Consider the following 144,179-nt stretch of genomic DNA (forward strand, 5'->3'; position numbering starts at 1 on the left):
AGCAAATTTATGAGGTTGCAGTGAAGACAAACAGGCTTTTCCCAAGCTTTGTTTAAAAAGCTATTTGATACATAAGTCTGTTGATATTTGAAAAAAAATCAGGAAATGTGTAATATGTAAATTATATGTAAAATGTAAATACATAATATTTATGCATAATAATAACATCTGCTATTTTTACTTTGGTCTTCAGCATATGAAGCGTATTTCAGTTTCACAGCTTTACAAATATTTCCATTTTGTACGCATCTTCCTAAGGACTGTAATGGTACTTGAAAAGTAGGAGGAAGATCTCCGGTGTCAATATGAGCCCGTTTGAGGGAGGCGTAATTCAAGAGAGACTGGGACTGTGGTGTTGGAGATGGCGAATTAAAGGAAGTCAGAAAGTTGTGAAAACACTGTGTGCTCTTCCATGTCCACTCTCCTGGCTGAAGATCATTACCAGCAGAACAGGCAGAGACTTGCAGGGAGTAAAAAATTTGGTTGAAATGTCTGGGAAAGGAACAAGGAATCCATTTTTATTTGTTTTCTGTGATAACATAAACCAGATTTTAGAGGGACAGAAAGTTTCTGGATTGAAGTAACTTTATCCTGACTTTGTATTGCTTAGTTAACTCTTCATTTTACACATGTGAAAATATTTCTGTTAAATTATGTATGCAGTCTGCATACATTTTTGAATGCCTCTTTCTTGTCTTTCCAAGACCACCATCATATATGTAGGAGGGAGACTGATTGATACAACTTTATTAAAAATGATCTACGTAAACACTGAGATAGTGTTACCATGCAAGGAGTGTAACCTCAAAGCATTTTCCCTGTAATAGGAAAAAATACGTATTTCTTTGAACATTGTGAACTGCCATATCCTTCTGCTGTGGGGGTAATAAATGCTTGCTAGATCTGGCAGATCCTTTGTTGCTGTAGTTAGCTGGCTTTGCAGCACTGTGACATACAAGACTTACTTATTAACTTTGGTTTAGGACACTGTTAGCCTTTCCAGTGACTTCCATTTGATCTAGCCGCCACTATCTTCATACCAATGTGATGGCCACAATGGTCGGTGGCTGCAATACCACTTAAATCTGTTCTTCGTGTCAAGTGAGGGAAGTTTGTATCCTGCAGACCAACACAGCCTGCAAATTCATTTCATGTGGCCCGTATCCGGGTGGATGGAGGCTTTATTTTTCCAGTGGGTGTTTCTGAAGTGCACTGCAGCATGTGGCCCGTGTATTTGGAAAGCCCTAGGAGCCCTCAGCAAAGCCAGGACTCCCATCCTTGTTTCAGCTTTGCATGGTGCAATCTTGAAGCTTGCTCCAGCACTTTGACAACAATGGAAATACAACAATGTCCTGGGGAGTTAACTGCTAGAAATGTCAAATCCATGTTTTCATTTATACTCAAATCACTTGTGGTTTGACTAATAAGTCTTTAGAACTAAACTACTAAACTCATTGTGAAAATGTTATTTTATCTAGAACTTTAGAAAGAATAGTAAGAGAAGAAGAAAGCAAAGTGTTGATGCCAATTTGTTGTGTCACTGAGAAAGAAGAGGTAAGATTTTGAGCTCAAGGGTTATTAGGGAGAAACCTAGAAGTTTTGTTTGATGACTTTCATTGCTGACAAAGAACTGAAAAATACTGGTGGTTTTTTTGATCCCAGTGTGCCTCTGGGTGGTTTTGTTCAGTCAGTCTTGCAGGGCAGGGGTGTTAAGTCCTGACGAGCTCCTAAACCATGCCAGCACCGAGGCCTTCATGTTGATGCGACCCTGCCAGTCCAGCAGTGCAAGAGGCAGCTTCACGTAGGTGGATATAGTGTAAGGGTGGATGGGATGGGGAACTAGTGCAGTTGTCCTTTGCTTTGGTGTTCTGGTCCTTGCCTGAAGCTGTGTTACAGCTTTAAGGCTGAAAAGTTTTTGGAGATTTCATCTGCTTTCACCAGCGAGCCAGCAGATGAGGAAGCCTGACTCATCTTGACAGCACTTCACAGAATCCGGCTGCTGTCGTAACTGCAAGCGGAACCTGACCCATGGCTATTTTTATGTTCCCTTATCTATTTAGAAAAGAGTCTTTTGTTCCTTGTCTGACAGGTCTGCAGATCTGCAAAGGTTGGAACCCGAGCAAGGGCAGCAATCAGACAAAAGGTGAACTACTGAACACTGAAGCAGAAGCCGAGAGATGTGACAAGATTAAAAGACAAACACAAAGGGCATTGTATCAGCTGTAGATGGCATCTGACAGGAAGGAGCCCAATAGCAAGGTTCAAGATTGGGTCAGAAGTTATAGTCTGAAGGAGATTGAGGGCTAAATAAGTGTTAAATAGACTTAATCCAGAGTTCGTTTCTTTAAACTGTCCATGTTTTCTGGAGAATAATCTTAATATTTATGGAACTCCTCATTCTTTCTCATTGTTTATATCATGTAAGTTCTGATGAACGTATATAACTTTTGTTACATATACATTTACACGTATTAGATTTTAGAAAGCTGTTTGCTTTATGTTTTCCTTCTTTCTTGCCTGATTTTGTAAAATGCTCAGGGTCTCGGAGGTCTGGGCCCTTCGTTGAACATTTCTGAAAGCTGACTTGTCTACCTTCACATCCGTATGTGTTGATGTCAGAGTCTGCACTTGCTTGACATAAGTTATTATTGAAAATTTTTTTCTGCCCTCTAACTTCCTTTTCTGAGTCATGCATTACTCTTGCTTTTATGCATTTTGCCATTAAATCTGCTTGACCTTTTTTGTATTATCAAGAACTAAAATCTTTAGTCTCTGGCAATTGCACTGATCTTCAGTCAGTTTTTCTTAAATAAATAAATAAAATCTGCCAGACACTTGAGATTGTACCATCATCTGCATGAGAAGTAGTTGAATAGTCTATTGTTGGCTTACTTGCTGACCCAGAATTGAACATTGCACCTTGTTTTCAGAATTCCTGGGAAAATTTAGCCCGTGAAAAAAGTGCTCCTAAGACAAAGTGTGGCAAGGGATTTTCTAAATCTGGAAAATTGTTGTTTCAGCCTTGTTATTTCAGTGTTCTTTTTGCTTCATATTCTTTATAATGAAAAGTGACAGTTGTTTTACATACTGGAAAATCTTGCATGATTGGTCTCAGCTCAATATCTGCAGGAGGAAATTAAGATTATACTACCCACACATTAATGATGAGGTTCCCATGGCTTTTTAATGACATTTTACTTTAAATACAAAGACACTGTGTTGGTGAACAAGATCACTACAGTAAATCCTAATGTTCATGATCAGATCATATTTGTATTAATGTGATCTGTAATTAAAAACTACTTCTTTGTAATAGCAATTAAAACATTCCGTGAGTAATTAAATGCTGCTTCTTAAAGACTTTTTTGCACTTAATGAATGTCAGACTGACAGTCAAGAGGACTGGTGTTAAACAATTTCCTGCAAATACTTGCCAGTTAATTTTTTCATGTCAGATAGTTTCCTCACAGTTCGCACGCTTGGCTCTGCCCTTTTCCTGCTTGTTGAGCTGTGTATCTGTGTTTTTACTCCTGTATGTGATGGGTATGCCATTTTCTTGCTCAGACTCAATTTTTATCATACTTCATGCATGGTTTTTGTCTGGTGTTGGTTATTCTTCATTTCACCATTCTCCCCTGCTCTGCCTCCCCAAGTGCCTAGAAGAGCAGTGGAAGTAAATATACTTCTCTGCTTTTGTTATGACTACTTCGTTTCAGCTACTGCCCCATGAATACAGCCTTGTTCCTGCGGTGACGGGCCCATGACATCTCTGCTCTTGTGGTGGATCCCATGTTCTTGGGAAGTGCTCCAGCTTAGGGGCCTCCTTCTTCAGTGAACTGAATCCTATAAAACTTCGTTGAAATACTAAATGGAGAGGTAGTGAGGAGATGAATCACAGCATGGATACATCTCCTACTGTTTTATTGATTTCTTTGAATTCCAGCATTTTGCCCAGTCCCCATTATGTGCACTGTTCTCCACATGGCTTGCACAAATGTAACTGTAGAGAAACTAGTGCACAGTTTGTGGTAAAAGTATTCTTGTGTAATAGAAGCAGTGGTGTAAGGAACAAGGGAAGGAGAAAGCTTGCTCTTTGGCAAGTTTCTCATGCAGTGTCATCCTGTTCTGTTAGTGGTTCCTTGCTAAGAAGTCTGTTATTTTGGACATGCTTGGAGGCAATTTCCATTTGGTAGATGAGTTTAGAGCTTCAGAAATTTCTGTGCCAGCCAGTTCACCAAACACTTTTAAAATATCTGGAAAAATGTTGTAAAAAAAAGTATTGGTTCTTATAGGAGATTGCATTAAAATATGGGCATTGCATAGAATAATTAGCATTGCAAGTAATCCAATTGCTCGGTACAGTTAAAAACATGTACTTAATTAACTTCTTTGCTTGCTGCCTGTGCATTTTTGTTGGTGATAAGGAATATTCTAGCTTTAAATTAAAAAAGAAAAAAACCCAAACTATTTTACCACAGCATTTGCTGTTTATGATTTAAAAAGCAGTCCATGGTTGGCATCTTTGAAGGGACCAAGGGCTGAATGATATTGCTGGATCACCTGTAGAAGTGTGGTTCATCCAGGTGAGAGACGGGCAGCCGACGTTGTGTATCGGGCTTGGACACTGTGCACATACAGCCAGTCTTGATGCTGGCCATTGGAGCTTTGATGGCTGTGGATTGTAGCTCATGATCTAGATTTGCTCTAAGTTCAGTCACTGACCCACCGATGAAGACTATAATGTATTTTCTGAGCAGGACCATGCTCTAACATGCTGGATCTGCATGGGGACGATGTGGCTTGCCAGCAGTGAAAGGCTGACTTTCTCCTTTCTATTGACTTCTGGGTGGGGACTGTCAGAATTTCACCTTGATCTGTAAAACCAGCACTGAAGTGATACACTTACACACGGGAACAGTCTTGCTGACTGTACAGACAGAGGAATTTGTATTTATAGCTGTTGTGTAACGTTGTAATTGTCGTTCCCTCTCTCCATGGACAGTTGATGGCAGATAAGATGAATGGGGGGGGTTTCAACAACTACTCCTGTCTTGCTGCAATATTCTGTGTCAACGGGGACTTTCAGCTAACTAGCACACATTTATTCACAAAAATAATTCAAGTGACTCTTTACTTATTTTAATCACTTCTATAAAATTGTCACAAATCACTTGTTTACTGGAAGCAGCCCAGCTCACACGTTGGGTCAAAGAGTTAAGGATGATAATAATCTTGTTGCTTTTCCAACACATTCATTATCTTAGAGATTTCAACACAAAGAGAAAATGTTGCCTAATAAATTCCTATGTCTGCTCTTTTTGAATTTCCTTGAGCAACTCTAGGAGCCAATAATAGCCCACGTACAATTTAACAGTCATTCAAAGTCTTTACTTTCAGAGGAATGTAAAATTTATTTGGGCATAAACTGAGAATCTGGGCCATAGGCAGAGCCTAACGTTGTTTCTTCTTGATAAAGGCTTTTGCTATTATAAAGGACAACACATGAATTAAACTAAGTAAAGATGACAGCTCATTCTCTGCTTTCATCATGTAAAATGCATCTTTTCACATCAGTATTTACAGCAGGCTTCTGCTTGCATCAGATTTCTTAAAATCTGCTTGGCTAACATAATTTAGTGCTAATAAAGAGTAATAAAGGGCAACAATTTCAGATCCGCTGACAATAATCAGTGGTCCTGCCTTTGTAAGTGGTAGGAACCTAGAGTTTGTTTTCCTGCAGGAGCCTCCTGTATCACAAGTGCTGATCTCTGATACTGCCGCGCTTTGAATTGCAATGTGGTACCTGCTGGGAAAGCTCATCTCCGGCTATTTGTTTCTTTCGTGGCAGAGGTTTTTTTTCTTCCTTCCTGTTTGTTGTTAAGCTCATTGTTGGGCTGCATTGGTATTCCAGCCAGCACAGTCTTGAGTAAACATTTCTGTGCCATCCTTCTTGTGCAGCGGGGCTTGCCTGGCATGGGGGCGGTGGGGAGGGAAGCGGGGGAAGCAATAGCAGGGGAGCTGGTAAAACCCTGTGTTTCGGCATCTTTCCCATGCTTTTTCTCCTTAAACTCCCTGAAGTTCAAAGAGGGAATTATGTGCAGTCTGTCACCACAAGGGGCTTTTCCTGGAAGTGTTGAGGCGTCTGTGGGTTTTACAGGCTGCTTCCATGGGAAGTGATCTGCTTCCTGGCAGATGTACACAAGGACCCGAAGTCTGGAAACTTGCTGAATTTGCTTCTTTCATAGCAGCATTATGAGGTTGCTCAGGTTTGTGCTGCTAAAGTTAATTGTGTGGTCTTTAACGTATTGCTCATGGATGAGGTCTGAGAGAACACATTGTGCGGAGCCGCTAACACACACACGTACTCCTCTGCTGATGAACGAGCAAGCAAATTATTTTGTAATACAGCCTAAAGCTGCTATTTTGATCAAATATTTTATTAGCACTTATTTATGGTTTCCTCAGTAGCAGCTAGACCAGGGGAGAGAATAAGAGGGGATATTCTGAGAAAAGTGCTGAGGGATGCAAGTTCACAGCCTGTATGGGGCAGGGTTTCATGGTAGACATCCAAACTATAACTACAGTTCATTGAATATTTAGGAATGCCAGAGATGGGGAATTAAAATGGCAGATATATGTAAGTACAGGTTAATACAACTGTGTGAGTGTTATAAAAAAAAAAAATTGTTTAACCCTCAGTCAAGAATACATCTTGACAGTAATGTCATGGACTCTGTTGGGCTTATGTGGAAGACCCTCTAAGACCAGGATCACAGGATGGAGGACTGAGTATAAACTCTAAAACTTGCCCAAGACTTAGGGAAGGATCCAAAAGAGGGACTGGAGAGCGTTCAGAGCCAGGGCCTGAAGGAGGGTATTACTTACGCTGGTATGTTCTGCCATCATACAGCATTGTATATCTGAGCCTGTCCCTGCAAAGACGTTGGGCTCACTGTCAGTAAAGCATGAATAGCCATGTTGCAAAGTAGGACATTGCAAATTTGTTGCATGCAAGAAGTTATTGAATTGTGTGTCCACTAAGAATACAAAAGCATAATAGGACTTGAATTTCCCCGTGCTTTCGGAAGAAGCTGGTATACTTCCTTAAGGTCCCTGCGGTAAAGTTTATTTTAGATCACATGAAAAATTGCTGATTGTAAGTAAACCTTTGGCATAGTTGCAAGGCCAGTGGTTGCCCTTAGAAAGAAGTATTTTTGTGATGTGCTAACATAATGATGTTAGTTAAAACAATGGAGTATATTGTGATTTGAGTTTTCTGCATGGCATAGTTTATGAATAGCGACTAGCTAAGTTAACATTATACTGTGCTATTGATCTAGTTCTGTCAGCTGAGGATGTGTATATGCTGGGATATGATAATTGTGTGTGGACTGATTCCTTGTTTCTGACATAATTGTAAGTGGGGAGTTAGGGAAAATGTAATTACAAATCACTGTTTTGACAGCACTGTGCTTACGGCATGAGTGAAAGGCTGTTATGTGGCTGAAGAAAGTAGGGCACTATACAATCTGATGTTTGGCTCAAATATATATTCAGCATGTTTAGTACGGTACAGAAAAAGGTTTTGGTCTGCAAAATGAATATCCATTCAAGTAAGGGTGCAGGGCAGTTTCCTGGAAAACTTTTTGATGGCTTCTACTAATGCATATATTCTTCACGACCTTTACTGGAGCCAATAAAATGACAAGTTTTTGAACTTAAGGTGCATCTTTTTTTGGTGTCAGAAATCTGTATTCCACTGCATCTTTTAACCCCAAATCTGTGTTATGTTTCATCATGCTGTTAAAACTGCTCATTTGCAAAGCTCTTAATGAACGTATTTGCAAGAACAGAGAATGCGGTACCACATAAGCAACCCTTGCTGAGGCCAGGACCTGGGCTGAGTTTTCAGGAAGGCTGACCTGCTGACAGGAGAGCTAAGGAGGCAGGTGGCAGAGACCATAATAATATCCTCTGGCGTTTTCAATTTTTATTTTATTAATGTAGCTTACTGATCTTGCAGAAGAACCTTTTGTGAAGATACAAACCAGTATCTAAAAACCTCTTTTCCCAAGTTGCTTTGTCATGGGTCTGGAAGTCTGCCCTGTGACCAAGACGACAGGACACCTTCCAGGATTAACATCCGCGCCTAAGCTTTCAATTTATAGAGAAAAGGTAATTTTTTAAATCATCTCCTAGCACTGGCTGGCATACATCCATGAACCTATAGGAATCATGCCAGTTTATATGGGCAGAAGATTTGGCTATTGAATGCAAACCATATGTGGGTTCGAGAGGAGAGAGAATTTCCCTGTTGCCCAGTGCAGGCTGCTGTGAGAAATGCACCTGCCTGCACCTGGTCACAGCACAGCAGGGACGGTCAAGACAGAGTTGCACAGAAAGCTGTGGAGCGGCTCTGGAACAACTCATGAGGACAGTGGCCTTGAGGCAGTCCTTGGAGAAAGAAGAGTAAAAGGGACAGTCTTTCCACCCTGCCATCTCTCTGTTCAGGGGAATGGGCAGGGGAGAGAAGAGTTGGTTAGAAGTAACCTGGTCTCTATGGGTAGAAATGAAATGGTAGAAGTAGAGTTTGCCTTTCATCAGCAAAAGTGGTGCCAGCTTCACTGGGCTGGCAAGTGTTGTACTACAAGCAAGCGTTGCAAATGTCCACCCATCCCTCCCAGCCCATAGGGTCCAGGAGCAGTGCTCTACACTTGCATGAAAGGGTCTGTTTGGCTTGTTTTGATTAGTAGGGACAGGGTAATATATTTGGGCCCCATGATACCAAACTTCGTGTTGTCTCGTATCCAGCACTGGATAACCGTTGCTCATCTGCAGTCACCCTGCAGTAAGCACGCATATGGAAGTGTTCATATTTCAGTCTCGCCCAAAATGAGAGGAAACATGGAGGCCTTTCATTTCTGCGTGCTTGGTTCAAAGACTTCTTGTGGTGCTGGGCAGGTGAAAAAGGATGTGAATGAATATTTCTTTTAGTGCTGCTCATATTAATAGGCTTTGCTCTTCATGCTTGTCGTATTGTAATTCTGATTTAACAACATTTATCAGAAGAAGATCACTGCAGGGTCTTTAATGATTATAGTTGTTCAAGCTGATAGTCTGCGACTATTAAATAAGCTCCAATTACTTCCCATTTATTTGTGTTGTTTTTTCCCTCCAAGTAACAAAATGTAATCCTGAAGTTCATTATTATTCTTTGCATTGTATTCATCTAAATAGATTTTCTACCTAATTAAGGCTGAATACATTTGTGCTAAACTGACTGTATTTTACAAGGATGTTTTCATTTGTATGTGAGGGCGTCTTTGGTTTCTACCATCCATATTTTAATTATGTTTAATTTCTGTAGCTGCCAGAGATCCTATTGTGTGTCTGAGCAATTCACCCTGGGCTGCTCGAGATTGTTTAGATTGGAGTTGGAATAGGTCTCCAGATGAATTTAGTTGGAATCTAGTTAATAGCAAGTCACCAGGAAGCAATTTCAAGTGTTTACTACTGCTTTGAAAGATATAAAGTGTATATTGGCTGAATTTTGGATGCAAGAAATAGAGATGAAAGCAGAGGAATTCGGTTCAGATTAGCCGTGTTATTTTTTATGGGGTGGGTCATTGAGAGGGTGAAGTAGGAAAAAAAATTGATGAACAGGTTGGCTCGTAATGGGTATTCAGTGTGGTTATGGTGTCCGTATTCTGAACATTCAAATGATTGAGATTTACTCCTATACTTATTTTGTGTTTTTTATTTATATACAATGTCTCTGGGGCACCTTTGTCAAATAATGAAGCAGTACAATTTGGTGACAATTAAAAACACAGAACATCACATTTTCATTTCAGTATTAGAATAACCATCAGGAAAAACAACTGTGTAGATACAGTACTCTTGACCTTACCTGCTGCCAGAAGATGTCGTTGTGCAAGCCCAAGGCCCAGCCCCGTGCAGACATGGGCGCTGTGCTGAGCCGTGCCATCCCCTGGGTGAAGCCTTCTCAGGAAGGAGTGAGAATAGCACAAGTAGCCCTACGCCTGTTTAAAAGTTGTGGGGCATTAGTATCTGCTGCTGCTGTACGAAACTGCATGTCTTTTCAAGTGCTGTTGAGGGTCCTGTTCAAGGACCACAAAGTAATAGACATTAATATAAAAAGTCACTTAAATTACCTTTCCCTTGAGAAAGTGCTGACTTCTTTGTAAGCTCCTTCATGTCTGAACTCTTCGTTGGAAGGATTATAAGATCCACCTTCTCTTGGGAAGAAGCTTTAGGAAAATAAACCTCCAGGGTTTTCCTGAGCTTCCTCAGAAGCCGCGTTTTGCACTGTCAGGCCAGTCCTCCTTCATCTCTTTCCTAGTTTTGTGGTGAATTCTGTTTAAAGATGTGGTTAAGCTGAAATGAATCCAGGAGGCTTAATAACGCTGGTAAATGTTCCAGGACAGTTGCTCAAAGTGAATGGTCTTTTGAGGGTTTGTTCACCTGGGAATGGAGCAATGTGTCATTGTTATGCAAGGGTGGGTTCCCTTGCCTGCACCAAGGCAGAGCTAACTGCACTGCAAAGCAGAGGCGGAAACCATTAAAATATGTGTGTGTGTGTCTGTGTATAAATATGTGTGTGTGCATATGTGTGTATATGCAGGCAAAAAAGCCTGCCCAAACTCAGTTACTGTTGATGTTACTGTTGGTGAATTTGACTGGGAGGGACCTTTGCCAAGAGAAGGGCTGTGTGCATTAGTCTGGAGTCTGTTAATGGGATCAAGCATCATCTGAAAGGGAACAATATGCGTCAAGTGGGGGCAGTTACTGGTTATAAATCAAGTTCTATTACAGATGGAATAAATTTGACTAGTCTGTGGTGTCTTCCAGTCCTCCTGTGTAAGTACAAATTTTCCCGAGAAGTTTTAATTAGCAGAAAACAAAGTTGTCAGTTTTGTTAATACTATGAATATGTGCTTTCACAGCTCCCTCTAGCAGTATTACGAACTTTTTACTAACCAGATGAACATTTGAAATCACTGTTAATACAATATGGCTGTTCATACAGTTACTGTGCTAAGTTGGAGCAAATGTGAAAATCCTTTTGGACTCTTGAGGGGTGCAATATTGGTTTACTCCTAATCTAAATCACTCTGAAAGTAAGTCACATGTTAGCAAGAAACAGAAAAACTGTTTTGAGGAAAACAGCCAAAGTTTTGAAGCTGTTTTCATTCTATTTCAAACCAGAACATCTTTCCTTAATGTACAAATGTTATGTATGCAAAAAGGAAAAAAAGCAACTTCTACTAATGACATTTTTACGATGTTGTTTCTAGTGTTTTGGAACACACAGCTGAAGTTGATGTTAAGGAAAAATAAAAATGAGTGGTAACATTTTTGGAAAGGAAGGGAAAAATAATCCTCCAAACAATCACTTACCAATGCAGATGTTCCAGGGCAGGGTCCCCTGTATCTGTGCACTTTGTGGTGGTCCATCTGTTACTCTGTAGCCTTGAAATGCATGTGTAACAATAGTTTTGGGCCAGCAGTGCCTGTAAGTACTTGTTAGCACTGAATCCTGAAGGAGTCATGCTTTTTCAAGTATCAGAATCTCCTTTTAACCCAAATGATCACTTTTTCTCATAATATTTTTACGTAACAGAAAGGACTGTATTACATCTTTCGTCTTTACCAGCTTGCAAGTTCAAAGTCAATAAATTTGTTTTCACCTTTTGTATCTCCCTCTTCAATGTCAGGCACAAAGTAACTTCATGTATTTCTCACAAAATGTTTCTCACAAGTCTTCAGCCACTGACAATTAAAGTACAATGTACTTATTACAGCGAAACGGAAAAACATATGGAAAAATCTAACTACATTAACATCTGCTGTCTTTTCTCCAGCTGCTCTCTTTGGCTGTGCTTTTGTCCAAACCTGCCAAAAGTACTAGTTTTCCAAGGGTCTCGTGGTACATCAACCATGTCTTTGATTAAAGTTCACAATTTCTTGTTCGTTTTGATGGCACGGCAGGATGTCTGCACCCCTGTGGCTTCACGATGACTTCAAGCAGAGCAGTGGTTGTTCTGTAGTTTGAAAGATGGGGATGTGGTAGGATAGGTGACAATGGGGAGTGCTGTATCCGGAGTTGATTTTGTATCCGCGGGGTCCTACCCTAACCGGGAAAACACCTTCCTTGACCCAGTGGCCTTCTGAGCCATTGAAATGAGTGTCTGAAGGATGTCGAAATCTGTGTCACTGGGCACAGGAGATGATACCTGCCATGAAGCTCAGCCTCTGGACCATGGTGGGCTGCAGCACACAGGTGAGGTGACCGAAGCTCCTGCAGAGCCAGCAATGTGTCAGCCCCACACGCTCGATCATCCTGGAGAATGGGCTTGCTTGGTCTGACAGTGGGAAGGGAGAGAGGATCTAACCCATCCTCCTGCCTGGCTCAGCAATTCTTTGCTGTGCCTTTTTTTTTTTTTAATTATTATTTATTATCATTCTGATGGTGACCATCCTTCTGTATGCATCTAGCAGAAGAGTGAGCATTTTGACAATTCCAGGCAAATAGCCTGTGGTTTTACTTTACAGTGATGGAGAAAGATGTTTTTTCTTGGACTCTTGCAGAAAAGGAGAATGGAGTTAAGCTGCTTCCCATGACGGCCTCGGTAATCAGCTGTGGGGCTGAAGTTGCTGTGCTCCTTAGTTTGGCAGCCTGCAGCTGCCCATGGAACGGTGGTCTGAAGAAGTTTCTTTGGCCATGTGCCAAGGGAGACGGGTGCCCAGCTGTTTCAAAAGAAGGGAATGAATCGGATTTTTGACCCCACTGGAGCATGAGGAGTATTTATAATTTCTGCTCTTGTTCTGAAGACTACAGTGTAATGTTTGTAGTTCTGCTGGGGGGAAAGGTTTTTATTTCAACTAGGGAATGGCCCTCAAATACACAAAGGTTAGAGCAGAAAACAAAAGATTTAATCCAGGAGCAGCCTTTGCTTGTAGAGATGCCATCCTCTGGCAATTGGAAGGTATCATTATTGAATAATTAACAAGCATTATGAAATAATATGTCACCGAGCTGTAATTAATATTGAACAGAAACTTGTTTTAATTATCTTCTCATAGTGCTGTTTAAATTCTTCTTGGTCACAGGGCACGTAAAATAGATGGTCCTGTAAAAACTGACCAGGTCTCTTCGAGACTTTGACATATGCAGATTTTGACACTGTTCACCACCTCCTCAAGCTGTGAGCTGGTTTGGAGCCTGCAGCGGCATAGCTCACCCTAGCAAAGTGTCAAGTGTCTGCACCGGCTCTGCACGCTCGTTTTGTCTCAGACATGTGTGATCCTGCATGACTGCCCAGTGGTTGCATATTTTCACATGTGATCAATGATTGTTATGTATTTTATCATGTGACAGGAGAAAAAAAAAGTCTAGTTTTTTATAGTACAGGGGTTTGATTTATACCTGTCTCTCAAGGCCAGCACGTCCAGTACTTTGTGTTTAGAGGAAGGTCTGCATGTTTTGTTGTTGCTCAGTGTGTGCATATGCATACTTCTGATTTGTTTTGCTGTGTCTTTATGATACCAAGCTTTTCCAGGGGAATAACCTGAGAATATGTTCTCAGTACAAAAAGACAGCAAATCCTTCCACGTTGGGGAGAAAATCAGTTGTGTCAGATAAACTGAAACTGTGAACATGTGCCGTTCAGGGCTTGACTGCACATGGTCCATCCGTGTAGTATTTATAGGATTTCCTTGATACAGAAATCATACAGTGAATAACTTTTCCTGAGAAGGGAGCATTTTCTTATTGTTTGGAGGAAACACCTTTCGCAGATAAATGCAAGCTCTTATTGTGTGCCTTTGTGAACTGATTAGAGTTTTCTTTAAACTTCCCTTAGAAAGCCCCTGCAAAAGGAGCCATCTAGCGGCACTCTATTTCCACAGGTGATGCTGGAGCAGCACCTACCTGCACGGTATGGGCTCTTCCCTTGGGTTTGGTGTCTTGAGTTGGATCCTTCAGCCACGCAAAGCCTGAGTGTCCTTGCTGTCTAAAGAGCTGGTGCGCATCAGGCCGCTGTTGTTTGTGTCTCTGCTGATTTATATGCACATTAGATTATCTCTCTGACAGCAGATTTGAAATTGGTCTGGTGTCGGCCTTTTGCTTATTGCAAAAATTAAGTCATACTGCCTAATCCTGGCTGTTGGCAGTGGTTCCAGGTTCGGTCTGAAACTACGCGAGTTGGTTCCTAATGGCTTTGTAGCATATTCTACTCTTATGATGGGATGCCCCACAGAGAACGTGCTGGTTTATGGGAATTTTCCCTCGGTCGATATTGCAGCCAGTCTTTCACTTCCTGCCTTTAGCACACAGGATACAGAACCGTACCTGAAGGATTATGTGAGAATTTGTGACCTAGATTTTCTAAATGGAGCAAACCCAAATGCACATTTATGCTTGAATGTACTTAACTTAGAGGCAAATATATATTGACATTCACAGATGCAAGTGAAAAATGTGTGGAGAGAGGCAGTCTGCAGGTATGTAAACTACCTGCGGTCTGGCTGAGCGGGTGTGTGTTGTACTTTGAAAAAAAAAAGCCTTTGAGAGCGTTAACAGGCTGTCATTAAAATCCATTCGTCATTACAGACGGCTGTAAAGTTCTTCCAAATTCTCTGTATTTGTGCTAGGTACAGTGAGTTGGGTCTGCAGTAGGTGACAGCATCAATTTATTCCGTGGTCTTCTCAGCAGATCGCAAAGGCCCTGCCTCTGTCTCCGCAGAAACATGGGCTTTCACTCCTGAGATAGATGGGACTTCAAATTCAATCAAGCTCACAGTACCTGAGCCCCCCAGACCCTCGATCACTGTAGATATAGTGGCTAGTATACCAAAGAGCATACATTTTGTGTGACAGGTTTTAATAAAACACACTAAAGGTGGAGTTTGGAGAATTAAAACTCGTGCGTTCAACAAGGAGCAATAGCTCTGAGCTTAAAATGTTATTTTTGCATTAATGTTATATTATTATTTTTAGCATCAATGGCAATCAGTATGTAATTGGCAATGATCTCATGCACACTTCTGGGTACAGACTGTTCTTTCCCAGTTTGGGAGTATTTGCTTGTTATTGCTGAATTGCAGCGTGCGCACACGCAGAAGAGGCCCCACAGTCATTAAAACTCTCCCTGCCAGGGCTCTTACCATTGAGTACTCAGCAGTTAACCTCCCATGTATCGTTTAAGAACCAGATAAAGTTAGGACAAAAGAATTCTGTTTGTGGAAATCCTTCTCTTAGGCCTGTGTTTTGTGATAGACATCCGCAGTGTCACACTTGATCTTTGAAATACGGTGCTACAAAGTGATGAAAACCCTCCAAAGGTTTCTTTATAAAGGCTGTAAACTGAGTTGGCTTTTAAAATGTGGGAAAAAATACTTTGACCTGATCCTGCGCTTCTCTGCGAGAGTGGAATGGCTTTCATTGGCGTCAGGAGCAGGAGTGGGTCATTACTGAGCTACAAACGCGACTTCCCGCGGGAAGGGTGCACAATTTTTGCTATTAGTCCCCAAAGGGAGGCTGTGTCGCTCCGGGGCTGCTGGAGGAGCATACGTAGAATCACACAGAAAGGGAGTGTTTTCCCAGGACTGTAGTGGAAACACAGTTGAAATACATGCTCTCGGGTGGCATGTGTTGTGTTTGACACCTGTAATACTGAGTAATTTTAATAGGGTATCTTCTCAAGTGAGTTAGCTTTGGATAGAGCCTATTCCGATCTATGTCTATTCTAGACAGGATTAGTCTTATTGCAAAGACCAAAATGGTGCTTTCCATAATAACTTTTTTGTGCGTTCTGTGGATGAGATTAAGTCTATACAACAACAAATAATACCAGTGTTAGGTGTTGGTTTGCAAATACTGCTTTCATTTTTGACTCTGGATACATACAGGTTGTCTTAATAGGCTCCCTGCTTCTAATTTGGTCCCGGTATAACCTTCCATTTTTTCAGTGTATTTAATGTGATTTGCAAGCACAAAAAGAGATAAGAATAGCTAGACAAAAGTTGGAAAAAGATGATGATTCAAACAGTGAACCTGCTGACGTACACCCCATGGTACTGTCAGAACCGGGAATGCCTGGTTTCAAGATCATCTTTCTGCGGGATGACTTTGTCCTGACTTGAATGTCTCAGGCATGTATGGCAAATAAGGTCTGCAATTAATACAGCACTGTAAAAATTAAATATTGCAGAGTAAGTAAAAAGCCATCCTCCTGTAGCCAGCTGAAAACCAGATGTGCTGCTTTTGTTTTGTACCCCTGAACTTCACAAATGAACACAATTTATTGTCAGCAGCTGCTCCTGTTTTAAGCTCAGAGTGCTGAACTTCCTTTCCTCTGCACTGCAATCGTCTACGTTCTGCTGTCACGTATGGGTCCTGTCTTGAAATCATTATGCTGTAAAAATCATGCTTGGCTTTGGTGAAAGTTACTGTGAAAGAGAAATGCAGATTAAAGGTGGATGGAGATTTCTGGTTTTGTGGCATTTAACACTTGCATCAACAGGTGTGGGATTGCGTAAGGCTGGATTTGACTGTCCAACTGTGGTATCTGTTACATGTCCTTATTTTTGAATGTATATCTATAGCTCTGTAGTTGTTCTACAGACTGTGCTTTATTTTTAGTCCTTGTTCCTCCCAAAAAGATGTCTCTGCAGACACTGGGTGTCCTCCATGGCAGGGAGGTTTTGTGGTGTTCACTGTCCCTGCGGGCAGGGAAGAGTTAAGCCAAGCTCAGTTTTGTGTCTGCCTTTGAAGCATTTAAAATTCATTTGTCTTTTCAAATTCCTGCATGTAGACTTGGAAAAGCATTTCCCAGAGGGGGGCAAAGCACTTGAAGGAGGCAAACAGTTTAAAGAGGTGAACTGTACACCAGTAAATCTGCTATTTACTTTGCTTTTTTCTCCTGAGGTTTCATCACATTCTTCTACCGCTCTGTTCCAGCGTAGTGCATCACCCGGGTGGGAACACTCTGCTTAGAGACCCGGAGCTGCAGCCTCCGCCCGTGCTGGGGGAGCTGCACAGCTTGACCGGCCACTCCTGGGCGCAGGGGTGGTAATATGGAGAGCAAAGATCCCAACTGAAACATCACATAAGTATCATGTCAGATGCCGTTTGAAACGGGAACGGGCCCGCACCTCGTACTTTGATGCTTTGTCAAGCTGCAGGAGGGCAGAGCATGGGGCAGGGCTGCGCACTCCTCGGGACATGGGTGGGTGTGTGCCTGTCGCTCTGGTTCAGACCAAGGTCTCATTTGTTGGGTAATAAGAATTACCACAAAAAACCAACAACAGTGAACATCTCCTCTCCCTTACTTTCCCCTTTATCAACACGCCATTTGCTGTACAGATTAGGATTTAATTTTCTTTTTTTCTAGCTTAAAAACAAAATTGTTGAGCAAGAGTCAGACTATGAGAGGGAATGTTGCCAAGATACACAGAAATATCCTATCACGGCATTGCCTTTAGACACTTTGGAAAGAATTTAGTGAAGAAGACAAATTATCCTCTCCCCCCCGCCATCATTGCAGCTAGGTATTTTGGTCCTAAGTTGCAGCATGGTGGAATGTTCAGTTACTGATAAAAAGTGCTTTAAACTGTATTAATGATGAAAACTAATGATAGGGATGCTTTGCATTACTGTGAAGTGGTGTCCCTGTAGCTCTCTGCACACTGCTGCTGTTGAAACCCAACAAATAAAGTTCGCATTTGCTCTTTAATAGTTTCCTTCATATTTCACATACTTAACCTGTTGAAGTTGACAGACTACTTATAAAGAATAGTTCAGGCTGTGTTTGGGATATAAAATTTATATTAATAGAATTAATAGCATCTTGGATGCCTCTTGTAATTAAGTTTTGTATAACTGGGGGCCAAAACAGTTGAAAGAGACAAGGGAAAGTGACCCGCTGTGGTCATGGATTGCACCATCCACACAGATTTACCGCAACTCTTTTGCATCTCATTTATTCTCATTTGTACATCCAGATATCTGCAACTCCAGATAGCTCTGTGTGTTCCTGCCTGCATTGGAGGCTGGTATGTTGTCCTGCTGTAAAAAAGGGAACAGTGTATGTGTTAAAGGGTAATTGCAGTGTGTTTGTTATGATTCTTTGTGGTCAGTGTAATTTAAATTAGGCATATAGCTGTGTGTATATATATACACAGCCATATATACATATATACACATGCATATATATATACATATATATATATGCACAAGAGTGCAGGGCATCTTGCATTTAATTATTTGATGAGGAAAAAAGTTGTTTCCGAGCTATTTCACATATACAAATCCAAGATCCAAAAATAAAGCCAGTCAGAATACACAAGTGGCATAACTAAGCTGAGGTTTTGGAGTTGGCTGAACAACAAAGGGAACAAAACAACTATCAAACATCTGAAGTCTCAGAGCAGTGGCACCTCAGTGGAGATGTTTTGGTATGATGTTAATAAGCTTTACATTTGTCTTGCTCTCTTTGCGGTTTGCTGCTGGGTTTGGAGCAGTCTTTTTCTTTGAAGATACATTGGAGATATAGGCTAAGTGAAGGGAGCTGGGCTCTGAAAGTAATTGGGGTTATTTTTTTTAGTTTGGTCATTCATGGGAATGAGGGCTCTCTTGAAACTATTTTGTGTTTGTTTTGTTTTCTCTTTGGTGTCCAAAGAAGAGCAACGAAGCTGGTGTAGGGTCTAGAGCACAAGTCTGATGAGGAGCGGCTGAGGGAACAGGGGTTGTTTAGTGTGGAGAAAAGAGGCTCAGGGGAGACCTCATCGCGCTCTACAACTACCTGAAAGGAGGTTGTAGCGAGGTGGGGGTTGGTCTCTTTTCCCAAGTAACAAGTGATAGGACGAGAGGAAATAGGAAAACTTTCTTCACGGAAAGGGTTGTCAAGCACAGGAACAGGCTGCCCAGGGAAGTGGTGGAGTCACCATCCCTGGAGGTATTTAAAAGACGTGTAGATGAGGCACTTAGGGACATGGTTTAGTGGTGGACTTCATAGTGTTAGGTTTACAGTTGGAGTCAATGATCTTAAGGGTCTTTTTCAACCTAAATGATTCTACAAAAAATCCTATTGTTTTTTCTCCTTAAAGAAGTAGACAGAAAAAATAATTTTATTTCATGTGTGCCCTTAAAATTAGAAAGATAATTTTTTTAAAAAGATCCATTCTCTCCAAATCAGAAATATTTTGTTTGAAAAATGTTTGGGGTTTGGTTTGTGTTTGGTTTTTTGTTTGTTGTGGTTTGTTTTTTTAAAAAAAAAACTTCTCTGCATTCCTCCATGTCTGATAGCTAAAGCTACTTGCGAGCTGGAGATGGAAAGAGAATCACTTCAGTCTCTCAGAGAACCACATCTTCTAATGAATAATATTCAAACATTTCTGACTGCTGAGCTGCAGAGGTCAAGGTGATGCTGACTCCCTGCATGGCCTTGGATAAGTCATTATCTCCCTCTCCTTCCTCTGCAAAACCTGACTTAAATAGTTCCTCACAGAAGAGGTGTGAGAAACAATTAGCTAAAGCTGGTAAAATGTTTTGAATGCAAAATGTGGTTCATGGGTGCTAAGAGTGGCTCCCCTCAATGATCATTAGCAGATGCTGTCATTTACCAGCCTCTGATTTTTGGTTAGGTCTTTCACGAGTGGAAAGAAAACAGGGCAGACTCAAAAAGTCTATCAATATTTATACTCCTGTCTTCAGATGTTTTGATAACAATTCCCCATTGATTTCATCTGCTACTGATCACTTTAATAAATGGAGATATTTCCTGTTCCACGGGTCTAAAAATTGTGTCCCCCACTAGCCTGAAACTAGTTTCTACGGTTGAAGCAAAGGTAGCTCAATCTCGCCCACCCCTGGCTATAAGACAGGTTCCCATTTGATAGTAACATACACATATAAGTGCCTCTCGGTTTTGTTCTAGTCTATCATATCTTTTCTAGAGCTGATTGCTGTGTTATCTGTTGTCTCTAGGATCCTTCCTTTTTCTTTGGTGTTGTAAACTTGCTCTGCTGTTGATGGGCTAGGATGAGTTCCTGTGGTAATAGGTGAAGGCGGGGGTGAAATCGTGAAGCAAAGCGTTATTCTGCATCAGACAAATATTTTACATGGTCTATTCCTTTTCCTTTATATGATACATTTTAAATGTTGCAACGTTATGGTCTCTGTATTTATCAAAGCAAGCCCAGCATGGGGAAGAGGAACATGGTGGTTAAGAGCTGACATCTGAGCCTGGCTCCGACCCTCCCGGGGAGCCTGAGGGCCTGCAGCTGCTCACCCTCTCGCACAGGGCTTGTTGCTGCCACAGCTTCCCACCTGCGGCAAGGCTGCAGTGCTCCCTGTGGGAAACACTCCTCCAAAGTTTTATTAGGTAGAAACTCAAAAAAACAAAATTAGGAAGGGTTTGGTATGTAGCAAAGGTACTTCACTGAAAGAAAGCTCAGGCTATAAAGTCACATGGTGCTTTCTGCAGAGGAATGGGGCAGTTCTGGGATACCAAACTGCGGTCATTAACACAAGGAGTGAAGGAAAGGACCTCCTCTCACTCCGTTGAAACCTGTGTCGGTTTTGCCATTGATTTTTGATGGTGTCAGGGTGAAGCCTCTGCTTAATAGTTGCTTGCAAACCTATGTAAAACCTCCTTGCTCCATCTGAGATGGGGGTTGGACTCTGGATCGGTGATGAAGGGGGTACAGGCGGTGGTTGTCTGCACTGACTTGGTCAGCTCAGAGGCCTCTCTCAGCTCCGTCTTTCTGTTATGAACCCTAACACGGGGATTTTTTGCAGTATGTTGACTTGTAATTGATTTATGTTTTCATGTAAGAAATACTTGTAATGCATGGGATGTGACTATTTTAGTAAGATGAGTATAATTTTTCTCCCCATTTATAGGATGGCTATTTTTCCCACCGACCGAAAGAGAAAATGCGAACAGACAGCAATAATGAAAATTCAGTCCCCAAGGACTTTGAAAATATTGATAACAGTAACTTTGCTCCCAGGACTCAGAGGCAAAAACACCAGTCTGAGCTGGTGAAAAAAACCCTTAGCAAGCAAAAGGAGCACTTGAGAAAGAAACTGGAAGAGGAGAAGATGAAGGAGAACTTGCTGCTGGGGAAGAACTCCAATGAGGTGGTGCAATTCAGTAATCACCCCGGAAAAAACAGCAGCAGCAGCAACAGCAACGATTTGAAGGAGATTCACAGATCTCCCAGACAGCATCATTTAAAAAAAAGTGGAAACAGCTCCCCTGAACTGAGATACGACCAACCACCAAAGTGTGAGGTAACAGGCAAAGAGGCAATCTCAGCCATGTCCCGGTCTAAATCTAAGCAGTGTCGGCAGGAGATCGCAGAGGTGTATTGTCAGCACAAGCAAGGAAAGCTGATGCCGGAGAAGGTGACGCGTTTCTGTATGCTGGAGGGTAAGTTGGTAGATGGTAAAGGAGAAATAATATGGTATCTCGGTGAAAGGATTCTATATAGTTGAAATGGCCTTCTGATGACAAAAAATGGCTTTCTTGCAGGAATGTACAATGTACTTAGTCTGTGAAAACGAGGGAGGGTTTGAGGATGTTTTAAACAGGGAGTTATGAATGTCACAAGATCCTTGGTAGTTTACCATAGAATTTCTTTTCACTTTACTTCCTCCAGATTTTTATTACACTATGTGATCTAGGTATTCAGCTGCTACTCCTTTTCTTTTACTTCTTAATCTACAGACACAGAGAAGCGTAGTGGAAGACTTGTTCTTCTGTACAGGAGTTGTGTCCTTTTTGCGTATCAGGGAACAGCAATGGTGAATTTTGGTGCCTTATGCTAACCAATAAATGAGTGGCATTGCTGTTATGGCCATATGGCCGTTTTTCTGGCACGGTGGAGTCCTAGCTAATAGCCTGGACTGCTAAGCATTTTGATAACCCAGATGATCATCAGAAGTATAATAAAAAAAAAAATCCAAAAGCATGGGAAAAAAAACCAATTTTGTGGCTCACTTCTATTTTTAATGTTCTTCAATCAGCAAAAGTAATTTTCAAAATCACTGTTGTAGAGAGTCAGTTACCTCTGCTAGCCTAAGCCAAGCTTTGATTTGTTGCTTTTGCTTTCTCTGTGCAGTCAGATACATGAGGTATCTCTCATCTTGCTGTTGGTTTGCATGTGTGAGCTGACCTTTTCCTACTTTTCAAGATGAGTGCTTCATATGCCACCATTCATTTAGCTGTAAGCTTCCCATACAGTAAAGTGCTTTTTTTTAAAAAAAAAAAAAAAAAAAAAAAAAAAAAAAGCATTGATCAGTTGATCAAAGTAGGTATTGATCAAGGAACAGCATTAGCTGCAGCAGCACTTGTTTATACAGCAATCCAAAATCCCCATACTGTAATTGGCACTTCAGCCCATGCATGTAAGGATATGACGATGTCTTTGTCTGAGCTGAAAGTGCAGAGGGACTTTTACAAACAAGAGAATAGGTCTTGCTTTGAGATGGTACAATAAACATGGTGAGCCATGGGGATTAGGGGATGTTTAGTTTCTTTCATTAGAAATACTTAGTTACATGCTCTAACCCCCACGGCTTACCTGTTTATTGTACCATCGCAAAGCAGTGGTTACTATTGGGTGGTTTCATTGTGGGAAGGAGGAGGATCCATGTTGCTATTGCCTAAATTAGGAGGCTAAATTCCCTGTACAGACAGTGGAAAAAAAGAGGTGTCTCAGAGGATGTTTCCAAACAAGAGCATCTCTCTGTAATAGGAAGCTTAGGCTTTTAATTTAGATGACGCATATTACTAGGATGAATGGTGTGAGCACCCCATTTCCCACCCCAATGCATCTGTGACTGTTTGTTTTGTTTTGTTTTGTTTTTTACCATGTCTCTCTTGGTGTTTTTTCTCCCTTTCTTATCATGGTAATACTCAAAATCATTAAGCTGGGTGGGCAAACATTGGAGATAAAGAATTAATGGAGCAGGCAGAAGACTTGGTGTTCAGTGGGAAGCAGGGAGAGGGACAGCAAAGGCAGCACAAGTTGAAGGGAAGATAAAAGAACAGTAGAGAGGTAAGAATTGAGCAAAACCAGACATCAGTAACAGGCTGAGCGTCAGTGAATACCCCCAGGTGCCCCTGAGGTTCTATTGGGGTGTCACTGGTGAAATCCAGTGTGATAAACATGTCCTTGGTATCCTTCCCTCTTCTTGTCTAATGACAGGAGAGTCAGCTCTGGTCTGTGAGAAAGCTGATGGAGGTCAGTGCCTTGCAGACACTGTCCTACACTTTTTGGGATCAAGGACGTATCTTAGTAATGTCATCAATGCTATATACCTTGTGTAGGGTAAATGCATCACATATACAAATACGCAAGTGATATCCTGGAGAGAGCTGGAAGATGTATTGTCATTAGTGTGGGCGCACACTGCAGCTGTATGCAATTTTGCACACACCTATGATTCCATCCCCTGCCTGGTAATCTGTCTCCCAGGATGCAGGGTGACTTTCCGGAAGTTTTAAACAACTGCCGTTCTTAAAAACAGGTTTCTCAAGAAATATTTATTGCTTGTTTTTTAAATACAGAATTTATCTCATATGCCCTGCAGTCAGGATAATAGCGTGGTCTTAGAACCCAGAACAGTGTCACCATTTACACTTGAAGCCTTTCAGCATGTATGTACATTGCACATTGGTATAAATGCTTCATTTGTAATAAGACATAGTAAAACGTCCAGGAAAACTGGGAGCTGCAAATGTGACTAGAGAAATGGAGAAGTTGTCCAAATACGGTTTATTGTAAAATACATGTGAATTTAGTAACAACTCCTGAGGTATGGATATATACCACATTAAAAAATTAAGTGTAAAAAGGCTGTGGCTACAATTTTTAGGTTTGCAATGCTAGAATTTAATTTAGATTTTTATTTTAGGCAGTGATGCTTGTTTAAAAAGAATAATTGAGGGATGTCTTAACTTAGCCAGATGGATCCTTGTGGAAAATGTTGACTTTTCTTTGCCTCAAGGTTATTTCCTCCTGCCCGTGCTGACAGCTGAAGTTAACCACTTCAACAGCCAAATTTCCTTGGCAGAAAATCTGGACATCCTGTGGTACATACAGGGTTGCTCTAGAGCAGATTTGGGAGCTTTGCCGTGGGGAAGTGATAAAGCAGCAGCATATTGAATGGGACACGCATTGCTTATGCAGGAGGCGCCAGTGCACAAGCAGATTGGGACATTAGACTTACAGAGAAGATCCAGACTTTGAAGTCACTTCTCAAATGTCTGAATACAGGACTATAAAGACAGACAGGTAGGAACCCCAAAACTGAAAGTGCCCAGTGCCTACTGGAAGGCCTTATATATATATATATATATATATAAAACTTCGTAGGTCCCTTAAATTTTACAGCCCTGTTAAAGGTACTTTGCCTGAGTTTGTGTGTTGTGTCTCAGATCTCTCCTCCCCACTGCAGAACATAAGTCCTGCTGTTGTTCACTCGTAGACTGGCTTCATCCCTCATCTAAGGTGTCTTCATCAACTCCAGAGGTCGTTTAAAGGAGTTGAACTTGGTTAGGAGATGTTTGTGAAGCACTGGCCATCAGCTTTTGGGGATATAAGAATCCCATTGTTAGGATCACTGGTAGGGGGAGGTCTGGGTAGAGGTCTTGCCACTTTATGCATCAAAAAAGCTATATACTGTTTGTCAGCAGAAGTCAGACATCCAGGGACTGAGTCCATATATTCAGCATGTGAGTGCTATTCCCTTCAGTTTGGTTTGAAATAAGGTTTCCTGTCTATTTTCAGCAGAGCTGTGAAGTATAAATATTTATGCATTGGAGCAGCACATTGATCCATTATCCCAACATATAAATGTGGTTCCCAGTGCTATGGTTTCCATTGAGATGTCATCCAGAATTTAATCCCCTTGGATCCTGTTTCAGCTGATCAAAACCACGACATTGCTAAGTGTAGCTATCAATCATGGACTTGACAGCTGGATTGTCATAAATGTTAAGTGATACTTTCACTTGAATGGTTATCAACGGGAACAGGATCGTACAAGCTGTTTCTTTTTTAAGTATTTTATTGTTTCCAAAGGCAACAGGCAAAGAAAGTTGAATATAACTATCTTCAGTGTATAAAAGAAAGGATTGTTAAAACCAAGAGCATCATGTTTACTACCCGTTTGATGTGCCGGCGTTATTTCCATGAGAACAAGAGGACACGGGCTGCAGTCCCTCTAAGGACATTGCAGAGAGACAACACTGCTGAAGCAGCAATATGGAACATGGCAACTTTACCAGTTACCTGACTTGCAGAGCACGTGAGCTGGCATTTCCCAACAAGCCAGTCCTGAAAACAGGGCACAAACACTACGGAACAGGGGATTGGTGTCAAAGGCTTTAGGTGCAGCCTTATCCAAAGTCATGGCTGAGATCAGGGTAATGGGCAGCTTGCAAGTCACCCTTCACTCAGAAGGGAATGTTTGGAGTTTGTAGAAGTGTGTTTTGAAGGGAAATGCAGTCAGTGAAGGTAAGAGGCGAAAAGTATGTTCAACACAAGGTTAGATGAGGAAAGGGCAAATCCAGTCCGGTGCAGGTTGGGGAGAGGGTACAGGGAGACATCCTTTTGGGGAGTTCATTTCTTCTCAGGAGACATGATATGGAGATCAGCAACCTGTGGACAACGTGGCAGACTGTTTCTTTGCTGGGGCCATCTCCAGCCTCGTCCTATACAGGCCAGACTAGAGACACTGATTCCCCTGGTGTGTCAGACTCACTTCTGCTCACCAAAGCTGTTGATGGACCTGGACCAGCTGCCTCCCTTCCTTGTCTGTCATCATACATGGCCCTCCTCTTGTGCAGAGGTACTGGGAAGAAGCAGAAGTTTCAGTGCGAATTCTTGGCTCTAAGATAAGTTTCACTCTGTACCTAGATAAACTCCTCTTTGCCAAAGCACAAGTGACCTAATCTGTGCCATATTTCCCCCAGCAGAATCCCTTATTACCGTGGGCAGGGGTATAGTTTAGAATGGCCACTGTGACCCTGACTGCTGAGATTGCTGCCCAGGTTATTGGGCAGCAATGCAATTACAGTAACACAACTCCACATTTCAACATGCATATTTAAAGTTGTGACTTCTACTTGCAGGTTTCCTTCTGCGATGAAAAAAGCACAGCTTCTGATCCACTGGCTGGATTCAGTCCCCGAATTCTGTTTTTCACTCCCGCGTCGACTGTGGTAGTTTGTAGCTCTGAATCCCTTGCCTTGCAAATTTGCTGGCTATGCAGCACGGTTCTTCCTTGGTCATTGGCACCAGGTCTGTGAGTCATTGCAGGCACGGTGCCAAGTGGTGTCTGCATCAGTCCTCCTCTGGGCCAGCTTCTCTAGGCTGCCATATCCCTAGGAGAGATCTGGCCTAATCCTTATCATTAATTACCTAACTGGGTTTATGCTTGGCCCAAATCTATGGTCCTAGATAGACCAAAAGTATGTAACAGGTTTTTTTGAGGGGTGTTTTCTAAGATGTAGTTCTGGCAAAAGAAAAGTCCCTAGGAAAGCAGAGAGCCTCAAGTGAACCTGATTTATTTCCCCTTGGCTCTTCTGTTGTCTTTTCTTAGTTTATAAATCAAACAGGTTTTCTGCCACCTTCATCCCTGTGGGGTAAACCCAACTCATAAATAAAGTAGAAAAATAATCAAGCTATCCTTATTCCATATCATTCATCAGCACTGAAAGAGTTCTTTGCAGATTAGACTGCTTTCTCCCTGTTTGCTTATTGATAATGCTGCTCTGGCACATTGAAGCAAGAGTTTTCAGTTTCTTACAGGCTGCTGAGAAGAAAATTTTCCACTTCATTTTAGAAGACACAGCCTTCTTTTGCTTTTCAAACTAAGAGAAAAGGGCTCAGGAGCTCTGTTTACTGAATAATATGCACAAGTAATAGCAATCTGCATGTCTCTAATGTTTTTATCTGACTACTTCAAAGCACTCAACAAAAAGAGGTATGATTTGCAGGAAGGGAGAGGAAAAGCCACTAAGATGCCAAATACTTACAGGGTGGAGCAGAGCAGTTCTTCAAGGCATGGAAATAAAAGCATCCTCTGTATAATTTTAAAAGAATTGGAGCTGTAACTAAGCAAATACAGAATTTCATACACTCAATATGCATGTGTATGCGTGCGGTGACATATAAACGTATGGCTTTGTTTAGCTTTCACATTTTTGGCAATGCATTTTTGGACTCACTGGGTTTGATCAAAAGATTATTGAACCCCAAATTTGTCTTTTTCTCCTGGTTTCAGGATTCCCAATGACATTGGCTACTGCTTTTCTGTACGTTTAATCTGTTAGTGTGACAAAATTACTGTGGTGAGCTATACACTGTTTAAGGAGCATGTAAGAGCCACTGCACGTGCAGGCCAGACAGCATTTTAATTTGCTGCACCACAGATGACTCTGGTTGCAATAAATTCACTGTGAGTAGACTAATTGCAAAATAACCCTAATTGAGTAGTTATCAGCGAACAACATCCTGTGGAACAAAACTGCTTACAATTAATAGCATTTAAGCTATACGCTGGTATTCTGCAGAACGCTAAGATGTAATTACACCGTGTACAGAGATTGTATTCTGTTCTGGAACCATGTTTCCAGCACTTCTTTCATTATAAGAGCTGTTTCAAGATTCAGTACTTGCATTTTAGGCGAAATGAGTTTATGAAATAAGTGGTGTGTCTCTCCTCTCCCCTTACCATGTGTAAAGCAGAACCAACTGTAATAAAATCAGTGAAGCTGTGGCACTGTAAGGAGAAAAGTGAGGTCTCAGGAAGAATGTATGTTGCCAGTGATTCTCAGATTAACTTTTATTATGGCCACATGTGGAAGTTTGGATAGTTAAAATTAGGATGTAAGTAATTAAAAGATACTTCATTGTTTTGGCTGAAGATGGACCCTACCTCACTGTATGGATGAGGACTGGAGTATATCATTTATGTGATGAAAATGCATGTAAATGCTAGGACCCAAAGTGCACATAAGCCTCTGTCACCAGACTGGATGTGCAGGCAGGTGTCCCGCCATAGGGCTGCCTGCGTTGCTGTTGGGTGACCAGTGCACTCTGGTCATTTGAAGGGAGTGATGAGGCAGCCTTGATGTAAGAGCTGCCAAAACGCTTCCCCCTGCTCACAGCCGAGTTGTTCCCTGGGCAGAGGGCCAAATGAATGAATTATCCTCAGAAACTGGATCTGGCCAGCGGGTCAGAAACTAGACAGGTTTATTTGCAGAAGGAAGATCTGCATACGCCTTGTGAGGGAGCTGGAATTGCTAGAAGTGTCCTTGTGGCATCCCAAAACAGGGTGAGATTGTTTTGCCACCTCCCTGCATCTCTGGGGACAGTTGCAGCGTAGAGGACAGGAGACTGGTGTTTCTCAGGGATGGGTGAGCTTGCGGCATTGCAGAGCTGAGGGATCCTTCTCCCAAAAATAAGGTCATTATAAGCACAGGCTGGTTCTGTCAGTGCTGTCTTGCGTAGTTTCAGCTTTGGTTTTAGAAGATATTCAGGGAGGGGAAAACTGTGTTGGGTGTCTGTGCCAATTAATCCTTTCATTTAAATACAGACAATTCCTGTCTAGATCATCTGCAAGTTTAGAAGCAGGAGAATGAAATCAGACTGATGTTCCTCTATTTTTTCCACGTGATGCTACCATCTGGTCACGTTTTTCCACGTTAGGCCTGTCTGGTCACCTGTGGATCTGGCGGCTGCAGAGTTGGTCCCTGACAGGCCAGGGCAGAAGACTTGCAGAAAAACATCTTGACAAATGGCATCTTAAGGAAATGCCGAGAGCAATGCATGACACAAGGAATGGAGGGCAGAAGGGCTGGAAAATTTATGGTCAGCAGCCCTAGTTCTCACCAAGCCTCTGTTTTGGAAAATTATATCGTTTTATGGAGCATTAAAGGGGGAGTGTGGGCAAGCGTGGGAGAGGATAATGGCTAAGTATGTCCTCGCTGCAAACCTCCTGGGAAGGGAGTATGAGGGTAGCAGAAGCTCAGTGAATATTTTGATAAAGATTACTGTGTATGTACAGAGATGAAAGAAAAGTACTTAAGTGATTGCTAATGCTTCCCAGTGTTCCTGAAACATGTGGACAGAGTGTTGGAGGGGAGAGTCAAATACAACTATGGCTAGAGAAAATGGTTGGTACAATGGTATGAGCTGGTAGGTTTGGAGGGGAAACAAGGGAAAAAAATCAAAACAAAACGAAAAACCCAAAACAAAACCACCAAACCCAGCCTCCCCCTGTGGTAGGAAAACTTGAGCCATACTGGCAGTCATGGTTTTTTTTCATACAGAATAGGTGTTGGACCTCTGGAGTGGACTCATTACGGTGATTTTAGTGGACAGACCTTTAAGAGGAAACATGGCATCTAATTCTCTTATTTTTATTCAATGCTAAGCAAGCAGCTGTGCAATGTAAATGTTCAGTAGTACTGAACTGAGCTTGAGTTAAGGTTGCACAAGCAGCCTCAATGTTACATTCTTTCCTAATTTGACTTTGCAACTGTAAGAAAACTGTGTTAGTGTCATTGTTATGTACTAATTGTAAGCAGGCAACAGCAACTTTCAGATTTGCTTTTTGGTTTAGGTCTAAAATGTCACCAAGGACACAAGGAGATTGCTGGGGCTGACTTGCTAGAAATTCAGCTCTGCCTTTCTAACCATTGCACTTCTCTAAGTACCATTACTTAGTGGAGTAATACTGTGTTTTCACAGGAATCCTGAGCTGATGAACTATTATTTTGAGAATGGGGAAGTGTCATGTCTCAGAAATCCCACACTAGCTGTGGCTTGAGGCTGTCACAGTTTGGTTTGAAGTCAGTGGCACTGACTGTACTGCTTTTAAAATAATTGGGGGGAAGAGTCTTGACATTTATTTTCCTCCTCCTGAGCTGGGGCAAAGACTTTTCCTCTTTTGTGGCTTCCTGAAACAGATGCCTTAACTATTTTCAGAGTTTGTTACAGGACTAAGTATATAGTTAAGGGGAATGCACCCTTTTTCAGGCAGGTTTTTGAAAGGGTACTTTTATTTGATCTACTTCAGGAGTCGCTGGGCTTTATGAGACCAGTGCCTGTTTTGTAATGTCTTTCCTTGGAAATGAGGAAGAGTTGTTTAAGGGATCTACTCTGAATTAAAATGCCAACAGTCTAGGCATGAAGCCAATCTTATAGGACATTAATGCCATTTTAAGACTCCAGACCGTGATTTAGTTGTTTCTGTTGCAAATATTTCTTATGCAGAAGGTAGTTTTAAAACATCAGTCTTTTTTCTCCCTGGGTAATCATGACTTCTATAGAAAAAGTGAATGACAAGAATCTGAGCAACCTTGGAAAAGATTTTGAAATTGCTCAATGTATATTTAGTCTTCCAAATAAATGCTTGTCTTTGATAGTTTGAGAGTGTGTTAGAAGTGAATAGCCCTGATTCCCCACTCTCACTATTTTAATATCCATGATATGTCACTGATTTATCATCTAGTTGTGTCAAAGAAGTTATTCCTGATTGGCACCTTTGTAAGGAAGAACAGAGTACTCCCAGCTCCCAGTATCTCCTGCTGTCACCATCGGGCTTAGTTTAATGCACAATAAACTCTGAAGTATTCTATTTACAGTTTTACTATAAAATAAGATATTGGGTTTAAAGTCCTGGCCCTACTGAAAGGTCCATGGCAAAAGTCCATCATTTTCCTTCTCTAGTTTTCTCATCAGCCTCCAGGGAGGCCAAAGAATTTTTCAGTCCTTTCTCCTAGAGCTTGCTGAAGCTGAATCATCACTACCATCTCTTATGTTCGGTGCTTACCCGTCTGTCTTCTTCCAGTGGATGTCACAGTAAGAATGGTGGGAAATTTAAGCAAAAAACCCAGAATTATACTGCAGGAAAATCATTATCTATTAACTCAAACTCTGTGGTTTATTGAAAATAATTTGAATAATGATTGTGTGTGCTTTCAAATTGTGAAATTCGTAGGATTTGTTCTGCAGGAGTGAATCGCTTGTTGCCTTTTGAAACAGACTTTCTCCATATTGCTGTTCTTGTGATAAAACAGAGTCTTCTACGGGCAGTGCTGCTAGGAGAGCATTGGCTGTACTCCAGTGGCTGCATTCCCCTGCCGCATCACCTTCTGTTATGCTGCTACAATTTTTCTGGGTGTAAAAAGTTTGGAAGAAAGGCCCTTCTACCTCCTAATGACGTGCTTTGTCTAGACTGAGGAAAGTGGGTGCATTTAGGTTGTCAGTGGGTGGTACATATTAAGTTTGTTGGTAGGCATATAAAGGCTTGGTTCAGACTTGGGTTCGAGTTTCTTATTCATCATTACTGCATATATACACTGGCTGTGTTTTGGAGGGACCATGTTGTTCTCCACAGGCAGTGAAATTCAGTGAAGACTTCAACTTCACACATTTTTATTGACAGCAGTATGGATGCTGCCTTTGAGTTATGCCAGGAGTCTAGGGAAAAAAAACCTGTGTCCTCATGAATCAAAAGCTTTTATATAGACACTGCTCTTCTTACCTTGCCTCAGGAATAATCCCTGAGGAATCACTATGTTGGCAAATAAAGATTCTTGTAGGAGGACACCCTTCTGACCTCTGTCATGCTGATGGTTTGGCAGCCAGCTTTTTGAGTTTGAACATGAAATCTTTATGATACCATAAAAATTATCACATCATCTTTGTGTGGATTAGCTTGATGAAGCTCATCTACAGAGCTCACCTCGCACTTTCTTGCTAATTCCTCCGGCTTGCATTTGCTTACTTTAATGACCAGTTGTCCTTGAGGCATGATAGTCTGCAAGAGTTGTAGGTCTTGCCAGGGAGCACCACCAAAAAAAGCTGTCTGTCGAAGGGATCCTTTTCTACAAATCTCATTGAAAACCTCACTACTCAACTGAAGTTCAAGGCAGCCCTCCATGTAACTAAAATATAATTGCTTGTATCATTCTCTTTGTTGCAAGGTGATTGCTTCTCTTTTGTGGAGACTTTCTTGCCCAAACTAATGGTGTTTTGTTGAAATCTTGATTCATTTGTATAACTCATTAAAAGTTGTAAGAGAAACACATCGCTGGAGAGAATGCACCTTTGTTTGTGACCAGCTGTAAATAGCAGCTTAAGCAGTCTTGCTGCTTACTCACCTGTGGTTTTAATTGGAAATGAAGTTTTCCATCCAGCCAATGAATATTACTGTGCAGTGGAGTACTTTAAACCGTGCCACTTTTATACTTGAAAGCTTCTGTGTATGCGGTGTGTTACTGTGCTGCATAATGTTGTTGAGCTTGACAGTAGCATGACTAAACAGAACCATACATTTTCATGTTCTCTCTCTATTTGTGGGCTGTGATTCACTCTGGGCAATTTACTGAATAGTAGGGAGGAAAAGGGAATTTTAAAAGAGGAATTTACTGCAGTATATGTTTTACCCATTTGTACTTTCTCTTTTGCATGGGACCTAGGTGTAGGTGTCTGAAAGAATTTCACTAATATATCTGTAAGTCTCTGAACAGGTTTGAGGATCTATCCCAAAGTCATTCGCTCTGAGATAGTCACGTTCTTTGGTTGCTTATTCAAAAGCATTGTAAGGAATATACTCCCTTACAGAAGGCAAAGCTGGACAGGAGAACCTAGCCTGGCTCCATTGCCCACCTTGCCAGAGTAAGCAAATGGCTAATGAGAGGTGTGGCTGAGATTAATTGTGAATAGAGCTACTGAGTGTAATTGTGAATAAGACTTCTACATAACACACACTGGCTTTGCCAAGCCACAGCAGAGGGAGGCTACGTGGACTTGATGTGTTTTTGTAAATAATTCTACCATTTTCTGCCAGGAGGTGAAGACAAACCCAAGCTTCCCATGAAGTATTAAAAACAAAGTGGGCTAGAGGTTTAACTGATATTATACTATCTTTGATGACCTCACTTAAATGATGTCTTATTTCAGTAACTTTATTTAGTAACCTTTATCAGTGCACGTTAAAATGTCTCTATGCACTTCTATCTTCATAATTTTAAGATCACCAAGGAAAAATAAGACTGTTTTGTTCCTACAGGAGCAAGCAAAGATCAAGAAGGGAAAAGAAGTATTCAGGGCTGGGGATTCTAGTCTTACCAGTCAATGGAATTGTATGGTCCAAAGCAAAGCATATCCATCCAGTATTTTGGGAGTAATAACAGTTTTATAGCAATTCTGATTATGAAAATGTTCTACCAGCAGATCCTTGAAAAGCAAATAGGAAAATTACTTCTGTCAGGCTCCCGAGGAATACTACGAGGAGGCTTCAGACATCTCTGGCGTTCCTCACCTAGTCAGCAAAAAGGAAATTATTCAAAATGGTCCACTTCTGGATCTTCTTAATGAGAAATCCCATTAGATTCAGCTCCATCGTTTACAATGAAAAGGCTGCAGTTAACACACAAATTCACACATTTTCATTTCTCTTGATCGTTTATGGCCATTTGTAGGCATAATTTGCCAAACATGCAGGCAGGATCAACTTTGTGTTTTTCATGATGTTTGCTTTCTATTGCTGCAGACTGCAAGAATTTAGGAAAGAAATAAGAGTGATATTAGAGACCCCCAGTGCAAGCTTGAAATGACTCAGAGAGTTATACTGGAATCCATCCAAGCAGAAGTCTCATTTAGAAGAAGGAGGGGAAAAAAAAGGGTTCGCTTGTTTTCCCTATGATGAAAGAATATTTTTCAAAGTCTATTATATTATCACCTGGGGATGCGATTACTCAGAGAAGTCATTAGAGAGCTCCCAATTAAAGGGTGACAGCAAGAATATGCTCCATTACACCATATCATAAACCAACCATATAAGCACTAACTAGAAAGTAAGCCCTAGACTAGCACTGTGGAAACTTGGGTTTCATTCCTTGATGTGTCATAGGCTTGTTGGGACATTTCAGACAAATCATGCCATGTACAGACCAGGGGTAACAGGTACTTAACTCCATTGCAAATATGTGCAGAGGAAAAATGGTGTGTGGTGGTATTGTTGTTAGTTTGGTATTTAAGTGAATTTAAAATCCCCTTTATCAAGAGACTTGGAAATAATTTTGTTACAAAATAATAACAACTTTTTCTGAGTCCCCTAAAGAAGTTTGCTGAACAAAAGTATCTTTAAGGAGCAAAAGGTAACCAAGTTTCTCTGGATTCACCTAATTTAAGCGCTAAAATCTATAGTTCTATCCCTGAAAAACCCTAGTGTTTTGCTGGGGGGGATGAGGGCAAGCAAGAAAACAGTCCAACTGTAGGTCCAGTCTGACTTACTTAACTTCAGTGAATTTGTTAACAGATCACTGGCGGCGGTTCTCCAGCTTTGCACGATGGCAATGCACAAATGTAAAATTGGAGGAAAAGTTTTCTGCAATGTTTCCCCTCCGTTTTTATTTGTTTGGCTCAGCAACTTCAACCTGGTGCAAGGATTTGTGTGTGATGGCTACTGGTTGATGGCTGCTGTAAGAGGTGTCAGTTGTGCAGCGTATCAATTGATTGCTTCTGCATTAGAGACCTGGGAAAAGCATGATAGTAACTTTCTCTCTTGATCTGGTAGCTATTGGCATGTCTGATAGTTTTGCACCAAAACAAATCCGTTCCCTTTGTTTCAGGGTGGCTAGGAAGGGAACTGTGTTTTCCATTATCATATATTTCAAAGACTGCCTGGTGCTGTATTAGTTTCCACAGTAAATTTCCTAAGGTAAAGTGACAAAACAGTAATTTTTCATTATGAATCAGCTATCCATGAAAGACTGGATTTAGGTCAGAATTTATTACCCTACGGAATTGACGCCAATATTTAACATAATGTCAGCTATCTTGACATTAGAAAATTTTAATGGCTATGCAATTTTATTCAATGATGAAGTTATTTCAGTTGTGTAGTATATGTTTAGGCAATTTGATGTACAGAGCCTTGAGACGAAAATTGGATAAACATGGAAAATGGTGATTGATTGGTAGGAGGTTGCAATAATGTCTGCCTTGATATACCTTTTATTGTTAATTTATTTATCTAATGCAATCTCTTACACTTTTAGGAGTCTTTAAGTTGGCATTAAATCGATGTTTAAATCTTCACAGTCAGAAAGACCTCATAACTCAAACTGATAAATATCTTCTAACATATCAGGAGGAATAATGATCCATCTTAATATCTGAAAGTAGGAAAGATATTATTCTTTCTATTTGCTATAAATCCCTGTAGAAGGACTGAGCCATAAACCAGAAGAATTAAGATTAGGAGACAGAAAGAAATATTAAAAAGAAAAAGTATAGTAGTAGTTTGTCTGGGGAATTGAGAGCAAATTCTGTTTGCTTTGAAAGGTGAGTAAAAATTTCCACCGGGGCGGAGCAGAATAAGGTGAGGTGACATTCACATGCTGGCTGTCCTTGGAGGGTGCACACAAATCCTTCCAGAGATCTGTGGGGTGGCTTATTCCTGGAGGCAAAGAGAAGTGAAGGGCTACAATTACTTTGTCTGCCAAGGCATATCGAGCAACTACTCCAGATGACTAAGCCTACCTTTGGCTGATACGTGCTCAGGGTATGGAAGATATGTGGTGGATCAGTGGAATAGAAACATGTGGCCTTGGAAGAGCTGGAAACAAAACCACAGGATGGCATTTGGATTTGTGCCTCAGAGCTAGTGGATAAGACTGATCCCGTGCAAATGGCCATCGAAACAGCCCACATACTGTGAAGCCTTGGTGCACATGTGCTCTGCCCTGCATGTCCTCTTGCATATGTTCTCTTGCCTAGAGTTTGCCTAAATACAGATTAATAATTTTGTATTGCATTGTCCAGAAAACAGTATAGATTTTTTTTTTTCTCCTCATCACACCAAGTGTTATATGGCAAGGGCCTGTATTATTTGTCTAGAAGGCCAATAATAGGATCAGTAAGCATAGCTGAAGCTGCCCTTTTGCTGTCTATGTATCAGTTTAAACACTAGAAAGAAATATTAAGCACAGTCAATAGGCAAAAAAAAAAAAAAAAAATCCTCATTCAGATGGTAACTAAACCTAGTGAAGAGTGAATGGGAGATGCAAGTTCCTTTCCGCCTTAAAGGCAGTGATATTGTTGAACACTAATGCTGGTATTTTCTTTGAATAGTAGGAGGCTTTTTATCTTTTGAGGTGGAGATGGAAAAAATTATCCTAAGGATAAATAGAATCTCCAAATGAGTTTTCATCTTCAAGCATTACAAATTTATTTCAATCTGTATCTAAAACTATCCAGCTGCAATAGCACAAAGTTGCCCTAAACAAACCTTCAAAACTTTCAGAGTTTGTCCAGAATTCAAGCAGAACGTGAAAACCTTGTGTCATCCCTGAATAATGCATTTCAAAGTCGATGAAACATATTTCATCATTTGCATAAATCTTGAGTAGAAATGATTGTGATTTGACAATTTTCTTTTCATTATCTTAGTTAAAAACTGAAAATGATAATTGTTAGCTGGCCTAAATTGGCATAGCTTCATTTGGATAAAGCAGTGAACCTAACTGACCCTGCAGCTTTTCTAAAATGCCATCATCTTCCTTTCGAACAGCATTTGCCTATGCTGAGGCAAAATGCAGAAAATCCTACATTTCTTCAGGTTAATTGGATTAAGCTAGACTGGAAATTGCATAATACTACACAGCAGGCATTTAGCATCCCTAAAACTTCAAGCTTCAAAGAGCAGTTTCCCCAGCAGTTCAGGCTCCCTACCTGGGCTTGTTTATTGCTTTGAACATGCAGACATACTTTTATGATTCATAATCATCCATAAAGAAATTCAACTGTTATTTTAAATGCTCTATTGGGAAGGCTCAGTAGTTATTAATTAATAATGCATCGGTAAAGCAACAAAAAGACAGGTAAAGATGCAGTTAGAAGTATTGGTTGGGTCTCTGCTGCATTCAGAATTGTGTTTGTCTTGTTTCCCCAGGGTTAGCTTGTTGGTGTGCTTTGACTCTGGGTTCTCCTCGTCGTACTCCAGGCACTTTCTTTAGAATGAATATGTCCATAATTAAAAGTAACTCAAAATGCATGTTAGCATGCTGGTGTGGGTTAAGAGGTATAAACTGACTCTTAACGTGATTTCAGAGCCAGAAAACTGTCAGGGACTCGTGAGAAGAGAACACAAAACCACTCAGTAATATCTTTGAAATGGGGAAAATTTAAGGCTAAATATAAAAGGGAAGAAAAAAAAGATCTGCTTTGAACCGCTGTTATATATTGCTAAAGAGAATTAGCAATTGAAGTGTGTACTTTAACGAATGAGGTTTATAGACAACAGTGTCGCCACTTTATTACAGTACCAGTGAGGATCAACACGGTGAAAGTCAGTACAAACCTGGTGTAGTGGGGTTAGGGTTAGACCAGCTGAATGCTGCTGCTTTTGAAGAGAAAGGATGAACTATTTGGAGGTTTCCTATACCCACTGCTGGCTCAGCTGAGCTCTATTTAGCAATATTTTGTTTGCATTTTACTTTCATGCTGATTACACATTTGCAATGCATCCTATTTTTGTGTTGTAATTGGTAATCTGGAAAACTTAGTTGGTGTGCAAGATTTAATATTAGTTCCTGCTGTCATGCTGACAATGAATTAGCTTTTTGGACTCTATCATATGTTCTCAGCAGGCACATATGTAATTAAAATGAGCACACGTTGGGTTTCATATTAACATTCAAATCACCTTTGGCAAAAGGTCTTTGTTTTCTTTTGGGACTATACACTAGGGCAGTGTAATTATAGTGTCAGGTGTAACTGTTATTTTTAAATACTACTTCATTTAACATAATATGAACCCTTTCCATACTAGTTGACTTTTGGATTTGGAGAGTGATTTTGTTCTAGTAAAAGGGTTGCCAGCAAACAGGCATTCTATTTCAGATGTTGTCTTCAACTCTATGAAAGTTGTCCTGTTGAACAGTAAGCAATTGGTGTCATAAGACATTGAATTAGTTTATATAAAGAGTTATTCCAGAAATTAAAAGTGTTTTTACATTAAGGAAAAGATGGTATTTATTGTGACAATGAGATCAGGGTGGTAGGCAGACTGCTTTTTCTTTTTACTTTACCTATTCTAAAATAATATTTTGAAGTATTCTAAAAGATTTCCTTCTGAGGAAATTTCTTGAAGTACTGCCTTAGATGTATGTTTTCTCTGGGTTTCTTCTTTTAACGTTGAACTTTAATGGTAATGTTAAAAACTTCTTTCAGTCGATGATAAGCAGTACCATTAAATTGAATGAAAACATGAAAAGGGAAGGGATTGTTTAACATGAATAAACTAGAATAGTTAAATAGCAACCTGGCTTTGATAGGAAGTAAAATGCTTTCTTCTTAACCTTAAGAATTAGGTGCAGTGTTTTCAATAAACAGTTATTTTGCACAGTCCCTGAGTAGGCAGCGCAATCTGCACACTGCAGTTTGTTTTATAGACAAGCAGGCACTGGATGTTTTGAAGTAAATGCATGCTGGTGTCTGGACGATGCGCTAGTCATACGGTTCAGTTTTAGGTAGTCCTGCGAGGAGCAGGGGGTTGGACTTAATGATCCTTATGGGTCCATTCCAACTCAAGATATTCCATGATTCCAGAATGTGAAAAGACGACTTTTTTCTGAGAAGACTCAAACTGATTAGATACGAAGACAATTCAACTACATGTTTTAAAGCAAGGTTACAGCAAAACCAGCTGAATTGTAAAAGGAGGCATGGGAAGAATCCGCTAAGGAATCATGACTTTGCCTGGGGAAAAAATAAGTTATATACCACTGAAAACTCTCCTAAGCATCCTCAACAGGCTACTTTGGTGCGTATTTTTGACGGTATTAGTCAGATCTACAGTCTTCCAGCACTTCCCTGAGTGTGGCAGGACGCAGGTGCTCAGATTGGTAGGGAGCAGTTTTCCTGAGGGAGGTGTCACTGAAGCACAAGGAGAAGGATCCTCAAAAATGGCTCAGTTTTAGTGGGGGCCAGGTGATGGGTTCTGCCCTGTCAGTCTCACAGAAGAAAGGGAGAGAGAGAGAGTGGTGTGTGTATGGATAAACAGTTTGCCTTCTAGCAATACTGTCTTGGGAACTCATATGAAGAGATTTTTCATCATTCTTTTAATGTCAAAATAAAGATATTGGAAAAGAAATTATATTTGCAGGAAATTGCAGATCAGTTGTATTTGATTCTTTTAGCTAGAATGGGGGATTGTTAAGGAAGATCAAAGTTAATCTGCATTTATATAGATCAAGAATTGTTCAGAGCTGGAACATGAGCAAACTGAGCAGAATTTGGTTCAGACAGGCTAATTCTCTTTTGATACTAATTTTACACTGTCGATTCTCCATTGATTTCAGATGGGTGACTCCTGCTGCATAGCAGGAGATGGACTGAAATGAATTCAGCAGATGAACTGAAAAGAGTTATGTTGCTACTACTCAATAACTAACTCCTTGCCTTAAAAAGTAATATCTATCCTTAGCTACAATTAAATATAATCTTTGGGAGGTTTTAGCTTTTAAGCTATCAGAAGGATGAGTTCCTGATAGTCCACAGCCACACAGAAGTGTTTGCAGCAGCAGCTGCAATAGTAATTGGAGACCTTGCTATAACTGGAGACCTCAATGATTCCTGATTCTCCGGTGCTGTGATTTTGTACCTTTCTGTACTTGAGGTGCTAGCATTAGGATCCTTACTGATCCAACCCTTGCAGACAGTGAAGTATATAACTATTTTTGCAACAAACCTGTTGGGGCTTTTTCCCTGTCTCTCTTCCCCCCTCCACCTCCTCATTCTCCTCTTCCTGAGGATGCTCAAAGTATTAATTATGAGAAGGACTGGCTTAACCTGCCCTATGTTGCTGTCGCTCAGGTGCTCGGTGTCTGAGGGCTGCAGAGCACTTGCTCTTCAATCCAGGAGTCTGCAGTTAATGGCAGGCTTTAACCAACTGACAGCCAGGGAGTCTTTCGGTTGTTACTGCTATGCTCTGCCAATATTTCTCATTTTCCCTGGTCTCTTTTTTGAATAAACATGTCATTTTACAATCTGTGAGGTGTTTCTTGTGTTTCACACTTTTTCATCTCCTAAATTAGTTTTGCTTAGCAGTTTTGCTGCCACTTGATGATTTTTATGTCCTACTGTACCTTAAAAGCAAAGTTGTGAATGAATTTGTTTAGTTTGGGGTTCCATCTTTTGAGAGGAGGAGGAACTGAATTACATCTGAACGCAAGCTTTTTTTCTTTTTTTTTCTTTTTTCTTTTTTCTTTTTTCTTTTTTCTTTTTTCTTTTTTCTTTTTTCTTTTTTCTTTTTTCTTTTTTCTTTTTTCTTTTTTCTTTTTTCTTTTTTCTTTTTTCTTTTTTCTTTTTTCTTTTTTCTTTTTTCTTTTTTCTTTTTTCTTTTTTCTTTTTTCTTTTTTCTTTTTTCTTTTTTCTTTTTTCTTTTTTCTTTTTTCTTTTTTCTTTTTTCTTTTTTCTTTTTTCTTTTTTCTTTTTTCTTTTTTCTTTTTTCTTTTTTCTTTTTTTCCTTTTTTCCTTTTTTCCTTTTTTCCTTTTTTTTCTTTTTTTTCTTTTTTTTCTTTTTTTTCTTAAGCCACCCTTTGTGATAGGGGTGGTCAAATAGCTTGTGTATGAGTGAGCAAGTGGCAGGAAAAAAAACACAATTCTATTGGAAGCCAATGCTACTGAATTACATCTAGAGCTTCAAAGCATTTTTTAGCACTTGCTTTACCTAATTAAAATGCATAACTACTTGGACATGTGCCCTGTCTCATAGTACACTGCACTGTTAAGTTATTCCTAGAGATCCACGCTAATACATCATGCTCACTTCTGCCAAACCCCCCAAATTCAGTGGTGTGGGATAAGCTGCGCACAAGCAGAGCCTCCCTGAAGCCAAGGTCCTGCTAAAACGTTGCCAGCACACGGGTGGCAGCGTTGGAAGGGCAGAATCAGTCCCAACCACAGTAAATGGCAAGTGCCTGGTGCCAAATTTAGTGCCTCTGACTGCTAACATGAAGTGGAGAGTTGCAGAATGGGAAGACAGACTCTGAGGAGCAGAGCTAAAATAATTTTAGAAATAATATCCGTTATTATTTTTGTCTGTAAAAGGTCAGCATTAAATTTTTTATTTTAGACATTGCACAGGAACTCATCTTTTGCGGTATAGAGCAGACTCTGCTACAAGTTACTCTTTAAGCAGCTCCTTGACATCCAAGGGCATCATAGCCTTGTTAAAATCTGAGATAAATTTGTAACTCTAGTTTATAAATTATGGTATTATTGCAAGAATGTATTTCACATCCAAATTCTCCCCAGATGCTTTTAACAGCAGCCAGTAACTTATTTAGTCAATAAAATGACATTTTCTGCGCATTGGGGTTTTTTAACAACAAAACTGAAATGTCTAGTGAAATACAGAAAAATCACTTTATTTTGCTTTTGTTGAACATTTTCCGTTGCCAGCAATTTGATTTTCCTTTGTTTTCCTCTAGTGGTATGTTAATGGGATCTTTCTATACCATGATGGAGTAATAGAGTGAAAGTCCTTTATTTTAGCAAGAAGACTACGCTGCTTCTTTCTGTTCTTTGCCCATAAATCTAAGTGTGAATATGCGTCCTTGGGAAAACCAATCTAAATAATTTTCCTGAGAACATTTAAAAAATCAAGCTCAGTTAATGAGTAGTAATTTGTTCCTTGCTTGCGAAAACATTGTATTAGGAATGGTTTTCCCTATTAGTTCAAAGGGATGAATGTTAAAAGGCCAGCATCCATACCCACCTGCTAAGGCTGTAGTCCACTTACTCTTATTAGTGGTGTTTCTGAGTAACCGATATTCAGGTGTGAAATGGGGAGTTAAAATTATGCCTTCAGCTTCTCGTGCATATTTCATTATATATGTTTATGAATGAAAGAGATTTTAATATCTAAAACCTCTCTTTTGTGTGGCGAGCTTGCTTTTGAAATTGCTGCGAGTGCTCACCCTGACTAATGTGTTAGGGCACACGTGTGGGCTGCTAATGCAGCTTGCAGGACTGGAGTCAGCCTGTTCGAGGGCAGGGTTTGGGTTTAGTTGCAGTGGAGGGTGGAGAGCAGGCTGGAAAGCAGAGAAGGCATTTAGCAGCTGTCTTGTAAATGGATGTTTCACTCGCGTAGAACCGATCACAATGAAGCATGGAATCCAAGATACGATTTTCAAGGTACCCTAATTGGATTAGAGGGATTGTATTAAAGATATGTTGGCTATTAAATGTTTAGAGGATTAATGCCTGATGATTTTTCTTCTTAAACCATCTTTACTAATCCCTCTTGATCAGAAGCAGCTTCTGGAAAGCATTCCAGCCAGGAAGGAGAGCCCAGCCCTACCTTTCCCGTCTCCAGAAAGAGGCACGTAGGTTGTAATACACAGTGCACAGACCAAAATTCTCCATTTTAATGAGATCCAGAGTACTTACCGTCACTAGTGCTTTTTTTCCTAAAAATGCGCATATTTACCTGCTAATGAACAATTTTGCAGTATAAGCGTGGCCTGTGCAAGAATTAACATCCATCTATTTCTCCTGTGTTTTCACCTGTCCATGTATGTTAAAATCTAGCTAAAGTAGTGCGGTGTTATTTATTATTCAAACGTTATTGTAACTTAGCATACCATATGAGTAATCTTTTGAAGTCTGCCAAAGAACCAGTGTTAATTGCTTACAGTAGAATCTATTTGCTGTTGGAAATGCCACAGTATAATTCTATTGCATTCCTCTGTCTGACAAGTGATATACTAAGAGAAGATTGGTCCTCTTTTTCTTCTGCGTTGGGTAAAATTATTCACGTTCATCCTTTAAGAAGTACACATGGTAGCAAGCTTTCTTGAAGTACAAGAACTGATCAATGATAAAATAATTCATGTGTTACTATTCAGATGGACAAATGAGAAGTACTTTATATAGGGAGTGTGGGGTAGACAAGGTAAGGTTAGGTACTTCTTTAGAAATTTAAATTACACAGAATTAGCTCATTTAATGCACATAACAGAAAAGTAAAACGATCGTATAGATTAATGCCAATATTAAGGGAAGGCATGGATCTCTGAAAAGTATTTAGTGCTCTAATTCCTGTCTAATGGTTCCCACTTCTGCTCATCAAAAGGAACCTTTAAGCAGTGGGTGACAAGCTGGGGAATTTTAAGCAGGGAGGCTGGAAATGTCCTGGTCTTGCTGGGAGTACCAGCTGAGCTGAGCCTTGTGATCTGCAGAGCTGGAGGTGAATCTGCTAACACTGGAGCTCATGTCCCCATATCGTGTTGGTTTTGCTGACCAGAGATGATAACAAATCACAGGTGCTATACGGGAAAGCCTGCAGAAATGGAATGGCCATGCTTCTGCAGCTCTCTTTCTTGGGAGGAGATTTACTTCGGGTCATTTGGGAAAACCATTGCTTACCAGTATCCTTTGACATAAAGGATATTTGACAATAGTTATGTGTCAGCACACATGCTGAAAAACATACAAATGCAGAAACTGCATTTGTTTCTGTGGGAAGCTAGTTTTTTAGGTGTGGTGTTTTAGTTTAAATATTTAAATTCCAATTATTTCTTAACTAACCTACTAGTGTATACAGTAAATATACACACACAAGGCATGTATGTATTTATGGTATATATACATGAATCTGATGTCTCATGCATCTTTTATTGCCACAGTGTGAGATTCTCAAAAGCACTCAGCAACGTCCCAGCCCTGCAGCTTTTGAAATCCATAAAGCTTAACTCAAAGGGATGCGTTGGAAGCAAAGCCTGACAGCTTTGGATTGAATCTGCCCAGACATGTGCTATTTATCTTTTCTCTCTCTTTTGACTCTATTGTGAAATTCCTATTAATTTCACTTGCAGTGCAACTGGTGTCAGCTAAAACGTAAGGCTAAGCTTTTACATTTTACAACACGTGGACAGAAGGCACAGGTATGCAGGTTTATTTTCGCTTTTGCTAGTAGTAGCATGCTACTGTATTCTCGGTACCTAACTAGACCTTTTCAAACCAGCTATGTAAAATAGCTGTGAAAGTCTTGACTTTTTTGGTCTGTTTCCAACATTATGTTCATAATTATCTTGGGCACAGAATAAAGGCAGACTCTGTCCTTCCAATTCCGCATTCAAAAAATAGGAGACAGATGTAATGGGAATCTCAAAGGAAGGATTAACTTTGAGTTAACAGACCAGATCCTCGTATGGTATAAATTAACTTGGTCCTGGCCTTACACCAACTGATTATAATGATTAACTGTTTGTTTCTTAAGAATATCTGGGGGAAAGATACTTTACATAGGACTTGAAAGATGACAGCACAGTAAAACAGAATGGGAAGACATTGATCAGACAGGTAACAAACATGCTTTTATCTACCTATTCATTTCTTAGTAGTCTCAGCAGTACATAAATATCTCCTGGGAGGTTATGTGAAGTGGAGACTTATTTTAACTATGTAATTGCTTATGTTTTCACTCCTTATTGATTATTCGTGCTGTGAGCATGACAGGAAGAGATGGAGTAAAGGTTACAGATGTGCCAGTCTCCAAACACACTGCAAAACACAGAAACAGGCACTGGAATCAGCAAAGTCTGTTTCAAATGCTAATTTGAGGCCTGAAACTTGACAGAGCTCTATTGCTATTATGCTTGGGATTTGTTGTGTTGGTATTGTTACTTTCTTGTTTAATGTATGCCTGGGTTGCTCTGTAGTAACTGGTTGGCTTTCAAGTTTCTGTTCCTTGAAGGATTAAACTTGCTGATAATTTGAGGCAGAAAGTCTGAACTAAAATAAGGACATTTTCTGTGTTTTCTTCTTGTCCTGCACAAGAAATCTAAAGGCTTCTCCAGCAGGGAAGGGAGCGAAGTGCTTCAGTAGAGAAGAGCTGACTCTGAAGCCCATTGTTGGTTTTGGCATGAATGGCGGTGAGCCTGTCATTGGTGTCCAAGTTGGGATGTAATCCATCTGCAGCGAGAGGGCTGGCATCCTCTGGTGTGTAATTCAGGCCACCTAAATCAGTAGTCGATTGTCTAATTTAGGTGCCCCTAGGGCAAACTGCAGGACCTGGGAGCACCTCTGGGCTTCCTCTGGGCTGCCATCACCCATGTCCCCAGGCAACAGCTGTACTGTACCAGGAGGAGACTGATGTACATATGGTCCACCACTACTGCCTGAGAGAAACCTGAGTCAGCAGAAATGAGCCTTGTAAAGGAGCCTTGCTGCCACTTTGGCCAATTCTGCCTCCATTGCCATTGCTTGAACAGCCTCTGTAGGGTCCTTCTGTCTCCACTCAGTGGAGAGGCTGATGTGTTAAATTAGGCACCTAAATTATGTTGCTGCACTTGGGCGGTGTGAATCTCACCACTGTCACTGATCAGAGGGACAGGGGACTGCTGGCAGCTCGATTGCCAGCAGCCCTGGCAGGGGCTCTCCAGTAAGGATGTGCTGGTGGCCCATAGCATGCACCAGCTAAATAAGCTGCCCAGAGGAACGGGGTACCTCCTAATGCTGCAGTGCTGTTTTTGTAGAAGCCAGACTGCTTTTGGCGTGGCTGTAGCTGTGTCCAGAAAATGTAAATAGTGGATGAGGTTTTATAAATGCTTCAGTTTGTGTCATCGGTTTTCTTGGGAGTGGTGGGATGACTTATCTCATCTGACAAATTCCTGTTCTCATCAGTTTTGGACTGTTGAAAGGAGCATCCTTAGCAACAATCAGTGGTGGGTAAGATATCTAAACACATGCCTCATCTCAACCCTTTCACTATTTTTTTTTCTTTCTGTAACCTCTCCCCTCCTAAAGAGCACAAGCTTTCCCTGACAGTAGTCACTCTGCTGGTGGAAGTCAGCTCTTGGGCCAAAAGACCTGAATGAAGTGTCTCGCCCTGCAGCGAGCTCAGTGGGAGAGGAGGGTGGCTCCACACAGTAAGAAAACCTTCACACCTTATGTGTTAACTATAAAAGACGGGACTGCTTTTTTTCTTTTGTCTTGAATGTGTTGTCACAGAACTGGCGCATTCAGGAATTATTCCTGCTTTCTGTGATTAGCTGGTTGGTCTCCAGGAGTTTTGACTCTGAGCTGGGGGTCCCGCTCTGAATGGGCCGCTCGTTAGTCCTAAGAGCCCAGCTGGAAAAATCTCCTTTTTATTAGAGCATTTTCTGAGGGCTGTAAAAGTAGAGGTGCCTGTAAATAGTGGTCTTTCTCTTTCTGGTGGTTTCCAAGAGTGTTACCTCCCACATGTTAAGTTGAACTAAGGTATAAGGTGCAAGAGGAGTGAATAGTCTTTGCAAGGAATATTTGTATCTGTTGTTGGATCTGCTTTATATTACCTCTCTGAAGTCCAGTAATGTCACTGAACAGAGTAAAAATAACCTAATGCTCACTTAGAAGGCATTTCTATTCACCCTAATAACACTGATCATGATGCGCTAATTGGCTGTTAATTGATGTGATAAATAATATTACTAGGAAATTCGTTCTAATTCAATATTAATTAATTTACTGTTGCTTTTGAGTGTTATTTATTTATTCATGAGAGTCAGTGGGAAAAGGGAGAAAATGCTTGGCTAACACACTCCAGCAAAACTACAAATAATTGAGATTTGTCTCCCAGGAATGCTACCATTTTCATAATTAGAATAGTCAGAGAAGCAAGCTTGTTACTGAGATTATTGGCCTGCCTAGATAAGTATCGTAGTAAATTAAGTTTAGTGTGTGTTGCAAGTGCAGTATAGCAGTATCTGATAATTAGTCGGTCATTCTCAAATCATGAAAATGGTTTCAGTAACTGCTCGAGACTGACTGCAAGACAGAACGAAGTTTTTGTTTGAAATATGGCATGCTGCTTCAAACCAAACACTCCCTGGTTTTGTTTTAAATTTAGTGGATATAAATGTGCTGTTGCAGCACACGCACATGCACGCATACACATAACCTGGAGTTCTGTACTGAGATTGATTTTTGAACAGTCCTGTGTTATCCCAACTGCTTTCACGGATTTTGTGATACAAAAGATTTGTGCCTTTTTTCTCAAGGTTCTTATTTACATTCATTTACAATGAATCCTTCAAATCCTGTGAAAAACATCCACAAAGTTTTCTGGTGCAGCGTGTCTTTCTGGATTTGCTTAACGGATGATACCTGCCCCGACGGGTTCTTGAGTGAGTCTTGGAAGTGGTGCATGCAGCAAAAATGTTAAATAGCTATAACAGAAGGATGACAAAGCTGGGATGGAAATGTTTTCTTTCAAATTCCAAAACAGAAAATTATCTTTCTTTTTTTTTTTTTCCCGTTGGGGAAAGATAGAAACAATTCATCTTCTTATGATCCAGCTGTGAATATGAAAGTTCTACATGTGTCCTCTATCTTCCTACCTTCCTCTTTCATGCACTTTATTTTTCTGTTCGTAGACAAGACAATCTCTCCAGCACAGGGGTTGCAGCAGAACTCAACGCTCAACGTAAATCTTTAATGACAGTGAGTTTCCCTTTTTGTATGAAATTCTGCAGGGATGCAGAGCTGCTTATCAGTTCACAAACTCACTGTAGAGAAACTTCCAGTGATCTCCTGAAGGGAATTGTCCAGCTGTAAGGCAGTGGCTCTTCTCCTCTGACTGCCCTAAGTTTATACTGTCACCCTCTGAAATTATTGAAGCAGACTCAAAATGCCCACATCAGCAGCCCCTTTGTTCCAAGCCAGGGCTTCTGCTCAGCATGGAAAGAACATCACTGAAATCTGTCTCTTTAATGTTAAATGGACTAGTCATTGAGTGCTTGTAAATGATGTCTCACTGCTTCCAGCCTACCTTGCATTGATTTTTGCTTATGGGTTGCTTGATCATATGAACTTACAGAGGATCATAAATTGCTTCTGTAATTCATGGTAGAATCTGAGAATGAAAAATACTAGAGCGGGGTTGTTGAGATAAAACATTACTGCAAAAAAATTGAATATCCACTTTTCAATAGCAGCATGATTTCTGAAATTTTATCCAAAATGCTCAACGCTAACTCACAGATAAAAAGTGTGGGTAACAGCAATTTTAAGGAAATCTACGGAACATTACTTAGCAACATTTCGTTCTGTAAACCATAAGCATCCCTCTCAAATCCCTGTGCCCTGGGGACAGTTGCACGGAACGTCTTCTTAGCTGATTTCACCTCTCCTACTTTGCTGAGCAAGTTAAAACCCACTAAATGAAGCCACACGTATGACCAGTCATGTTAATTATCTTCATCAGGAACTTGATTTGTTTTGCTAGAGGTGAAACCCAGCCCCTCTTTGACCTGGGCAGTGGATGTGCTCGGTTCCCATGCAAAGGTGCTGATTCCCTGAGATTCTGAACACGATCAGCTCATGCCGCTTCTCAGAGGCACAGGAAAGCAGGCAATGGCCTTGCAGCAAGCAGGACATGTCTGTGATACACAGAGCTCTGTGTGGCCAGTTGGTTGTCAGTATACATGTTCACCAAAATTGCACATACTGCTCAGCCCGCTTTTTGGTGAATACCCTTATTTGCCAAGGGGTCTTCTACACTGTGAATAGACCAGTCAGCATTCCATGTATAAATAGTAATAATAATTAAAAAAAAAAAAAAAACAGTGCTCACCTGAAATCTTTTCTTTCACTAAAGATGTCCGCAAGGGCCACCATTGAAACAAATGAATCATTTCCTGGACTGGAGGTGAAAATTGGCATGCCAAATTTGGGATTAATGTTGCTAAAGATAGTTTTCTCTGTTCTGGCATAGGAAAAATTGCTTTTTCATCTAAGTATGATTAACACATGCTGTGCTTCAGGAGTTACCTTGCCTGTGCAAGGTGTCTTCGCTGGAGGGTACTGCAGGAAACAGAACATCCCCTCTCGAGCCTGATGGCAAATGAGGCACTTGCTGTAATGGATCATTGGGCTTAACTCCAGCAAAAGTTCTGGATAAGTCCAGATAAATGTTGCTATTATCAAGCCCTCAGACAAAGACTTCTCATCAGGTCCTGATGGATCACTGGTAAATTGCTCAGTGAAGTTTTTGTTGTTTTTATATAACTCCAACTACTATTACTAAGTCTGCTACAAAAACTTGGTTTTCTAAATGAAGGAATATGGGGGTTTTTGTCTTGTCACCATTTGAACAAGGCAAAACTGCTTTTGCTCTAACTAAAATGGGAAACATTTTCAGACAAAAGCCAACCCTGGAAATTTTCAACCTGCTGTGTTGTTACGAGTTGTGAGCAATTGAAAAGGAGGAGTTTATAGTGGAAATCTGAGTTCAGCAACTACCACTCAGCTGGCTGTTGCAGAAACGGTCCTGCTTGTCTTGTCACCATTTGAACAAGGCAAAACTGCTTTTGCTCTAACTAAAATGGGAAACATTTTCAGACAAAAGCCAACCCTGGAAATTTTCAACCTGCTGTGTTGTTACGAGTTGTGAGCAATTGAAAAGGAGGAGTTTATAGTGGAAATCTGAGTTCAGCAACTACCACTCAGCTGGCTGTTGCAGAAACGGTCCTGCTGAAGGGAATGGGGCTGCTCCCAGTTTAAGTAGGGACTGCAGAGCTCTGCCTCTTCGGAGTGATTATGGCTAGTACTCCCACTGTAATGATAGGGCTTCTGATTGCATTTATGGATGTAATAGCAGTAAATAGCGTGCTGAACTACACAGCAATAACTTTTCTGATGTCCTCTATCCATTGATTCATGCTATCAAGGCAGAGTACACACACGCAGCTGTGTTCAGATGAAGTCAGCAGCATCCAGGTATCTCTTCACAGAGGTATTCTGTTGAACGGCCAGGACAATATCAAGCTGAGAATGGAAGTTGAGGGATTGATTTACAAAAAATAATATGGCTCCCAAAATTCATTAAAAGATTGCTTCGTGCTGCTAGAGAAGTCTGATGATCTCATTAATTAGCAATGGAAGTAAAAGATTAGCAGGTTGGCTCTGAGTTATATTGGTGGATGACTGAGCATAATGTGGCACCACAACAAATATGAAAATGGTTGCACTATGTGTATTATTCTGGCATTTAGTAATACTGCAGTAGTTGAAGATTAAACTCTTAATTATGAGTATTGATTTCTCTGGGCTCTAGAAAGTGCAAGTTGAAATTGCACTAGAGCTGAGATTCTTCTGTTACCTGCGAAAATAGGTACAGGTTTTCCTGCTAACACATGTTGATGTCAGTCCTGTCACACTTTGAGCAGGAAGCCAGAAGGGCAACTTTCGCTTTTCTCAGTAAGTTTGTGAAAGGCATTTGGTCACAGAGCAAAAAGCCATGTTTTGTTTTCAATGTAGGATAGCAAAATAAATATGCTTTGATACAAGGACTAGAAAATGTTTGTTATGAGCTGGGTGAGCACGGCCACTTCCGTTGAGGTTCCATGTTCTGTTGAGGTTCCATGTTCCGTTGAGGTTCCTGAAGCAAGGCAGCATGAGAAGTCACTCTTCTATCCACCGTTTCCATTGCGTAATGAAATAGCAAACTTTGAGGAAGCTTAAGACACGTCCTGCTGCTTCCAGACCAGAGCTACTGTTTCACCTGTGCCAGATGGCCATAAAGAGGACACTCCATTCACTCTCCCCACTCATATGCACAAAGCTATTTTCGAGGCTAGAGCTGTGCTCCCAAGATGTAACTGTAACATAATATTCTTCACGGTTTTTGTTTTACCTTGTATTAACATTGTGGGCTTTTTATTACATTGTCCTGGTTTCGGCTGGGATAGGGTTAAATTTCTTCCTGGTGCTGTGTTTTGGATTTAGTATGAGGAGAATGTTGATAACACACTGATGTTTTCAGTTGTTGCTAAGTGCCCTACTAGTCCAGGGACAGCTCCCATGCCTACTGACTGAGCTAGGTACACAAGATGGGAGGGAACATAATCAGGACAGCCAGCCCAGCTGGCCAATGGGGTATTCCATACCATGTGACGTCATGCTCAGTATATGAATGGTAGGTGTGATCCAGGAAGTAGCGATCGCTACTTGGTTATCAGGCAGCGCGGGTGGTGAACAATTGCATTGCACATCACTCATTTTGTATATTCTATCATTATTGTTATTATTTTCTCTTTTCTGTTCTATTAAACTGTCTTTATCTCAACCCATGAGTTTTTCTCACTCTCACCCTTCTGATTCTCTCCCTGCCCCACTGGCGGGGGGAGTGAGCGAGCGGCTACGTGGTGTTTGGCTGCCTGCTGGGTTAAACCACGACATACATTTTATAAAACACTGATCTGCGTAAGTTATCCTAGAAAAAGGGAATTCCCTAAACGTGTAGGAAAGTTCACTCGACAGGCAGTGCCCACGCTCAGAGAAGCTTTCTAGGTGAGGTGGGATGTAGCTCCAGTCCCACTGAGACTGCCTCAAGCGACCGGTGCAGGAAGAGAAGATAGGAATTCTCCTGTGTTGGCTTGATTCATTTTTCTTGGAAAGGCAGATGATGGCACATGGAGAGGTGACAAGTGTTAGTGAAGGCTGAGTGTAGGGAGTGCCACAGAGGAAGGAAGCTGCCCGTGATTCCTCTGAACCTGGTGGGCAAGAAGGAGAAAAGTGAACAGAAGAGAAAATATTGTCATGTGCTGTTTGGGACCAGGGAGAGAAAGGTAACCTTGGCAACTGCTTTTTGTTGGACTGAAGTGACTGAGGGTGGAGGCCACTTGAATTAGCACCCTGAGTGAGCTTTAGTGCATGTGGCAAATGGCAATGTAGTGATGGCACTGAAGTAGCTATCAAATGCGAGTACTACCTTAAAATCCTTTTAGATTTTTATCACTGCTGAATGGTACGATGTTAAGTGAAATCATCTGATGCATCTTCTGTCCTAACACCCAGAAGGGGATGCGCTCCTACATGAGAGGCAGGTCATTAATATGCAGGCATTAACATGATGTGCAAGACTTTGGTATGCACAAGTTTTATAGAAATGCAGTGGCTAGAGCTATTCAGATCTTGACATGATTCATACAGCTCTGAAATCCTACTGTATTTTTTAGTAAGCAGATACTCAATTGAATGTTTCCTGCCAATTTCGTCTTATTTGTAAACCAGGCTGGTTCTTTATCAGTGGAGTAGTCTGTAAAATAGAGGGTGCTAATCAGCCATGGGCAAAAACCAGGGAAGTAACAGTATAGAGCAGAAGTAGCAGATATTCTGACAGATGGAAAAAATACAACATTCTTACCTTCGTGAAATTCCAGGCAGCCAAGAATAAGATTAGATTAAAGAAGCCATAATAGTATGCAGGTGGAAAACGGGACTATAAAAGCTTAAACCTAAAAGAGAAGGAAGGAAGCGGCACCTGGAAAAAGAGGTTAGAGTAGGAAAATAGCAGAGAGGAAAATAAGTCACTACAGGAATTTATTAGAGAAACCCGATGAAGTGAGGTGGCATTTCAGGTGAAAATTCGGGAGGATTTTGTTCTCAGTAATTGCTAGGTAAATGATAGTGGGGTATTGAAAGCAAGTTAGTTTAAAATAAAAGACCCACAATATGGCTGTTTTAAATTCCCCTCACCTTCTACATATCATTGCAGAAAGACACTAATTTCAGAAGAGACGTATCCAAAAATGTAATGAAAACCACTAAAAATATTTGAGTCCACTGATGGGATATCATCAGCTTGAAATCAAAGCGGTTTAAAAGAAAAATGGGTTGTTTTAGCAATTGCAATTGCCCTTCATTTCCTGTCAATTCTATATGCAAGCACGTTTTCTTTCTTTCACAGTCCCTTTCTGTCCCCGTTGCTGGTCAGGGCCCTGAGCACACGCGTTGGGAAGCTCATCAACTATGCAGGAGAAACAGCACAACTGAGCATAGACAAATCACCATAATAAACAAACTGAAAATGATAGAAGAAATGAAATTTAAGCTTTTTTCTAATCTTTTAATGCTGTTCATCTGAGTCTTACTGAATTAGTGGTGGAGGTTTATTTAAAGAAATACCATTTAAGTTGTTGGTGTCCCATGTCAAGTTAAGAGTGACTTATGGGGCTAGAAATTTCCTGATGGGTAGTCTGAATACAACTGGGGGCAATAAAGGTGCATTAATTTATGAGCAATACTACTGCAGATAGATGTTCTTTGAGGGGCTGCAGAGAGGTAAGGGTCTTTTACATGGGGCAGTGAGCCTCTGGGACTTTGTAGGCTCTTTAGTGTTCAGTATCTGTGTATATTCCTGGACATAGCTGCCTTTTAGCCCCTTATATAGTCCAGCAAAGAGCCTTATTCCAGAGACTGGGTACCCCTCTTACACATAGAACTTTTCTGGACCTCCAGGATGGAAAGAACAGATTCTGGCTTAAAGCAAGTGTGCTAGGGAAGCACTGATGAGGAGGAGAAACTTGAACTGGTTATGGGAGATGTTGAAACCATTCCGTTCTGGGATGTGCTGCTCCCCTTGCAGCAGGATCTCTTTCGTGGTTGTCTGAAAGGAGTGTTCCAATTACTCAAGGGCATTTCAGTACAATTAAGGCAATCAAATTGTTTAGGTAACCTGAAACAGTGCTCTGCAAACTTTCAATTGGTCTGTTTTTTCTGAGTTCATGCTACTCCCTTTAATAAGGAGAAGATGCAACAAGAAGGATTAGGCAAAGGCCTTTTTTCTATGTCCAACTTTTGTTTTGTAATTAATACATTTTTAAAAAAGAAAGCTTTTGGTATTGTTTACTTTCATCAACATATGTTTCCAGTTTCCAAAACCTGGGAAGAAGTGTCTTTCCCTCTCACTTACTCTCCACACTTGGCAAATGTATTCTTTCTTGTTCCTTGTATCAAATCAAACAGACGTGAGCATGTTTTTTTAATAACTGTAGGAGACGTTGTGGAAGGCGCAGTGGGCTTTGTGGCTGTACTCAGGCTATCTGATAACTGTGCCCAGGTGCAGCCTCAAGTTCATCCTGCAACCTAGCGCAAATTATTGTGTTCCCACTGTCTGTGAAAGGAGTCTTGAGATGGTGGGTACATGGAGGTGGGAGGAGAATGGGGGCATCCCAAAAGGCACTAGTGCAGAAACTGGGTAGGACCTGTCCAGATACACTCTTCAGCGTTTTCAGAAGAAACAGAGGGTCCATGACAAGTTGAAAAGAGCATGGTTGAGCTAGGAGCTCCTCACAGTTTCATGCTTCTTTCAAACCTGAGGGTTTTGTTAGCTGTTAGAAGATCCACCTCATATACTCCAAAGTTTGCTGAGGGTCTTTTCCTGAGTCCGCTTTAAATCCGAGTCAGTTAGGAAATTCTAACCTTTAATAGTATGAATATCTGTCCTGGACACCCAGAATCTGCTAAATGGCATCAATTTATCTCTAACTCACTTGGGCACTTAATTGGCTCACCAGCTTTTTTTGGGAAGGTAGGAAAAAAACAGCTTTTCTGATGAGGAGGAAAAAAATAAAGGTAATTAGTAGTTCCTATAAAAGAGTGTAAAACCCAATTCTGTTGTTTTTCTGGGAGGGCAGGGGAGACACCACTTTCAAACAAAGCAGCTGTCCCACCTATGGTTGCTAACCTGGCCGGGGAGTTTTATTGACTTGGTTATTTATTGAGAACATAGGTTTGCATTGAGTTTGAAGTATCCTATTTGGCCAAAGCGTTGCGTATTGTTGAAGACAAGTGTGTTAACATTCTTGCGCATGATTGCAGCTTCTGCTTTTATCTGGTTCAGCTCATGCATGGCCATTTCCAAACTTTTACTTGTAGTGGGAAATGAATGTTTGAGTCCTGCCCGTGGTCACATGCATTTCCAATAGTTAAATACATATTTTCAGTATAATCAGAGGTTCAGACTTTTCGAGATTGTCGAATGGATTTACCTTTTAGAGAAAATAAACCAAAGTAACAACTCAGATCTTAGGACTTTGAAAAATTGTACCTTTGGGGCGGGGGGGAGGGAGGGGGACGACTAGGTAACTTTTGAGACAATGATATTGCCTTTCATTTAAAAAAGAAAAAAGTTAAAATATGCAAGAGGAAAATTGGGGCAGGAGGGTTTTTTTGAGCTTTGAGGCACTTTCCCTCCTTGTTCTGCTTATATTCAAAATTTCAGGTTCTTCCTAAATAATTTTTGATGATTACAAGGTCGGAGCACTCAAGAGGTTGTTTAACTGAAGAATGAGTATCAGGTTTTGGATAAAATTGTATTTTTCTTACATTGTGTTCAGGTTTTTGACTTGAGGAGCTGTTACACAAACCAAAACCAAAGGACTTTAAATTCCTGAGTAAAAATGTCCCTCTAGCTCTTCAGTTAATCAGTACATCCTGTCTTAACCTTACACTGTGGTGTTTGCTTTAGAAATGGAGACCAGAAATTCCTCTGTTAAAATAAAAATTAACATAAATTTTAAATAGGATTGTAAGAGCCCCTCTCCTACATGAAGAAGTGAAGATATGCAGGTTGCCAGTTAAATGTTCCAGGATACATCTGCTGTTACAAATAAATGCTATCAGTTGAGATAATCCTCAGCAGCTGTTAAGTAGCGGAGTTTCACCAGCTTCTCGGCAGAGCTGTCCTGATCACGGGAATGAGCATCTTTTGATAAATGGGGGGGTTTCATTTCTGGGCGAGCAGGGGGAAGTTGGCCTTGGCATTTTTTTAATACTTTGAACAGTGCTTAGAAACTTTGAGGTGATTCCTTTGAAAATGCAGATGTGCATACCCAGGTAGAGCTTGGTCTGATTCATAAACATTTGGGTACTAATCCGTGTTCATGCAGCCTTGTCCAGGTTGAGGCATGCAGGCAGGGCTGTGTGGGAAAGGCTGGCACGGCTGCTGCCCATGAGGTGATGACCCTGTATGGTGACGGAGGAGAGGGGTACGATCTTGACAGCACGCAGGCTGGCACCCCTCGTGAGTTCTCGCTTCTTCTCAGAAACTGCTTTTGAAGAAAGAGCCGAGGTGAAATGTGTACTGCTCTCTGCACTCCTGCTCTGTGGATACACTCAGAGATGTCCTGTGTTTTGTTTTCGAACAGGAAAAGCCAACAACAATGTACAGTGGGATGAGGACTCCGTAGAATACATGCCAGCCAACCCAGTCAGGATCGCATTTGTCTTGGTTGTTCATGGCAGAGCTTCTCGGCAGCTCCAACGCATGTTTAAGGCTATTTACCATAAAGACCATTTTTATTACATTCATGTTGACAAGGTAATATATCACTGGTTATAAATTGCCTGTCTCGCCACCTGTCAGTCTACCCATCTTCGTCATCTTCTTCATCTTCTCTTTACCTCTTCTGCATAGAGTGCATGTCACTTTTTGTCTCTCCATCTGTTATACGTTTGGAGCCTCTTTTTTTTTTTTTTCTTTCTTATCTTCTCTATCTAACAGCCTTTATTTCTCCTTATATGTCTATGAGTATCTATCCATGTCTGTCTGTTGTACATTTATTTAACAGTAATTGGTAAGTTGATGCAGACTGACAGTGGTGGTCCACTGGATGGAGAGCTGACTCGAGGTGCCGTGGGCAAGTTACTTTACTTCACACTGTGAAAGAGAGGTAGTAACAGTCACCTCCTTTGGAATCTACTGATGACAAATGATAAATAAGAGCTACTTACACTGATTAGTGATTACTGTAGTTGTAATAAAAAGAATTAAACAGGGGTCTCTGTACATTTCCAAATCGGCATTTAGCAAAAGAAGGTTGTGTGCCATAGTAAGTGAGGGCAAAGCAATGGCAACGCTCAGTGAGTCAAGAAGTAGAGTTGGTCGTTAGTGAATACAGGGAGGGACAATTTTGGACTGAGTAATTTGAATGTATTGCTTTTTTCTCCTGTAAAGCGATCCAATTACTTGCACCGGCAAGTCCTCCAGTTTGCCAACCAGTACCCAAATGTGAGAGTCACTTCTTGGAGAATGGCAACTATCTGGGGAGGAGCAAGTCTTCTGTCCACCTACCTGCAGACCATGAGGGACTTAATGGAGATGAATGACTGGCCATGGGATTTCTTCATTAACCTCAGTGCTGCTGACTACCCAATCAGGTACAATGAGTACTTTAAGAATGTATGTGTTTTGTTCCTAAAGGAAATATGTATTGAAGGATATAAGGGATGACATGTCCGTGCTGTGCTGCAAGAAACAGAGGTCAGAGAGACAGTTTCTTCTGTCTTACAGCAGAAGACTCATCTTGGTGAGGCTGGTGTCTGACAGCCACTCTTTAGCCAAGGAGACAATCACCTTACTGTACTCTGTGTGTCTGCTGCTTACCTAGGAGGGACTGCGGCTGTGAGCAGGCTAGCAGCACTGGTTCTTCACTTTTACTGAGGAAGCAGGGGCTGCTCTATTTAGCCATTATTTCCAGCAAGGGGCACCTGCAAGAGAGGATGAGTAAAGTACCAGGAAGTACTGGAGCTCAGGAAACAAACCCCAGGCAGGGAGAGATTACTCCCTCCCAGTGCTCTGGTCAACAGTTTGATTTGATGTCTCAGAAAGTGTTGGAGGTATGAATATAGATTCAGTGAAGGTAATGTTCTTCTCTTCCTTTTTTTAGTACTTTTTCTGCGGAGGATAATGATAGTAGAAGTGACAAATAAGTTGCTAGGAGTCAATTATATCTTCAGCACCAACCGTTGCCTGAATATCTTTATTCAGATGGCGTCAGGCAAAGAACCTCACACACAACCACATGATAAGGCTCGTGATTTTAAGTGAAATTATATTCTTTCTGGATTTACATAACCCAGGCCCCACAGCTGCATTTTGTAAGGTTTACTACATTGTGCAAAAGTAGATGGTCCATCAAAAAAACAAAAAACAAAAAACAAAAACCACAAAAACTAACCAAACAAAAAAAACACCAAAAAAACCAGCCCACCTAAAAAACCCAAAAAAGACCCAACTCCCCAAAAAACAAGTGTCCTTAAACTGTTGGTTTTAGGCTTTAAGAATTATCAAGAAGAGGAAAAAAAATCCTTGTGACTTCTGTTTCCCTGTATGTTGAAATGAATTGATGAAAGGGGAAGTAACTTTCTTGGGTGATTTTCTGATGAGTGATGACATAACATGCTTTTAATACTCATAGAAAAGAAATATATTAGATGCTTTCACTGCCTTTTGCTGACTAGGTTTCCGCAAGATCTCTCTCAAAGTATGGGTCCCTTCCTGAAGCTGCTACTCAGACAGAAATCCCCACTGACGTGAAAAATGAAAAAAACTATTAGCGTATGCCTTAAGAAGGATTTTGTGAGAACTGACAAAAGGCTTTATTGCTAGTGCCCATTTCTAAGCACTGTCAGTGAAATGCAACACATGTTGGGGAGAAAAATTAAGGAAGAGCACAAGAGTCACAGAGATTGCATTGATATTGGAATATGGGGATTTGAATTAAGAAATCATGATATTGCACATTGCATCCAATTTAAACACTTCTGGTGTCCAACAGGAAGAGACCTAACAATTTTGACATATTATCCTTGTTTGTGAGGGAGAGTATGTTCTCTGTATATCTCTTGAGTTTTGGGAAAAGCTAGCTTGTTATTCCCTATCGTTCCCTTTCCCAGTAAGGAATCATAGAATCATAGAATCATTAAGGTTGGAAAAGACCTCTAAGATCATCAAGTCCAACCATTAACCCAACACCACCATGCCCACTAAACCATGTCCCTAAGCGCCTCATCTACACGTCTTTTAAATACTTCCAGGGATGGTGACTCTACCACTTCCCTGGGCAGCCTGTTCCAAGGCCTGACCACTCTTTCAGTAAAGAAGTTTTTCCTCATGTCCAGTCTAAACCTCCCTTGGCGCAACTTGAGGCCATTTCCTCTCGTCCTATCGCTTGTTACTTGGGAGAAGAGACCAACCCCCACCTCGCTACAACCTCCTTTCAGGTAGTTGTAGAGCGCGATGAGGTCTCCCCTCAGCCTCCTCTTCTCCAGGCTAAACAGCCCCAGTTCCCTCAGCCGCTCCTCGTAAGACTTGTTCTCTAGACCCTTCACCAGCTTCGTTGCCCTTCTCTGGACATGCTCCAGCACCTCAATGTCCTTCTTGTAGTGAGGGGCCCAAAACTGAATGCTGCACTGATGATAAAAAGTAGACTAATGCAAGACTATAAAGGAAGAGGTAGGTGATGGCACTTTTGAATCAAGTAAGATAAATTGTGGGAGAATAATTACTGAAGGTCTAGTATAATTATAGACTAGTTCCAGCAGATGTATCCAGTTATCCTTCTGTGGTGTTGAGTCCACCCTAAACATCGTGTAATGCTGAGGCCATGACCTGTGGCGGTCTCAACTGCTCTGAGTTCCCTGTGGAACAAGTTAAACCACGAGGCCAAATGGGATCAGTCACTTATAGACGTGGCCATAAACAGTCACAGGATTTGTTGAGTAGACTGTAGTCAGTGTAGTGTTAATGGATTCTTTGTAATAATGCCATGGTATCTTGCAGTCATTCGAACTCTAAACAAGTGCTATTCGGCTGGAAAAATTCCAGGCCTTTGTTTCTTCCTGGGGGAAATTCTTGAAGGTTGTGCTTCTCCATTGCAGCCGCTCTCAGAGCCGCATGGTGGGCTCTCAGCAGCTGGCCAGGCTTCTGAAGTGTTCGCTTCCCTTTCTGTCAAAGTATTCTGTTACCAGAACTGATGGAAATGTGCTTCCTCTCCACACCATGCACTTCAACAAAAAGTAAAAAGCCTTTTTCAGTGCTACAACTTTAATGGCAGTCACTTATAGGTACTGTTAAATTTTTTTGAATATGGAATATTACAGCTATAAACCCTGGAAAATGTTATCTCATCAAATATATATATATATGAGTCCATTTCATTTTCGTAGTGGAGATGCTATAAATTAATATTCTTTGTAATCCTTAGGAAGGCATTACGTCTCTGCATACCCCATAGAGAGCTGATTGTTTTTCCAGGAAATAGTAAATAGGGTGTTTGAGGGGTTTTTTTCCTTCTTTCAGACCCCATGCCATGATTTGTCAGATAATGGGTTAGGGACAGTTTACACTTCTCTCACTGGTTAGTGATATTGCAGTGGTTTTTGCTAGGTTTCCCTGCATAAGAACATATGAATTTTGTGGATTAATAGTTTTTATCCAGAGCTGCTTCGCATTAAGCTTTTCTTCCCATCTGCCATTCCATCTGTAACACTGAAACCTTTACTACTTCTCTTCGGATAATAAAAGCTAATCCAGCCTTATAAGTCAGAAAAACACATTCAGTGTGTGAGGTTAATACTATATGATGAAGCCTAAATCTGTCCGGGGACCAGTCTGGTATGTTCACAGGCTACATTACAATTGCTGGGAGCCCTTCATCCTTCAGAAGAGATGTCCAGAAGCAGATGTCAAGGATCACACTATATAAAGGCAGGAGAAAAAAAATATTAGAACCATTTATTTTGGGAGGGAAACAATTAAAAATGTGTAAAATAAAACATATGTAAGCCAGGAAAATGCAGATACCCCTATTATTCTTCCTCATGCCTTAACATTTAGTTTGTGAAGTGGAGTCTGTAGGTCCAGCACCTAGCACAAAGGAGGTCCTAATCCATGTGCTTATAGTTGTTACTGCAGTAGAAATCGCTGGCAAACAGAGTCTGGACATAAGGGCGCCTCCAACAAAAATACTGTGTTTCCCTTTAGACATGAGGAAATATGCTATTTATTGGCCTATGTGAAATGATGTGGTGCATTGTCCAACCTTGACTCCATTCAGCTCCATTAAACATTCTCAACAGGAAAACGGGGGATGAAATGGCTAAAGACAAACCTCTACAACCGACTCTGAGGTGGGAGGTTGCGTGACTGCCCCTCCTTTTGCTCTGGGGTTGTGAATAAAAAAAGGGTACATGCCTCAGGGTTCTCAAGAAATCATCTTTCACAGTCATTGCATTCATAAAGAAATGAAAGAAACCAGCACCTTCCTTCCTTTTCCTTAACTTTTTTGATTTTAGTGGCATTTTTTCATGATTTAAAGTCTTCTGAGAGCCTCTTTCAAAACCCTGTGGGAAAGCTATTGATGTCTTTAACCTCTTACTTTACATGGGTATCTATTTGCATGATTTATTGTCTCTGACAAACAGCATCAGGTAGTCAACCTTATGTTCAGGGACTGAAATTTCACTCCCAACAAGGTGAACTATGGTAGAGCATCTATTGATCCTGAATGTTTAATGTGCATTGCAGGAGTCCTTGGATAATGTGGCAGGTGAAGTGTTGCACCACTTAAATTAAGAAGTTTAATGAGATCATTTAACAGTGAATGTCATGTCAGTGCTTACCTGGCCACAAAGCTTGTATAAAGAATAAACATAATGAAACATTTGAACTATTTATAATTTACAGTAAATCACTGAGCCTCAATCACCAAAGGGATCAGCAAATATAATTGCCAGCTAATGCTTGGTCCTTAATAAAGGTCAAGCAAAATTATTAGCAGAAGCTTGGGGAGTGCTTCAGTATAGTAAGAAAAGAGAGTGGCTTATTGATGGAGCCAGGAATGCAGATATGACTACATTTTCAATTATGAGCAATCAGGTATAACAAAAGAACTTAAAAGAAACCCAGTGAAACTACTTGTGTTTTACTGTTTGGCACTATTTTAGGATAAAGGTTGCATAGCTGTATTTTCCATAAAAGCCTGTGTTGTGAAGACTTGGTAAAATGAGACACATTCAATAGAGGTTTTGGTCTGGAACTTGCATGAAATGTGTATCATAATACAAATAGCACCTGAGGAAGGGTGGCTACAGACTCCAGAGAGTAAGTGGGGTGATCTGACTGGGACTGGTCCTTCAAATAGGTGCCAATTTGGTGTAATTTATAGAGATCATCTTTGTCAGTCAGAATCACACTCAGAAATTAAGAAAAATGAGCTAGCAAAGAACTGTTGACTGACCTGCTCTTGTTTCATTGTGTCGTCCTCTGATGGTCAAGGTAACATTGTTAATGCTAAATAGCAATATTCATCTAAAGATTTAAATGCTCCTTTAGAAACTTGAGGGATGCCCTTTGAAGTAGGTAAACCTTTTTCTCAGGTCGATGTTTCCAGCCCAATCAGCCAGCAGCAGACAGGCAGTCTGACTCTCAGTCCTGCATTTTCTTCAGCAGACCTGCACTCCTGACTCTTTAGGAGAGTTGTTAGCAAAGATAACCACCCAAAATCAACAGTTTTATTTGAACTCCGGCCAAATCTGAATGTGGTAGACAGCCTAATAGTGATAAAGCTGTCCTTTCACTCATCTGTCGTCTTCACAGTTTTCATCTGTAATAACTTACATGGCCAGGTCCTGCACTGGGGCTATACTGCGGCTGCTGCCTTTGGATATCAAGAAAGGAAACTGAAGGCAAAATGGCTGTGAGGAAAATGAATTATTTAAAATTCTTCTCTGTGAGCAGCCAGGTAAAGTATTGGTTAGTATCAAACCAAACTGATGACTTCTGAACGAGGTCCCTGGGCAGCAAAGTGTTTGCCAAGAGTGAAAAGGTGGGAGTGGAAGGAATAGGTCTTCAGGTTTTCATTGTGGTGACAGGTGGAAATAATTATAACCAACAGGTTTTAGAAAGAAGTTCAACCTTTGGGAAAAATGCTTCAGCACTTTTTCAAGTTATTTTTTTTCAGGTGTCAGAACTACCTGGGAGAACAGCAAATTCCTTGTTCAGCCACTGGCCCAGATTCATCCTCTGCAAAACATGGGTGACTACCACTCTATATAAGCTACATCAGGGACGATTTTTGCTCTGTCAAATTTACTATGACCTGCCCAGATTTCACTTGGGCAGTGGACCAAATGACAGAACCTTTGAAGCAGGTGACTGGGAGAAATAAGTGAGAGAATACAGTTTGCATGGAGTGAGTAAACCAGACTCAAGTTGTCCATCTGCTTTTGCAAAACTTCTCAGCTTTTGCAATTTGCAGGCTTGAAATGCAATATTGGAAATGCAGGAAAATCTCTTCTTAGAACTGAAACAAAGAACTTAAGTTTCACATACAGCACTCTAGCTTTGTGAGAAATGTCTGAGACCCAGTTGTGCCCTCTTGATGATTATGAACTTAGAAATCCCAAAGCCAGCAGGGCTGATGGAAGCTGTGTGATGGCAAATAGGATCGCCAAAACCATTGGCTCAAAAGGCAGTTCCACTCGCTCGCTCTCTCTGTCTGACTTCTCATTAATTTGACTTGACTTAATTTAACAATTCTATGTCTCACTGAGATTCAGACTTCAGAGCTGTCTCTTACAGATATTTCCTTCCTGGCAATATGTAAGCGGGTGCTGGACATGAAAGCCTGTATAAAAGACATTGACTTTCCAGGGCTGAATTTGACCTTACACCCCATGTGAAGCCACCTGTTGCAATGCTGCTCTGAAATGCAGGCCTCGCCACAGAGTAATGTACCGGGCACTAGGCAAATAATATAGCATTCTTTAAAGTGCCCTTTCGAACGTTAACCTGAAATGAAGCACTGGCAAATCATATCTATACATCTAGATGGGAGTACAGCGCAGGTAGCTTTTGCAGTACAACATCTGTTAAGATGCCAGCACCTGAGGTTTTTATCTCAGTATTGTCACTGACATTGTATGTGGGTTTGTTTGCTCAGAATATCTTTATCTGGTAAGCCAGACGTCTTAATCCACTCTTAATACTTCACAGGGAATCTTTTTTCCTGTCCAAAAAGGAACTTTATCAGTGTTTTTCTTGAATCTGCATTCTCTGAGAATTTCAGATGTGCTTCTTTCTTAAATCCCTCAAATAACCTTTTCTTCTCCTCTTTCCTCACTTTGCCAACACATTTGCTTGAGATTTATATGTATTTTGAAGGTTCTCTTTTTGGTTTGCTATGCCGCTTCTCTGTTTTACTGTTAAATTATCAGTGGTTGGCAAAGCAGTGGTTTTGCACATGGTCACAAATGGGTGGGGTGAAATGTTGAAATCATTGTGGCTTAAAATATTTATTTACATCTGGTGTTAACATAATATTTTCTTCAACCTGGCAAATGTTAGTGATGGGAGACCCACCCTTTCTCTGTGCAGCCACAGCAGCTGAGGTTATTCTTTCTCCACTTCCCCTCCTGGGTTTAAGGCTATAAAGCAGATTTTTGCCTTTGGAGAATTGTGACATCTGCAGCTCACAGTAACTTTTATGGATATTTAGTACTTCTGAAATGTTCTCCACAGCAGTCTCAGTTTGGCAAAAAAAATAAACGCACCCCAAATTGGACACTGGTTTGGCTATCCAGGCATCTCTACAGGCATGCAGATTAAAGGTGCATCAATAAAGCACATTTTTAGAATAGCGGTATTACTCAAAGTACCCTTGTCCTTGGCAGGATGTTATCGTGTTGATTACAGTGTTAAACATTCAGCCCTTCATCTCTTCCTATGTGAACTGAAGCATCTGAGCCGGTGTCTGAGACCACTCAGAGGACCGCCTGGCAGATGAAAGCCCCAGATGCCAAGTTTTAGAGTTTGATGGACATTGCAGCATCTGAGCACTTGCTGGGCTGCCTGGCTGGTATCCTCTTCTATTCTGTCTTGGCTCTGGGGCTGCTCACAGGGAGGTTCTCCAGCGAAGAGCCAAAGGGTTTTCATCTGTTTGCCATTTGCTTTCTGAATGCAATTTATTTTTCACTTATTTATGACTGAGAAAAAAGTCTATCTCCTAAAAGAGAGTTAAATGCGAGTCTTCACTGGATACCATTCAGCCTGATCTATAAACAATAACAGTATAGATGTTGTGATAATGTGCACCATTGGTTCCTAGGCAACACGGTTACATCTTTTGTCTTCAGGATGCTAGAATAATATCTAGAATAGTATTTTTGTAAGGGTAATTGATGTTTTGGGGCTGAGGAAGGCATTGGGCAGTATGAGGGAACTTGCCAGCTTAGCTATTTCTCCTTCACAGCTCCAGGGCTATTTATGAAACCTGTTTTTCACTTACAACTTGTCTTTGTGGACAAATAGTCTGGGGTAACCAAGTCAAAAAAAGGGTCCTTCGTGCAGAATGGCTCTTGTACTTTAAATCCATGGTTAGCAAAATTTCCCACTAGCTATCCCATGCTGGCAAGCCTTTCCCATGGTACTCAGCTGCTCATTGCATTCCTGGGCAAGAAGCTCCAGTGGGGTTTGAGAGTGTAGTGGGATGTTGGTCATTAGGGAAATCCCAGGTGTGACTTTCTCTCCTGTGCGCTCTCCTGCAGCTTTGCTTTAAGTGGCTTTTACTCTCTGGATTTAATTGTGAGATGGGTAACAAAAGCTGCAGAGAAACAGGTCCTTGTGGTGTTTACCTGGGGTTTATGAGCAGAAACTCTTTAATCTCTCTTCAGCTGGGTTTTGGGTTGTTTTTTGGTTTTTTTTTTTAGAAAGTTCAGTAAAATCATTATCAAATTCCAAAAGCTAAAACTGCTTGAAAGAGGGAAACATTCCTATTATAGCATTGCATTTTAAACACGCTCTCCCTTCGTGGCCTCGCTGAATTCTCTCAGGAAATTAAAAATCTGTCGAAATTGCCATTAAGACACTTTTTTGTTTAGATTTCAGGATGCCACTTACAATAAAACAGCTGCAAAATAATATCTGGTGGCAGTTCAAAGTGAAGATGAAACAACAACATGTGCCATTATACCTTTCCCAAGTCACTCTTAAATAGTTGCGAACGAAAAGGCCATTAAGGGGTGAGCAAAAATGTTGTTCTGATTCAGTCTTTTAGTGGTGATATTGAAATAGAAAGGAGAGGAATAGACGAACTCTTTTCGTCCAAAATAGGGCTAAAAATGTAAAGGTTGAGTGCTATTTGATGTTAATGATTTTTCAACCAATTTATACGTAAATTCTGGTCTTGTCTTGATACTAAATTTTGCACTTCGACATTTTTTTATTCAGGATTACTGCATATGAATGAGTAGAAGGGCTGATTCGAATGAAATACTTTGCAACAGAATTAACGCTGCTTTGGAAAAACAGATATTTTTTAAAAAGCGCTTCTGTGTAAATAAAGTGCAGTAGTAACCCGCTGTGGTTACAGAGCAAGGGTGGCACAAGTGTACTGTCCCAGCTGCCTCTTCCCTTTACTCTGATCCAGTGGAAACTCCGTTTTCCCCAGAATCATGGTGCAAGGTAAGAGCCAGCTGGTCACCAGCTGCCTCGCTCCTTGGGATTTATGGGGAGTGCTGATGGGAAATACTGTATTAACTTGTACAGAGGCATCCAGCGTTGCTCTGTCTGCCTGCTGCTGTCACTCAGTGAAGTCCCTAGGACCACGCCATGTGTTGATGCTCCAGTCCACAGGCTCTGGGAGCTGTGGGGTGGAAGAGGGTGGTTGCAGGACAGAGGTGGGAAGCACGAGGCTGAGGTCTTCCAGTGCGCTCCCTTACATGGGAATTGCTTAAGAGGCTCCTTCGCCTTTGTTCTCTTCTGCAGGGAACAAACCCCACTTCGTCAGTCTATAAATGCTGCAGAGGAGGCCCGTCTCAGCTCTCGTGTCTCTGTAGATCACGAGCAATACCTGTGTGCGTGTGCAGTGCTGCAGAGTTTGGGTGGATCAGAAGAGAGTAGGGCACCTCTGTGCATGCTTTGTACTTTGGGATGTGCTGCAGAATGTGGCTCTTTCTCCCAAGCTTTTTTTTTTTTTTTTTTTTTTTTTTTTTTGTTTAAATAGTCCTGACTAGTGCCAGGACTATACTTTTTATAGTCCTGACCAGTCAAAACTGTAGATCTTGAGCTATAGTGGAAGCTTTGACCTGGTGGTGCAGAAATTCAAGACCTACATTTTGCTGTGCAATCCCAGGTAGAATTAGTGGCTAGTAGGCTTTTACAGTTGCACCTTATTACAGTTGAATACTTCATTTCTGCTCGTCCTGCACAGCACTATTAGTCACAATGCATTTATATGATACTTCTGAATATCTCTCTATATAGTGGTGCTGAATACCGTTGACTATGTTTGTGACTGCGCTTCTGTAGTTACAGGCTGATCAGAGGGGATGAGGCCCTAAATGGTTCATTGTAGCACACATTCCACTCTGCCACACACTGTTTAATTATATCCATCATTCAGCATTACTTGATGAACCAGCTGTAGGCACAAGCATCCCTAACCTTTCATGAGGATAATTGCACTCTTTGCCACATTAGGAACTGGTTTGGGGCCAAGTCTTTTCCAAATACGGAGTCGATCTCTGTTTAAAAGTTTGCTGCCCCAAAGTAATTTCTAGCAAGTAATCTTGCAACAATGCATTCTTGGGGCAGCTGAAGACTAAAAGGTCTATAAATCCAAATTGGTTATTCGTGTCACATTATGGCTTTGTATAATTGGGGCAGCCTTGGAGGATGTTTTAGCACTGACTCAGATCGTTGTATTGTGAAGATGGGATGCGCCATGCCAGTCAGGTGCAAGGTAGCTTCCAGATGGTTTCCGTGGCAAGGGCTTGCAGGAACCGTGGCTATGCATGCTCTATGAGGGTCAATGTCATTGCTAAACCTTCGTATGGGTGGTATCGTGTAGGCACTGAAACTGTTCCTGCAGGGCTCAAGTCATGTTGCTGGTGGTAGCTACAAAACTATAGCTGAAGGCTGAAACACCCTGATCTTTCTTCTGTATGTGAAACTGGTACATGTGGTATGTCAGGAGCCTGTGTGTCAAGAGAAACCAGTGCTGGGTATCATCGCAAAGTGCCTGGAGGGCCTCCAGGTTTGTGAATCATTGCAACCCAGGAGGGGAGAGGCAGCCGGGACGTTGCTCCAGGTCACCTCCCGTCTGCTAAGCAGTAGGGCTTGGCAGGGTCAGGAGATCAGCTGGTGACAGACTGCCTAACTTAAATTCACATGTGTTTTTTATAGTCTTTTCTTGAGTTGAAGTGAACCACTGATCTCTTCTGATCTCATGATTAAATAGGACTGTATTGGTTGCAGCTCTGTTGAACACAGCAGTGAGTGGGGAACACCAGCCTCCCACCCTCCCAGTTGTCTTCTCGTCAGCCCCAGTTATATCAGTTAATGGATCTAGTCGTTCCCTTTTAGTTTTCTCGCTCAGACCTCCTCTCCGCCACATGTTTGTGCCCCTCATCCCAGTGCTGCATTCTTCACTGACTTACTCCAAAACAGTCCCAATGAAGAGTAGGGCAGGTCATCAGCTGGCACAAATTGTCAAAATAAGATTATTGCTCAACCCAAATAAAGGTAACAAAATGTGACCTTCTGTTGTTAAAACCAATTAAGTTTCCTTCCATCAACTCTCAGTTCATTATCCCTTTCACCCCCCAGGCTCTGTTCTTCCATCTTTTCAGGCTTGGTGCAGAATTAACGTTAAATCCCATTAGCCTGACCCCGATTTCCCCGTTTTGCCTTCTGGTCCTTTGAATTGATGCACTCCGACAGGTTGATTCGGCAGCTCAAAGGGAGTGGCAGGCCCATGAGGAGCTTCGGGAAGGGCCTGGTTTACTCTAATTCACTTTACTTTTAAATGAGGTTTGTGAAAGGGCCTCAGCAGCAGGGTCTCACCGGGAGGAGGGAGGGCTCTCAGCTGCATCCCTGGCACAGAGAGCACCGCATGGCTCCTCTGCTAGTGGGGTCCCACCACTCATTTCTTGGGATAACTCTAGTTAGGAGAATGGAAGCTCACCATTGGATGAGTGTATATTCCTTCTTGTCTTTTCCTTGGAAAGTGTGGGATGGGGAAAAAAAAGTTTCTTTACCCAGATACATCTTTCCTGCTGCATCAGAAGGACCATCTGCTCTCAGAGCAATGTGAGACTTTTTGTCTAGGTTTATGCCGCAAGTTAAACAAGGAGTGACTAAGCTATACGTTGTGGCCTCTCAGAAAGGACTTTTCTGCTCCCTTTTTCAGCAGTGGAATGGTGGTCTCAGGTTTCCTGCTGCTTGCAAGCTTAGCATGAGCGCTTTTCGTTTCTTTATTGACATGAAGCATTAGGTAGCCACTGTGTTGTGTGGCAGCAGGGAATGTGCCTGGTGAGCTTTGCAGAAGATGCTGGACCTTTGCATTTGGGAGCATGCCTGCCATGCTTTCCCCTGCGTGGAGCCAGGAGGTGGCCCTGCAAAGAGGGGCTGTGGCCGGGTGGCTTCAGTGGCGAGCTGAGTTGGGGGGAGGAACGTTTTCACTCGAGTCCTGCAGTGAACTGCTCTTTGGTGTTTTGCCAGGCATGTGCTGATTTTGAAAGTGATGTGGGGAAGATACGATTTCATGGCTCTCATTTCATATGACAAATGGGTGAGGGCGGGGTGACGGGGTGAACCACAGACTGTGGGGAGAGCACACAGTCTGAGCTGAGAGCAAGTTACGTTTCAGAAACTGAGAAATGACCAAAATTTAACATTTAAGCTGGAAAAGTGGTACCTTAACAACTGTATCCAGAAAAACAAAGATTTCTCATGAGCCTTAAGTTGCAAGACTGTCACAGCTGATTGAGGAACACACAGCCCACAATGATGGACTTTAAATCCGAGGTAGATCTGCTGGGTGGATCCATCCCAGCCTGGCCTAGCCTGATACCTGTACACGTGTCCCCCTCACGTTATCCTTCTGCATGTGACGATGAGGATCCTAGCCCCAAGGTGGGATGTCTCAGGAGGGGAGTGCCGTGCGCACGGCTGCTTTTCTTCACAGATGCCAGAGGGTCTCCACTCCCGCAGGACAGCAGGATCGCACCCCCAGACTGACAGACTCTACAATCTGCAGGCAAAACTCTGCAATGATGGAGAAGGCAGCAGTGTTAATACTGCTTGTGACTGAGTTTACTTCACATAAAACATTCTCAAGGTCTCTTTCTTCCCACTTTCTTGGAAGAAAGTGAGTATTTTTTATTTTAATTACTCAACCTAATGAGCAAATATTTTTTCTTACTGACTTGTACAAATAAAATTTCAGATGGATGTGGGAATGTATAAATCAGGTGAAGTGAACTGTTACTTTAAATCTTTCATATTTAATTTTATTTTCTTCTCTTTTACACAAAACTCTTAGTAATTTAATTTTGGAGATGGTGAAAAAAATTGCTGAATATGAAATATGCCATGTAAAATATACACGGTATAAACAAACAAAAAGATCCCATTCAGCCCAATATCTAGAATTTTTTTTCTTTTAACCAAAGTCTCACTAATTTGAGTTAATGGACTTGTTGATTTTTTTCTGCAGCTCGCTCCACTTGCTTATTTAATCAGTGATTATTGTTTTCATCAAAATGGGATGTATCCTGTAGGCAGATGAGGTTCTACATGAATATGCAACGGCAGACAAACACTGAAAAAACGCAAAGCAGGGAGCATCGTTCTGTACTAAATAAAATCCCAGTGCTTTGAATAAACCTAAAAATCTATCATGTTTGGTTTTAATAATTAAATATCCTTGGGTATTAGCAGCTGGTTAGGCAAGTATTTCACTACTTTTTTTTTTTTTTAGATGCTTTTCAGCAAATATATTAAGTGGGCTCAGTTCTTTTTGTGAGATAGGATAATCATGTCTGTCTTAACTCTTTGTAGTGCTGCATCCTTACAAATGATACCCTAGCATCAGTAAGAGGATGGCCTGCATTTTGGTCCATCCAGAGTTCGTCTGTTAGCTTGATAAATGTGGTAGTTTTCTATATTGATCTCTGCATTGATGCACTTGATTAGTAATGGAATGGCTTGTTATTGTAATAACAGGTAAAGGCAACTTTGTGAAAAGTAAGTTATCTTGGCAAATACATTTCAGCAGCTGTCAGAAGTCATGTAGTAACTGGCAGCAATTACATTTTCTGCCACTCTGACACATTAATGAATAGGCCTTACGGGAAAAAATGGTTGCTCAGGAACTTTTCCTATGGAGAATTACCTACTATGAAACACGTAAGCAGGGAAAAACAGAGCAGTGATCAGAATCATAGGAAGACAGTGCTAATTTTAGTCTGTTAACACGCTAACAACATAACCTTCACAGCCTAATCAGTCTAGCCTTTAAACTGGGAAACACCACAAAACTTTTGTTTGGATTTCCCATAGCCCATTCCAAGAAGACAGAGACAGGTTTATGGTCTGGCTTACGCTAGCGCAAACTGAATGCACTGCACTGAATGAAATTCAGTCTTTTGCGTAGGGCTTTATGAGCTGAAAAGAGGATAGAAAAAAGTGTTTTTTCATTGATTAAAGGAATTGCAAGAGGGAACTTGTCTCACTATTGAGGGTACTAAGAATATTAGTATCTTAAGGAACAAAATAATGGTTAATTTGGGTACTGCTTTCTTCCAACATACACCTTGTAGAAGAATGGGCAGAAAGTGCATTTACCAATGTTTCTGTCATTCCACAAGTTATTTTTTCTAGTGGGAAAAAATCCTTATTGTCATAAAAGTTGTTAAATAGGAATACTCTGGAAAAAGAGAAAATAATACCCAAGACATTGGGTTTTTTTCCTTGCGGAGTTAAAATTAAGTAAATAACATCATTAAATTTAGATGTACTGGGCATGAATCCTCTTTAAACATGCATCTCAATGTAAATAGCAATGTGGCTTAAAGCTGTGTAGCTAACCTAATCAAGTACGCTGCTGCTTCCTGCTCGCTATCTATCAAAATGACCATTTACGTCAACACTCAACTTCCTTATAGATAGAAATGTAAAATATGATAGATCTTTGGCAGTATAATACTAAAATAGCCTTTCCGCACTGAATTTTCAGTAGATAGCGTGTGTTCATTAGCTTTGCACTCTGCATTCGATCACTACATACAGTCTTAATAGAAAAAGGATAAAAACGTTCAGACTTGGACTCACTGATGTCATCCACCTAACCGGCGCAATTTTATCACGAAAATCACATTTCTTTCCATTTATCCTAACCACGGCTACCTTGGAAAGTTGCTGACTAAAGTGTTACTGGTAGCTATTAGTGGAAGGTCAGCTAAAGTGACTAGGAACATTGGCCTCGTTGTACTTCGTCTGAACCCATCTGGCTGTGTGTGACAAGTTTCCCATGAAGTTCTTCACAATATGTGCAAGCTCACCTCCCCCTGCTTGCACTGATGCTTCTCCTCCCTTTGTATCATTAATTTGAGAAGAATTCATTTTGAACCAGAGTGACGACTGTTGTTGGCTTGTCTTCTGAAAGTCTGCCATGTGGCATGGAGAGTAAATATGGAGAAGAACAAGTAATTGAATGTGCTGCTCAGGGGAGGGCAGGGTTGAGCTGAGCTGTAGCGCTACTGCCGAGGGTCCTGGCCTGGCTCCGGAGTGGCAGCTGTGCCCCTCCATGGGCCCCCCTTGGACCGGAGTCAGACACCTTCCACTCTACTGCTGCAAAGGCAAAAGAGACCCAAAATACATATATGGCTTGTCCCTTACATGCCTGTTAACCACGGCAGGGGTGATAATATTTAACCATTGACTCTACCGGAGAACAAAAATTAAAACAGAAGGTTGTATGTTAGGCTATTTTTTTTTTCAATTTGCAGATTTGTGTTGGTGGGATCAAAAGCCAAAAAAAGGCTGGAAACAAACTATAAATGTGCCAAAGCCAAGATAAACAGGCTAAAATATGGCTTGACAAATTGCTTGTACTCCAGGCTGACAGAGACTGAAGTGGGGAGCAGGCAAACGTGGCAGCTCTCTCTCTTAAATAGCTTTCACAACTTTTTCTCCTTTTTGTTTTTTTATGCCCATGAGCAGAAACTTCTGCTTGTGAAAAGCAGAATGAAAAGCGCCAATGCCAAAAGGAAATCTGCTTACTCAAGATTGGCACCTTAGTTTAGGAGAGACAACTCATGTTTGGAGCTGAGATAATGCTGAGTAAGCATCAAAACTTTGGGTTACTTATCCAAAAATGCTAAGCATTTTGGATCAGACTATAATTTGAAGTGTGTAAACCCCACATTGCTGTATTTTCTCCTCACCAATCTGCATTATTTTAATTTCCAAATATGAATAATGGGAATGCCAGCAAGGCCTGATAAACAGTTTTTGCTGCACTGATAAAAATGAGCTCTATACATGCAGTTCAACTAAACTGACATCTCTTGTGAATGTAGTGGGAAAGGAATTTTGCTTTACTACAATATATACCTTTAACAACTTTTCTAGCCCTTATCTAAGTTAGACACACGTCTCTGCCTTTACTTAAAAATATTTGTTGGAAATATGCAATTATAGGCCTTTTTAGCAAAGGCTATCTGTCAGGCAGTCAAGCTCTGGGCTAGCAAGATGGAAAAAAAAAAAGATACTAGTGGTGATATGCTGATCATTCATAAACTTAAATAGAGAAATAAATAGAAAATTGTTTAACAAATCAGGGTGAAACGTTTCCTTCCTTTCTAGCAAAATGCCTCTGAGTTGAATGCATCAACACCATGTTATTTAGGGAATAATTCGTCCTGCACGTAGCTGATTTTCTTTGATTATTTTCACGTGTACCAGGGTCTGTGCAGTTGCACATTTGGAAGGAGCTTCAGAAGCTTTTGTTATTCAAGTGTTTTTTCAGTGTATTCATTGTTGATAAGCATACGTATAATCTAGGCTTAGCGATTGCATGAAATTAGATTTATGAAAGGAAAACTACTTTAAATAATGCATTTCGTAATTTTACTGTAAAATACGTAAGTTGCTGTAAAATTGGGGAAGAAAAGAGCTGCATATGACACGATATTGCTTTAAAATTGGGAAAAAAGAGCTGCATATGACACGGTATTACAGGATAGTGTTTTTCTTATTTCTTTACTTTTTATCGCAGCGGTAGGGATGCTCAGAAAATGTCTTTGTCACAAACAAATGAGTTCCTAAGATCAGTTCAGAGGTACTCCTGGGACTGAGGGGATTTCTTTTAAATGTTTTGTAAACATCAACGAGTTAAATCTTAAACCGTCAGTGAGTTGTGTGATAGATCTCTGGTAGAGATGGACAAACTGAGCTACGACTGGATTGAGCTCCGTGGAAAAGTCTCCTTAATAAGTGTGCTTGTGCACCTAAGAGATCTAAGATTAGTTAAAAGACAGCTCTCAGCTCTTAATCTTGTGTGTTATCATTGCATATGCTGCTTCCTAACACATGGACGTGTAGACCCTTAACCATAAAGTAATTTATGAGAATATAGTGTGAAAGTCGCATCGTTTCAGAAGATCTACAAGTGTGCTACAGTTAAGGACATGCTGTTAAGTGCTTTACTGGATCAGACACACAGTGATTGCACTATAGTATGGTGTGTTTGATAAGATCCTGGATAATTTAAATGCTTGTGTTGAAATTGTGCTATAAAATAATTGGAAATTGAGTAGATTACTTTATGCCTAGCAAATAGCTAAAGAAAGTCAAAAGCAACAAGTTAAAAAGTTTTAATGAGTGCAGGTGGTGAGTATTTATTATTATCATAAAAGCTGTAGGGTTTATTAGCTGATACAGGGCTGGAGTTTTGCATTAGCCAAAGGCGTTTCAGGGTTTCATGGGATATAGCTGGAAAACATTCCAAACAAATGAATATTCTATTTTAAAAGAATAATGAGATGTTGAGGGTTTTTATAAACTCTGAAGTTTGCTAAACCAATATCTCTAATTAGATGAAGAAACTCTCTATAGAGGCTTTGCATCAACGGCTGTGAACATAGCAAATGTTTTAAGCATTTACATATCAAATACTGCTGGCAGCATTTTGGCTGCAGTCCAGAGCTGTAGATAGTTTTAATCACATTTGTTCATTAATCCTTGGTGGAATTCTCTTATGTGGTCTCTTTAGGATTTTCATTTAAGCATGTGCTGCTGCTTGTCAGCAGTGGGCTTATTTATTTATTTTATGAATGCCATCTGAAGCCTTGAATTTATAGAAAATAGGTTGTGGAGTGACTCAGGAAGCAGACGATGGAGTATATTCTTTTTCTTTCAGTAGATCTCATTTGTACCCAAGCATTTATGTACTCTCACTAGGAAGAGGTTTATTCAGCAGTGTGACATTTAAAGAAGACTTTCACTCTTTTGTGACTATGTTAGTTCTTTTCTTTTCCATAGGAAACAGACAATGGTTGAATGGGAAGCAGTAATTGAAAGTACAGCAAAGATGATTGTATTGCTAGTAAAATGTCTTGAGAGTCATACAACACTGGCAGAGCTGCACTGAGAGTAGCTGCATCCCATATGATGACTGATCAGCGCCTGGAGCATCAAAATGCAGAAAGCTAATGCTTTGAAATACACGGGTGTGACTTCCCAGCCCAGATGGCAGCGCTGTTGCTGGAGCAGAACTCTAATCTCTCAAGTACTCGAGCGAGCTGAGCTGCTAAGGCAATAGTTTTCTTCCATTATCTTGTTCCTCTGTTAAACCTGACTTGAAAGACAAAACAAACCATTTAAGACAACACTGTTGTAAAAGCGGCGGTGTTAACAGTCACCTAGAGCCTTCCACATGCAGTTGGCCTCTGAAATTGTACCTGTCGTTCTCATTTTTATGGTATGTTTTATGAATGACTGCTGTTATGGGAATCGGCTTCTCTGAGAAATGCCGTTCTAATATTTGTTCTGTGATAGATAGTGAGGGCTAAATATAGCCTTCCCCTTTCTTTGCATTTTTAGATGGCAGAGTCTTTTTTTTTTCTTGCTACAGCCAGGGTCAGGCTTCTCTGAGCCTTCCCTTGCACTAAATTGCCTTTGGGGAGAGAGGAGGAGTTGGGAGCGTCAGTGAGAGGGTCAGGCTGCATATCCAGGGTCCGAAAGCTGAACCCTGCAATGAGAGGTTTTTTCCTGTATTGTTGTGCTGCATTTGCGTGGTTGATCATCTTGCTATAAGCATTTCCTTCAGGAAGAGGTCTTGTAGGTTTTTGCTTTTTTCTGCTGAATCATTCTGCTGTTGTATCCTTTTGTTAGGTTACCCGTGCACACCGTGCAAACACACCCACACGTGTGCTAGCTGGCAACATGGAAGGGCCAGTACGGATCAGGAGTACTGGAGTACTTCTTACTGGAGTAGGAAGATCCCACCCAGCTTCACTGCCAAGTGCTGCCATGTCCCCAGCAGATGGGGGAGCAAAGCTTTCAGGGTCCACTGGATGCTGTACAGGTGTAGGTGGGAATTTGCAATAATTTTTCCCCGTCTCCTGGATTGCTCTCCTTCCTCCCCACCTCCTCTGTGCCTCGCAGTGATGCAGGGCTGCTGGCAGCTGCAGAAGCTGGTGGGCCGGTCTGAACATGGGCGCTCCTTGCCTAAGAGGGAAAGGGCAGCAGGGCAGGATAGCCCCAGGCTAGGAATAGTCATAGAAGGAACTCTCCCACAGGAGTCTTGGCAGTGGTGGCATGTCCTAATACTTTACAATAATGTGTTAAGTAAGATTAAATTAATCACTTATTGAAATCAATGAGCTTAATCATAATTATTAGAATTTATTGAAAAGAAGGTAGCAAAATCGAAGGCACTCAGCTCTTCCACTTCCAGGCTCTTGTGTGCACATCTGCATGTTTAACCATGGAGTAGTATCATGCTAACTCTGAGTAGATGAGTTTGCCCCGTAATTCCAGTTTTCTTCTCTGAAGTCTTTTTCTTCTCTAGGGACCTTCTAGAAATAGTTTCTTGGCAAAGAACTGCCGGGGTTGCTGTACATCTAGGCTCTGTAGGGCTGTGCCTTCGCACAGTCACAGTCATCCTGGGAAAGGAAACTGTGGAGAGTAGTCAGGCGGGTACGGGTGGAAATACCAAAGCTTTGGGCGCTGAGAGAACTTGTAACAGTTTTGAGTTACATCTTCGGACTGTGTTTTTGCCGCCTTCATCCTTGCTTCAGAGGCCCTTCATTGCTGCTTCAAACCACATTAGCCTCCTTGCCCTACTCTCCCAACTGCTTTCCCCTTTGTGTTTGTTACTCTGTTTTTTTTTGTCTGTGCAGCTGCTTTCGTGACACTTGCCTGCCTCTCCAGCACCCCACACCGTGGCAGAACTACCGCTGTGTTTGCTAACACCACTGTTCACCACGGCAAGGGCTAATCCCCGCACTGTGCTCAGGTCCCTCTTTGTTGCAGCTATAGGATCTTGTGCAGTGGCTAGCAGGCTTGCCTTTAGATAACGCTAAATTAATCATGATTAATAATTTTACCCATTTTCAGTGTGCCATCTCCTCAGAAATGGATATGTTGTTCTGTACTAACTTAGGCTGTTTGAATTGCACCAAAAGCAAGCGTACGGCCCAGCATGGCGATGTGCATGTCGGTGTCTGGTGAGACCTGCTGCCTGCATTCAGGAGCTGCCCTCAGACCCCCAGTGCTGGTGTCATGGCACAGCATCGTCATGGTCACTGCAGTGCAGCTGTTTCAGTTCAGCACTTCAGTGTTGTTCTTCTAGGGAATACAGCCTTTGTCTTTGCAAAATATGGTAAATACATGAAAAAAAATCTGAGAGTTGTGGCTGCAGAAGCGTTGTCAGCAACGCTGTAGATGCTGGTGTGTGCTCAATTGCAAGGACTCCCAGGTTCGGTGATTGCTGGTCGCTGCAGCTAACAACTTTTATGCACTTACCTAACTGCGGTGGGATGGTTTGCTGGGGAAAAGTTGGGCAGCTTGTAGAAGCTCCAATCCTGCTGTTGCCTGTCGTCTCAGTAATGTCATGTGGTTAACATAGCATTACTTACTGTGACCAGTACTGTGAATTGTCACAACCTAGGCACACTTACGTGTCTTTTGCTGGGAGTTTGTCAGTAGGCATGGTAACGAAAAGTTCCTTTTGTCCCATGTATGTAGCAGTAAAAAAGGTGTTAATATTTTTTTTTTTACCTGTCAGATTAGAAAATGCGTGAGAAAAAAACTCGTCCACACATTAAGATTACAACAGTGACAAAAGCACTAAAGGCAAAAATCACATTCAAATCAGATTAGTGCTTGGGGAGGGAAACTGCTAAGAGGCCAAGATACTGTTCCTTCCAGCAGGCTTTGTCCTTCGCTTCTGGAGAAGTGTGGAACAGGACTGAGTGGGTCTGTTTTAAACAATTTTAAAGCCACATTTTAATTGTCTTGCTTTAGCTTTTCATATTCCAACATTGTAATTTACAAGTAATCATATTTGTGATTAAAGTGAGTTACAGCTGCCTGGAAGGGGTAGCAGAATCCACTTCTCAGTGCTGATGCTTGCATGTAAGAGCAGGCATACAGGAAAAGAGAAGAAAAGAAAATAATGCCAGAAAATAATGATTAAAAATGGAATTTAGTGGGGGTTCAGCTTAGCAGCTGTCCCTAGCCCGTGCTTGTGCATGTAATTCAGGATAAGTTCGAGACAGACTTTTAAGTTGGGACAATGTGGGGTATTTCTGGTGAATGAAGTGCTGAGAACGACAGTTCTCAGTAAAACAGTGCAGTAAAAGCCATGCCTTCCCAGGCAGTGCTAATGAAGCACGGCTGAAGAGAATGAAGTTGCCTATAGAAGTCTAAAGCCCAGTGAGACCATAGGAGAGATGTCCATGCATTTCATTAGATTTTGTCTCAAATCTTGAGCCAGTAACAAAAGAATTCTCCAGTACAAGAGCTCTTTTCCAAGCAGAAACACTGTATACATGCATAACGTCTAAAAACATTTATTTAGCCTTACCTTTCTGATAGATCAGAAGTTAACTGACTAGGAGACAGAGAGATGATCTGTACTTTGTATGCAGATGCACTGCAGCCCCTAGTGCTTTTCATGAAGTTTGAAACAAGATTGCCCAGTCTGGTCCTTGATAAAGGAAATAGTTTATAAACCTAGTCTGGGGATTTACCTGAAATGAGGACATTTTTTGAAGACCTCACTGGTGAGTTCACTTGAAGCAGATGGCAAGCTGAACCCTCCTACCTGTGACCTTGCCTGATGAAGCAGAAAAGGAACCAAAAGAGGTTTTTGGCAGCGCTGTCTCTGCCGCAGTATCATTGTGCGTGGGCTCTGGAGTTTGGCCTGGGTTTCAGTTAGGTCAGTGGCTTTTTGGGTTGCAGCTATCTGGGGTCCCCAGGAAGTTTTTCTTACTGTCACTGCTCCCTGTTTTAATCAGCAGGGTCTCGTCTGTCTGCAGAGCTGCAGCCTGCTCTGTGCCCGCACAACCCCCTGGTTCCCAGTCCAAGCTGTGGGGGGGAAGCCCCAGGGTCTACGCTGAGACAGGCAGACCAACACCAGCTTGTCTGAAATACCCCTCTGGAGAGGGGCAGCGGGCTCTTGCCACGCAGGGGGCAGCCCCTGCACTACCAAAATGGCCGAGTCCAACCCCAGAATCCAACAGAGCAGTTGCTCTTTCCTTCATCTGATTCCTGCACAGAATCAAACTATCTTGTTTCCATACCTGTGTGCTGCCAAAAGTCTGAACTTTTGATCTAGCTTAGCCAAATTGTTATGCCATTGAGTAAGTTTTGACATATGAATAGTCCCATTGAAGTGACTGCTATTCCTTACATCCTTCAAGTTGCCCATGCGTTAAAGTACCTTGCTGAATCAAGGACATTTATATTATCCTTCACTATCTTCCAAAAGTAACAATCGCTTGTTTTCCTTTTCTCAGATTCTCCAAAGACTTTCTTAATCTATTTTCACAGCTGTAAACTAAGGGGATCTCTGCACTTTGCTTGGATTAGTCACCAGGACTTGCAGGGTTTGCTTAAAACCAGCAAGCGCAGTACTGTCTATTGTTCTCTGCAGTGTTCGGCCGTGGTTGTGTGCAGGGACGCACTCGTACTGCTTCCTGGGCAGACCTGCCAGCGTGTTCAGACGATGCAAACACAAAGTCAGTGTTTCTCTTTCCAGTTTTCCATTTCAGTCCCCAGTGTATACACTATATTCTGAAATTATTGCAATGCTCAGCATGTATATGTGCTTACTGAGTGCCTGGTTAGCCTGCTCACACCCTGGGACACCTCAATCCCAGGCCAGGGGCTGCTCATGAGAAAACACTAGTAACAGACCTTGTTTTACTTTGGCAATATCTTCTGCGTTCCCTTCCTGCTATAGGACTCACCTTTCTCTTCCTTAGACCTCTAACTCTAATCTTGACCCTAACCCTGGGCTGAGCCCAGGGACTCAGCCATGTCCCCCGGTTGAGCAGTGCCGAGGGTTGAGTCACCAGCAGCCCTGGAGCTGCTTTTGCAGCCTCTGGAACCTCCCTGCCTGCCTGCCCAAGTGCTCCCATCCTCTGAGCCTGACCCTGCGGGAGGCTTGGCTGAGTTTTGCCGTGTGACGTCTCCGCAGGTGGGCACGGTGCTCTGCCCCTGCTACTTCTGTCCACCCTTGCTGCAGGAAGGGAGCAGCAGTATCTTATTGAGGTGACCTCAGTAAAGTTCTGGTGGAGATGGACCCCTTTGTCCCAGATGGCAGACCTGCCCTTGTTTAACACCAAATGTACATCAATGAAGTCAAAACACTTTATTTCCCCATAAATCTTCTTCACTTGTCATCTTCTCGTGGAAGCCCTCCCACACGCACGATCTTTCTCTACACTTCACGTTCACTGGAGGATTAGTTTTCCATTTCTCTCTGCATGCTGCATACCTGAAAGCCTGCACATCTTCTCTCAGCCTTGCTACTCTCACGTCGTTCTCCCTCCTGGCTAACGGCACAGGTAACCAGCTGAATAATCCTTCTCCCTGGTGCCTCACCGTCCGAGTGAGTTTAATAACAAAAGGAAATAAAAGTGGGAGCTGTGTGGATGCATCCATCAGCTCCAGCCTCACACACCAACTGTGGAAAGGCTTTTTCCTCGATCTGTATCACTAGGGAAACTGATAGGAATGTAATATGTGTATTAGTGTGTTTTAATCATTAGCATGAACTACTCTCCCTATGCCCATGACTTTTTTATTTCCTTCTTAGGAAGGAAATACTGGAAATATGTTGCATTTGTTACTTTCTGTTATACCATGATGGTTAGTAAAAGATACTGTGCCAGATTTATGCTCAGTGAATTATCCCTGAAATTTGTGGAGCTATAGCAGAATTTAATTTGGCAGTGTGGAGTTGATGTTGCTCCCAGTGATGTCTTCAGCTGAAAATCTCAGCTTTTCATTGCCTTACTTAGAGAAAAAATAGGCCCATGTCTTTAGGATTTCTCAGAAGGAGTGCCAGAGGCATTGTAAATAGCTGGTGCCAGAGGCACTGCGATGGTGTAGACTCTGCTGCCACCGTACATGAAGTGTGGTAGCAATCTGTGCCAGAGGCGTTTAGGAAATATACCCCTGAAGGCAAAGTTTTCTGAGAGGTGAGGAGGATGTTAGCAGCTGCATTAGCATCTATGGCACGTTCAATACCTTTGATTTTCTTCTTAATGTCATGTGGTGGAATAATTTGGAGGTGGTGCACAGCATCCTCATGATACTGGGGCCAGAAGAAGCAGTCTGAATGAAAGCTTAATAGAAATTCAGTGTGCTCCCATGCTGAGCACAGAATTGGTTGACTGCATAAATCTAAATGTCAAATAACTAGAAAGTTTTACCAAATGGAAATGTGATGTTTTATTTCCATGTTGTCAACACATGAAAAGAAGCATACTTAATTGACAAAGAGTAAAAATCTGTGTAAGTTCTCTTTCAAAAAAAAAAAAAAATTGAAAGTAGGACCAAGATGCCACCAGTGTTTTCAAGAAGTGGGAAAATGTCAATTACTAATTATTTTGAGAGCTAAAAATCATCTGGGCATTTATAAGCATTATCGAAAAAGTGAGAAGCATTGAAAAGTTTGTATGGCAGCCCCAAGTCCAAATACACTTGGTAGAGCACTGCTGAATAGCGAATAAAGGTTGATGAACAATCTAGAAATGATGATGTTTTATTGAGTGGTGTGGATTGTTACTTCGATTGATTTGATTTTTATCCTGTAAGGAAATTAAAGCTCAAGCACTTCCAAACTTGGTTATATTTCTAAAGATCATCTTTGCATGCCAGCTTTTGCCTAGAAACTCACCCGAAGATGTCAGCCATTGAAACCATTTCATGTGGAAGCATTGCTAAGTAAACTCACTAAATGCCTATTCATCCCAGTAAGATGGAGAATCACTGGAGCAGCAAATGTGAAAATCTGCACAGCTTACTATACAGAAAGCGGGTTTCTGAGGTTGCCAAATTGAGATGCAGAGCCTGATCCTGGGAGGTATTACAGCTCACGTGAGTGAGCGTAGAAGGAGGGTCTCAGGCTCCTACAGCCTGGTCATTCAGGCTGGTTGATAGGCAGATATTTCATTTGGTCCAGATAAAATCAATGGTTAACTTGTTCTTTATTCATCAGTTCGATAATGAAATGCTACCTGTGATGATAGAAGAATTTGGTTTTATGAGATACGAAGATAGTTTACTAGGCTGATAACATTTCCAAGTTGTTGCAGCCTTACCCCAGAAATTAAACACATTTTGTACAGGACTCTGGTTTAACTTTGTTTTCTGTGACTTATAATAATGAAATGTTTTCAAGATACGGTACTATTGACAGTTGTTTTATCTTTAGTTTTTCTACTATACTCCATTACAGACCATTGCTTAAATGGTGGTGTGCCTATAATGTTGTGGTTTTGAATGCAACTCAGGAGATGAAGATCGTTTTAATATGATTTATTCAGTTTTCCTAAATATGCTGACCTAGATAAATAGAGAACGTATTTGCTCCATTGTTAAAGAAATAACAGACCACAAAAGCTGTCAAGCGTAAATACATTCTTGGACATGTCAGCTGAAATTTTGAAAATACTGGTGTCAGATTGCCAGTTACACTAATTGGAATTAACCTTCTAAATTTCTTTGTTCCTATTAATTATATTGGGATTTTGACATCCAAATTCTCTTGCTTTATGCATTCCGACCTTGGTCTCTTCTCTATTACAAGGATGAAAACAAATAAAATGCCAGTAGATACTTAACCAAATTCCCTGGGAAAGATCTAGCAAAGCATGTAAAATGGGACTATCAATGCAGTCATCTCACAGCTGGATTTTCATGCTTAAAAAGTGCTGAGCAGTATTGCTTAATACATACTCTGTTACAAAGCTTAAAACATCTGCCTAGAGTTGATATGAAATTTGTTAAGATGTAATAAAGCTCTGCTTCTTTCCAAGTACACTTTCCTGAGTAGAGGGAGGCAGTGAAGTTTAGCAGCAGGATGGAAGTTTTTTTCAGCAACTGCCTCCTTCAAAGAGTCTGCGGATGGTCCCCAAATGAGAAAAATAAGTATATAAATTACTCTAAACGTAGTAGTTTTCACAGTGTAATTTGTGCATCTTTTGTTCTTTCTCTTGCAGGACAAATGACCAGCTAGTAGCATTCCTGTCCAGATACCGTGATATGAACTTCTTGAAATCACACGGGAGGGACAACGCAAGGTAAGCTGGCCCTTTCCTCAGCTTGTTTTAACCATGGCACTGAGAGTTTTTGCATAGTGACAGTTTTCCAGTGTTATCTGAGTGAAGAAATCCCTAGTCCAGGAAAGAGAAGCAAATGAGGAGGAAACCTTCTCCTGAGGACAGTTGTTTATTGGTTCAGAATGGCTCATCCCCGGAATCAGTTTGGAAAGATGCTTTGGTGGGGAGGAAGACATTAAGCAGACTGACACTTGCTCCCTCCTTGTGACCTGGCACAGGTCGATGTTTCGGGAACATGCAGTAATTGCCCCACACAACAGCATTTCCCTGCCCCGGTCGGTTCCAGCCCCGGTCAGTGACCAAGACCTGCGCTAGCCGGGGTCTGCAGCAAAGCCTTGTGCAAGCAGAGCATCTCTGCAAGGTGTGGGAGCCTGTACCTGCCTGCACAATGCTAGCGAGGGTGAGGATGGTGGCTGGAGGGTTATCATGATCTGCTACAGATTTGAAGTCCTTGGATCAGTGTCCCTCTTCATCCACCCTGCGCAGGTCTCGGGGAGAAGATGATGTGCTGTGTTTCCCACAATACATCAGTAATACTTAAGCTTTGTGGTTTGAGGGAGCAGCAGTGACCAAACATCATGTTTCCAAAGCTTTAAACAACCTCTGCAGATGGAAGATCTTTCCCGTCTGCTTGTAGTGGTCCTCTTTTCCTCATTATTGGTACTTTTGCTTTTCCTCTTTATAGCTAGTTTTGTACCATAACAGCAGTCTCTCAACAGTTCCAGCAACTCCATATGCTGAGTCCCAGTGGCTTTGCACCTAAAAATACTGTTTTATTTTACCTGGGTCACCAGGTCATCTCTTTATTCTGTAAAATGTCAAGTGTACTCTAAGGCTGGGTTCAGATAGTGTACATAGAGAACGTGACAGAGAGTTGCATGTTCAGCGCAGTGGGTGGGTAGAATAACGCACAGGTCTCTCTCACTTCTTGGCTGCTCTTGCTCTTGTCACTAGATTTAGCAGTTCTGTCATGTTCCTGTTTAAATGAAGTGCTCACGAGCATTCATCTTGTGCGTGCAGAAATTCTATAGCACGTAGTAAAAAATAATACTGTGAGGAATAATATTTTAATCCAGGTCAACAGTTTTCACAGGAGAGTCTCTGGTTTGGGAAATGCAGGGTGTCAGAGTGATTGGCAGGCTCAGCACTAGCTGGCAGTAGTGATCGACAGCAGAGTTGAAGTAGAAAAGGGAAGAGAAACGGCCAGGGAAAAGCAGTCGGTCTCTTACGCCTTTTTGCTTCTCTGGTGCACCTGATTCTTCTCAAATTCCCGGAGCTGGCTAAGGAAAATAACTAATGAATTATGACAGGCCTGCATCAAGCTGGTTTGAACATGCCAACCTCAGCTGGGTTAGAACAATTTAGAACAATTAAACACACTAATCTGGTATTAATTTAATAATAAAATGAGCTAATGTGCCACTAGTCCTCCCCTCACAGGAATAACAACCCATTTATTAGTTCAATGGTTCCCTTTGACTGTATAAACAATTAAATACCTTTTAGCCTATTACAACATGTCGCCGTGTTTTATTTTTTCTCCTGGATTTCTACCATAAATTCTCTGCGCATCAGGGAACGTAATGTGGGACAGGAGCACAGATTTGCTGCCTCTGTCCGCCATGGTTGTGTAGTCCCTGAGTCCCATAAACGCTCCCACTGCTGACCACTGGATGAATGGATCCTTTCACATCGCCCGTTGGCAGCTCCCCAAAATTTCTATCAGGGAGACACAGTGGCTCCCCTCCTCCTGCATAGCCCAGATAACTGTAGAGACAGGACTCAGGCCAGCAGCTACGGAAACGTCTGAGTAATATTGGCGTTTCGTAAAAATTCATTCCATTGGTGTCAAAAGCTGATCAAAAAGTAGTTAGCCCTCTGCTTGTATTGTGGGTGAATTTCCATCTCTACATCCACCTGTTGAGAGGGTGAAGCCTGATCTTTCGGTCATAGTGTTTCAGTAACTCAGTCTTGTCTAAACGGGTAAATGTACCGTCTGCCCTGCCCATTTGACACACAATTTCCAACTGACTTTCTTTTTATGTCCAAGGTGTGTAAGCTGTGGTCATGCTGGTGAGGTTTATCCCTGTAGTTAGAATGATGAAATCCTCTGGACTGAAATACCTTGTATAAGCACGAGCAGGTGAGATGAGACCGAAGGTCCATCTAGGCTGTCACCCGATATCCCCAGGGGAGCAGAAGAAGAGGCGGATAGTGATGCTTCCTTACAATATTCTCCCAGCCTCCTGTGACCTTTGCTTGGGGAATTTCCACAGCCAAACTTGGTGACTTGCTCATTTAAGAGTAGGGGATGATTATGTTTTTCTATTAATTTTTCCAGTTACTTTTTAATTTTGTCACAGCCCTGTGGAAAAGAAATATCCCATGGGGGGAATGGTATGGCCAAGTGCTTAGTAAGGTCTAGCAGAGAAGCAACAGGTTTGGCAACAAAAATAAAAAAAAAAAAAGGACAGTTTTGGAAAGGATTTAGGACACAGGCCAGTCTCCAAGTTAATCTGCAATTGGAGAAAACTCCCTTGAGATGTCCTATCTCAAAACAGACTGGAACAGGATTTTTTCTTTAAAATGGCTAGTTGAAGCAATGATAAGGGAGAGGACACTGGACTAGACTGACTGCCGTCCCATGTACAATAATAGTTTTGCTGTTCCAAGGTGTTTTTCTCAAAACAAGTGAACTAATAATGCAGGAGCTCAGCATTTAAATATGACTGAAAGCAATGTATAACCTTTGCTGCTACTTTTTATTTTAGTTTGTGGATGAATAATGGCTCCTAAACAATAAGCTTTTCAACTGTCTAAGTCTGCTTTGTAAACAACTGGAAACTCTGAATTTTAAGTCATCCTAGTCTCTGGATCATACAACGGGGAGAGAAATATTAGAATTGCCATGTTAAAACTGAAATGCTTATACAGCTCAATTACAATGTACTTTGTATTCAAGCCATGTTCACAATCAGTACATGTTTTACTGCCAAATAAGGAGAGAAACCAGGCTTCCTTTTATAGAGTGAAGTTTTCTTTTAGTTATGCCAAAGTCGTTAAAAAATGCGTGGCTCTGATTTTCCTTTAGTGGCTTCAGAAAAGGGAATGGACATGAAAATGGCTCCTTAACTCAGCTGGAGAAGCATTATTTCCTTAGAGAGCTGGACGTATGAAATGGAATTGCATACAGTGGCTGAAGTCATTACATAGTACTCAGTGGGCAACACTTACATTTTCTCCTCTTTTCAGTGTCTTAGACTATTAAAAGCAAAAGAATAACCTAGTAGTTATATAAGCTATTACAATTTGGAACACCCAGAAGATTTGGTTTTTTGGCAGGAGCAGCACCTGGCTGATGTGTTTTAAAATATAAAGACATTCAAATGTGACATCTTCAACGACAGGCAGGAGAAAGGTTTTGGGTTTTTTTCGAGAAACCTTGCCATGGTAATCATTTGGGAAACAGTGTAAACATGCTGTGAAGGTTGTATGCTGTTACATCTTAGAGGAATCTGGAGCTCATAGGCAGAATACAAACAACTAAAGAAAAGGCCATTAAAAGTTTGTTATGTATCTGAGTTCTTTTCTTCTGCTGTTTTTTTCTCCTCATTAATGCTATTCTTCACAGTTGTGTTGTCCCCTTTCTGGATCCTGGGTTCCAGATACTTTTAGAGTTGTTACTGAACTGTATGGCTTTTAGTAAGGAGCATCGCAAGCCCATACCAGTTCTCAGAGGCTATAGAGACCTTAACTCCCGAAGGGCTGGAGCATGTTTCCAAAATCTCTACCTCCCTCAGCCCAGTTCTGCTGATGCGTATCTCTTTAATCACTCTTTCAGACATGCCTTTTTTGCACTGTGGCACGTGCTGTTCATTGGCGTTCTGTACAATGGGTTGATGATGGTGAAAATGGATCACACAGGAAATGCTATTGTGTATTGCATTGATGAATCGCCCAGTAAGTACCCAAATACTAGGAAACAGAATTGATATATTATCCCTGCTGCTGGAAGAGTTTAACCACTTAGCTCCCAGCAGCACTTACCTTGCTGCTCATGTGAAATATTTGGTGGTTCACTTGGCTCAAATTTCCCTCAGCCATACTTTTTTTGTTAATTTTTTTCAAACGCTTCAGTATTCTGAAGCACACAGACTAGGAAGATTTATTTTTTGCTTGTAAGTAATTCAGCCCAACAGTTGCATGTGAATTGTAGCGACTGAAATAACAACATGCATCTTCTATGCAAAGAGACTGCACTTACAAATTTTAGACATTACAGCTAACTTTCAGATGTTTCTTACTGCTTTATGCTAAGCGTTAGGGGAACCATAAAGCCTTTACTGCTTTGGCTTGACAATTTGCCTCCTTGTAGGGCTTTTATTTCTGCTCAGTTTTGGAAAACAATGCTAAGTTGTCAGTGCAAAGGAAAACAAAAGTAGGTTGAAGGTGATAGGAAGATGCAGTAAAAACAGCCATATGTCTTGACATGGGACAAAACAGGATGGTTTTTGGTCTTGGTAGAGTATACATGCAAGATCATCCACCAGTTCAGGAAGGTGCAATAAGTGAGAAGGTTAGAAGTAGCCATAATTTATGGGGTGGGACAGAAATTAGGAGGGAGGTACCAGTAAAGTAATCAGAAATCTGATTGCTATCTAAGAACATTGAGCTGCACACTTCATTTTCGGTGGTATAAATAGTAACATTTGTGTCCTTTCATCCGAGATCCTGCAACATTTTATAAAATAATTACGGCAGGGAACATCCTTTTAAGTTGGACAGGTGGTGTTGGCTCTGTTTTACCCACAGGTCAATAGCCTGATTTGGTAGCTTGAAAATCTGTACAGAAGTGACTCACAGTTGCCCTCAATCACTTGGAAAGTTGAATCCCCATTTCCTTTTCTTTCTTCAGTCGACTAGTATGCAGATCCCGAGATGTTAAGCGCAGTAGAAACACACAGTGAGGTGCTATTGCGGTGGACACCCGCGTGTGCTCTGCAGAGCGTGTCCCTTCGTGTTGCCTGCTGGCGCTGCAGCAGCTGTGATCTGCTGGCCGGCCGTGGCGCAAGCGGTAGCGTGTGCCGTAGCTGCTCCAGCAGCAGCATCACGTAGATGAGAAGGGTTCAAGCTCAGACACTGAGGCCCAGCAGCCAGGTCAGAGACTGCTCGGTCGTGTGGGTGTTGGGAAGAAGAGGAGGTGAGGGGACAAGATATCTTCTAGAGAAGACATTTATTGGAGACAAACAGCTGGCAAAATGTCAGGTTTCGTACCATTGAGTCTGTCTGTGGTGAATTCATGCTACATCTTTGCACACTATTATTTGCAGTTTTTTCCCTGTTTTGTTCATTTTATATAAAAAGAGACAAAATCACTTGAGTTGTGGCCTCTCTGATCATGAGAGGAAGCCATTACATTTTTGTCCTTGTAAAAGCTGTTCTAGTGTTTCTTAAAAGATACCGTAAGTGAAGAGTGGTGGAAAGAAACCCACAGGAAAGTCTTTGAAAGTCCCTCTCAAGCCTTGTACTCATGAGGGACTGTGTGGAACTGTTGTCAAAACACGGCAATTCCTAGTAGAGTCATTACTGCAAAAAATAGATACTGCAAGTTTCCTACAACTAAAAACAATTTTAGAGGTTTTTTTATTTTTGGTACACGTGAAGAGTTTGCTCCCTGACCTGCAACATTAAAATATTGAGAAGCGTTAAGACTTCTTAAGACTTGCTCTGAATGAGAGATTTCCAGAAGATGGAAAGTAAGATTTTTTTGAAACCAGTAGAAGTTAATGCTTAGGAAAAGGTGGACAAGAAGAAAGAATTGTGAGGAATTTCTTTTAAACATAATGCAAAATGTAATATGACTAAAGCATTAAATGGATATACTGTGAAAATTACATATGAAAGAAGCAGAAACAAATTATGTAGAGTATGAGGCACCTATTGTAAAGCTTGAAAAATCTAATTATGTCTATATAGAGATGGAATAATGACCAGATAAAATGTGTGTATTCATCGACTTTCAACAGCATCTCGTGTGGAATACCCTAAATGCCATGGACATTTTGTTTCCGTGAAGATGCCATTGATTGAGAAGGGCCACATTTAACGTAATATGTCAAGGTAGACTTGTAACTTGAAAGAGCCAGTCAAAATACTGTACCATTTTTGCTACGCTGTAAATGATCTAAACCTTGTATTGTCCAACATTTGTGGCAGCAGACCAGTTGTCTGCCCCAGATTTACTTGCACACTGAGCATAAAACTGTTTAAACATACATTGGAAACAACTGTGGTAACGTGGACTGTCAGAAAATCCTTCCAGTGGAGCTGCTTGGTCTCATGACGACTTGCAGCCTAGCTCCTAGAGACCCACGGAAATTGCAGAAACAAATGTCACTAACTGCATCTCTCAGTGCTGGCTTATTTTTTGTGGCCGTGTCACCTGTGTGTTCTGCTCTGAATTCAATCCCGGTCCTCCCGCGGTCGGAGCCTGTGCTCTCCTTGCCGAGGGGCAGCTGGTGATCCCACGGTGCGGGGTTGGCCGCCCCTCTGTTCACACGCCCGCCATGCTCTGCTGCTCCACAGGGTCTGGTGCCCTCCTCTGTTGTAGGGCATATAGAGATATGAATGACAAACACTAATCATATTTTAAAAGTAAGATTTTCCTATGTTCCTTGTTAACTTCCGAGCATTTAGCACAGTGGGCAAAGCTGCTAAAAGCATTTCAATTTGTGTGCTTATACTTTCAGGTTTGGCTTTTGCATGTGAAATAAGCCCCATCTCACTATAGCAAATCCAGTCAAGAGAGAAATTCTTTATGATATTGTTGATGTTTGTTTGTGCATTGGCATTAAAGCTTAGGGGATTGTTAGGATAGTATTGTGTTTATAATATTTTCTTCAGAGTAAGGGAATTAAAGAAAGATAAGAAGAATTCTGCTTTTGACCTCATAACATTTGCATTCAGGATGCTGCAGTTTAAACACATTGGAAAGCAGGTTACAATTTTCATTTCTCCCTCCCTTTTCTTCCATTGTTTTTATCTATACTGAGAGTTTTTTCATAGCCTTTTGAAACAGCAGAAATTGTGCATTCTGCACTTTCTGCATGCTGCCTGTCGTACTGGGAGGAAATCTTCCTCATCTTGACAGACTAAGTAGGTGCTGTTTCGTTTTGACATTGTTCCCCTCTCCAAGCTTCAACTCCATTTCGGGAGTGGGGGGTCAGCCCTAGAGGCTTTCGGCACAACAAAAAGAGGTCTTGGGAAACATACTGCAAGATCATATCTTTAGAGAAACAGATGTTTAGCTGGTACAGTATAGACATTGTGCTTAACTAGCCTCTTGTTAATTATTTCAGGTTTTTTAAATACTGTGTAACCCTTTATAGAGTAGAGTTACTCATGGAAACGGGGTGAAGTCAGGGTTGTGTCGCAGTCAACTGGAAATTCATTGCATTCCCAATGGAGGCCAGGATTTCTGTGACTGGTTTATGGAGATATATTGTAGCCTAGAGATTGCTCACAAATTACTTTTTGCAACTGTTGCACTCAAGATTGTCAAATTACTGCTCTGTGCTTTCTACTTGGTCACCTAAATTGCAAGTTACTGTTTTATGCTTCCCGAATGTTTCTGGTGTTTCCAAGGTGGCTGTGCAAACCCTGCTGGCAAGAGCTTCTCATATTTCTCATCCATAAAAATATTTACTTGACTTTTCCCACCAAAATTGGTTGACTTCTTCAAATTTTTGTCTGAAGGGAGTTAAAAGAGGAGCAGATAGAGTCAAAGCAACGTGCAGAGTTTGTCCACATACATGAAGGAGAACATGGACGTGGTGCTAGTGGAGCTCCAAGCTCTGCAGATCCTTGCTTTGACATTGACTTTTGACTTGTGATGAATTGTTTTGCTGATGTATTGTTAACTTTTATTCATAGTTCTTATTCTTGTATAGTGAGTAATGATGATGAGGTCCTGGTAGGTGCACCTGGTTAACAGTGAAATGTCAATAGAAGATTTTCTAGGCAAGAGGCCAGGAAACATTTAGGAAGAAACCTTTTCACCTTAAAAAATATATTCTTTCCAGACAAAAACCTTTTAGTGAAAAGGTTACTGATAAATAACGTTTAGCAATCTGATAGCCTCTGATGCTTGAGAAGGTTTTAGTCATTCATAGACTTCGGAAAACAGAAAACAGCGAACTCTGTTTTGTAGACTGCATAAGTGTGAGCATTCAGGAGCCAGGGTCTCTCAGAGTTGCTGTGGTATGTAGTGTCAGTTGGAGAAAACTATCCAAAAGGGTGATATTTGATTGTGATATTTTTGCTGATATTAAGTTAAAACATAACATAAGAAGAGCTGAGCTATGTGTTTATATTTGTGTTGTAGGAGCATGTGTTAAACATCTTACAAATGCTTTATGTGTTATACAAGCCTAGAGTCTCATCTGAAATGCATTTATAAATATTTAAATACACTACAAAGTAACTGGCGTTCCCTAAGCTGGATTGCTATCATGAACTGTCTGGACAGTTAGCTGTCTATATACAGTGTGACAGACCATGTGCTGCAGGTTTTTATAACAACGTATAAAAATAACCATCTGGAACCGTGTAAACCCCAAGGCTGCATCTACGCATAGTCAGGGTGCAAACGTCAGGTGTGTAGTTGCCTAATTGCTGAGCTCAGCTGTCTAGACACATTCATATTATGCCATCTTGGGGCTTACTCGCAAGTGTAATCCAGGCTCCTCAAAATTGGAGGCTCTTTAGGAAGAGTTAAAATTGATTAAGGGTAAGCCTAAAATGCCTTAGATGGAGTGTTCTATGAAATAAAGTAAAATGGCATGCTTTTTCTTAACCCTAGTCTTATTTTAATTTTATTTTCTCCTGGTTGACTCTCTTTTCTTATCGTTGTTATTTTCTTCCTGTTGTTTGTCTTAGATCAGGAGGAAGGTCAAGTGTCTTTATGTGGTGGCAATATCCATTGTATTCGGCTAACCATACCTTGGTGCAATTGTATGTCATTGTCCTGGCAAGTACGTTTGCAGTTGTCAGAGGTGTGCCAGTCTTACCTGAAGTTCAGGGTGCCAGGAAGCACCTGGATTTTTCCACATTGACTAAGATTAGCGAAATGCTATTACTAATCCATTTTTTCTACTTTAATTTGGGAGTTATCTGCTAGGTGTCCTGTAAAACCCAAGAGAGAAAGACTTGAGGGAAAAGTCACCATTTTTTGCATTTCATTGCTCTCTCTGAAACTTGGTATGCCTTCATAAAATGCAGTGTTTTGGTATTACATTGAGCATAACCAGAAACTAATGAAATACAGCATTAGACTAAAAACACATCAGTAGGGTCATGCTTTTGCCCTTCATCTTCTATCCTTCTTTTCAGAGAAGGCTGCTGCAAGCATTGTTGGATGGCTAGTCAAGAATCTTTATGAACCGTTTGTAGTGTTTGAGGGTTTTTGATTTCTTGAAAAGGCCTACGTGGCATACAAATAGCACCTTTTCCTTTCCCTCAGGCAATATCCAATGTGCTTAGAGTAAGTTCTTGCCTCCCTGAGTGCCAAAATCGCTATTGCTGGAGTAGCTATGAGCATCAGTCATCCTAGAAGAGAGTCTGGAGGGGAAAAAAGGCCTCATCCACCTTATCCACTTTGGTTGCAACTGAGCTCTCTGTAGGCCAGCGGTACAGCCTAGGCTTGCTAGGGCGACCCGCTGCCTCCTCAGGCAGGATCATTTAGCTTCTAGCAGATCTAAAATACACTGGGTCCCCTTGGCTCCCAAGGAACATAAACGGATAGCAAGCAGTTGCCCAGTGGAGAGCTGTGTCTTCAAAGCCCCTTGTATAAATTATTGCTTCATAGATAAAAAGAAATTATTTGGTACGCCAATGCGTTATTCTGTTTAGGTGTAATGACTGTGTCTGAAGCAGGCCCAGTAAGGGTGAGCCTTCTGAGAAATGCCTGCTCCCTATTTGGTTGTTACTGGTATTTAAAACCTGATTTGATGTTTCTAGGAAGGTTTCAAGAAGCATTAGCAAAAAGGTCATCTCTTTGCAGGTCTCCAAAGGCGTTGCTGCTCTTCAGTTGGGCTGCCTTGCTGGAGGATGAATGGTTGGAAAGTACATTTAGTTTTTTTCTAATAACCTTGTTGTATAGGATTTTAGGACCGAGATTTACTTGTCCAAGCCATTAGCTCAAAAAAGTCATAGAACTGTGTAAGTATACAAAAAAAGAGCCTGTCAACTATTTTGGAAAACATGAAGCTCTGAGCCTAGATTTGCTGGGACCTTCTGATCTTGAGTGTGGCCATACTCTTCTTATTGCCCATTTCAGACAATAAGGCTGAAGTTGTATAACTGTGCTTTCTGGTATTAGTTAACTGTAAGCCCTATCATGTAATATAGGCTGAGGGAGTTTGTAAGTAGAGGGGTTTTTGAAATGGTCAGGTGTTTTTTTGTTTGGGGGTTTCTATTGCAGTCAAAGAAACTTCTATTTGAAAATGAAAATAAAGGGTGATAAATTGGTAGAGACAGCAGTGGGAAGAAATTATTTCATGGAAAAGAACTTTACGTTCCTATTTAAATATGGTCAATAAAATTCTATTATTTTCTTAAAATAATTAACTCAAATGAGCATTTAGTTTTGAGGGAAATAAATAAATGACCAAACTTTCAGGCACATTAATATTTGATTTGGAGATAACTGCATAAATATTGAATTTGAAGATTACATTCCAGAGCACTGCATTAAAATTGCAAGACTTTTCTATTATCCTTCATAATGGAACATGAAATTAGAAACTTGTTCACGGAAAGAAAAATTCCTCCACTCTCATCTACACATTTTCTGCACTGTTGTGTTAACAGAGGAGCTCTTCTTCTCATACTGTGAGAAGAGACGTAGCTATCAGTAGGACATAGACCCTGAAGTCATTTACGGTCCTTTTGAAAATTAATATGCACCATTTCATAATTGCATCTCAGTTCTTTGATTGGTATAGAACAGAAGTTTAACCAGGGAGTTAGCCTACAGGGTTAACTCTCATGTTTCCGGATATGGGAGTCCAGAAAGCTTTGGTGTTGTTCCTTAACTTTTATTTCTTTTCTCCTTCCTTCAGTTGCATGTGTTTGAGGACCACTAAAACATCTTCTTGACTTCCTAATCCTAAAACATTTCTAAGAACCCTGGTGTAGCTCTGTGTTGTTCAGGAAGGAAACACAGGTCTTTTGGCGTCCTCCTCACTGTAGATGCCACAGCTGTTGTCAGCCTGCAGATCTTACATCCAGTGAGATCTGTGGTCTTGTGGATATTAGTTACCACAACGGTCTGGTTAGCTAGCATTTATTATTGCTCAGAACATGTGGGATGTATTCAATACAACAACTCGCCATTATTAACAGCACTCAGCCCCCCTTTCGAAGGTGTGTGCTAATTCATGGCTGCCCTGCTTCCGTTTCTGGGAAATAGTTCTGAAAATGGAATAACAAATAGAAACATGGATCAGACAGTCTCAAAACATGTGTAGGCATCCAGTCCAAAGTGTTTTCAAACATAAATTGATTTTCCAACTCTTTTTTTCTTCTTATATTGGTCTCAAATAATTCATTTCCATAACTGTACAGTTCTGCAGTTGCTCCTCTTATTTATGGTTCAGCAATAACAAAACATTGTTCCCCATAGACTTGAAAATGGAGCAAACATACTCATTCTACAGCAAAGAGCAATGCAATTGTATTTCTTCCTAATTAACTATACCCCCAATAGAAAAATTCATGGAATAATAACATAGGAGAAAATTGGTCATTTTACCTTTATGTACGGTTTGCTGTTTTTCAAAAACTGTGCATATATTTAGAGACCGATGCCTATCACACAGATTGTGTTTAGTTCCTGTTCATGTTATGGTTGTTCTGCACTGGTTTGTTAAGAGTTAATGAACATTACGGATTTTCATGCCATACAGCTCTGTAACTTGCACAGTTCTATCTTAGGACAGCAGAAGGTGTAAATGATGTTTAAAAGCAATCTGTTGATCTTTGCCCCTATAACTGAACATATAACTGATTAATCATTTATTAAACCTGTCTACATTATTTATGAGTAGAACAGAAATATAAACAAGTGACCTTTTTATCCTTTTTTGTTTGAGAAAGTAGCTTCTTTATTTATAGAGCTAGTGATGATAACAAAATACAGATTAAATTTTAATGACTGCTTTTGTATTCCCTCAGATTTATCAGAAAACAAGGACTGGATCGGCTTTTCCTGGAATGCGATACCCACATGTGGCGCCTGGGGGACCGGAGGATCCCAGAAGGAATCACAGTTGATGGAGGGTCAGACTGGTTTCTCCTGAACAGGAAGTTTGTGGAGTATGTCACTTTTTCTAATGATGATCTGGTAACAAAGATGAAGAGGTTTTACTCTTACACGTTGCTTCCTGCTGAGGTATGTGAATTCAAAACAATCCCTCTCTGTGTTCAAAACTGCAACGCTTGTGCTTGTCCCAAAGATCGCCAAAGTCAGAGGGGCTTTCGCTTGATTTCGGTGGGCTTTGGATCATCCCACAGCGGGTAATAGAATTTTACTCCCATGACGAGTAAGTCCTTTAGTGTCAGAACAACTTTGCAGTTGTTTAGTTGCTTTGTTTGTTTGTGGGACTTTTTTGCAAGGAATGACTTTGTGTTATACTTTTAAGCCTATTAATCTATTACTGAACAACCAAAAATCCAGCTGCCCTTTGCTTGCAAATTGTTCCTCCACAAAGCCTTTGAAGACTATTAGAGATGGCGAATTGTCTTCATAAGTAGCTTTCCTCGCTATTATCCAGCCCACTTCTTTAAAAATAAAAACACAACAAACAAAGGTTTATTGTTCCATTCAAAACTCAGCTAGAAGGCATAGTCACAAGTCATTTAGATCACTCAGGAATCCTCTGGCTACAAGCGATGCAGAAGGGGAGTGCACACCAGGATGGATTTTCGTCTAACATGCGGCAGTGTGTCAGGGAGTTGTGCGTTATCTACAAATAGAGCACAGAGCCTGGCGGGTTGTCAGGCTGTGCTGCACCTACCTCAGCAAGTACATTGCTCCCCTGGCTTGTCAGGGTCTGCTCCCAGGGTACGTAGCATGCAGCCATCCCAAGGAAGATCTGATGACTGTCTTTAAAATGATAACTTCCTTCCTCACTAGTGGCCCCTGAACATTTTGAGGGATTGATGAGACTGATCTTGCAAATCTAGGCTTATTATCTTGTGGTGGAGTGCAGCGATTGTCATCTTTTAATAGGGGTTTATTATTCCACACACGTGTTGAATAATCTTGCTTTAATCCCATTTCTGTTAAAAATCACCTTTTCTCTCAACTCTGATAACCTTTTCATCCATTATCTAGGAGAAATTTCTGTATCATTATAAAAGGACACAGGGCAATGGGTAATTGGGTAGGATTTTTTTTTCCTCTCGCTTGAATGAGAATGGATGCCTTTACGGGTTTAACCAAACAGTTCAAGCATAAAATCCATATTCACTGGGCTGTCATTTAACATTAAAAAGGGTAGGGGGATTATTTTGGGGCCAGCCATGCTAATGTTATGCTGGTTATTTATAGGTCTTACTATTGCTGATTTTAAAGAGAAGTCACTGCTCAAAAAATCATCTCTTACAGGGCTAAATTTGATCATATTCCATAGCTTCTTTCTACAAGGTTTGCTTTGCAAGATACATAGCTGGTTTCTTAAAATCACCCTGCATTTGCTGACCTGTTAACCTGCTATATCAGTCCCCATTACACATGATTTATGTAACAGCTGATACTATGATGATATAATTAGGATAGCCCAATAGGAATTCCTTGCTGCCTTGAGTCAGCAAATAAAGACTTATGATTTCAGATGTAATTGCAGGAGGCAAAATGTCCTTCTGGTGCCTCGGGTGAACTGTACATATCAGAACAAGGCCATTCAACTAGCAGTGCATTTCGGAATGCTGGAGATAGAGACGTCCACAGAAGAGCTGTCTGAAACTGTATTTTTTTCATAGTAACTGGGGATGGTAAAGGTTTGAGAATTGTCTTAGGGAAACGACTTGAGATATTTAACACATTGCTCAGAAAGTAGTCCTAAATCTGTTAGACTAGAGAGTAACTTACTGAAGAGAAATAATGGGAATTTCTTAGAATTGCTCATACAGCTGAAATAAAAATAAAATAATTGCTGGCACTGGTGTCCTTTGGACTCCCAATGCCCAAAGCTGATCATTGCAGAAGTGCAATTATTCTGTGCCAGGTTATTGTAGCAAGGCCTCAACTGTATGTTATTACAGTTTGGCTGGGTCTGTAGCGTGTTGTGATTTTTTCATGCTCTATGGAATGCTTACATGTAGAATGCTTTTCATATATGGCAGAACAGTAGAGCTTGTTAATTGTGACGTTTCGAAAGAAAGTAAGTCGCCTGCATTAGGTGTAGGCCCATGGGCTGAAATGAAGGAGAAAATGGAATTCTGAGGAGCTGAGTGTACTTATCTGCTCTGTTTTTCTTGCAGTCCTTCTTTCACACTGTTCTGGAAAATAGCCCGTACTGTGACTCCATGGTGGACAACAACTTGCGCATCACGAACTGGAACCGTAAACTCGGTTGCAAGTGTCAGTACAAGCACATTGTTGACTGGTGTGGCTGTTCGCCTAATGACTTCAAACCAGCAGACTTCCACCGATTCCAGGTAACTGAAGGGGTCTCTTCTCTGATACCCGCAAAGAAGCTCTTCCCCCTCTGCTGGGATGTGGAGAGCCATCTGGCTGCATGGCTGCAGCAGGGAGTGGGAAGGGAAGCTTTTACCCCATCAAGCAAGGTGGAGAAAGAGGTGTGAGGAAGCTCTGCTCTTAATTTCAGGAGAATAAAAGATTGGTTCTCCTGTGTTTTGGCCCTTGAGACTTACTGCTGCATGGTAAGGTCACAAAGCAGGTCTTCGGACTGCTTGGCATTGGTAGATCTGCTGTGCTAGAAAGGAGGGAAGCTTGACACATCTCTCACTGTACCAATATTTCTTGGTAACTCTTGTGAATTTCTTGAAGGGGTTTTTCCAACGTTCCAGCTCAGGTGCTTTCATGATTTCATGAAGCTCCTGGCTTTCATTGTTTAGCAGTGTTTTTCGTCTTTGAAAAAAACTTAAAAGTTGACTAGAGTGCCTGCTAGAGGCTTACATAGCACAAGGCAAATCAGTTTTCGTGATTATATTCATCAACATGATTATATTTAAGTTTTTCTTGTAGTTTTGGGGGCCAGAGTCATGAGGTTTCGATCACCCAGCCTTGGCAGGACTCCCTTAAAAAGTTTAATCAGTTCCTTTGTGATACAGTTTCCTCAAGGCAGACATGAGAGCAAATCCGTGTGCTCAAGGGTGCACTCAGTCTCAAGACTGTATCTGGCCTGTGTATCTTCTATTAAGAATAAACAACCACTTGTTTCAAGGTCACCAGATTTGCAATTCCATCCCTGCAGCTCCTCGGGGTTCCCTGCATAAAGCATGTTTGTTCAGGCTTTGTGTGGGATGGGGAATTTGTTACCCTACAGCACAAAAATGATGACTGCTCCGAAACAGAGATCTTTTCTTTATTGTAATGTGCTGCCTACCAGGCATGGTTGAAGTCAGTGACACGGCACTCACAAAAAGAGCAAATGAGACATTATCTAAGAGAGGCTCTGCTGCCCCAAACACCAATCCCAGGAAAGTCTCCAGCACAGAATAAATGGCAAGTCTTAAAAAACTCCTGCCAGTCTGCAGAAGCTGACCTGCTCCAGGCTGGGAAAACAACCCACAGTGACATTTCAGAAAACAAACAGGTAAACTGAGCTGCAAGGGAAAGCTCAAAATTAGAATAGATGTAAAGGCAACTTCTGAGACTTGCCTGATGAGAGAGCCCCTCAGACAAACACACGGCACCAGAAGGCTTGCTCACAGTTCCCCCGGAGGCACAAAGCAAGCTGCAGAGGAGGAGATCAGAGAGCCCACAGTATGTGCCATCTCATAGTAAAACTGAGCGTCCTTAAAAGAATTTTTTGACCATCTGGGGCACTTTTGAACTCCTCAGCGCCTCAGAACCCATGCTCAAATATGAGCAAGGCAAAACAAAGGCTTTTTAAAAGCTAATGGTAGTTGAATAGCATATAAACCCAAGATTGTGTCAAGTGCAGAGCAAAAAATCTGTATGGGGCTGGTCAGAAGCTGAGAAACCTCAGCCACAGATGGCACTTCTCCCAGAGTCCTCTTACCACCTCGTAGCAGCAAATCCATACACGCAAAATGCTGCTCTGCCTCTTCTGAGCCCCTGTGCCACAGGATGCTTTGCTCCCTGCCTGACCGGTAATAACGCACGCCAGTGCTGCGCCGTCTCCGGGCTAACCCGGTGGTTTAGAGAGCGTTCCACACCCCTCCGGCATTTGGAGAGCCTTCCAGAGCAAGGCAGCAGGGGGTGGCTGTTGGTACGAAGGGATTGGCACACCTACATTTTCGTTGAGTAATTACATAGTTTTTATCTGAATCTTAACAACACTCTTAATGACAAATGGTCACAAAGGTGACCTTTTAAGTCACCTTTGCCCATGGGAAGAACCAGTTCATGTCCTCAACTCCAACCCATTGCTTAGGACAAAGTGTCATGGCTGAAAATGGAAACTCACTCCATGTCTTTTCCTTTTGTATCACCACAGCAGACTGCCAGGCCAACTTTCTTTGCCCGCAAATTTGAAGCTGTAGTGAATCAAGAGATAATTGGCCAGTTGGACTACTACTTGTACGGCAACTACCCGTCTGGCACACCCGGCCTCCGGTCATACTGGGAGAACGTGTATGATGAGCCTGACGGCGTGCACACCCTCAGCGATGTTGCCCTCACCATGTACCATGCGTTCTCCCGCTTGGGCCTGCGCAGAGCCGAGACTTCGTTCCATGCTGCTGGAGACAACCGCTGCCGGTTAGTCTGAGTCTGTCTTTCTTTTTCTGGCTGTTTCAGCAGACACAGACTGGACTGCTGAGCGCCGGTGGAGGTGCATCTACTTGGCTGTGCTGGCTGGAGCATACTGTCACAAACAGGGCCAGGCAGCTGCAAGTGTACAGCACTTATTTCCAGGAGTATTTATACCCATAATAAAGCATTGGTTATTCAGGGTTGACATTATGCAACCTGTTTGCTGCACTTTTAAGGAGCTCCTCTCCAGCCTGATGAAGACTGACAGGATCCAGTTGGGCAGTGCTACCCTCACTGCTGTGTTTTCTTGATTAATTTCAGCAAGTGTATTACACCCACAGCTCCTAAACACTCCATGTGATTGCAGCAGAGGTCATGTTCACCTCTATTATGCTTACCAAAAGCAGACGACAGGATTTCAGAATTAATCAGAACACAAGCAGGTTAATGGTCCTTGCTTGTTTGTTCCCCTGGGTGCATACATGGAGTACAGAGAACTACTTGCTCGAGCTCAGTTTGCCTGCTTGGTACAGCTGTCTGTGCCTAAAGTGTTGCGGCTGGTGGAAACCATTAGCATAAAATAAATAAAATGTATGTATGTATGAATATAGAGAGAGAGCGCAAATAAAGGTCCTTATTCTTTAAAGGGAAACCCCCCTACATTCTAGATTCCTTTTTCACCTATAAGCCTAGCAAAGAAGAATTCAGTCTAAAAGGGATTTGAAGGAAGAATTCCTGGAGTTAGACTTGCACAGAAAAGACTCTCTTCGCAGTAGATGTTTGCTGCCTGCAAACACATGTGAAACTGTTTACGTTCAAAGCAGAGAGGGTTCATCTTTTAAAGCCTTACTTTACAGTCTCTTAATTCCTTCTTCAGAATGTATTTTTTTGGACCCTGCCTTTTTTATGCTAATAGAAAACACATACAGCCTAAGTCAGCGAATACTGAAGACACTCCTTGTGCTTTGACGGATGGACTTTGCCCCTCGTATTCTCGAGGGAACCGAACGCGCCTTGACCTTCCTGCTTAGTCATGGAAGTGCTGAGCAATGTCCCATTTAGAAAGATGGGGCAATAAGTGATCCAGATTCCTATTACAGTTTTGCCAGTAAAGGTTACCGGTGCAAAGCAATAAAAGATCAAAAACAATTAGATAGAAATAATCACTAGTACCATGCCTTCCTTATATGAAATAAAGGCAAACCTAGAGAAGTCCTGGGTCATTTGTCCTGCAGAGTGAAGCCAGCAGACAGCATGGGAGCTGTGTATAACCAGTACTGAAATAATTTGACAATTACTTTTGTGGTTATTCCTTTTGCCAGTGTTCTGATGATGATTTATATCAATAATCAATTTCATTTCTGGGGAGCTTTTCATTGCACAGGAACTCAAGGTGCTTTTCAAGCTTGCTCAGATTATAGATAGGGAAGCCATGTCATCCACCGCTGATTGCAGCTGTCTGCGGGATAAAGCATGGCTCCTTTACAGTAGGCTGGAGCCTCACAAAACAGTGCAGGGAGGAATTGCAAACAGTGATATAGAATGGAGGCTTCATTTTCATACCTACCTGAACCCCCTCAGCATCCAATTTAAATCACAGGAAGGTGGATAATCCTCAGGTTAATGATTCACATCTCTTCTCTCTTGATACTATGTTGTCTTTCTAGGCGTATGCATATATACACTTCCTCTTTCCATTGTAACACGGTAATGGCAGAGATATATTTGGGCTGAGCACATTGACGGTATTCCCTTTGCTGTTAGGGCTAACAGCAGCACGAAGTTAGCTGATATTGCAGTCACCACCCCAGCTCATTTTACACTGCTGCAGGCACTGCGAGGAAAGCCTCTACCACTTCAGATCACGTTTGGAGTCAATCCCATGCTGCCACCCGCGGCAGCCCAGGAGGCTTTTATAAGAGAAGCTGCCTTGCACACTTTTCTAACAAGGGCTAGCTCACAGCCTCAGAAAGCCGTGCCCCCTGCAGACTGCTCTGGTACCAGATTAGATTGCATATCAGCATCTTCAGTGGAAGCAACATTAATGTGTGATTGAGATTTAATTTATTTCTCTCCATCTCTAGGCATTTTTACCCGCTGCTGCCAAGAGACAATTTACTCAGACTATTTCAAGGATATTGTAAATATTTGCTGCTCCACACATATAAAACAGGTCTTAGTACTCAGAACAGAAGTCAGATTGTTGCTGGTATTGGCTGCATAGCTTTGCTGTGGTTTTGCTCAGTCCATCAGTGCTGGCCCTGTTTGTACCCCATCTTGTTATGTTTATTTCTCAAGCTCTAGAGACTTCCTTCTGGTGTTGCTGGTTTCATGTAATGGAAAGTCCTTCTTGGTTAGCTCCTCTTAGTGCTTATGTCTTGAGATGTAATAACTAGCATGAGGAGTCAGACTTAGCTGACTTGACTGGGAAGGTGTGATACTGGTTGGTTTTAAATGTATCGCAGACACACTTGTTTCACAGTTAATGTCAGTGCTGTAAAATAGCAAAATATTTGATTTCAGAGCTATGAATAACATGTTTTTAATTATTTATGCATCCATATGTACGCAAACATTATTACAGATGTTTCTGAGACTATAGCAGACAATTGACCGTAAATTTTAATTATTTGAAACCATGACTGCAATGTCTTTAAATCCAAACTGTAACCAAAGGCTTCCAAATCTCTCGATGAGAGATTTTTCCTGTTTGTTTTACCTTTTTTCACTTTATTTTTAATTATGAGCAAAAAATCCACGGCAAAAGCAATCTCAAGTCTTTAAGGAATGTGAAGTTTATTTCCTAAAAAAAAAGGAGACCTAAAATGGGGACCGGATCCTGGTGTCCTTTGCTGCAGTGCCACCCTACAGAGCACTGCCCTTGGAGAATCGGTTGGGGATCAGATTCATACGCGGGAATGGAGCGGGGCATCAGCTCGCCCGTGCCCGGCCTCGCAGCACCCTCTGCTGTCCCCAGCCTGCTGCTGTCCCACAGCAAGCGAGGGAGGCACTGCCGTTACCAGGCATCTGTAGGGACTAACCCTGCTGAAGGCAAAAAAAAGAAGGCCACCTGATTTGGAGCAATAGACACATTTCTTGAACATCGTTTATCCTAGCAAACAGTGCTGCAGCCTAACAATGTCTGTCTCTGGGTGGCACTTTCTACCCAGCAGAGGTAGTAAGGGAAGGGAGTTTTCTGGCACGCAGAGATACTTGCTAACGAGCTTAGAGCTGTGAATATGTTCTAAATGAGCATATATTCTTAGTGACATTTTTTATGTTTCAGGGTAATCGGAACAGCCTAAGAATATTTGATAATGAGTCATGAACACATTTGAAATCTCTTAATGTACAGTGGTGAATTTTCTAGTTGAAATGAATGCTTCTTGAGCCATTAGCTCCAAGTAAATGGAGATTTCATGTCTCCCTTGTGTAACTGATGAGCATGTGCATGTGCTGTTTTACAGATACTACCCCATGGGCCATCCAGTTTCCGTCCACCTTTACTTCCTTGCTGACCGTTTCCAAGGCTTCCTAATCAGACACCACGCAACCAATCTGGCTGTCAGTAAACTAGAAACTTTGGAAACGTGGGTGATGCCAAAGAAAGTCTTTAAGATCGCAAGTCCACCAAGCGATTTTGGAAGGTTACAGTTCTCAGAGGTGAGTATGCATAGTCACCCGTGCAGTTCGTCACGAGTCTCTGGAGAGATTGCATACTAATTCAGCAGCCTTTGGAAACTGTATTTCCATGTAATTTTTATGTGAGAGTGGCTCTCTAGCATAATCCACATCCTCTTCATTGAAGGAGATACTGTTGCCAGTTCAGACCTGTGGTCAACCCTTACTTCTTACGTTACTCTGACTGTCCTCACTCCCTCTTGTTTTAAGAACAAACTGAAAGCATTTACTGTTGTAAAAAGGGGCTCAGTAACTTAAAAAGTTTTGTGATTGTTGTGAATGCTGTGAGAGATACCTGGGAAAAATGCCATGTTTCTGCAGCTCCAGATGTGAACAGGGATTTGGTAAGTGTTCCTCTCAAGAGTATGAAAAACCCCTCATAAAATTAGTGATAGTCAGGCACCGATGCCACATGTGAGCAAAATATTGATGTTGTAACACGAAAGAAAATTATCACAGCGGTGGCTGAGATTTCCCACAAATCCTGTTATTTTGTCTAAGTATTTGTCTCAGGATCTGACATAGAGCGTAAAAAATGTACCCTAAAATACATCAGGAAAGTTGACCACTAATAGAAGCCGACATCTGTGTTCTGTTTTAAAGATATAACTGTCTGAGCAGTTAATTTCATGATTTTTCTTGTTAAGCCACACATTTCAATTAAGGTATAAAATTGATTGAACAAATGTGTTCCAGTCATTATGGCCAAGTCTATAAATTACCATCTTCTTGGGCAATTAAGAAATGCCTAGGTAGGATTCAGTGTTTTGGTGTGCATGGCAAATCCGTGACACTAATGTGCCATTAAAGAGATGGATGGAAAATGTGTTTCATTTATCAATGTGTCTGATGGTAGGCTTGCCATTTCATGCAGTGATAAATGGTCATACAAGCTTTAATTCTTGTGATTTGTAGGAGTATTTCTGCTGTTTATTTGGTACCTTTAATCTCACTTTCGGCCTGATGCCTGCTCTGGGTCCTTCTTTTGAAAGCAACTGGGCTGGCAGCAGGAAGAGTTTTTTCTAATTGTATGATGAAAAAAAGGAAGTATGGTGATCTTAGTGTTCTGGAACTCAAAAATCTTTAGAAAGAATACATCTGAATTCATCTCAGTTGTAGGGAGGAAACAAACCTGGACCAGAGTTTACTTGCTTGCCACTTGCCAGGTTCCCTCTGGCCCCAGTGCATTGGAACCAAACCTTTTTTTCCCCAAAACCAGAACTGCAGCAACCGTGAGCCTGATCAACAGATGTCCTGGAGCAGCAGTGCCCAGTGTCAGCCTCCCCTGACAGGGCAAGCAGTGGCATGTCAGTGGCCTCTTCGCTGCACTGTGCCCACAGCTCTGTGGAGTGTGTCGCCCTGCAGGGAGGATCCCCGGATCCCCTGGGACTAATGAGCCGCTCTTCGCAGCCTCATAGACCACGGCTGGTCTGTAAGCAGCCCTGTAGGAACTGCTGCTGCAGTGAAGCCGAGTGAGCGCAAAGCATGGGAAGGGTTTAATCACTGATGAGCTTTTTTCAGGCTAAGGAAACATTTTCTTCTATTTGAAATACACAAAAAGAGTTTTGGTGGCTGCTTACTTGTTTTCATTATTTTTTCTTGCCTAAACTCTTTAATTGTCCTCTCCTTTCAGAGATGATTCATGTCTTAAAAGACCAGGAGGTACAGAGTAAATCATTTAATCATTTCTTAATTGTTTATTTTACTTTCTGTCTTCCTTTGGCCTGCAGGCATCTCTGCCTCTGAGCCAAATTATTCTCTCAGTTACCCTGGTATAAATCCAGCATTAACCTCTTCAGCTTCAGTGTGGCTGGAAAGCCTCTCATCTGCTACTGCTTATTAAAATGGCACTTCTTTGTCAAGTCCCACAAGTGTAAAACAAACTTAGCACTTCAGCTAAGATGAGAGCATCAATGTTCGCAGGTTAAGACCAGAAAAGAAACTTAAGATTTGTGCTTAATGGGACATATAACTGCTGTTTTTTCAACAACTTTCACCCCATGATCTGGCAGAAATTTAAAACTGAATGGGGCCTTTTTAGCTAAGAGCTTTCTTCCCTCTCCCAGCTCACACCAACGGGACCGACAAGAGAGCACAAATATGCCACATTGAATGTGCTCCTGGATGTATTTGTGACCCTGACGCACAACTGAAATTGCATCAGAGACGATAGGATCTCTCCAGTCAGCCACTCCTGCCTTCTGCTCCTTTGCTTTGCTTCTCAGACTTTGCTTCCCAAGTAGCAGATTTCACCATACACCATGTAAAGACAAGTGGAAAAAAATCAGCCAGCTGGGCTGTCTAACAGCCAGTGGGGTTAATGATAGTGTTTCAATGGCATACGGCTCCTGCACTCAGTCTTGAGCTGAGTAAAATAAAATATACTTACAGGAAATCCGAGGGAGACGATTCCTAAGCATGAAACTCCCACACCTCCTAAAATTGGCTTGTGCACAGTGCACACAGCATGTATCCTACCAGTCTGGGTTCATGACAACTTTTACATGGAGGGCAGAAGATTGATTTGCCGTACAGTACTGAAAGTCTCAGCTCAGCGTATATCAGTTGAACACTAAGTTCGTTTCTGGTCTTGTTAAGACTTGTGATTCATCACAGGGAATAAAATAAACTAGGTGGCAGGCAATTAGTGTGCATTGTGTGAACCTAATGGTCCTGTTTGTGGTGAGCAATGAGACACAAACCCATAATCAAGGCATAATTTATCTTGGGAAAATTTTATCTTGGGACTGAACAGAGATAGAAACAGGAGTTTTAAGCCAATGAGAGAGTTCCAGCTTTCCAAACGTACCCTGTGCACAGTGCCTGTTCTTGAAGCTCAAAATCATGGTGATTAAAATAATGATGTGGAAAATGTCAGTTTCTGTGCCACATGCCTTCATAATTTATCAGATATTCATTACTGCTTGATTCCATCCCATACTTTGTGTACTCTATTTAAAAGTGGAAGCCTACTTAAAATGTTTTAAGGGGCTATGAAAAATATTATAGGACTGTAGTATCTCTTGGCCTGTAAAATCAGACACCTCAGTACTGGGAACTCAGCTGTGCAGAGTTCAAGGGAAGAGATATAAACCTCTGACTAGTGCTTTAAGTAAAATTCCCTTTAAAATACTTTGCTTCTAAAACCAGTAAGCTGTGCAGCATGGGAAAGTATGGCCCCCAGATGGAAACTGGACATAAAGGGCAGATCCTGTAAATAGATGCGTGCAGCTCCCTGCCCTTCCCTTCCCTAAGGTGCCTGTGGTGCACCAGCCCCGAGCGGTGTCAGCACCTTGTCTTGGTCTGAGCCCCGGCTCTGGGGCATGCTGGGTGTTGCAGGGTGCCCAGGTGCCTTCCCTTTGTGTTGCTGAGGGCCTGCTCTGCAGCAGTATTTTCTCCTTGGTTTTGTGCTGCTGTTTTCATGGACCTGCACACCCTGACAGTGGTGGTGTGACAGGCTCTCATGGGAAGTGATTGCCACCAGCATGAGAATTGTCCATTCCTCCCCCTTTTCTCCTGCCCTTTGGCTGTAAATTTTGGTTTACATTAGAGAACTCAACAACATGCCTGCACAAAGCTTAACAAGCAGCCAATGATTTTGTTATATTTTTTCCCCCAAAGCAATCTTCACTCTTCTATTCTACTCTAATAAACCTTTGCGCATATGAACATATCTCAACATCTTTTGTGCAACCTGGTTGTTGAGCAATGTCACCTGGAGGTTGGAGCATGGGGATTGTAACTTTCTGATTTCTTTTGCTAGGGATGAGAGACTAAAGAGGGGGAAATAGTGCTATGTTGGGGATGAATGCTTATTTTTTGAGGATGATGTAAGCTTTCTTTGAGGAGTTCTTCAGTAAGAAATACTGAATGTGGTGGAAAGAGCTTCCTTATAGGGTTTTTTTTGCCCAGGAGGGTGTAGCTTTGTTTCACATGCTGTGGCTTTATTATTTCCAGGTCTCTTGAGCTCTGGTAGGTGTGACATGGCCACACTCAGTGAAGGCTGGCGGAGTAGATAATAAGATCTGGTCAGGAAATTTTCTTTCTCGGCTTATTTCCATACATATTCAGTCGGTCTTGTCAGGAGAGTACGCACTGACAGCTCCTTGAGGCAGTCAGTGCTTGGGTCTGATATCTGGGCTAGGCTGTCTGGTTTGATTAGCTGGTGTGCTAGGTGAAATACCTCTGAAATTCTGCTGTGTTGATTGCAGAGTAGTGGAAGGCTCATTTTGTCTCATATTCTGCAGTGTCATAGTCCGGTAAGAGGAATTCATATGATGACAGATGGATTTAGGATGGTAGGTTTTTATTCTACTGGCCTTGTAGCTTTTTGCTTTCAGTCCTCCTGTAATTTGTCTGCCAACCACAGTGATTTATTTAGAAGGGATTGGGGACTGGACAGTTTCCAGTACAGGTATCAGTGGCAGTAGGCATCAGGTAGTTGTTACATTTTATGGATTTGGGGGGATTTTGGCATTATATTGGAACCACTTATTCTCATCAAATGAGATGAAATCTAGAAGAAAATTCTCTGAAGCAAATGAACTACAATTATTTGTTATGCTTTCAGGAAGGCAGGTCCTGACCATGCCCGTGTGAGGTGAAGATTAGGGGAAATCTTCAATATCCACATATGCTGAAAGAGGGGATCCTGTCTGTGTGTGCATGGGCCTCCAGAGACTGCTTAAGAGAATCCCATGGTTTCTGTAGTATAGGGAACAAATCAACCCTTAGGTCATCTATGCTGTTTGTTTGGAAATTAAGGCCAAAAAAGACCTGAAGCCTATGAGGGGTTTCAGTACCAGGCTGGCCAAAACATCTGTATGTCTCTCCAAGGAATGATGTCAGATGTATGCTTGCCAAAAGGAGCCAAGGGGTTCTCCTGTTCTTCACTTCAAATGGGGTCCCTCAAATCTTTTTGTGTTTGATACTGATGACTTTTCATTTGAGATCATGGGAACAGGACCTCATGGGACAAGTGAGGTGGGCACTTCCTCCAAAAGCAAATATGCTGCCTTCGATACTGCGGTTCACCAGGTTGCCTTCTTAAGAATTGATGGAAGTGGTTCATTAATGATCAGTCTCATAAACGCATGCTAGATTGAGTGCTGGGATAGTAAAATGTCTTTCTGTTGGCCTAAGAACACCAGTTACTACATTCTCATGCTATCTGTTTAGAGACGCTTATTTTCAGTAGTGTACAAGTGTTAATGGCAACAGCTTGTAAGTTTGTATCATCTCGTGGGTTATGGGTGAACCATTAAAATTCATATAAAGAACAGTGAAATATGAAAGCTGCTAGGAAAAAGAAAGGTCCATTAAATATTTATGCTAGATTGTGAATCAGCTGCTTTACTGTTAGTTAGTGAATAAATAAAAAACAATCTCACTGTTATGACAGTTAGAAAAGAGTTTACCAGAAATAGCTTCCCACATCAGGCAGGAAGGGAGTGCAAGGAAACAGCATTTCATGGACAGATTGTAGTAAAGGACCTGATGTGACTTGTCTTAAAGTCAGCAAAAGCCTCTTCCCTGCCCTTAGCAATAACTGGGTAGGCCTCTACTGCAGGGTCCGTCTCTCAAATGTATCATACGTTTTCATGACCCAGGAGATTATGGGTCATATGTTTTTTTCTATGCATAGCCTGTGTTCAGGGTTGGTCCTTTATTGACTTTCCTTCTCGCTGGAGTGAAAGGAGAGCTGCCATAGCCTGTTACGTCACTCTTAATGTAAAGAAAACCCTTATATCAATCAAAAGTGGACAATTGGACCAAAACACCAAGCCTAGCATTCAGGGTTGTCTCACAATTTGTGTAGACATTGTGACCTTAGATCATGTTGCTGTCAGCCTTTATATGTATGCATAATTCGTGTCATGAAATATGATTTGTGTGTCTTAAGAGCCCTTATTTGACATAAGGGTCTTAGATACTTACAGAAATGATGGTAGCAGCAATGTGGTCTTCAATTTCAGATTGGCACCGAATGGGACGCCAAGGAAAGGCTTTTCCGGAATTTCGGAGGACTCCTTGGGCCGACAGATGAGCCAGTTGGCATGCAGAAATGGGGAAAAGGCCCCAACGTCACTGTTACTGTCATTTGGGTGGATCCTGTTAATGTAATTGCAGCAACGTATGATATTCTTATTGAATCCAGTGCCGAATTTACTCATTACAAACCACCTTTGAATTTGCCTCTGCGACCCGGTGTCTGGACGATAAAAATTCTGCATCACTGGGTACAGGTAGCTGAAACCAAATTCCTTGTTAGTCCTCTCACCTTCTCTAATCGGCAGCCTATCAAACAAGGTAAGTTTTATTATTTGGTACGGGATTAATACGGTTATTGTGTCTGTATTCACTGTAAATGCTGCTGTTAAAAATGAAGTAGCACTGTATTGGAAAAGGAGAAAAGAAAGGAATTTTATAGATACTAAATCAGAAGAAATTGTTGCACGAAGACAAGCACAAGTGCCTGTATCCAGTCCATAAAACACAGCCACTTTGAACAAGAGGCTATTTATATCTTTAAAATATGCACAGTTCAGAATCCAGAGAACTTCAGACTCTCAATAATCTAACAGCTATCATAAAAGCCATCATTTAGAAATAGAAAGAAAAATGGACCTTTCTCTGCTGCTTTTCATTCACATTTGCACATAAAGAGTTACAGATGTTTATCTTGGCAAAGTCTGCGTGTTTAACAATAAAAGCATTAATACACAAAATTCTGCATTAGACAAAATTACCCTAGGCCAGAGCTCACCTGACATATTGTCAGGTCCAGGCATTCACTATTGCCTTATACCTGCCAAAACCTGCTCAGTACATGCCAAGCAGTTGTGTTACAGAAATATCTACAGGTACCGCGATCCCGGTAAGTACGCTATTAGACCCATGCTGACATTTTTTAGAAAGAAACCATTTTCTTCCCTGCCACAGCAGCCCTGAGCCATCCAAATACAGAAGTCATTCTCAGGCTACCAGCAGCAGTTTGCACTGGCACAGGCATTGTTCGAGCGCTTGGGTCTTCGGCCAGTGCCGAGGACACTGGGCTGGGAGAAGAGAGAACATTTTGTAGCCACACCTGTTTTCTTATTCAGTAAGAGCAAAACAAGTTTGTTGCTATGAATATCTTTACCATTCTTCTTAACGTGCTCAAGTGCTTCCATCTGCCCAGTATTAATATTCATAACTTTAGACATCTTAAAGTTGCTAGATACATGAATGATCCTATTAAGTTTTCAGAAATTCTTCTTCCTGACAAGGCAGCAAATAAACTGAGTCAGGCATTTACCTTCCAGCATAACGTGCTGCTTCTGTAATGCAAACACCGCCAGACAACTGCTGAGAGCTAATGCAGCCCTTATCTTGCTCAACAGGAGCTTGATTCTACACATTTCTCAGCAGAAGAGCTAACTTACTGATTTCTTCTTCTAGCATTTGGTGGCATCGTTTCTTAAGCAGAAACTAAACCACTGACAACCTGCTGCTGTTATTAGCTAATAGGCAATGATAAATTGTGAAGAAACGCTGTGTGTAGAAGGAATACATTTTTAAATTTTGAGGGAACCTACTTCTAAATGCAGCTGTTACTGACTCGTCTCCTGGAAATTAATGAATTCCATGTTCTTTGCTAATTTAACAGTTAAAGCGTAAATTAGTTGGATGGAAAATGTGGCATGTAGCTACCAACCTTGCTGCTTTTCCCTATAATGTGAGAGCCCTGTGGACAGATAAGCATGTCTCAGACTTCAACCATGAGTGTAAAGGCAAAACTCCCTTTGGTCCAAACTCTGAATCTGGAATAATTCCACTGAAATTACGGAGTTACTCCATATTGCCCATTGATACACTGGGAGAAGATCTGGCTCATATTTTTTGTTAAAGAGCCCTGTTCATTCCTGTGATAACTAGAATCTACTATAGGAATGAAATATAAAGCTTGGGAACAATATTATCTAGGAAAAAAGCCTCAGGAGTGATTTGCCACTGATGATGTGATGTATAATCTCCAGATGTCTGAGGCATGAAGGTAAAGAAGAAAATTAATTACAGGGGCAGACAGTGACACTCCACTGTAGTTAGAATTGTATTTACAATGCAAATTCCAGTTGTTTGGGTTTTTTTAAGGTTTTCTGTCTCAGTGATGCTATTGTGCTCTGTGCAGGCAATTGTCATTTAGCTTTGATTACCAGCTTTTGTCAGTTTGTCACCACTTTATTATTTAAATATATTTTTCTCTGCCAAATAAAGACATTGTGAGAGTGTGACAGAAGAATTAGAACTTCTAAAAGAACAATTTCTGTTACTGTTGTAAACAATGCGAAAGCTGCCAAAAATCTTTTAAAATGAAGGGATAGTATTATTGTCTTGTCTTAACACTGAAAATAAAACACACATCAGACTTAGCCAGGAGTTGTCAGCAGAAGAGGGGAATGTGTTTTATTAGGGATTTCTTTAAAATTTTGTTCTTCCAACCATCCTTCCTCACCTCCCACCCCCCCCCCCCCCAAAAAAAAAAAGCGAAAAAAAAAAAAGCTGTAACTCTTGACAGGAAGATTACCCTGGAAAGTAATTTGCTACTGCAGAAGCTTTTTGAATGACTGATACATTTCATACCACTTTGCATGTCATTTGCTTGATAGTGATTTGGTCCCCTCTGTCTCATATACTCCAGATGTAGAAACTGGAATTCCCATAGTTACAAACATAAAAAATCTGTCCGTGGTCTTGTGTGTAATTTGTCTCTGTCATTCTAAAAAGCCTTTGCACAAAGCTGGCAGCAGCGCAGCAGCCACTAAAATCTTGTATCTTGAGAGCATGAACACAAAAACAGTCACTGTATTTCCTAAATCATTACTTATCTACACATCACTTCAGCACAGAGCACAAGGCAAAGTTGCTTTCCGTTTCCCAGCATCATGAAGGCAGCCACTTGCTCCTCTTTTGAATAATCAAAGTGAAACGTGTTTGTTCCTGTATCATGACTCTCAAAATTCATGATTACAGTTCAAAATAAAAAAATTAATCATGGGACAGCTACCAGCAAAGATGTTTTGTTTAGCAGTTTATAAAAACAGCATATGCAGCTAGTTTATTCATTTTCTATTCCCATTTATATATTAATTTTGGCCTAGAGTCTGTGCATGCAAGTAAAACCATAAAGGGAAATCAAGAGCAGGTGTTTTCTTTGATATTGTGTCCAGATGTGCATAACTGACAGAATGTAAATTGTTTTAAAAACACAGATTCATTGACCTTTTCAAAACCTGGATCTGTAAGATCAGTTCTTACATGGAATTACAGAGTATACTGGGAAGTTTGAGGTGTTTGGGTTTGGAGTAAATGAGGCTCCCAAAGCTATTTCAGTGGAAAGTCTAGAATCTGATGTTATTTATTCTTTCTTGCTCCTCTTCCTCCTGCAGTCATCCAAATCTGTGTCTATTTTCTCTAGTGTAAGCTGTGTCACTGATCAGCTCTGCCTTCAGCAGATCCTTTGGCTCGAGAGTGCCTTCAAGTGTTTGCCTGGTTGGAGAAAGAAAAAAAAAAAAGAAAAGAAAAGGAAGATTAAGTGAATTAGTGGGATAAATCATTTGGAGAAATCAGGTTCACTTGCTCCACCAGTGTCTCCTTCCCCCTATATTCTGCACAGCCAGATTCTGTTTTATTCTTCTTCTACATGGTGATTTTGTTTCTCACCATATGGCTGAGTGTGTTAAAGCCAAGTACTCCGTGCTTACTTTAAGGACACGGGAGGGCTGCCAAGGACCAGCAGGACGCCCCAGGATTAAATTGTGCCGAGACAGAGAGGGAATGTAACATGTGGAGGAGACAAAATAGGGAGAAGATCAGCAGAAGATCACTAGCAGTGATAATAGTCAGGAATGGGGGTTTCTTGCTGTCTGCTTTAGGCAGCCTGAATTTAAGTGCAGTTCAGAGGCTCAAGGCCAGATGTCCACGTCCCCTGCATAGGAACTGGAGGGGCAGAGCCAAACAACAGGTATAATTCAGAGCAGTTCACAGACTATAATCCAAGCTACCAAGTAGATTTCAATTCCTAAGACAACAACAAATTCAGTAGAGGTTGGCTCTGCATCCCCATCATCCCACTTTGCCACCCTTCCATGCTCTACAAAGTCTGTGTGAAGCAGTCACGCCAAGTGTGATCACACACGTCTCCCAGGGGCGCTGAGAGGGGCAGAGAAAAAGCCAAAGCAATTTCATTTTAAAACTCAAGTTTATATTCATGGCAAAGTTTCCACAGTGATCTCCCAGCTGGAGTGATGATAGTGAGTTGTCATGCGTTTAATGTATAGTACCTGTTTCATTAAAGCTAAATAGGTTACTGTGAGCCAGTGGGCAGATTCGCTTCTAGAACAGAAAAAGCCCCAAACCTCAACCTGATACCAAACACTGGATTGAAAATGAATAAATAAAACCCTTCTTCCTTCAAACAAGGAGGGCAGTGAAGAAAAGTATCCTCCTTCTTCCCCTTAAGAGAGACCTTTCATGTTCGGTTCCTAGCTTGATCGCATGCCCTGGACGTGGGGCTTCTGATCTCTGCTGCTCCGCAACGGGACAGGGAGCCTTGAACCCCAGCGCCTGGTGCCCTCTAACTGCAGCCGCCTCTTTCAGAGGCTTGATGGCATTAGCAGACATACTGCGATGCACACATGCATCTCAAAGGCCTTTTAACCTAATCCATATTTATAGATCATCTTAATTAAGTATATACTGGGAAACCTTTGTTTTGCCGTTGGTTGTTTGCAGTGGCTCAATCAATTCTAATTGCATCTATACGGATTATAAAGTGGGTGGCAACTTGTGTCAGAACCGCTGTGATTTCTTTAAATTAACCAGAGGTAACATGGCATGTTCTTGATAAACACAGTAATAGCAGCAGGCAAGTGCATGGCTGCAGAAGAGTAGACATGCCCTGGAACCGTCATTCTGAGGAAAACCCTGAAGACAGGGATTTGCTTCGAAATTTAGTTCAGATCCAGTTGACAAGGAGTCGATTAGCTTCACAGTGAGCAAATGCAGCACTGTCTTGTTTGCTGCAAGAGAAAACAAACAAAACGTCAATAAAAAATTACCTCTTTGCCAGAGGGTTTCAACACAATTCAAGTAAAGAAATAAAGCTGTACATTCTGTGTTGCTTTAAAAAAAAAACAGGTCTAGCGCCTTAATGTGTACCAAGGTAACCACATTTTTCATTCCTTAGCCCACTCTCTGTCTAAACTCATTTGCTTTTTCTGCAAAATGAAGAAAAAACCCACACAAAAATGCTGAAATCCAAGCCTATGCAGCTGACTACAGGCTGTGTATTTAGTCCAAAGAAGTTATACTAAGAAAAGTCAGTTGAGAAATGAAGTGCCCTTCCAGAGTGAAGAGCAAACAAAAATGGGGGACAAAAATAACTCATTTTTTTAAAGCTATAGTTTAGAGTTAACGGAATATATTTTGCATTGATACATGTCCTCCCGAAGTCAAAGGGCTATTTGGATGCATTTGCTGGCAAAAAAATCTGACTTAGTGTCTGCAATTCAACTAATTTTGAATTGGTTTCTCCAACTGTACAGATTTAAATGTCTAAACACACATCTCACAGGGGCAAGCCTCTTTGTTATTTTTTCATGAGCGAGGGCTGAAGTGTCAATGCTTTAAAAGCATGTGCAGTAGCTCCAGCTTGCTTTTATACAATATTTCAGGGCTTGGGATCCACACTGTCTCCCTCCTGTCCCAGTAAGTTATAGAGTCATGATTATCTCTTTTTTGTTTTTCCTTTAATGCAAAGAGGAATATCCCACGTCTGCCATAGCTTGGATGAGCAGCATCCTCCTTACTTTCTCCTGTGAAGTTTTTAACGAAGACTTGGAGGTTCCAGGAGAGGGTTCTGGGTTGAATCCTCAGTATTTCCTATTGATTAGTATATGTAGCTCTGCACTCAGATTGCTGTTACCCAGCTCTTTCTTTATAGGACACACAGACACCTCACTTGGGGTGTTCGTTCTGCTGTGGGGCCAAGCAATCCCCTACCAATACTGTGTCAGGATTTCATCATGCATCTCACACTGGAGAAGCACATTTTCACTGTGGGCAGCGGTAGCCCTTAACACACTGAAAAACGTAGTGTTTTGTTCCCTTTAGTACTGTCCTCAGCAGTTTTTTCTTTTCCTATCTGCTGATGTTTGTGTGTGGCTTTTCAAAAAAGTTTCTCTTCAGTCCCATTAAACACTATTACTGTTGTACCTGCCAGCAAGCCCTTGCAACGCAGCTAGTTCTGGAGCAGAGCACAGCAGTCACTTAGTGGTGCAGACTGAAACAGCGGTGTGTTGGTGTGAGAAGCACAGCATATCCAACACAATTACAGCAATAGCAGAGTGGAGAAATTTAAATTTGCTGAAGATGCTGAGGTTATCACCCTTATTTTAGCAAAAGCAGCCATTGATCTTAAACAACAAGGATCACAGACTCAGGGAAAAAGGTGATCTCCTGCTGCATCGCCAGCACTGGCTCCTGCAGTTTCTGTAGGTTTCATTCCTTCCAGTCCTGAAACCTGGAACAAGTGCGAGGCTGAGCCAGAGAAAAGAGCAAGTTCTGTTTCATCCTGTTATTTGTCTGAAAAAAGGTCTCTCTTGTTCCATGCGCTAAACACACGCACAACAGGCTTTGATTCAACAAGCTCTCTGAATTGCCTGTTTCAATCAGATGATGCTGCTAGTAATGCCAACTCTTATTTGTTTTGGGATTTTTACTTAGAATGTTCCTATTTAATTAATATGTTGACAAACAATCTTCCATATTTAATTGCTTCCAAAGGAGGAAATTTAATCATGTGTACTTGTTCTGTTTCTTAAACTGCAGTGCTCTGGCAGAACACACTTCTGACACACGTGCATGGAATAAACTCATTTTGACTAGAGGTTATTGTGGATATCTACCATTTAAAATAAAAAGACGGGTTTTAGATGAATGCAGGAACAATTAAGTGGTGTATAATGGTGATGGGGATGTGTCGAACTAATTTAATTGGGGATTTGAAGTAATGGACTTGCACAGTATTTCACATTAAAGACTTTGCAAATGTAACAGCGAAGCTCCAATTAAATGTCCCTTTTCCCTCTAAATAAATGTACTGATTTATTGCCAGTGCCTGAGATACTGTCCTCTGCATGGAAGAAAGGACTCAGTGTCAGGCTGCAGTGCAGGCAGCAAGGACATGTGGAAGGAATTGTAGCAGTGAATATGTAATTCCTGGCCTCTAAACACTATCTGAGCGTGGTGGCTTTCCTACCCTGGAGCGCCCTGAATGGGCCCATTTTGTGTTCTAGACAGTGTGTATGTTGGCAGAGCTAAACATATCCTCTGTGCTGCCAGAGTGAGGATGCTAGGGAAGTTGAGCAAACAGAAATGGTTGAAAATTTACTCCCAAGAGGCAGGCAGGGAACATTTTGGAGGGTCCCGTTCTGATTTTATGAGCAGCACCTTGGTCCACTCTCAGACCCCAAGAAGTCAGACAGCCTTAGATGAGGGCGTCTGACCCGCAGTGTCCAATTCAAGGTCTTTGAAGGCATTATCACAGCCTGACAATTATTTTTACTGCAATATTACAGATTTGGGGCAATGCACTGCATTTTGCTGAGGTAGAAGAGTTACTGTAAGGAAAGCAACCACAAAGCAAAGAAAAGTGTCATTAGGAAATGGTTGTGATCCATTATTCAGCACAAGAGCTTGAAATGTAATTGTCACTAGAGAATACTTCCCAGTGAGATTGGAGCACTTCCAGGAATGATGCTGGGGCTACACATATTTCATTATGGGTCCGGTCTGTCCAAGGCCGTGGTGGTGTCCTTCCAGTGCCAGGAATGGCACCACCCGGTTTTTGGAGGCAGATTGAGCTAACAAATGTTGTGACTTTTCCACAGCAGGGCAAGATCCATCAGTTTAGAAGAAAAAACAGACTGAGATCTTGGCTCTTCCTCCTAGACAAATCAATGATAGCATTTGAAGGTCTGACAAGGGTCGGCAGCCTTCTCTCACCAAGTGTCCTTGAACTGTTTCCTAATTTCAAAGCACAACCTTCCCTGGCTGTCCACAGGGGTAACTTCAGCTGCACAGGGCTTATCTCCCAGGCTTCTTCTGTGGTGAAAGAAGCAAAATTAGCTTCTCCTGAATGCAAAATGGGTTTCTCCCGAGAAAGAGCTGCATGTTGATCAGGCTCCAGGTCCAGGCAGGAGCTCGTAGCTGGTTTACCCTTGAGGCTGGGCCTGCCTTTTTGTTGTGCTGTGCTCTGTGTCGTGCCTGGATGTCCTATACGTGATGATAATAAGGACGATGCTAGTTTCAGTCTCAGTGCTTCACCCTGCTAATGCAGCCTTTGCAGGGTTAGCATCACGGTGAGTGGAGCTCGTAGTGGTGAGCATGAGGAGCCGAAGAGCTGAGCACAGCCAGTCGTCCTTGGGATGCAGTGTGTCCTCAATGCTGGGGAAATGGACTATAGTGCACCACTAACTCTTGTCTTTTCATTTGCTGTACACTTAGATCCTGAAGGTTCGGGGGTTTTTTTAATGCACTAACTTTTGGGTTTATTTCTGCATTTCCAGAGGAAGCCATGAAGTATCACAGTGGGCCTCCAAAGAACGCGTACATGGAGCAGAGCTTCCAGGGCTTGAATCCCGTCCTGAATATCCCCATCAGTGCTGCCCGCGTAGACCAGGCCAAGAGGAATGCAGGGCTCGTGGGCACCCGGCTGGAAGCCTGGGTGGACTCTCTGGTCAGCAGCGTCTGGTCAGCCGTGGACATCTGCAGCACCGGCCCCACTGCCTGCCCGGTCATGCAGGGCTGCACTCAGACAGCCTGGAGCTCCCTGAGCCCAGACCCCAAATCTGAGCTGGGCCCCGTCAAACCCGATGGTCGCTTGAGGTAGCATCCGGTATACTTTCCTCCGGCATAGGTTTTTAAAAGGGAATTTAACCTTGCTCGTATGTGAATCTCGCACCAGATTTCAGAAACTTAAGGGAACATGATACTTTTTTGTTACTTATTGCAATATAATTTTTAAAAAAAAAAAAAAAAATCTGACAAGGCCTTTGGCACTGCCCTCTCCATCAGCTCTGTCAGGAGCAGCTTCGATCATCCCGCAGCCTCTGCTGACCCGTGGGGCCCTGGCCGTACCGCACGCCACTGCACCCACCGCCTCTGCGGGTTTCGAAACAGTAGCAGCAAGCCATGGAGAGGGCAGTGAAGGAGCAGCTGCTAAAAGTGTTTTTTAAAAATGAATTTGTCTGTACCTCTGCTGTTTCATAGGCTTTCATTATTTTGCTACCATGAATAAATCACAGCAGAATTCCCTTCTACTTAGGCATCCTGGGGAGGTTGGTTACTGCAGGCTAGAGCCTGTATGGCCACATTACCTCACAGAACGTGAAATAATTATGGTACACCCTCACTCTTTTTTTTTTTTTTAATAACACAAAGTAATTCTGGAGTTGGCTAATGTTTGTGGTTATCCTAGTTAGAACAGGCAAAAGCAGAAATTTTCAGATTATTTTCAGAGATTTTTTAGACTAATTTCATTATAACCTCTAAATGGAACCAGCGTTTTGCTATATTAGTCTTTTATGTCTCATGCAGTCAGGTTCAGGGTCTGGGTGCTAAGCGTATTAGTTTAAATAACAAAGAAGCATGTTGGATTTCAGCCCTTTCAAATCTGCAGGTTTTTTTCTAAGCCCGCCAGCACGTAAGCATTTTCGCAGACTTCCAGTACAGCAAGTGTGTATGTGTAGATTGGGGGTAGGTTGTGATGTGTCTGCTCACACCCTTTGCTGATTTTGCTCGTGAGCTGACTTTTTCTCAGGCAGTGGAGTTGCGCAGAGCCAGTAAAATGGTAGAATTGGAACCTAAATCTGCAACAACACGTCTCTTCCCTAATTGGAGTAGTAGCTAGGAAGTCTTAACAAACACTAATACCCTCCCTTGATCTCAGATCTGCCAGCTCTTCATGAAGAAGGGTCCTTCTAGGCTCGTGCAGGGCATCTGGAAGGCTGTGCAGAACATGGGTTTCTGACCGAAGCCACGAGCTGAACGTGAAGGAGAGCAATGCCATGTTTCTCAGTGCTTTTACTTTATTCTGTCAACAAACTCTACCCTTGTCTGTCTTCAGAATTTCTAGCAGGCTGCATCCTGTTCTCAATAGGCATGTTTTGCATCATTTTAAGCTGCATTTTCTACAGTAGGAAAAAAAATCATTTACATGCCAAGAACTTCTTAAAATATAGGTTTTATATGCAAATTCTTCTCCAACAAATGCATTTTACATTAGCATAAAACATGCACTTTGTTGTTGTTGCTGTGGTAATCTCTTGTTAACAACATAACCCAAAAAGACTATTAAAAGCTATTGGGTTAATTAGGAAAAAAAATCCCGTTGATGTAAGGTATCTGTTTACCCTTCTGTGTGTATGGCTAACTTTCTGCTGATGAGAGTTAAGCGTCCACATCAGGAGGTAAATAGACCCTTAAATCATTCCATAATCGCATCTCACAGAAAGGTTGAATTCCCTTTTAAACAACAGTTGCAAGATGACCGTAACACACAGATCCCAGTGGCTTGTAGTATCTCTCTCCGTAGTATTGGTTTAAAGCTACTTGCAGTTTGCTTTGGACTTGAAATTGCGGTGTCAGCTGTGCTGGCATTAAGGCAGAGCATTGAAATGTTTATCTGGCACAAAAATGGATGCATAGAAGGAACAATTTAGGTATTTATTATTTATGTTTTAGTCAATGACTAATTAGTAGGTGCTGCTGTTGCAGCTTGAAGATTATGTTATCTTACTAACTGAAGCTGCCTTTATTAAGGAAAGGCCTTCCTCCCCTCACACCTCCCTTTCTTTTTTTGTCTTGATTTTGACAGTCACAAGAGCCGTAGTTTTAGGAAAGCTTGTAGCAATGAGAGCTGGTTGAAATACTTCAGTCAAGATAATGTTCCAGCTTTTCAACCGGCTCTAGAGGCCAGCGTGTTTAAAACCAGGGTTGCCAACAGATTTATGTAATAGAAACACAGTGTTATTACTTATTCAGTAGCGGTTTTTTAACAGTGCTTGGTTTTAATCTAACATTCCTTCGTGAAGTTCAAATTTTCTGGGGACCTCCAATCCTCACTGTGAAATCCAGGACTTTAGTCACACTGATGCAATGGCATTCAAGCCCTGCAGATTAAATGAAGAACATCATATTTAAGGCACACAATAAAATTCATTAACAATCCTAGTCAGAGATTGTGCTCAATTAACACTACTGGGGTAGTTGCAAAATCTTCAGTCTGTCTTGCGCATAAGCATATGTATAAGGGTGCGCCCACACACACACGCATGCAGATAACTTGGTTTTTAAATTTGATACTTTTTTCATTCTTAAGCAGAAATGCTTTAAAGTGCTTTGTTGGTAAGTTTTCATTATTAACTAGACCAAGCAGAAGGTGGCAACAATCCCGTCTTTTGTGGTTAGAAGAAAATCTGCCATTTTTATCATTTAAAATGTAAGGTGCAAACTATTTTGTTTTAGTACAAAAAAGGGAAAGAAAACAAGTGGTTGCTGATATATCTATTTATATTATATGCTAGGTTTAAAATATCTCAAAACAAAATTTGTATTAGTTTATTTTCTGAAAGACAAAAAGCATCTGCACAAAGGAGTTTTGTAGCAAGCTGGCAATCCCAGTGCTGCTGTTAAAACATATGATGTAAAACTGAAGAGGCTGGTCCTGCAGTCCTTTCTCAGGCAAAACTTGCACGGAGTGCTGATGCTGAGTAAGGACTTCAGAGTCAATCCAGCATAAATAGAAGGTGTGACCGTATGCTATGAGTAAATACTGTCTGTGTTTGAAGTCATCAAAGGATGAGCTGCCGTGTTTGGAACATCTGGGGGCAGTGTCAGGTTTTGGACCTAAACGACAACCTCTACTATAGCTATTAATATGCAGACACAGATACGTAAGTTGGGACAATGTGTCTGAGTTACAAAGTGCTGTAGTTGTAAAGAAAAAAACATGGAAAGCAAGACTCTTCGCATCAGGGATCAGAACTTGCTCCAAGCTGATGCTGTGGTAGTGCTGCTAAGACGGACGTCCTGCTTAGTGGCTTTTCTGGTTCTGAAATGGCAGGCACTTGGAGCCTGTGATGAATATTGTATATTGTTAGAAGAGAATAACTTCACAGATCTTACATTTGGTGAAAAGGAGAATTCAGAGCAGGGACTCAGTTCATACAAAACAAGCAAGTTACGCATCTTCGTTTGAATGTGCAAGTGTTGTTTTCCAATCCAATAGGACTCCAACTGAAAACCAGTTTTGATCAAAATCCCTTTCTGTGGGAGAAGGGTGTATTTCCATATGCACACATTTGTCCTCTGTGTGTAATGCTTTCCTCGTTTAAATTCCTTCCCCATTCTGCACTATAGCCATGTAACACTTCTGTGATCAATCAGTACTACACAGAAAGGGAATGTGGCAAAATGCAGAACATCTGCATACGTGATTTAATGAATTATGTCCAAAGTCAGCTTTAGCATTATGCAAACCTGTTTATATGTTAATGTTAAACCTTGAGGCTAATAGAAGTAGCTCAAATGACAGTTTATTTTCAGATTTGTCCAATTCTTTCTTTGATGGCATTTGGACATTGAGTAGTAATATTTGTATTTTCATTTTCTGATATTCAAGGTTTTTTTAGAGTTGAAATTATGTCTTCATTTTTTGTGCTCTCGGCAAGCAGAGAATTTTAACAATTCCTTCATGACAGCAAGTGTTATACAGGGAAGTCCATCTGTATCTCTGTTGTTAAGCCTAGAGATACAGGAATGTGAATTCGTGTGTTACAAATTGACTTTCCTAGGTATTGGCTTCAGTGCACAATGCATGTACAGTTGTTTAACAGCATATTAACAATGATCCTGCAGCACCTTCAAAAGGACCAACTAATGTGTATTCACCTTCTGTTATCTCCTACAGCACTAATTGCAGTACTAATGAAGTCTCCATCACTCTTAGCTACGATTATAGTGAACAGAGTAGTGAAGTCAGTGAATCAGAATTGGGATATTCTAAACCTGACCAAAGGGAGAGATGAAGGGTAAAGAAGATGCTGAAACTTTGCAAAAGTTTGACACAATTGTGCTGCAACAAAACTTTGAACAAACTGGGCACCTTCTGCACAGCAAGGCTGAGAAATGCTGATACCGTGAGATCTCAGCTTCGATTTCCCAGATAAAAAGAAAACAAGATCCGGATTTTTATTGTGGCCAGGCAATATGGACTAACTTTCTGTTGATTTCTCTAGTTCTCTTTCATCACAGCTGTTAGAGAACTGCCAGCTTGCCGCCGGCTATCACACCCTCCTTGTTGTCTTCCCAGATCCCAAAGCTTCAGGAGTTGGCCACATGAAACCTTGGCCAACTCCACCACTTTGCACTGAGCAGGAAATTTTGTACTTATGTGAGCCAAATCCCTTAGGCTTCTTCAAAAACCCTAGCTGCAGATCAGAAAAGTTTGCTTTTCAGAGCAGCCTTCAGTCAGCTCAGTACTAACACATGTGAAGGAGTTGGTAAAAGTGATAGAAATTATCTTTTCCTCATTTTCAGGCATGGGTATTTAATATATGTAATAGTAGGTTTGGTTATTTCAGCAACAGAGTAAGACCGACCTCGTAGAAAGTGGCTAGCGGCATTTCCCACTGGCCTTTGCTTCAATCTGGTTGTGAAAAGATAATGATCATATGTGTTTTTATTTCAACCATTCAAGGCCTCCAAGATAGTCTTAAGGATTTGTAGGACGTTACATTAAACCCATATTAAATGACAGTTGAAAACATAATGTAAAGAAGTCTTTCCAAACCAAACCCTCAGGCTTCTGCCAAGACAGCTCCAGGGCTGATGCCCACAGAGAGGGTAGGAGCGATGTAGCCTTGGAGGGGACAGGACACTGCCCTTTTAGGGGTGCAGCAGGAGTTACTGAGAGCAGGAATACTGCCTGCAGGACCCCTGCTGAGGGCAGTCGCTGCTGCAGCCAGGCACAGAGGAGCCAAACAAATGTGAATTAGGGTTAAGGGCAGTGAGGAAGAGTTTGAAGGGAAATACCTTTTTTCCTGTAGACTCTTCAAGAGCGAGCAAATGTTCTGATTTGTAACTCCCTTCGAAGGCGTAGAATAGAAGAGACTGGCCTTTGAAAACCTTCACCACCATCACACAGTAAGAGAAAGAAGAATCAGGCTGAGAGCACTTAAAACTGAGGCAACAAGATCTTACAGCACGTGTTACCCAGGACCACAGTAGCATTAGGCTGTCTCCAGTTAAGTGTGGTGTTGGCAGCAGTTAACCCTCATGATGTGATACTGCAGGTACCCTGTTGATTTTCTCCTTTATACTAACAGTGGTGTGTAGATCGCTCTCTGCTCTTTGCTTCTGCCTTGGTTACCTTCTTTTGCTCATGGGTGCTATCACAGCTGCTACCTCACTGTGTCTGCAAACACGTTTACCTGATAACAACAAAAAAAGATACCAGAAATCTCCTTGAGCTGAATGTACAATCTATGCAAATTCTCTTTCTTGCTTTGTTAAAACCTAGAAGTATTACTTGTAACCTTGCCAAATAAACAGCAAGATACTGTACAGGTGCCTCTGATAACAGAGTGACAATTCTAGGCGCGGTTCATTGCGCTGCATTTGTATATTGTAATGACTTGACTTGTCTTTGGTTCTGTTGTAATTAACACCCTCGACTGAGAAGATAGCAATCTCTTGCTAGGGGAGCACCTTCAGTTTGCTGGGAATATTCTGGAGGAGGATGGCGATGGCATTTCATTTTATTTTCCTGCTTACATCCAAAAGAAGGCACAGACCTGCTGGCCAAAATTAGGATGTTGTTTCTGATTTTCCTTGGGTGAATCCTATCAGCTTTGGATCGCTCAGTGTCTGTTCCCGTTGTGGCATCCAGTGTGTTGCTCCTTAAAGAAAGCCTTACTTTCATCCTTTCTAAATGTGGCCTTAAACTGTGTTAGGAAGTTAGGTGTTGTCTGTGTCTTGCTCACTTTTTCTGTTTGTTGTGGAAGGAATAAAAGGCACCTTGAGATTTCTATTACAGCTCAGTTGTGTTGCTGTCAGCTTACACTTCACAAATACAATAGAAATTGCTTACAAGTGCAGTCTTTAAGGGAAGAAAATGACCTTCCCTTTGGGCAAAAGGAAGGCTCAAACGTTTATACAAACCTTAGGAAATTATGAGCTCTGTCTTTTGCAACTCACTGTAGGTAAGGAAGGTTGATTTAATTAGCTACGAAGTACAAACTTAGTAACTTTTAATTTATCTTCAGACTATACCAGGACAGACTGCTCTCAGATGCACAAGACAAAATCTGGAGTAATTTCACTCTTTTTGAAATTACATAATAGCATTCCTTTCAGATTTGTACTGGTAGCTGGGAGAAGATATATCCTCTGAATGGTATGGTCTTAAAATCTGAAGAATTTCACCACTTGGGGCCAGATTTTGAGTGATGGTTGGGAATCTAACAGTACACTTAGGAGACAGAGGAGTCTGGCAGTATCATCAAAGTCATAAATGCGTTTCCAAAAAATCTGGCTTTTGGAGCTTCATCCAAAGGTTATCAAAGTCAGCAGAAACAAAGGACTTCTGCTAAGGCTTGTGTCCGTTTTCTTTAATACTTTTCTCCAGGGAGAATTGTTGTGTTTCAGTAGCACCAATATTCCCGGCAGGCTGCAGTGCTTTTAGGAATCCCAAATCCTATCCTGTTTCGGTATTCAGACGTGGATACGACCCAAAGGCAACTGAAAAGGATTTACATAGAAAACAAGATTTGTGAAACAAAAAGAATTAATTCGAGTTAATGAAATGATTTTTCTGACTTTGTCATTTTGGTTTTGTTTTGGGTTGATTGGATTTTTGTATTGCCTAACATAGTCCATAATAAGTTATTCCTATTGTGTCATTTTCAAAGACTGGTGGTAATATAGTTTTAAGAAATAACTATTTTGTTATAGAACATTATATGCATAAAACTGTACAGAAATATTTTGTAAGCTATTGAAAAAGACAAAAGAAAACCATGTATATACAGCAAAGTTTAAAAAAAAGATTGGAAATTCAAATGGAACACACTGAAAGATGTAGATATTTTGCTATTTATTTAAAGGAGTATTTTATGAGATATTGAAATGTCTTAAATTGACCGGTAATCAAAGTTCAAAGTCAGAATGCTTTTCTTGTAGTAGAATGTGATTTTCAGCAATTATTGCACTACCCGTTTTTGCACCCTTTTGTCTTTCATTTAGCAGAAAACAATGTGCCTTAGCTGTATTCTTTGTCAATGGGAGTTTGGTTTTTTTGTCGACAAAGCAAATTTTTTTGCAGAAAAAGAAATGGATGTATTAAATACTGTATTATACCAAAAACACTGCAGTTGTATATAAATGCTTTCTGTCATACTGTGTTTTCAGATGCAGAATTTTAAAATAAAAAAAAAAAAGCTGTCTTTAGGAATAGATGTGCACCACGTATTATTTTCAGCCCCACTAATGTAAGTCTTTATTTAAAAGAACTTTGCTGCTTGGTGATATTTAGGAGGAAAAATGGGACCAAGCACTACCGATCTGTGATCCCAGTGCTGATGCCAACGCGCTGCCCGGTCAGTCATTTCTCAGGCTCTGTTTCCAGCCGTAGCAATTATGGGGGAAACGTTTGCAGGCACCTTTCGGAAATCAATTTTTGCTGGTCAAGACGATTGCTCGCAGGCGCGCGGTGCTGACTGCAGCCTGACGGGGGGTGCTGCTGCCAGCGGCAGTGTTGGGAGATGGGTCGGACTCCGCAGGGCTCCCAGCGCTGCCTGCACTGTGGGATCCAGAGACACACCCAAGGCTTTTGGGCCAAGTTCTCCTAGTTTTCAAACTCATATGACTCCTTTTGGGCCAGATTCTAACTGCCTTTTCCAAAGCTGCCAAGGCATGGTGAGCAGAGGGGGCAGAAGGGATTAACAAGGAGCTTAACTTAGGTCTCTTTTCCAAAGGCCATTAACTATGAGGAGTGTTGGAGCAATTTCTTCCACACATCCCCAGAGTGTACATCATCCCAAAGAGAAGGGACTTAGTCATGGGCATACGAATAGGCAGCCGGGTGCAGAAATAGTAGGAATTAATGTTAGGGCTAGCTGGTTACAAGGACAGCAAAATACGGGTCCTTTGCCTTTACTGAAAGGATGAGCTCAGAAAGACCATTTCTTCCGTAGTTCTCCCAGCGGATTACAGACCCAAACCAGCCATTGCCTAACGTTCACCCAGTAGGAGCACTTAAATTTATTTCCTTAACCATAGGCTCCGCTCTGAGCCTGGTTGCTTAGAGCTGCTTCCATGGATGCAATGGGGAAAAACAGTTAAATTCTCCTACAAGTGGGTGATTGGTATCTTTAGCGCCATCCTCATGATGTATCACAGGTTTGTCTCCTAGTGATGCTTTTTGATGTGGGATGCTTGAAAAAAACTCCTTGATGACCTTCCAAAAGTCTTTGACACCACCAGGAGTCTGCGTGACTTTTTCATGCACCCCCAAGCGGTGCTGCAGGTTCTCTTGGCAGCCAGAACTGCTTTTGATCTTGTGTTTTCTTTTCACCTGCTGTTCAGGAATTCCACTTTTTTGGCACTTCGATGCAATGAGGTCTGTTTAAACAGAGGAGGGAACACAGTGTTAATATTTTAGCCCTGGCACAAAGAAAAGATTTTCTGTGGAGGCGGAAAAAGGAAAAAAAAAAAAAAAAAAGACTGCACTCTCAGTTTTGAAGCCTGGTTTTATTTATAGATGGTGAAAGTAGTATGCTGGCTTATTCCTCATCCAGCTGCTAATACTCATGGCATATTAAAGAAAGCCCAACCTTTGTTTTAATTATCTCCAAATGTGTCATTGGCTGCTACTTTAAAAAAAAAAAAAGCATCAAGCTACCAGGTGCTCCAGTGTCTTGTTTTCTTTGTGGACTTCAGCTACAATCTGCACGCTCTTTAAGGCTTTGCACAAAAATCCCGATGCATCATGGAAAGGCCTGAGCTGTCTACAGCGTCATGCTGGCTTGAAAGTCTCTATCTCTGTCTACTTGAGATAGTGTCATCACAATTTTTGCATCTGCCATGCCTAATCTGTCTTGATTGTAATTAATATTTATAGAGTGTAGTACATGGTTAATTCGCGGTAATGACACAAAACTTGCTGCAGAGCAGTTTGCCAATAGGAAGGCACAGTAAACCAAGTGCAACAGGAATGAGGTATTTAATTGCCTTGACAATAGGGATTTTGTTTCAGTGCCTGGATATTTGACATTTCTTCATCCGTTACCAAAGAATCTGTAGCCTATTTTCTAAAAATCAGAAACTGTTAGTAATCTGAGGCTTCACAAACGCAAACAGCTGTAAATCTTTGCTGTCTATTAATGATTAAAAGGCAGGCGATTCATGAGGTTCTACTATAGTTAAAACCAGACACAGATGGCAATTTTTCATTCTTTTATGAAAGATGATCTCGGCTATTCTGGTGCCAAATCAGCACTCCAGCACGGCTTATTCCTTCACCTGGCTGCCCTTGGCTGGAAGCCCTGGCTTGCAGGGCTATGAAATAGGGCACAGCTGAGACACCGACTGCTAATCCTGCCCAGCTGAGGAAGGAAGGACTGAACCTGGAGTTGGGGGAAATCAGGGGACCTGGGTCAGACACCGAGTCGCCTGGCATCAATTGCCAAACACCGGTTTGTTCTGGGCAGCTTGCAATCAAAGTGGTTTCACGCCAGGATCCTAATTTCATGGGCAAGGAGTTTCAGGTTAATTTATTCATAGTATTAACACAACCCAAAAGTATGCTGCATTTTTGCAGATTTAAGCCTGATCCAGCCTCTAGTCGTGACCTTCTCCTAGAAAAGCCCAGACTGGACTTTTCCCTTCAGATAAAGCATGATGTAAATGTACCTGTTTGCTGTGTAACTACCCCATCCTGGAGAAGTGTTTGGATCCACAGGGTTTGTGAATCTAGACGTAAAGCTGTCTGCTGCAGCAGCATGAAAGATCAGATACTGTGGCCCCTGCTGGGTCTTCTGTCAGTCTGCTTGAATGGAAATGAAAAGACGTTTGAAATGCAGCAGGACTATGACATGGGTTTGGGTGCCCAGATATTTAAGGTGTAAAACAGGCATTTGTGCCTTATCTGCCAATGTCAGTTATGAGATGTAAACCACTTTTTCCTTCTCGCCATGAAACATCTGTCATGTTCTTCTGTACTGGTTTCAGGCTGCCAGTGCTCCCTTCACCTCTGAATTAATACCTCCACCAAAGCACGCCACACAGCTCGCCAAAGCCATCAGCTGCCCAGTCAGCTGCCTTGCTGCACCCGCAGCCCGATGCAGCCCCTGCAGATGTCCAGCGTTTTGGGCCCGGCAGCCGCTGGCAGAGCGCAGCTGCAGCGGGCAGCACCGGAGGCGCGGAGCCTCCCAGCCTCGCTAGCCAAATGGAAACCCCTTGTCCGCCAGCGGTGCAGAGTTCCAGTAGCAGCAGCTTACATTAATTATAGACCATTTATAAAAATACACATTTTGAAGTCAAACAAAGGAAGGCACAGGCCAAATGTAATATGTATATATGAAAATATATATAAAAACATGTATGTCTCTGTGTGTGTATATATATGCAAAATCAGAACTGCAGAATAATTCTGGTCAGCAGGACTCTGGAGAGGTCATCCAAAGCAACGCCCTGCTTGAAGCCAGGCCAGCTTAGACTAGAACATGGGCCATATAATCTCTTCCATCCAAGACCATATAGGCTGGATGCCCATGTCCCACTACTGGTGCCCTGGCCCGACCCCAGCCCTCTCGGGGACGAGGATGGGGCTGACACCCTCGCACCACTCGCCAGCACCGGACGATGCTCTATAAAGGTGGAAGCACCTTTCCAAGTGCTTCTGATTGACCTCATTGTCTCAAAACCGCCTGCACAGCCACCACAGCCCTTCTCAGGCTCTGGGCTGTTTTGGGGCTGTCCCAAGTCCACCAGTCCATCCTTTTTATCTTTTACAGCCACAGCAACTGGGAGAAGAAGAGCCATGAGCTGCTGCGTTGCCGTGCAGGTGCAGTTAGAGGGTGATGGGGCTGCAGGAGGGCAGCCCGTACGCTGAACTTGCAAGTCTGATGGCTGTTGAAGAAACTTGTTACAAACAAGTTTTTCTTTTTGTTTTTGGTTTGTGGGTTTGGGTTTTGTTTTGTTTTTTTTTTTTTTTGCAGGGAGAAGTTGTTTGGTTTTGGTTGTTTTTTTTTTTTAACTTCATAGCCTGGACACTGGGTCAGTCTGCTGGGGTCCAGGCAGTCTCTTGGGTTTACACGCCTCTCCCAGCCACTGTAAGAGACAGTTTAGAGCTTCCCAGACAGCTCTGAAAAGGCCAATAATAATTAACAAAAGTAGTATAGATAGATAGGTTGTATTCAGGCCCTGTGTGTCTGGATGTTGTCAAGACTTGAGACATTGCAGCCCAGTGCTACATGAGCCACTTTTAGGCTCTATTTGTATTGCCTATAAGTTATCCTAGAGCTGGTAGCACGGCTGCGATAGAGCAATCTCTTCCCAAGGCATTTCAGTATTGCACAATGTATAGCCTTCAAGTAGGAGCAGTATTTCACTTGTATAAATGAGTTAAAATAATTTTCTTCTCTTAGTCTGCTTCTGTAATTGTTTTTCTTTCCTAACTAGGACTTGCATAATAATAAAAGAGATTTGACTAGAAACATAAAGTACGGTTTAATGCGATCTCATTTATGAAAGTCCATCACTGGATACATATGGCAAGGAAATGAAACTATTCTTATAACAGATTAATAGCCAAGATCAAATATTTCACTTTCTAATAGAGTTCGCCTATATGTGCTTTTAATTCCTCGCTAAATTTAAATTTAAAAGGGCTTTTTTTGTGCATTGAAAGCAAGCCACTGCCTGCCACGTCATCCCCAATTTTCCATTACTGCTCACTGATGGTTTGCATTCGTTAGCAGACAACGACTCTGGCCCTGGCCTTCAGAAGAAATTCTTCTTCAGAAGAAGAAGAAATGACTTTTTGACTCCAGGAAAAAAGTGATGTGAGCTAATTTCCAGCAGCCCAGCCACAGCGGGACCTGCCAAGCCAGGGGGCTCGGGGGCAGGCGGGTGTCCCCGGAGAGGGACACGGAGGGGGACGCAGCCGTGCCCTGCCTGTGCAGGGAGGTGAGCCGGGCACAGAGCTGGTGCTGCCGTCGTGCACATGTGAAGGAGTTTGCTGCCGCCCCACGCAACCTCCTCACCTCCGACACCTTTTTTAAAATCTTGCTCTGAAATGCTCTTCCTTAAGACAGCTTTGCGAAGACTAACGTAAGAAAGAAAGGCGGAGGGCCCCGTCCCTGGGGAGCGGAGGGAGCGGCGCAGCGCTGGCTCCGTGGTGCTGGTACCTGGCGCTCGGTTTGCACGTGCACCAACCAACCCCGGGCGTGCAGAGCGCAGGGCGGGAGAGGGGCTTTGCAAGACCTTTCCAGGCTTCCAGACTGTGTTATCCAGCGCAGCCAGCCGTCAAAATGTTTAAGTGATTCATACACTGAACCAGGGTAACGGGCCGGGGTAAGTGTATCATCTGGGACCTGCAGTACGGGAGCGGTACTGCAGAGACCTTACACCTTCCAGACGACTAATGCAATGTCTGAATGTATTTAAAAGCATGCACTTTCTTTCCAAAATTCCCTGTTCAGAAGCTTTTCTCTCTGATTTAGTCTTCTCTTCATAGAGCCAACAAGTCCCTAACCTCAGGTCTGCCAGACCACCACCTCCCGTTCCCCCTGTCTCTCTTTCGGGGTGCCAGCGTTCCGCTACTTGCTGAGTCTGAGTTGCACCACAGGCCCTTTCTTTTACATGGGTAGGTAAGTGCTGAATTAATTTGTTCATTCATTTAATTAATTAACATAAATTAAACTGGTATCAATATAAGAATGCATTAAGAATTAGCACAAACTGTATACTTTTTGTTTAGTATGCCTTAGCATGTGTGTGAATCAGTACCAAAGTAAATGTAGTGCTGTGTATCCATTCAGTGAAGTGACACTGATTTGTACCAGCTGGCTCTTGATCCAGCCTCAAAAGCAAAAATTCTCTCCCCGCTTCCCCCCCCTCCATTTGACTGGCCTTGAAGATGTTACAAAAGAAACCAAGAAATATCAACGGGAGGCTAAGACAGCAGCAACGTGCCGGGTTTATTTTTAGCCCAGCTCTTTGCCTGGTGCAGCTCGGCTTGTGCCCCATGTGCGTCACACAGAACTGAAGGAATTTGAAAGTGGCACTGCCATAATTGAACCCAGAATCCCCCCAGACCCGCCTTTCTCCTCCTTATCGGCAGATCGAGAGGCTGCCTGTGCCGGGAAAGCGGCAGCGGGACACGCTCTCTTCAACCCACAGAGATTTTGGGGGGGGGACACCCTTAAACCCCCCGTGTCTGAGGTGCTGCCTGCCTCATCCTGCTCCCTGGGCATGGAAAATGAGAAGCGGTGGTCGGTTGAACACACATAACAACATTTTACCCTTAAAACACGGGTGGCTGCAGAGCTGAGCTGGGAGCCGGTCCCGCCGCTGGGAGCTTTGCAGCCCATCAGCCCTTCCCAAACCACCTCTGCGCTCTCACGGCACTTGGCTGCTTAGTGTCTCCAGGCTGATTAATTATAAAAATATAGGGCAAGATGAGAAACAGTGAGGCAGCGATTTGATTCTGCATCTGCGCTTTAATTTTGGTACGTGAGCATCCCTGTGCACATGTGAAATGCATTTTAGAAACTCAGTGTTAATGATTTTCATTTTTGGGCTCCGGAGCAAGGCTGGCACTGCCGTGGGAACCACCGGCGTTTCCTTGCTGGGCTCCAAGTGCCTCGAGTCCTGGTGCCCGGAGATCCCAGGCAGTGCCACGTGTGAGGCAATGACCGCACCTGAAAGTCTGCATTAGTCATGGTAAATAAATAAATAACTTCAAAATAAGAGCTGGCTAAGAACTACAGTTCACGTTCGCGTTACAGCAATATTTTTAAGTCTTAAGAATTTCCTTTTCTCTGCTCCAATCTGGATAAAAAGTGTCATTAACCCCAAATACTGTTGCGCTCACACAAGCAGGCTGGTTTTCTTTCTGTATTTGCCTAACGTTTTCGCTCGATTGCTGACCACCCTCGACTTCCTTTTCTCACTCTAATTCTTTTAGGATTTTTGATGGATTGAGCTGAATCAACAACAAAAAATACGATCTATTTAAAATATCTCGAAATAACCCCCTAAACTGTTGTGAAAAGAAAAGCTGAGCCTGGCCCTTTTCCATGCCCACGTTACACTGCAGTAGAGTTTGTGTCTTCTGACAAGTTCATCCGCTTTTTCTAGTGTGGCTCCACGGACACCTGAGCATTGCCTAGTAGCTCCCACAGAAAACCACCAATTCTTGCAAAAAACCCACCGGCAGCCCCTGTACTCTGCAGAAAGCCCGGCAGGGTGACGGCAGCGCGGCCGTCCCGCACACCCTGGAGCACACGGCATCCCGCCTTGGTCTGGCTGCGTCTGGCGGGGGATGAGCGGCTGGTTTGGATCAGCCTGGCGCTGTCGCAGCCGAGGGAAAGACAGGCGAGATCCATTCCTCCTGCGAGAGGAGGTGGGGAGCACGGCCCCTGGGAGGTGGAGTGGAAGACTTGGAGCACTTGATCTCGGCTCACCCCTGCAATTTGTTCCTAAGAGAGTCCATAAAGCGATGGCCATTGCAACACATCAAAATCCACGTGCGGTTACCGAGCACCAGGGCCGCGCGTAGACATGCAGATGCCGCATGCACTAAACACGCCTGCAGCATGCGCTGGGGGATAAGGGGATTTCTGCTGCCACCCAAAAGCAGCTCTGTCTCCCAAAGGGAGGAGAGTCTGCGTTGACTCAGTTCTTCTTTTGGTTCCTCTTCCAAGCGAGTTTAATGTTCATTTGCAAGTGATTCATTCCCTGCTTTGCAAACGGCTCTCCTCCCACAGTTAGCAGCAGGACTAATTCAGACAAGTTACATTGCGGGTATGTTTAAAGACATTTTTTCTGACATCCTGGAAGAACCGCCGTGCCATGGAGGAGATCCCGTCCCTGCCAGGGGCTCGGCTCAGCACAGGGCCAACGGAGGGCTCCAGACCCAGCCCTGGGGGGCTTTTCTGGAGTGTTTAAAAATAAGGAGGGGTGGGGGAAATATGAGACACAATTGCTCAAAGGCAAATAAAAACCAGCTAAAGTGCATGCTGAAAGCAGAGCACAGCCTGTAAATCTGGGCGATTTTTGTTTTGTTTTTCTCTAATTCGTAAATTTTTCTCTGGGGCTCAGTGGGAGAAGGTGGTGGAGGGTGGATGGGCTCAGCCTGTGGTGGGTGAGGGCTTAGACCCCCTCTCGTGCTGTTAGGTGAACGACTTTGAGTGGCATGAAATTCTCTGTGTGACATTTCTGATCGTGTTGGGACAAACCCTTTCACTTATCCCAGCCCCGCAGAATATTTCAGCGATGTGTAATACCAAGGAATCCCATTTTTTTCTGGATTTCAGCAAAGTTGGGGCTGGAACTACCTGGAGTCCTGGGTTTTAACACATGCCTTTCAGCAAAACACCAGTCAATACTCTGACGAGAAAACTCTCTCCTGAGACAGGTTTCATCAGGAGCTTGGGAGTTTTGCTTACTGTGTGACTTCTTAACTACTGTAAAAAAGCTCAGCTGAGTGACAGTGCTGTCATCTCCCAACGTAACTGGGAAATCAGCTGCAGCACCAGGAGAGCAATGCTGACAAGTATTTCTGAAGGGTGCACACAACCCTTTGCTAGCTGGGGACCCCAAGCTGCGCTCCTAAAGCCAGAGCCCGGGGCTGGTGCACCGACCGGCAGGGCTGAGCCCCATAAAAATCCTCCTTGGTCTCCTGGGACCTTGTGCCTTAAAGCATCCTGCTGCACGGGGCTCCTGGCAGCGAGCGCAGCCCCACCGAGCCTCGGGCTGCTGCAGCCGGCGTGGCCGAGGCTCGGGCTGTCCCACCCCCTGCAGCTCCCGTGCAAACCCCGTGAGCCCTTCACGTGGCTTCCCCGTGGCGAGTTACGCCCTGCCACAGGCCTCACTCACGCTTCAAAGTGCTTAACCAAATCAGAGGCTCCCAGCTCACCTTTACATGGACTTACCTCGCCCCTGAGCCCATAGCGAGTCCCTGCAAAAATTACAGCATTCTTTTGGTTTTGCTTCATATTAAAGGAAATCTCATGTAAAGCTCTTTTGTACTCTATTTCCTATTCCACCTTCTTGGAGGTGTTTTGTCACCCATCCATCACTGCATGGCAAGGGTGGTGAAATATGTCTACCCACACAGCAGCACACCTGGCCACGCATGAAAGTTTCTTCTCCTTCAGGTTTGATGCATCGACAGTTACTGCATCTGCACTCGCTGCATGTTATTATTCAGACTGCATTATTTGTAAGGCCCTGAGTGACTAATCAATAAAACCAGGCAGGGAGGTGCACCAGCAGCGAGGGACAGAGCTGGAGGGTGCTGGGGACACACACACGTACACGTACGAAAAGGGAAGGAGGTGCACCGAGACCTGCTTTTGGAGAAAAAAAGTACAGCTCCATTGCTAGACATGACAGCCTTGCGCCAGTTCACTGTGCTGAAGTACGCGTTCTGCTGTGTTTAACTGCTGCATGCTGGAAAAAATTAGGAATTAGTGACTGTGTAGGCATTTGGTCTGTATTTCAATGCGCCCAGGTATCCTGTTCCGAAGTAAGGTGGGTTTAATGCCCAGTATAAGGTGATGCAGACCTTTTGGAAAGTGCTTTTTGTCTTATCTTGCCCTCCTCCAATTTGAATAATAAATTAGGCAACATCTAACTAGAAAGAGGAATGTCGAAGCCCTCATGAGTGGCTCGGCACTGAGGTGGAAGGTGGCACACAGCGGTAGGCGAGGGCACTCGGGCTCAGGGCTGCTGCTGCCGGCCCAGAAAGCACGGTATGGTGCAACCTGTGCACTGGTGTTGCTGAAACAGGGACAGACCTTTGGTGTCATTTGTGTCACATGAGAAAAACCAGCAGGTGTCTGAACGGGGCTGACTGTTTGGTGGGAGAGTGGTTTCACACGGGCTCTCCGTTCCAGGGCAGCCTCCCGGCCTTTCCTCTTGCAGAAGGGCTCAAACATCCACTGTCTGACCCACGGAGAGGCCAAACGGCACCGTGAAGGCTTCCATCTCCCTGTCTGACACACACCCCCATCCCCATCTCCCCCTCCCACACACCCCTCCACCTCCCCTTCTCTAGAGCATCATAAAGAATTGCGGTGAATTAGGTGGGAAGTGGTATGGTATGGTCGTTCCCTGACCTTTCTCCCCTAATCAGAGGGGAAAAATCTCTACTCTGTAATTGAGAGAGTGTTCTGCTGAGTAAAATCAGGCCCTTGGATTCATACCTTGCCTTTTATAAAGCACCTACCTGAAGGAAGACCAATGGCCACAAAAACTGAAGTGTAACATGTTTCTTGGGAGGTAACAAAATGCTCTTTACTATAGAAGCCATTTTCATTATCTGAGCTTTCATCTAATATTAATGGCCCCCCCCAGGGAATGACAAGCTTGGCTGGATTATAAGCACCGACCTGGCAGACGTTTGCGCACGTGCAGAGCTTTACTGGCGCCAGGCAGCGGCGTTATCTCGTGTGGTGAGAAGTCTTCCCACCTGGGGCCAAGGGTTTAAGAAACAGGCGTTCAGCGCTGGGCACTGGAACGCGTGGTTAATCGCTTATAGAGGTGTGTGCTTTTTTCAGAGTCAGTTCTGTTTAATTTTGATCTAAATTTTAAGATACAGATCAGTGGATAAAGATGAAGGGTTCTGCCATCCCAGGCCAATTGTAGGTCATGTCCACAGCTTCCTGCTGCTGTTTTATTCCTAATGATTTTCAATGTTGCATTTATATGCTGACAAATGTGCGGTTTAAAAACATTTTGCAAATGCAAAATGTGTAGTAGTTCCCTCATGTACTCCATGTACTCCAGTATTGCATCTTCACCGCTGTCCCCGGAGGTGCCTGCGTTCATTTAGCCGGGCATAAATGAAACATTAGAAAACTAACGTTACTTATGAAGAAGGTGGAAGATGATGTGTGGGTTTAGGCAATGCTGTTTCTCCAGGTTTGTCCTGTCCTTTCTCCTGTCCTTGCACTTTGAGCCTCATTCCTCTGCTAACACACCAGGAGCTTTATCAAGACCTTTACTATGAGGACTCACAGATGTAAACCCAACCCATGCCCACGCCAGCCCTCCTCAGTGCCGGTCGCTGGTTGACCTGCAGCTTGCAACGTGCCGGGAGTCCATCATTCTCATTTGCTCAGTGTTATGACAGCCCTTCTGCTTCTCCTGGTTGCAGCTTGTTACACAAATATTGAATATCCAATTAGGTTGCCCCAGCACATGGAGCCATTCGGGGTTTTTCTCCCGCTGGAGCCACGATGGCAATCGTTCGCAAGGTAGCCGGGGAAAGAGCAGCCGCCCTCGTGCAGCTCCTTCCTTTGGCTCTTTGCAGCAGGAGGAGTCTCCCCCACTACCCCCCCGAGATATGTGCGTTGTGTTGGGTCTGACAGAAGAGTCTGGCATCAAAATCACATCTAATGAGAAATAAATGACTGGTTTTCCAAGGAATTCTTATATTCAATTGACCAGCTCCTCAGGAGATTGCCATCATGCTACCCCAGGCCCTATTGGAGGTTTTGGCCCTAAAAATGTTTGCGTGAAAGCACCGGTGGTTCCCAGCCTGACTGTCAGCTGCAGTCACTAAATGCCAAGGGAGGAGAACCTGTTCCTCTGTGGTAGGTTCCTACTGGGGAGCAAGATGGGTGAGAGAGAGTTGTTTGTGCCTGGCACGAGCTTGAGAAGAGAGGGGTTAGTACTGCAGTGCCCCGGGAGAAGGAAGGGGTAGCTCCTTTCTGATCACACACTGTCGGCAACTCATGTCCACGAGCGCTCGACGGGCGAGGCCGGGGACGCCAAGGGCTGCGAGCCCTGGGGCGTGATGGCCACAGGGTGGTACACCACGGGCAGTAGCAGGAGGGTGCTGTATCTTCAGGGCTTCGCGCGGCAAAGACCTGAGAGCTTCCCCAAACCTTGTGGCAGATGGAGAAATAATTTTGAGATCACTCATTTTCCAGTCTCATTCCCCGCCTGCTGCATCATTCCCTGCCTGTTTGCATAAGGCACAAGGACTATTTTTAAAAGGCAATTTGGTTTTATTAGTGACAAAAAAATAAACAAACACCCTGAACTCTTTGGTTCCCTGTGGAAATAGCTTTGATTCAAAGTCTTTCCATTTATGGGCACAGTCAAAATAAAGTTCCCCAAAGAAGAACGACATTTTCTACATTTTTTCCCCCAGCAGCCTCAGGGTTGGGTGCCTGCTGGGGTGGGGGAATACAGGGGATGGAGAATAGACGCTCCCCTTGCAGCCCTGCCCTGTCCCAGGGCTCCGTCCTGCTCCCTGCGCACCCAGGACTCCTTTAGATAGCATAAATCTGTTTTTTCCACTATATAGCACCTGGACGGTCTCAGGGGCTGAGAAACAGCCCCTAGGACCAGCAGTGTCCCTAAAGCTCCCAGAAAAGCTTTTGGGGGCTGCACAGGGCAGGAAAAAAAGAATTTTTTTCCGTGAGCTGGTGATTGTGGATGTTTTAGTCCCCTAGATCAAATCTCACCAGAGCATTTCTGCTTCCACATCTGACTCCGCCGGTCTCACTTACCCTCAGTACATTCTTTGTAGGCAGATATGTTTGTAGCAGAACAGCACTGAACCCGTATACCTAACAGTATATATTTTTCTTTTTATATTTTTCTTACTACAAAAATATTTTTGTTTGGAGGGCAGAGCGAAAAATGAGTCCAATTTATATTAATTCTTTCAATTTTGAGTAAAAGGGATGGAAGAAATATATAAAGAAATACTGACAATTTACATTCCTCAGTGAATCACGAGGCTTTCCCGTCCAGAGGAACAGGACTTGGCTCAGCACCATTTTATAAGGAGTTAACCAACATTTAAACGCTCATTATTTGAAAACAGTCCAAAAAACCCAACAACTTCTGTGGCTTGGTTTTCTCAAATACTACTTAACTGCAGGCTCTTCAGCGACCAGACCTGCCTTCCACGTATATCGTGGGGAGCCACAAAGAGCTGCGGCTTTTCCAAGCTGTACTTTTGGGGGAGAATAAGACTTTCTTCCTGCAAACTATTGTCATGAAGCAAATGCATCTGCTTTCCCCATGGCAAGGACCAACTCCTCTCCAGGATCAGTCACAGTTGCTCCGAGACTTGCCCTGGCCAAACGCCGAGCCCGAGCCGCGTGCGCGGCTGAGGGATGGACGGAGGGCTCGCCGCCCCGCTGACCAGGAATCTGGGGTAACGTTCACGGGTTTACGCAGTACTTGTGCTTAGTGTTGTTCAGCTGCAGCACGTCTCTGCTTTTTAGCCTTAAGAACACTACAGGAACATTTTCTTTCTTCAGATAAAACGGGCAATATCTCGGCTTTTAACCTTGCTGCTGGGTTTTAAGGTAAATTCCTTTGGAATCTAGCTTAATGTCTGTTTTAAGGAAGGATAAGAGACCGAAAAAAAACCCCAAACCCAACCCAAACACCATTTTAATTTCAATCTGACAATAAAGTAATCCTGTTGATCCCAGATGGGAACTGTTGGCTGTTTATTTTCCCATTTTTTCTTTCAGCCCCAGGTTAACTCACAGAAATATCTTATGCTTCTCCATTTAACCATTAAACTGAAAGATCAGTCTGATCTAGATCCTATCAGGCTCTACATGTAAATATAGATGGAAATATATCCTCAATGCAGACAACAGAACACTGAATTTCTCACGGTGTGTTTCACCGCAGGTCACAGAAGGCAGGATCCTGCCTTCACTTTTTGGCCTCACCACATGAGTTTGGAGGGGGAAAAGCCTCAGAGGGGTCTGAGATACTCTCTGCTGTGGCTTTCTCTGTATTTCTGGAGCAGACATGGCCAACTATAATCTTTTGCTAATTTTTTTTTCCCCCTAGATCATTCACATCAGAAACAAGAGAGACGAATTGGCCCCCATTTATTTCCGAGTACTGCAGCTGCAGGCAGGTTTGCTCACTCGGTACCAAACCTGTTTGCTCGGGAGGTTCCCGAAGCGAAGACGCAGCCTGGACATTTGATCAACAATGCACTGTCCATTGCTTTTCCCAAATGATCCTTACTTACAGCCAAAAAGCTGACCTCCCACTTCCTTAAACACCACCAGCTGTAACGCTTTAAGGCTTTTATTTTCTTCTAGGTAATTGGAAAGAGAGAGAGAGGGGTGAAGTATGTGACCAGGAGCACAACTTCTCAGCCTTGAGAGTCTTTCCTCAACTCCAGTAGGCTTAGGATCAAGCCTTGTATATCTCGGCAATTTATATCCTGATTTGCTGGTGCTGTATGGTGCTTTCCTCCTCATGATGGGGAAGGTATATATCCTTTACAGTGCAATAATGCCTCTGTCTGATAAAGCAATAAATAATGGGAGATTTAACAATATGTGGCCTTTCTGTGTGCCCTGCAGGTTTAGACTTTGATGCGAATATTTATGCACTTGATTTATTGCCTTGATTTTCTGCCATTTTGAGGAACTCCCACCACAGGAGGATGAACGTTCTTTACTTAATGTTCTGTGCATCTGCTGTCCTAGTGGCAGGTGGAGTCACTTGCAGGGATGCAGCACAAAGCAGCGATGCAATATGAACACAACTTAATAACCATAATCGTATAGAAACCCCACAAACAGCTAAATGCCAAGAAAGGGTAAGACAAGTTGCACTGAACAAGGGATCAAAGCAGAGAAAAAGAAGTAAATTATGTTCTTTTTGGAGAATTGAGGGTTTAGTTAGCAATTCTTAGCAGTGTATAGATTAGCAGGTTGTATTGATTTCCAAGATGGGGAAAAGTCCCCAAAGAAAGGAAGGGCAGAAGGGAGGAGCAGCATTTCCGTCTCCATTGCACAGGCAGCGATTGCTATTGCCATGTGCGCTGCCGCCGCGCTGAGGACGCGTCCAAGCCAGATGCCAGTGCTGACCCAAACGCTCTCTGAATACCAGCGTGGGAGGGAACTATTAATGATCCCGATCGATACAAAGTCAACCGATACTGAATTCACGGCAGCTGCAATGTAGGCCTAACCTAAATGTATCAAACGTTAATGTATAATGTACTTTACATCTCTACAGAAGGAAATGGACTTTGCTGTAAGGGCTTGATAAGCTAAATAAGCACAATAAACCTTAAAGGATGGCAGGAAAGAAGAAAAGGGCAGAAGTCACAAGTTAAACATACACAAATACAAGGCAGAGCTGGGAACAGGACCTGGGATTCGAGTCGCAACGCCACGGCACAGCTTCTGCAGCCCCCTGAGCTTCTCCCAGCAAAAGCAGCAAACCCTCAGGGGCTCCATCCCAGCACGCTGTGCCAACGGAGCACGGAGCCTCGGGCAAGCCCCCGCGCGCGGCTCTGCTGCCGCCTGCGCAGGACACGCCGACCCCAAGAGCAACAGCCTCTCTTCCACAGCTGAATCCCCCTGCCAGGAGGTTCACTCCGTATATTTATATATAGATGTATTTCTTTGTCTCCAGACTCCAAATATGTACACGTATACATATATACTTTATTCTACACTATGCATATAGTGCAGAATATATATACATGTATATAGAGTTGAATAAAGCCTTAGACCAAAACAGGGAGCAAAGCAGCTTGCTGTATGTCTGTCTTGAAGGAATGGGACCCCTAAAAGGCACGTGAGAGGTTTATTACCCTATGCAAGAGCAAATCTGAATGCTTGCAGGCGATCTTATTAAAAGCAGACACTCAAGCTTCACAAAAAAACAAATATTAAACTGCTTCATGTGGTGCGCAAACATAAACAGGCTTGTAAATGAAGTCACCCCAACCTCTGGGCACGCGATAACTTCTCAAACTCAACACAGATAAAACCTTTTCCAGCAGAAGGGCAACCTAAAGCAGTTCTGACTCCGGGAAGATAAGTTGACTCTTTCCGTTGGCTTTAGAGAGGGAATCGTCTTGCCCTTCTCGAGCGCAGGGCTGCACCGACAGCCGTGTGAGTGCTGGGTTTCAGCAAACCTGTGTATGAAGCACAGGGCTTTGCAGGTACGCACAGATGACTGACATCCATCAGGCACTTGCATATGCAAATGGCAGCTTTCACCCAATTAGTACATATAATTGCAAACTGATATTATCTAGGTTTCTGATGTCTTTGACCAGTTAAAGGCTTTCGTACAAACTTGTGTAAATGAATATGCGAGTAGCTCCACCAAGGCCCAGGTCTGTGTGTGTTTAATGGCTTCAGGGTTTGCGCAGCTTAATGCAAGCAACCCAGGGAAGATAAGAGATTTTCTTTAACTTCAGCATGAGCTATAGGGGTGTTATAATACAGACCCACAGAAGACACACCTTTCCTTTATGATGCAGAGGAGCTAATAAAACATGTAATGAAAAAAGGAAGCAACGTAACATTTCTGTCGGAGGATATCGCAAAGCTAAGCTAGTCCTTACAGCCCTGTGAAAGCCCTGCCAGCCCCAGAACGTTATGCAAAGAGCATCGCCACTGTATTTTCCTGTATTTAGCAAGTTAGCTGCACATTTTTCACACAGTTCTGCTGAAGTCCTACAATATGAGCAACTGGTGCCTGTTGTACTGACCTGTGTCCTGACATTTCGCGTTCTTGGAGTAACTGAGCTGTGTTAATGTCAGCAAGAAATTTCAGAGAAGTAGTGTTTTTCCAGCATGGCTCTGTTACAGTAGGTCCTTGATAGCTGCACGTGCATCCCTCCCTGCAAATGAAAGCCATGAACGGCAGTGGGATCAATCCCTCTGAGTCGCAACGCAGCCCAACACCGACGGGAAGCACATTCAGAGCAAACACCCAGCCCGGGACATCTAAATACCCCTGCCGTACAGATACACAGAAAGACCACCCCTCCCCAGGGAAAGTGCTGCTGCTTTTGGTTTATTCCTCCTGAATTTCATGTCTGGAGCAGCCCACGGTAATGTACTTTATACTTCAACCTTTATTGTAGCTGCAAAGCAAGCTGTATATTCTCAGTACCACCCCCCAATGATAGTTGTATTATAACAGAAAAACACGCTGCAGTGCAGACGTGAAGCTCTGCTCAGTGAGCAAGAACAGAGGAGGGACAAAATTCAGCCTTTCCTCTGGCCGCCTGCATCCTGGTGGGACACAGGTGACTCTGGACTGATATATTTGACAAAACCCAGAAGGCAGCACAGCAGGTCAGGACATGACTTGGGACATGGAGACGAAAACCTGTCATGTACCTTTTCCCTTCTAAAAGCAGACATGGGGTAATGAGCAAATATGGCTGAGTACAAGAATGCCCCTTTGCCCGACCTTCAAGCCCCGGCTTCGCGCTCTCTTACCCTGATGGTGGGTGTTTGATTTTTACCCCCAACACACCTGTAGAAGTCGTGCCCTTGCAGTTACCAGGGAATTTCATATGGCTGTCACTGGTAACGATTTTCTGTGCAATATGCTGCGGAAAAGACGCACAGGTGCCCTCAAAGCATGTTTTTCTCTGCTCTGTGGATAGCTTCTTTTGTTAATAATTTTCTTGAGATAACTGGGACATCAAATTATTTTGAAGTTGTTGTCAAAGGTATATAGATACTTCATTTTTTTGCTGACAGTTTTAATTATTCAGCGCTGCTGTAGCACCAGATGAAATGTAATCACAGGAAAGGGCTCCTAACACCGCAAATAATAGCCAATTGTGAGGATGGCGTGTTAAAATCAGCAGTGAAAAACAGCTTACACTCGCTGACCTCTACCCAGTCAAATCCTACTGTTGCTATAGTTGCTATTCTAGAAGGAGAGTTATTTCTCTTAGCTGAGAGTCACTTGTAAGAGAAAAGGAAAACATTGCCTTTCCTTGAATCTTTTCTGTGGTCCCAAGTCATTATATCTTATCAGTGGACTGATTACTCATTTACAATACAAAACTATTAAAAAAGGTAATTTTCTGTTGTACCACACTTGACATACATTTCCC

The 144,179-nt window shown here is 42.1% G+C and overlaps 1 protein-coding gene across 1 annotated transcript; it reads left to right on the plus strand.

The window, feature by feature from the left end:
* Nucleotides 1-20,929: 20,929 nt before the first annotated feature.
* Nucleotides 20,930-118,898, plus strand: XYLT1 (xylosyltransferase I; the record flags this gene model as incomplete). Its single annotated transcript, XM_009576338.1, has 10 exons — nt 20,930-21,461; nt 56,040-56,212; nt 56,849-57,051; nt 83,200-83,280; nt 95,554-95,770; nt 97,864-98,040; nt 100,029-100,291; nt 103,753-103,948; nt 109,942-110,275; nt 118,576-118,898. Coding segments are annotated over 10 exons (2,499 nt in total), but the record flags the coding sequence as incomplete, so codon positions are not given.
* Between the last annotated feature and the right edge of the window lie 25,281 nt (nt 118,899-144,179).

This window comes from Fulmarus glacialis, unplaced genomic scaffold (assembly GCF_000690835.1).
Source record: "Fulmarus glacialis isolate BGI_N327 unplaced genomic scaffold, ASM69083v1 scaffold17130, whole genome shotgun sequence".
In the NCBI taxonomy this organism is placed as follows: domain Eukaryota; kingdom Metazoa; phylum Chordata; class Aves; order Procellariiformes; family Procellariidae; genus Fulmarus; species Fulmarus glacialis.